The sequence below is a fragment of the Phyllostomus discolor genome, chromosome 6 (assembly GCF_004126475.2).
Source record: "Phyllostomus discolor isolate MPI-MPIP mPhyDis1 chromosome 6, mPhyDis1.pri.v3, whole genome shotgun sequence".
Taxonomy (NCBI): Eukaryota; Metazoa; Chordata; class Mammalia; order Chiroptera; family Phyllostomidae; genus Phyllostomus; species Phyllostomus discolor.
In genome coordinates, this window is record NC_040908.2 from 130,424,994 (window position 1) to 130,539,876 (window position 114,883).

General features: G+C 35.8%; 1 protein-coding gene and 1 long non-coding RNA gene across 3 annotated transcripts; one reads left to right on the plus strand and one right to left on the minus strand.

Annotated features, from left to right (window-relative positions):
- The first annotated feature begins 4,117 nt into the window (after window positions 1–4,117).
- USP47 (ubiquitin specific peptidase 47) lies at window positions 4,118–111,552 on the plus strand. 2 transcript variants are annotated; one of them, XM_028515547.2, is made up of 29 exons: window positions 4,161–4,410; window positions 35,970–36,029; window positions 40,406–40,609; window positions 44,209–44,322; window positions 46,051–46,189; window positions 50,760–50,856; window positions 55,041–55,186; window positions 55,735–55,814; window positions 59,783–59,932; window positions 78,374–78,469; window positions 78,547–78,699; window positions 81,563–81,730; window positions 84,073–84,204; window positions 84,646–84,722; window positions 85,276–85,331; window positions 87,448–87,560; window positions 88,280–88,384; window positions 90,749–90,956; window positions 95,055–95,170; window positions 95,492–95,611; window positions 97,376–98,153; window positions 100,895–101,070; window positions 101,410–101,490; window positions 102,704–102,819; window positions 103,164–103,282; window positions 105,378–105,508; window positions 107,207–107,254; window positions 107,341–107,471; window positions 108,308–111,552. In XM_028515547.2, exons 1-29 carry the CDS (start codon window positions 4,372–4,374, stop codon window positions 108,480–108,482), a joined length of 4,128 nt encoding a protein of 1,375 aa, XP_028371348.1. In that variant the 5' UTR covers window positions 4,161–4,371; the 3' UTR covers window positions 108,483–111,552. The 2 variants fall into 2 exon arrangements, with proteins under 2 accessions (XP_028371349.1, XP_028371348.1); XM_028515548.1 differs by lacking the exon at window positions 35,970–36,029 and having other exon boundaries at window positions 4,118–4,410; window positions 108,308–111,372.
- Window positions 80,172–101,570, minus strand: LOC118501293. Its single transcript, XR_004903917.1, has 4 exons — window positions 101,558–101,570; window positions 100,678–100,685; window positions 81,862–81,874; window positions 80,172–80,559 (listed from the first exon to the last, which is right to left on the minus strand). It is a non-coding gene; the product is annotated as an uncharacterized LOC118501293 (long non-coding RNA).
- Window positions 111,553–114,883: the final 3,331 nt, after the last annotated feature.

Below are 114,883 nucleotides of genomic sequence, written 5' to 3' on the forward strand. Positions count from 1 at the left end.
GTAATATCAGTAACTACATTTGCTAGGAAGAGTAGCCCTACATCTCTATTGGTCCACTTATTTACTAATAAATTAATGCATTCACATTTTTAATCCAGAAATAGTTATTGTATGCCTGTCAACATATCAAGCTGATAGGCTGATAAGTAAAGTCATGCTAAAGGCCTCTGAAGAGAAGAGAAGAGTGTGTAACCAGAGAAGGTAGATCATAGGGAGAAAATATTAGTACCTTCAAAATATTTTTTATCTAAAAAATGTCTTACAAGTATTTAGTATACAGATTTATACTGGCATCTCACTATTGATGAGTGAAAAGTGCAAGTTATGCAATGTGGAGAATAATTCAGGGATTTATTTATTTTCTTTCTTTTAAATATATTGTGATTTATTCTGGTTTATGTGTCCTGGGCTAAGTAAATTTACCAATTACACTATTATTTCATTGAACTAGCACCCACTAACTCAGTGGAACTAGCTCAGTGGATTGAGCGTGAGCTGCAAACCAAAGTGTCGCAGGTTCGATTCCCAGTCAAGGTACATGCCTGGGTTGCAGGCCATGACCCCCAGCAACCCCACATTGATGTTTCTCTCTCTCTCTCTTTCTCCCACCCTTCCCTCTTTAAAAATAAATAAATAAAATCTTTTTTAAAAAAGATTCTTGTAAAGAAAACATGAGTTGGAGATAAAAATGCAAGCATAAGCCAAAAAGATAATACTAGACAGGACATGTCTACTTCTAGCATGAGTTCTATAGAAGTCATCTTATCAAGTAGCGGGGATGACATTTTGAAATCAGAGATTTGGAAACACTTTCATTGTGTGATTTTGATGCAAAAATAATGTATGCATGCTACCCACGGCTGAGACTGCTGTGAGGCAAGTGAGGCATTCATCTCAGGTACAGAATTTAAGGGAGCCCCCGAAACTCAGGAATCAAAATAATTATCTTAATGTAACATTTTACAAAGTCAAAATGTGAAAATCTGTGATGAACAAAAATATCAAAATTTTAAATGAAGACAAGATTATTGGTACTTAAAAAAAGTTATACATGTACACTGAAACTTGAAGACAGAATTTTTCAACCTATTTAAAAATCCTCTAAGCAATGATTCCAGAGAGTTATCGACCCATTTGTTAAAAATATTTTTTGAACCTATTTGTTAAAAATATAAAAATGCAACATCTCCTGGCTGACAATAGGTAAAATAAAAAGTTACTAGCTAAATTGCAAAAAAACTTCTCATGGTTGATGGATAGAAGTGATAAAAATGGAACCACATTAGTAAGAGCAGCCAAAGATGTACTTCTTCCATTAGGATCTACATATCTTTGTATCTTTTTCAGCTTATGACAGCCATTACAATGAACTACAGAAATAATCTGAAGGTTGAATCGGACATTTTAATAACTTTCACAAGATATTAAAGATTTTGTAAAGCACCAAGACCTAGTCAATCATATTGCTTTCACTAAATATTTTCACTGACAGTAACAAGTATTTTTAAGAAATATTTTATTGATTATGCTATCACAGTTGTCCCATTCCCCCCCCCCCCCCTTATTACCCTCTGCCCTGTACCCCTCCTCCTTAGTTCATGGCCATGGGTCATGCATATACGTTCTTTGGCTTCTCCATTTCCTATACTATTCTTAACCTCCCCCTGTCTATTTTGTACCTACCATTTATTCTTCTTATTCCCTGTATCTTTCCCCCCATTCTTCCCCCTCCCTTTCCCTGCTGATAACCCTCCATGTGATCTCCATTTTTATGATCCTGTTCCTGTTCTAGTTGTTCGCTTAATTTGTTTTTTCATTTTTTTTAGGTTAAGTTGTTGATAGTTGAGAGTTTATCATTTTACTGTTCATATTTGTGATCATATTTTTTTTTTAGATAAGTCCCTTTAACATCTCATGTAATAAGAGTTTGATGGTGATGAACTCCTTTAACTCTACCTTATCTGGGAAGCACTTTATCTGCCCTCCCATTCTAAGTGATAGCTTTGCTGGATAGAGTAATCTCGGATGTAACCCCTTGCCTTTCATGACTTGGAATACTTCTTTCCAGACCCTTCTTGCCTGTAAGGTCTCTTCTGAGAAATTGGCTGACAGTCTTATAGGAACTCCTTTGTAAGTAACTGTCCCTTTTCTCTTGCTGCTTTGAAGATTCTCTCCTTATCTTTAATCTTGGGTAAGGTAATTATGATGTGCCTTGGTGTGTTCCTCCTTGAGTTCAACTTCTTTGGGACTCTTTGAGCATTCTGGACTTCCTGGAAGTCTATTTCCTTTGCCAGATCGGGGTTCTCCTTCATTCTTTTTTCAAATAAGTTTTCTGTTTCTTGCTCTTCCTCTTCTCCTTCTGGCACCCCTATGATTCAAACATTGAAATGTTTAAAATTGTCCTGCAGTTTTCTACACCTCTCCTCATTTTTTCAAATTCTTATTTCTTCATTCTATTCTGGTTGAATGTTTATTTCTCCCTTCTGGTCCAAACTGTTGATTTGAGTCCTAGTTTCCTTCCCTTTACTGTTGGTTCCCTGTATATTTTACTTTATCTCATCTTGCATAACATTTACTTCTTCCTCTATTTTGGGACCATACTCAACCATTTCTGTGAGCATCCTGATTACCAGTGTTTTGAACTCTGAATCTGATAGGTTGGCTATCTCTTCATCACCTAGTTCTATTTTTGGAGCTTTGGTCTGTTCTTTCATTAGGGCCATATATTTTTTTTTGTCTTCGTGTACCTGTTACATTGTAAGGGGTGTTGCCTTAGGTATTCACCAGGACTGGGCAACTCACTTTACTGTGAGTAGTACTGTATGTCGGGGAGGGGTCAGCGATAGAACAATGGTGCTTTCAGTCACTTCCTCTACTACCCACAAGCAAATCAGGCCCTTCTGCTGCTGATTCCTGGGTAGATGGTGGGTTTGTGTATGTTCAAGCAGATTTCCTGGCAGTTATGGTCATTTTTTTGTTTTTGTTTATTGTTGTCCTTCTTTTGGTTGTGAGAGGAGGCAAAGTGTATCCACTTATGTCTCCATCTTGGCCTGAAGTTGGATTTTTAGTATAAAGTAACTGATAGTTAACTTTAAATATTTATTTCATCTTTATCTTATCCTTTTTACATTCAAAATGTTTTACATTATAGGTAGCAGGATGTGTATGTAACTTGCAAAAGTGTATAGACTTTTTTTTCTTTTAGGTAATAAAGTGTAGTCAAAAAAAGTTTGGAGAGCACAGGTACAGGTAGTTGGGATCAAGGCAGGATTATATTATCCCAGCATGCTGTCAAATCACCGTATCCATGGAAATTCTCATGAAAAACATCGCACTGATTCTTTATAAAGGGTTTTTTTTTAAGAATGAATAGAATTTGGAAAAATAACTTGCAGAATTTGTTTAGTGTAAAACAGAGCACAATGCTTACTGCTAGGGGAGATTAAAGCCCTCTAAAAAACATGTTTAAAGAGGATCATAGGTTCAAACTGCAGCCCTACCCTCTGAAGCCATCTCAGTCCCAGGCTGGAACCTGTTGAAGGGCCATAGGGGAATGCAGCTCTAATGGAGGTGTAAGTGGGGTGGAGATGTGACACCACTTCTCTGAGGCAAGGGCTATTGCCTCCCTTCAGCAAGAGATAGGCCCCGATGTCCCTCCAACCAGGGCCGTGGGGAGGGCAGGGATAAGGGAAAAAGAAAACGCAGTTTTCTGGCTGTGCTGTATTTGAAGGCGGAGGCCAGGAGGTAGACCGTGGTGCTCTCTCTTCCAGGAAGAGGCCAGGAGTAAATGAAGAGGGGATGAAGTTCAGGCACTTTTCTAACCGTAAGGGAGAGCAGTAGGGCTTTAGGCACCGGTGTTTCCTTGGTGGGCAGGGAGTAGGAACAGTCCGAGAAGGAATGGAGGACTCTAAGGCCTGGGTTTTTCCCTGCAGGCAAAGGGAGTGCCGAGATGGACAGTCCAAACTCCCTCTATCAAAAAGCGTTTCCGTAGCTGCTCAACCAATTTTGTACTCCCTGAGGCTGAAGAAGAGCTGACATAATTATAAGCAAGTGACAGCTGCCTCGTCACCTTCGGCGCCAAGCGCCGGGCTCCGAGCCCCGAAGCCCGAATTCTCGCGAGAGCGGACGCCGCCATTTTTCCATTGATTGCAGCGAGCTGGGGGAGGGGCCGACAACTCAGGCGACGGCGGCGGCGGAGCGGTGGGTCGGTGTCTGCGCGCTGGTGTCTCAGGCCCAGGCTGAGGCCTCCGAGGTTGCCAGAGCGCTGGCGCTGGAGAGGATGACTGCCACCGCTATTCTCTCCTGAGAGAGAGCCGCCGCCACCTCCCCCCTCCCCCGGCAGGGCGGAGAGGAGCGGCCAGAGTCGGAGCGATGGTGCCCGGAGAGGAGAACCAACTGGTTCCGAAAGAGGTGAGGGACCAGCGGAGGCGGCTAGGCCTGAGGCCTGCGGCCACTGGAGGCAGCGCGGGCCCGGGCGAGGGGTCGGCTGTGGGCCCACCTCGTGTGCGGGCCCGGGTGTGGGGCAAGGAGGACGTGAAAGGTGGGGTGGGGGGGGGGTGCCGTACACGGTGGGTGCGGCGAGCAGCTGGGAGACCCGACTGGATCTAGGGGGCTGGGGAAGCAGAGACGTTCCCCCGCGGGTTTGTGGGACTGGACAAATAAAGGAGCGTACTGGAGGGTATCAGGTCCCGCTTTGGGGGAGATGGCTTTTTAAGTCCTTATTTAACATGTCAAGCCAAGATAGGTAATTGCAAAGAAAAAATTCTGCAACAGTTCTTGATGGGCTCGACAGGGTGACGGTGCTTCTTCTGGTTTTGACAGTGGCAGTGTATAACTTTCAGGGCTTGTGAAATCTACACCCGACTTGAGATCTGTGGGAGGGCAGAGTTAACTGTTAAGACTTTTATGAACTGCTCTTACTGGGTAGCACTAATGGCCTGCCTAAATGGGGCCTACCAAACATCGTTGAAGAGTAGTAGATGTGACTTTGACATAAAGGTAAGAGCTTAACATTGACGTATGGAGAGCTGAACTACTTTTTGTTAACTTGAGTTGTGTATGCCAGTTTGGGTGACTTACTAAATTTCTTAAAAGCAAGTGATATGAGAGGCCTCGACTTCTTGGCTTCTCCTGAATATTGGAAGATTAATGGTAGAATCCAGCACTGGCCAGTGAATTTCAATGTATTAATAGTATCCCTGTTGGCTTTGTAAATATTTTCAGCATATACAAATGTGTATTTTTAACTGGTTGATCTTCAGGCTAATGCTTTGGATTTTTATTTCCCATACACCTTAAATAGAGGCAGGTGTCTGAAATTAGCTGTGCTCTTGATATTTATAGTGATGGTCATTAAAAATTCTTAATTTTTTAGTTGCTTTGTAGTAATTTGTTGCTACTTAAAGCAAGCTCTAGTGTTATTGGAATTATGTATCTCTGATATAAATTTTTTTCCAACTTTATCAGACGGTAATTGTTTTTGTAAGGACAGTTTTAATTCAGTTGTGTCAGTATTCATAAACCATCACCTGCGCAAAGCAGATAAACAGGTGAATTAATCAGAAGTCTTGTTTTGGGAGCTTTCAGAGCTATTAAGAAAGAGAACACTAGTATTTGTTGAGCCCCAATTAGGGCTTAGGTACTTTACTACAAAAGTAACTCTCTCATATAAGTAAGGATGGAAGTGATAGGTATTGTAAGAAGATTTAAATATGCATTTTCTTTTAGAACTATACATTGCTGGTTTTCATTCTTATGAAAATCAAAATTAGTTTTTAAGTTTTTGGCCATTACAAAATACAGTAATAAGTGGGACTCTGTTTTAAGAAAAGCCAATACTAGATTTATTTCCCTAACTGGATGTATAGAAAACATGAAAACTGATACTGTAATGCTGCTTTTTTTTTCCTTTTGGATTTTAGAGATAAAATGCCTCACCTTTAAGACTAACTCCTTTACCTGAGGCTTCAAGTTTACCTCAACTTTTTTTTCTTTCTACTTTTTCTGGACCATGTGCCTTTATTTTCTGTTCCCTGGATTTGTCTTTGGTCTTTTCCCCAGCTCCTCTCGTGATTTCTGGGAGCGTGCACAGTACTCTTAAGACTTGACTGTCACTTGAAGTCCTTGCCTTTTTTAATCTAGCTAACTAGTCCTTTCTTTTTCGATGGCCATATTCCTTGACTTCTTGCTCACTTCTTCCTTTAATTTTCTTTTGCATTTGATACATTAAAAAACATATCTTGATTTTTGTAATATTGTACTTTTCTGGTCTTTTTTCCTGCCTGTTCTGTCTGCTCACGCATCTAGTCAGTGCCTTTTTCTTCTTTTCTGTGTCCTCAGTCATCACTTTTGTCTGGTGTATGTTTTCTTCTCTCCAGTCTCCTTAAGTAGTAGTAGAATCATAGAGTGCTAAAGCTGAGAGAGAGCACAGTGATCATCTAGTAATGTATATCCCTTCACTTTACAGATGAGAAAGTTAGGGCCAGAGGATTGAGAATGACTTGTTCAGGGTCACAAAATGAGTTAATGACAGGGCTAGGAGTAGAACTGACAAACTCCTTGATTATACTCTCTTTTATAGGTCCTTCCAAGTAAAAAGAGGCTCTGTAAGAATCTTTTATAACTCTCTAAGTACATTTACTATGAGAAAATAAATCACAAAATTTTAAAATTTCTTCTGTTTTAATGGCTTATTACCAACAATTTGGAGAGTTTTTAGGCAGCTTAGTGTAGGACAGGGTTTGACACACAATAGCCCAGGGGCCAAACCCAGCTCATAGTCTGGTTTTCTATGGCCCAAGAGTTGAGTTCCAAATTGTTGAGAAAGATCAAAATAATACTCTGTGATACAGAAATAGGTGTAATTCAAATATCAGTGTCAGTAAGTAAAGTTTCATTGGAATGCAGCCATGCCCCCCCATTTATTTACCATTGTCTGTGGCTACAGCAGAGTCTAGTAGTTGCTACAGTTGCTGTGTATGAAGGATAAAGTTGAAACTACTTGGCTTGATTCAAGGCCTAGTGCAGTTTGATTCTGGCCATAACCTGCCCTTTCAGCTTAGCTCTTCTCCCATGAAACATGTTTTTAATGCATCCAAACAGGTTTCTAACTTGCTTTTCATTTCTATTTCTGCTGTTCTCTCTTTTCTTCTTTTCTCCACCTGTTCAGAACCTTCATACACATTTTTTCCCACAAGTACCTCATATCTTATTTATTCTTAAACCTTTTTGAGAGCATTTTAACCTTAGAAATTTCTCCTTAGGAGACCCTTATATATTAATAGAATTCATTTGGAATTTAACAAATAGTGCTTTGTGACATCTATTATGGTCTCAAACTGTAATATATATTTTATATATTATGTTACGAATTTCTTGGCAGCAGATCTCTGTCTCTGTCTGTCTCTGTCTGTCTCTGTCTCTCTCTCTCTACCTTTCTGTCTCTATCTCTGTCTCTCTCGTTTTTGCATATATTTTAGGTCTAGGACTGTCCTTCCTGGAGCAAATAGTCATTGATGTGTGGTTAGGGGTTGTATGGAAACTTAGAATTCTGACTGGTTACCCCCTGCTTGGGTGTTTTCCACAAAATCCTTGGGAAGCTGTTTTCCAGTCTTTGCTTGAATACCTTCATGACTAATCTCTCATAATATCTTTGGTTTAGAAGAGATCTATTAAGTTTTGAGTTGAGAGATGTCTAGATCTGTGTTGTGGCCATCTTTTAATAGTTGCCTTTGGACAACAGAAAAATCTTTTAGTCATTTTTTTGTAGGATGCCTTTTTCTCACTGATGAAGTTGGAGGAGAGGAGCAGGAGGGCAAACCCTCTCTGTTCTACATATAGTCTGAGTGCATCTCAGTTCTTGAACTGTTCCTCAGTTGTTCTCTTTTGGGCATATTTCAGTGTTTTTAGTATTTCTGCTAAATTGTTGTGCCCAGAAAAGAGCAAAGAGAGTGTGGTCTGTTCATTGTGGTTAACAATAAAGCTTTGCACCTCACTTTTTCACTCTGCTGTATGTCTAAGAATTGTTGCATATTAATATTGGCTTTGAGATCTCTTTTAATGTCTTCACAATTTCTTTTTATTACTTTGTTGTTTTTATTATTCTCTTACAAGGATTTGTGACATTATTATTTATTGAGTATTCACTGTCCATATTAAGTGTACTCTGCCATATAGTGAAAATTTAGAAGAAGTAGAAAAAATTCACTCTTCCCTCAAGTATCTTATTAAGGCTAGGGTACATATTTACTAATGCTTTTAAAATAATACTTTCACTGCAACACTTAAACTGATGTCCAAGCAGTATATTAATGTAGAAAAGATGGAAAAATGAAAGAAAAAGAATGCAGTTCCATCTGTCTGGGTTTTTTCTGCCTCTCTTTTCCATGTAATAAACACTACTTCCATCAAGAACTAATGATGATGGTAGTAATAAACAATATTTATTAAGCATTTATTATATGTCAGGTACTGTTGTATGTTCTTCCTGTGTATTAACTCATTTGAACTTCACAGTGACCTCACAACTATATAAGGGCCCTTGGTATTGATAGCCCCCCAAATATTAAAACAACTTGTTTTTCATCTCTGTTGTCTGAGTTTTTTCAATTTTGTTTTTAAATAAAATTCATCAATATCTATTAATGAGCACGTCAAGTGTGTATTTTAATAATATTTGTCCTAATTAAATCACTTGAGAAAATGTACTATAATGGTCATTATTGTTTTTGGTGGTTCTTTTAAAATTAGCCTATTTTTCCTTAAATTTGTGGCATAGATTCTCCCTTCCCAGTAAGAAGCAAGTATGTTAGGTAACAGTAATCAGTGGTTTACAAAGGTTGGAGTATTTAATAAAAATCATTAGTATTTCAGATAACATTAGAAATACTAATTTAATAAAGTGAAACTGAATGCAGAGTTGTATATGATTCCATTTTTGTCAAGAAAAAATAGACAATTTAGGGTTGTATGACTTGGAAGATTTAGAAAGAATACTCTAAAATATTAACAGTTGCTGTTTCTGGATATCTAGATTATTGGACTATATTTAGATTTTTATCTTTATGTATTTCAACAATGAGGCATGTACATTTAGATGATTTAAATGTAGATGATCTGATTGTAGTTTTTGAAGTAGTTATTTATATAGCGTTGTCTTGCTTTTCATGCTTATGGGTTTTTTTTTTCCACCTGTCTTCATACTCTGTATATTTGCCACAAAGTAACATGATCCACTTGTAGGACTTCAACTTTTGATTGTAATTTACATATTTTTATCTCTAGCCCTGACCTCTCTTCCTTTGGATTCAGATGTCTACCTGCATGTACTATACAACCCACAAATTAAATGTGAATAATGTCAATCTCATGTATATTATTTCCATCTTCTCACATCCTTCTCTCAACATAATCCTTTGTAGTCTCTTGTTCAGTTTTTGTCATCACCATCTATTTCTTTGCTTAAGTTAAGAACATTTTTTGGGCCCTGGCTGGTGTGGCTCAGTGGATTGAATGCTGGCCTGTGAACCAAGGGGTCCCTAGTTCAATTCCCAGTCAGGGCACATGCCTGGGTTGTGGACCAGGTCCCTTGTAGGGGGCACTCAAGAGGCAGCCACACATTGATGTTTCTTTCCCTCTCTTTCTCCTTCCCTTCCCCTCTTTCTAAAAATAAATAAATAAAATCTGTTTTTAAAAAAGAACATTTTTTGGATTCCACCTTTTTCCTTTTCTCATATATATACTGTAGTTTATTCATCACTTGGAAAATATCTCTGGTATCCTTATTTTTCTATCCTTGGCTCTGACTCTATTTTCTCATTCAAATGTAGCTCTTCTAATGGTTTCTCAGCTTCTGAGCTCTTCCCTTTGCTAGCCATCCTCCTCACAAGTGCCAGAAGTACTTTCGAAAGCAGATAATACTGGGATTTACCTGTTTTAAAGTTTATAATTATTACCTTCTATTGCAAATTGAATAATAGGTGCTATTTATAAACACTACTATGTATCAGACACTATGCTAAACAATTATATACAGTATCTCATTTAATTTCTATAACAGCCCTTTAAGACAGCTGTTTTCATTATTTATTTTGTAGATGAACAAAGTAAGGTTTGGTTAAGTACTTGCTCGAAGTCGTATAGCTCTTTGATTTTATGTTCATTTGGCTTTAGCCAGTAGGAAAGTCCTCTATAATCTAGGCTCAGTTGGTTTTTTAAAATTTAATTTTTATCAAAGTTATAAATGGGCACGTTTAAAAGTTGAGTTCTGCAGGACTACTTAAAAACTGTAGTCCTTTGTACTTTCTTTCTCCCCTTTATTTCAGGCTCTCTAGAGGCAACTATTTTCAATCCATTCTTTTGATATTTATCTCCATATCTCAAAATAGCATGCTTATAGTTTTCCTCCTTGATTTTCCAGCTTAAAGGGATTATCTGCTGACTTCCCATAGTGGAAGAAATGTTTATACTACTATCCCTAACCATACAGAGACACACTTCCTAATCTTCCCAATCCTCTCAATATTGTCATATTGCAAGTTGTTTGCATACATCATTATTCAAAGTTTATTATCAGTGTGACTCCAAACTAGTCATTGTTCAGCCATCTAGTTTACTGTGATTATTTTCTTTTCTTACACAAGATTTTGTTTTCTCTAATGTAATATTTTAAATTTGATTTTGCTTAGTTTTCCACATACTTATTAATTTAGCCAAGTGGCTCTCAACTTAGAGGGCACTTGGCAATCGTTTGGTAGGTAGAGGGAGGGTAAGGAGCGTGCTACTGATATCTAGTGGGTAGATGCCAGCCATGCTACCAAATTTCACCCTGCACTGCACAGGACAGCGCTGCTCCCTGACTAAGAATTACATGCCCCAAAATGTCAATACTGCCACTGTTGAGAAACCCTGATTTACTCTTCTCTCTCAAGTATATAAAATCTCCTCTTTTTATGTTCAAACCTACCAGTTTTTATTTGAATTTCCTGAATTCTGGCTGTTATCTTAGATTGCCTTTACTGTCACCTTAGTAGTTCCCCTCAGATTTCTCCTGTTGGGGCTCCTGGTTCTGTATCTAACGTCTTTACCTTTCTTTGCTTGCTTTCTTATTTTTCGGAGGATCACTTTCAGTAGCTTCCTGGATGGAATACAATTTTTTCAAGACCTCACGTGCCTGAAAATGTTGTTTCTATCTCCTTCCTTTATAAGATAGTTTGGCTGGACAGATAATTCTGCATCAGAAATAATTTTCTCTCAGCATTTTGGAAACGTTGGTTCATTATCTGCTTCCCGCCCCCGCCCCCCCCCCCCCCCCCCCCCAGTATTGCTGTTGGGATATGAGATTCCTGCAAATTCTTTTCCACTATTTCAAAACTTTTTTTCCTCTCTCTGGAAGCTTGGGTAATCTTTTCCCCAATGAAATTCTTGTACTAGGATCCGTGGAATAGGTCTGCTTGTTATCCATGTCTGCTGTTCAGGGTAGTCTTATCTGATCTAGAAGGTCTCTCTATCATCAGTTCTGAGAAATTTCTTTTGTTTCTTGCCCCTTGTTTTCCTGTTCTGTGTCTGGAATGCCTGTTGTTTAGATATTGGGCCTATGCTAAGTGGTTTCTCTAATTTTGTCTTCATCTGTTTTCTTGTTTCATCTATTTTCCATTTCTCACCCCCCTCCCCCGCCACCACCCTGCTTCGTAGGAGATTTTTCTCAGCTTTGTCTTCCAGTTCTACTAAGGTTTTATATCTGCTGTCATGTTTATAAATTTCAAGCACTATTTTTTTTCTGGGAAAAGTTTTAAATTGTATCCTATTTTTGTTTCATGGATGCAATGTCTTTTATCTTTAAGAAACATTGGTAGTTTTCTTCTCTGCATAAACTCTGTTTTCTCCAGATTTCCTGTTTGTTTGCTTTGGGCTTTGTCTTTCCTATTAGGTGCTTTCCTTAGATATTTGGTAATCCTTGGAAGTCAACACTTACTTAAAAAGAGGTATCTTAAAAAGCTACATGGACACAGACAACAGTATGGTGGTTACCAGAAGGCAGTGGAATGGGGGAGTAATAAAGGGGCCAAAATATGAATACCAAAGAAAGATTTGACTTTAGGTGGTCAGTACACAATGCATTGTAGGAAAAGGTCTGTCCGGAAAAAGTCCAGCCATTGTTAATATAATGAGAACAGTTTGCATGACATCGATGTAACCTGGCAGCCAAAGAGAGTGGACTGGAATGCACATACGTAAACAGTGACTACTTCACTGTACCAGTCAGGTGGGGTGGTAGATGTCGTTGAGTGAGTGTCTGTGCTGTGTGGCCTTCACATTTAAAATTAGAGCAACGGATCTGCGTCACATTTTGCATTAAGCTTGAACATTCCTCTGTGGAAACTATTTGGATGATTCATAAGGCCGCAGCTATGGGTAACTGGTGATTGGCAGTTTCATCACAACAACATGCCTGCTCATGCATTATATCTCATGCAGTTTTTTGGCAAAACATCAAATCACCCAGGTGACTCAGTCCCACTAACAGCCCAAATTTGGCACCCTTTGACTTCTAGCTTTTCTCAAAACTAAAATCACCTTTGAAAGGGAAGAGATTTCAGACCATTGGTGAGATTCAGGAAAATATGATGGGACAGCTGATGGCAATTGGGAGAGCTCCTTAGGTGCCTACTTTGAAGGGGATTGAGGCATCATTGTCTTATGTACAATGTTTCTTGTATCTTCTTCAATAAGTGTCTCTATTTTTCATATTACATGGCTGGATACCTACTGGACAGACCTTGTACAGATAATATATCACAGTAATGTACACTTGAAACCTATATGACCCTATTAACCAATGTCACCTCAATAAATTTAACCAAAAAAACTGATTCATGGGTATTAAGGGCCTTTTTCAGCTCAGGCAACATGTTTAGGTATCATGATATGCAGAGGCATGTTCTTCTCTAAGATTTATCACACAGACTTTAAAGTGTTTTGCCCAGATATCACTGTCTTAAAAATTTAATTTTGTACAAACATTGCCCATTGTTAAAAAGTGTTTGGCAAAAATGATTGTTTGGCAGTGATGGCAAATGATTGGCAAAATGATGTGGTCTTTTACACCAAGATTCTTAAAGACCACATATATTTTTGACCCTGGATTTTATTGATGTAGTGTAAGTAAGCAGATGTCTCCTCTCTCCCCTACTGCATACTTCCATTTACTTTGTAGGTGTGGAAGCAATAATAATTGCTCTATTCTTTTGTTTAATGAAGCTAAGTGAACCATGCATATGTAAAGTAGCCATGGATATGAACGTTTTTATTTACATGAAACTTCCTACAACTCACTTTTGAGAGATTACTGTTTTTATGGAAATTACTGAGATATCTGTCTTGAACTTTGTTGATTTTTAAAAATATACTCTTAAAATCCTGCCTAACCAGCAAAGTCTAGCCTCTCTTCTATAAGAAGCCTTTCCTAATTCTCCTCTGTCAATCTGATTGCACTTTCCTAACCTTGAAATCCCATAGCACTGTAGTTTTTTGGCATTTAAAAACTTATACTCCTTTATTATAAGTTAACTGGTACTTGTGTTAATAATGTTTTTATTAGATAAGAAGCTCTTCAAAGTCAGGATAGCCAGAGAGCCTGGGCTTAAATGCCAGCTTTGTGACCTTTGGCAAGTTACTTCTCAGTACTTTAGTTAAATGAGGTACTGGTAACTATGTCATAGGGTTGTTGAGAAAATTAAATGAGTTAATACATGTAAAGTATCTTCTACATAATAAGCACTCTGTTAATGTTAGCTTATCATTATTGTGACTGTCATCATTACTGTTACTACCTTTGTGGGGAGTTCAGAATGGGTCACCCAAAGATGTGCCTCTGTGGTATGAGAGTTGTTTTGAGCTAATGGTAACTCTAGCTCAAGGGAAACGTCTGCCTCTCTCTTAACTACCTAGAAGAACTTGAAATAGGGCCCTTTCCCGTAATAAAGGATTATCAGAAATAACCTCTTTCAACCTATATGTAGGGCAGGGCAAACTACTAATTTGTAAACAAGTCTGTCCTTACAATGATCTTCTGAGGCCCCATGGTGCCTTACCTCATCCGTAGCTCAGAATGTCACATTTACCCATTTTTCCCTTTCTGTCTTTGAACCTCTTATGCATGTGGTCCCTGAATGTTGTGTATGTGGGGTTTCCATACATGTGTATATATTAAATTTGGTTATGTTCTCTTGCTAATCTGTTTCATGTCTATTTGATTATTAAACCAGCCAACAGAACCTGGGGGTAAAGGAAAGTTTCTTCTTCCCTCACACCTTATTTTATTTCATATATTCATTTTACTTCGCCGTGGGGGCCAGCACAATGTGTTCTACATTGTTGTCCAATAAATATTTATTGATCAAATGAAAATGAAGTCAGCCCTGGCTGGGTGGCTCAGTTGGTTGGAGCATTATCTTATATACCAAAAGGTTGTGAGTTTGATCCCTGGTCAGGGCCCATACCTATATTGTGTGTTTGATCCACATTTGGGGTGCACACAGGAGGCAATCGATCAGTGTTTCTCACATTGATGTTTCTCTCCCCTACCTTCTTCCTCTCTCTCTAAAATCAATGATAGTATCTTTGGGTGAGGATTAAAAAGAATGAAAATGAAGTTGTATTTTAGTTATTAAATATGCTTCTTGAAGTTACAGTTCTGATTATGACCTGTCAGCTAAATAACTTTATGTGTATAACACAAATCCAACACAATTGGCTTCATCTAGGGCATTCTGTGAAAATGTAACATTTGAACTAGGTTACGAAGGATGACTTAATTACCAGGTAAAGGAGGAGATCATTTAGTTAGAAGGAGTAACATTTAAAACAAAATTTGTAATGCATTTTAGGAAGTGGCAAAAATTTAGTGTAGATGCATAGGGGGCCTGTGGTTGAGTGAAAAGATAATTCTGGCACTTTGTGTCTTAACATTCTGAAGGATTTATATACCTATAAGGAATTTAGATTTTTATTATGTAGATATTAGGGGGTAGGGAAATATCCCCCTCTTTCCCCAGAACAGGTTAAAAGATTTGTTTATAATTGTTATGAAATTTAATTATTGAAACATATTCGTTGAAGCATTTTGCTTACATTAATATTTTATGTCCTGAATATTAAAAATGTACACACAAATGAAAATGGGGGAAAGGGGAATTTGCTAATAGTTTATTCTGTCACCTGTTTCTCTTCTTTATTTGCAATCATATGCTTAGATACTTTTTTATTGATTGGTTTTAGTGAAAGAGAGAAAGGGAAGAGGAGAGAGAGGAGAAGCAAACATTTGTTGTTGTTCCATTTGTTTAATGCATTCATTGGTTGCTTCTTGTATGTGCCCTGACAAGGGATTGAACCTGCAAGCTTGGTGTATCAGAGTGATGTTTGAACCAACTGAGTTACATGGTCAAGGCTACTTTTTTGTATTTTAAGAATAATTTTTTTCTCATTATAATGCATCTTAAATACATTCTCCACATACGAATTGTGCTGACAGGATATCATTTGGTATAATTGTTACACATTTGATATGGATAGCACACAGATAAGTTTCTTCAAAAGGCTAAGAATAGGCCCCGTTTTCCTCCAGAAAAGAGCCAGTACCGGCACTCCTGGGAGTTTAGGTTTGTTTGGAAGTCCTGAGCAGTTTCTTACACTTGGATGCTGGAAGAGAAGTTTGCAAATGAGAAGTTCAAGGTACTTAGGATTTTCATGGACAGACACAGTACTAAGCTTGTAATAATGTGATTCCTTCACCTTTTCAAAGCGACATTTGTAGCTGGTTGCTTCCTGAGTGATTTACTGATGGTCTTTTTGCAGGCCTTCATCTTGGTAGGAGCCATAGGACAGAGAACTCCCTATTTACCCCCTTATTTTTGACAGAAGGTCAGCAGGCTAGAGGTGTCACCTGTGCTAGAGAGGGATGAATCTGATTGTGGTGGTGGTGGCAGCAGCAGCAGCGGCAGCAGCAGCAGCAGCATCTGAGAATACCACAAGGAATGTTTCTAATTAAGGGATTAATGAAATCTTCCCAAGGATATCCCCAATGCTCCAAGTAAAATTGGCTTTAATATTTAACTAAGAAGAGCTCTTGATTATAACCAGTTCCAGGCTGGATTAGAATGTAGAATTTTTATTATGACTCATGGAAGATATATGTTGCTTTAGTAAATATAAATAAGTTATCTATGAATTTATTTACATTTCTTTCATTTTATAGATATAAACTGTCTACCCTATTATGTGTTTAGGTGTTCTAATTTGCCTTTGTAAAATATATTACTTTATTTACAGTACTTAGTGGTAATGAAAGGGAATTGGTAAAAAATAATTAGATACCTAAGAATGGAGTTTCTTATTAAAAGACATCTGTAAAATATTATTGCTTTAATTTTGACATTTAAAATTCATGTGTCTTGAAATACTTGTTTACCATTACTTTATTTACCATAAATATACAAATATAATTTTAAGAATTCTAAGAAAAATAGACATAGCACAGAAAATGTTCCTACAATTCAGTAACATGATTTAACATTGAAAGGATAGCAATGAGCTATTATAGTCCATTTTTAGGTGAAAAAACATAAAGGCTGTAAAAGCTTAATAACTTACTCAAGGTCTCAGGTAGTGGAAGAGCTAGAATGAGACCTTTTTATAAAAGTCAAGTTTATTGATGCCCTGGCTGGTGTGGCTCAGTGGATTGAGTGCCGGCCTGCAAACTAAAGGGTTTCAGGTTTGATTCCCAGTCAGGGCACATGCCTGGGTTGCAGGCCAGGTCCCCAGTAGGGGGCGTGTGACAGGCAACTGCACATTGATGTTTCTCTCCTTCTCTTTCTTCTTCCTTTCCCCTCTCTCTAAAAATAAATAAGTAAAATCTTTATTAAAAAGTCAAGTTTACTGAGGTGTAATTTAAGGTGTACACAGTGTATGAATTTTGACAAACTTATTGTATAACCACTGCTACAATCAAGATACACAATATCTCCATCACCTTAAAGTTTTCTCATGCGCCTTGAAGTCAATACCGCCTTTTACATCCAGGCCCTGCAAACCACTGATCTGTTTTCTGCCCTCTTATTTTGCCTTTTCCAGAATACCACATAACTGAAATTCATATAGTATGTAGCATTTTGAGTCTGACTTCTTTCATCTGTCATAAAACTGAGATTCATCTATGCTGTTGCATGTATTAGTAATCTTCCTTTTTATTGCTGAATGCCACAGTTTATCCATTCACCAGCTGGTGGACATTTGGGTTTTTTCCCAGTTTTGGGTGATCCTGAATAAAGCTGCTACATATATTTGTGTACATTGTTTTGGGTGGACATGTCTTCATGTGGTAAATGAATCTTTAACTTTGTAAAAAACTGCTAAACTCTTTTCTGAAGTGGCTGTACCATTTTGCATTGCAGTCATCAGTGTATGAGCATTGTAGTTGTTTGGTACTTGGCAGTGTCCGTTTTTTTGTGTGTTTTTTTTTAAGTTTAGTTTAGCTTTTTACCTGTTCTAGTAAGTGTCTAGTGATATCTCTTTGTGGGTTTAATTTGCAGTTCTCTAATGCCTAATAATGTAGAGCATCTTTTCATGTGTCTGAGCTTTTTTTATTAAGCCCGATGTAAAAAGCATTCTTTATGAAGATTTTACATGGTTAAAGTTTTGCTAGGTACTGATAGGAGGGAGAGAAAAGTACCTAGTCTCAAGGAGTTAATGATTTACATAGGGAAAACGGGTAATTATGTAAGAGGTAATGTGGTTATAATTTTGGTAGTCTCTTTGAGAACGTGGTTTACATACTAACTGGTCTGGTTGAAAGGACAATGGTTTGGGAATCAGAAAACTGACTGGTTTGACTTTGCCTTAGTTGCTTAATCCTTCGGGCCTATTAAAAAAATTATTTCATCTGTGAAATAAAGGAATTGGACCAGGTATGGTATAAGATTTGTCCCTAAATTATAAATCTACATAAACTTTTTAGTAGTAGGTTTTTATCAACTTTTTTTGGTAGTAGGTTTTTAAATTTTGTGAGAAGGCTGTGCGAATCAGAAAACAAAAGATATTTGCCAATTTTTCCCATTTGATGAAATGCCTATTTTTGAAATTTTAAAAATATAAATTATGTGTACTTATTATAGTTGAGGATTAGAGATTTTTAAATTCTGTTACAAGGATAGTAACATTCTAAGTAATACCTCTTATATGATATTATTGTTATAATTTTTAAAAGATTTTATTTATTTTTAGATAGAGGGGAAGGGAGGGAGAAAGAGAGGGAGAGAAACATCAGTGTGTAGTTTTGCCTCTCATGTGCCCCTTACTGGGGGCCTGGCCTGCATCCCAGGCATGTGCCTGGAGTGGGAATTGAACCAGCAACCCTTTGGTTCCCAGGCTGGCTCACAATCCACTGAGCCATACCAGCTGGGATTATTATGGTATAATTTATAGAGCATTTTCAAGTTATTCTCTTTTGATCTTCAGAAAAACTTTTTTGTAGTGCCTGAGAGTCACAGATAAGTGATTTTTTAAGATTACACAGTTGAAAGAATAGTAGCCAGCCATCCTGACTTGAGAATTCTAGTCTAGATCTTTTGCCTCTGCAGTATATTGCTCTTTGGACTATAGTTTACTCCAGTAGAGAATAAACAGCCTTTAAGTAGTTTTAAATAACTTGAACACTTTTTCAGTTGTACAATGTCATGTTCAGAGTATTATAAGAATGTAACCTTACATGAAAATTATTATTCATGCTTCTAAGTGAACAGCATGGTTACAGCTTCTTTGATTTAGTAATAATGCAGAATATTCAAGATCTTCAAACAAATCAGTTTTATCACAAGCTGAGTCACTGCTTGTCAGCAGTATTGTACCTGAAGGAAACTTAGCTGTAATGAAATACAAAGATAATGGGAATAGTAAAGGTCATATTATTTCTCCCCCAGAGAGGAGTTTGTTTAGTTTCTAAGTTTAGATACCTATGGTACATTATTAGTGAGTTACCCATTGCCAGGAAAACAACTACTACTAAAGGAATAAAGCAGAAGTGGAAAGAAGTTAGGATAGAAGTGAGGGGAAAAACAATATCCTTACAATGTTAATGCCACAAATATGTTAACATTATGAAGTCTTCAGAAAGCCTGTATTTCTTAGGAGATCTGTGTTCGTATGTGACCTTAGGTAAGTGCCTTCAAGTTCCTGACTTACTTTTTATTCGACTATAAAGTAAGGAGTTTGATCTGATGTCCAAAGGTCCATCTAGCTTTAATGTGTCATGTGTGATGATGACTCAGCTGATTGATTCTTAACTGTCAAATTAATTTATTAATCATAGTTAGATTTTAAACTACTGTATTCTTCAGACTATAAGACGCACTCCCTCCCCCCCCAAATTTGGGAGGAAAGGTAGGTGCGTCTTATAGTTCGAATGTAGTTTACCTGGCTCACTGTTGGGGGAGGCGGCAGTGGAGTGGAGTCCCAGGTTGTTAAATATTTTACCACAATTTTTTGCTTCAAATTTTTTTTTTCTATTTTCCTCCTCTAAACCTAGGTGCACCTTATGGTCCTAAAAATATGGTATTCTTTTAAAGTTTTGAAACTTTACATTGTTAGTTTTTTCCTAATTGAATTAAAACTCAATATAACTTGTTACAAGTAAAACAGTTTCCAAAGAGTTTTGTATATTTAGTTTTCTAATTATATCATGGGGACTCTGGGAGCTTGTTTTATGGGTAACATAGTAAAGTACTTACAATAAAATATACTTAAAATTTTTTTATGCCTCAAACTAAGCCTTTAGAACCAGGTACAAAGTCATCTTTTAGAAAATTCCTGTGAAGATTTGAATTTAGAAAGCAGGTTAAAGCAGGGAGTGATTACTCTCAAACTTACTTCAAATAGTAAAAGCTCTGCCCTGGCTGGTGTAGCTCAGTGTATTGAGCATTGGCCTGTGAACCAAAGGGTCTGTAGTTTGATTCCCAGTCAGGCATATGCCTGGGTTACAGGCCAGGTCCCCAGCAGGGGGCATGTGAGAGGCAACCACACATTGATGTTTCTCTCCCTCTCTTTCCTTCCCTTCTCCTCTCTCTAAATATAAATAAATAAACTCTTTTAAAAAAGTAAAAGCTCTTGCACTAAATAATTTTCAGAATTTAGAATCTGCTTGAAAAATTTTCAGTTTTATAATCAGTTTTTAGAAATTTACTTAAACATTTTAAGAGACACTGTGTTTCCAAAAGCCTCAACTGTAATATACCATGAAACTATTTTCCTGAATGAACACATTTTGTTTAGAGAAGAGATTTTTCAACTGGTATGCTGCAAGACGCCCACTGTGACACAATTTTTAAGGTGTTGGGGACAAGGCAAAGGGACACTGTGTGGGCCAGTGAGCTGAGACTGCTGCTGTTGGCAGCAGCACCGCCCAGGAGGAAGGAGGGAGGCTGTAGGGTGAGGGGGTGAGGGTGGGGTTGGTGGTGGTGCTTGTGTTGTGGTTGGGGACACCATGTGCAGCAAGATGGTACTGCTGCAAGTGTTTGCCAAGGATGCCTACCAGGGGAGTTATGTCACCACTGTGTTTGAGAACTACACTGCACGCTTTGAGATAGGCAAGTGCCTCATTGAGCTCAACGTGTGGAACACTTCAGGTTTGTTTTACTATGATAATATCTGGTCCCTGGCCTGTTCTGATTCAGACTCTGTGCTGATCTGCTTCGACATCAGCCGACCAGAAACACTGGACAGTGTCCTCAAGAAGTGCCCTTAGATTGTTAAATGAAAAAATGACAATGGCCAACACAACAATAGCCATCTGGTGTGAATGAATCAAAATTTTACCCATTGTTTTTGTCAGATTGGCAAAAAATGTAAAATATTTTTTGGTGTGCCACAGAATTTTAGTAATTAGCTTATTTGTGTGCCATTAGATGAAAAGGGTTGACTATCACTGATTTAGAGAATTCATTAATGTCATTAGACTTTCTACTTCTGTAGTTAGTTTTTAGTAATAAATATTGTGAAGTACCATTTTCATTTTTTTATCTAAGCAGAATCATTCGTAAGAATCTGCTTAGTTTCTTTTCTGTAATAAAAACTTGTTATGGTCTTCATTCATGTCATATTGTATCTTTATGATTTTCTGAAATACTGATATATTCTTGATCTCAAATCTTTGGACATGTTTGATTTAAAGAAGAGCTAAAGTCTATGTTTTGAAAAAATGATATAAATCCTAGAGATAAGAAACAATTTTAGAAATTTAAACCTAACACCGAATGTTATAAAAAGCTAGGGTTTAAAAGACTGAACTTTTGGGGGGAAGTTATAAAGGATACTAGTGGGAATGGACTTAAAGTAGATACTAAAAAGACTTGAATTTTGTTAGTAATATATAGCTTTTAATACTTTTTGATTATACTGATTCATAGAGATGTTTTATTAGAAAGGCTTGACTGTTTAGGAATATTGAACAGAAATGGGAATTGAGAAATGTGATATATTTTAATAATATACTTTATTTTTTTGTTTACTTACTGATTTTAGAGAGTGGGATCAGGGGAGAGACATTGATATGTTGTTCTACTTATTTATCCATTCGTTGATCAATTTTTGTATGTGCTCTGACCAGGAATTGAACCTGCAACCTCCACGTATCGGGACAGCACTGTAACCAACTGAACTTTTAACCAACTGAGCTTTTAACCAGCTGGCCAGGGCTTTTAATGACATATTTAACTTCAGTTTTCATTCACATTAAAATGGAACATTTAAAACATGAAATCAGCCCTGGCTGGTGTAGCTCAGTGTATTGAGCACGGGCTGTGAACCAAAGGGTTGCCAGTTCAATTCCTAGTCAGGGCATATGCCTAGGTTGTATGCCAGGTCCCCAGGGGGGGCCACGTGAGAGGCAACCACACATTGATGTTTCTCTCGCTCTTTCTCCCTCCCTTCCCCTCTCTGTAAAAATAAATAGATAGCATCTTAAAAAAAAAAAAACATGAAATCACAAAAGTGGAAAGAGTGAATGATTTCTAAAAAATTTAAAAACTGAAATAAGCACTAAAAATTCTAAATTGGTTTATGTAAAATTTAACAGTAATGTCTTTATCCTTAATTCTCATTTATTTACATACACATTTGTTTCTAAATTGACTATTTAAAATATGTTGACGAAAAAGTTCATGATCAGATTTTTTAAAAATATGAGTAATGTTTTTATGTTTGATTTGGGAACACAACTTCCTGGCAGATAACTTCTGTAGCTAACATTTTTGCTTTTAAGTAAGCAAGTGAGTTTTGAATATTGAAAATAAGTTTTCTAAGGGTTCCTTAAGAAGAATTAGGCCAGATAGAGCCATTCTCTAATCTTTACTGCCCATCAGCAGTATCTTAATATTATTCAGAAATAGGATATAGTATTAAAGTTTTTAGAATATATACTCTTATTCATTTGATTACCTCTCATTCTATACAGCAATCTTTTTAATGTTAACTTTAAATTGAATAATTCATCTATTTATTTTGATGTTTAAATTAGTCAAGATTTGGTTAGTGAGAGCCATTTTAACTGACATACCCCACCATTCTTGGAAAACTTCCTTACTTTCTGGCACTGTATATAAGATGTTCCAAGTTCTTTTGGACTTTCTCAGCTCCAGCCCTGACACCAGCCGTTTCTACAAAAACCTTGGATCCTTTTTGTGGAGGATGGTATTCAGAAACCAAAATCTCGATGCTAGATATGTTTGTTGCTACAGGGATGTCATTACTTCTAGGTTCTCTTAGTTGAGGGAACTACAAAATACACATGCACACACACATAAATTTGAAATCTTTATTTCTATATTTTTCGTTACATGTATGAATATATACATTCAAATCACATGAAAGCTCTTAAAATAGGAGGGTTTTATATGTGTTTTGGATTACAAGAAAAATTTTTTTCTTATACATGTATTTACATTTATCCATAATATGTTTGTTCATATTATGTGTTTGTAACACAGACCAGTAGAAACCAAATTTACAGGCAGTTTTGCTACTTCTACAAATTTATGGTCCTAAGTTCTCTATTTAATTTTAATATTTTAAAAAATTATGGTAGCCCTGGCTGGCATAGCTCAGTGGATTGAGCTCGAGCTGCAAACCAAAGCATGGCAGGTTCGATTCCCAGTCAGGGCACATGCCTGGGTTGCAGGCCACGGCCCCCAGCAACCGTACATTGATGTGTTTCTCTCTCTCTCTCCCTCCCTCTCTCCCCCTCTCCCTCCCTCCTTCCCTCCCTCCCTCCCTTTGCTCTCTAAAAAAACATAAATAAAATCTTTAAAAAATTTTTTTTAATTATGGTAAAATACATATAACATGAAATTTACCATTTACCCATTGTTAAGTGTACAGTTCAGTGACATTAACTACATTCACACTGTTGTGCTATACACCATTCTCAACCCACAGAAATCTTTTCATTTTGCAAAACTCTACCCATTAGCAGTAACTTCCCATTTCTTTACCCACCTACCTCTAATCTCTGGCAACCACTATTCTACTTTCTGCCTCTATGAATTTGACTACTCGCGATTACACATTTATTTCATAAATGTATTTTTTGATACATTTGTATTTGTACATAAATGTACAGATCATATAGTATTTGACCTTTTGTGACAGGCTTATTTCATTTAGCATTATTTTCTTCAGGCTTATCCAGTTTGTAGTATGTAATAGAATTGCCTTTTTAAGGCTCATTTTTGTATATGTATGGATGTGATATATATAGGGTCACATGTTTTGAAAATTGTTGAAAGCTGAAATGATGTAAGTCGAATATGACTTTGCAGCATAGGTAAGAATATAACAGGAGTTCATAGACTTGACAAAGAAAAAGAGCTCATGACATCTAGCTTTTTGTGGTAATAGCCCAAATATCACATTGAGTCAACTCTAAGTTATTTTATAGTGTGAAGTTCTGCAATGTGTTAATGAGGGCAGTACTCCAATTACTTACATAACATAGCATTTATACATTATCATAGAATATAATAATATTTCACTTTTAATATAAAGTGGTTTCATAACATTTTCATCTTTTCTGTTTAGAGAACTTCTTTTAGCCATCCCTTTAGGGTAGGTCTGCTAACAACAAATCTCTTTTACTTCATCTGAAAGTATCTTTATTTCCCTTTATCCCTGAAGGATATTTTTGCTGGATATAGAATTCTGAATTCGCAATTGTTTTCTTCCAGCACTTGGAAAATATTGTTCCACCTCTGCTTCTGTGATTTCTAAGGAGAAATAGGCTATCAATACATTTGAATAGTTTTGCTCTTAACAGATAAGACATTTCTCTCCCCCTACTTTCAAAGGCTTTCCCTTTGACTTTAGTTTTCAGCGAGTTTGATTGCGATGTGTCTTGGCAGGTTTTTCTTTGAGTGTATCTTCTTTGGGATTCACTCAGCTCTTTGAATATGTAGTTTTATGTCTTTTGTGAAATTTGGGAAGTTTTCACCCATTATTTCTTTGAGAGTTTTTTCAGGCCTGCCTTCTTTCTCCTCTTCTTCCAGAACTTGGATGACACAAATATTACACCTTTTTTTACAGACTTATGGGTGCTTGAGACTGATCTTTTTATAGTTTTACAGGCGCTTGAGCTAGATTTTAAGTCTGTTTTTTTTCTTTATTGTTCAGATAAAGATTTCTCTTGTTCTTATCTTCAGGGCTACTGATCTTTCTTTCCCCTGTAATCTTCATTCTGCTATTGAGTCCACCTAGTGAGTTTTAATTTTGGTTATTGTATTTTAGCTGGTAGTCTTTTGCTGAGACTTTTTTTCTCATTTATTTAATGTGTGTTCATAATTGCTTGCTGAATGTTTTTATGACGGCCACTTTATAGTCATTGTCAGATAATTTCAACCTTTGTGTCATGTCCAAGTTGACATGTTTTTGGTTCTTTGACAAGTGATTTTTTTTTTTATTATATTCTGGACATTTTGAGTATTATGTTATGAGCCTTTGGATCTTATTTAAATCTTCTAACAGACTTTCTCTGATAGCATGCCAACAGGGAAAAGGGGGCACTTCCTTGTTACTTGGAGGTAGGGGTGGGAGTCCAGGTTTCTCATTCCACCTTTATTTACAGTCTGGGTGAGAGGTGTGCCTTATTACTGCTGATGGGGTTGAAGTTCATACTCCCTTTAAGCTTCTGTGGACATCTGCTTGATTGGGAGGTGGTGGGGCCTTTTGTTATTTCTATGTGGCTTCCACTGACAGGATAATGCAGAGGCTGTCTTTATCACTGGGCTAAAATGAAAGACCCTGCTGCCCACTAGGTCTTCTTTGATACCACCCTGCTGGAGGGAAGGGAGTGCCTTATTACAGCCAGCAAGTTTGGAAATCCTGGCTTCTCTCTCAGACTTTGATGATGAGAGTGGAGTTAGAGCAATAGCTTCTTTTTTTCCCCTGTGGTATTAGACTGGAGTATAGTGTGGTTAGTGTCTAAAAGTTTTCTGTTTTATAAGGGCGCCCCTTTCCTGATCCTTGAGCTAGAGCGGGACATTCTTTTCTTGGGGCTTTTTTAGTGTGTGCCCACTCAGACTAGGATATAGTAGACAAAAAATAAATCCAGGAATTAACCACCGTGTCCTTAATTCCTTAGATCCCTAGCCAGTCTGCTTTCTCATCACATTTCAGTGTCTTCTTATATTTTACTTATACATAACATTTTTAGTTTTATTTAGCAGGAGGAATAGGGAGAAATTCATCTCTTCCCTTTTCCAGAAATTAAAGTATTAGATATTTTAAACTGTGTAACACATATTGTCTGTGTGGCTTGAAGGCTATAAGTGACAATAATTCTTTTTTAACCAGTAGCAAGTGAATGCTATTTTCTATTAATTTCCTTTTCAGGGGTTTTCACCCTTCCTTGCGCCCTGTATTCTTCCAAATATATATTACTTGAAGTGGAGGAATCCTAGATGTTGAAGTTTATTGCCTTTTCTATTTTAGACATCCTTAGTTTCTTTCATTATATTTTTATGTAGTTATATCAAATTACCTAAAAGCTATATATATTAGTATCTGTTAATGTTACCTAATCTTGGTTATGCCGGTTTTTATTGTTTGTTTATTTTCTATAGACAGATCATTCTGCATGTTGTACACACTGAGAGTGTAGTCCTTGAACTCTGCACATCTTCGATGTGTATACCGCTGCCCAGGCAACGTACTTTCATTCCCTTACTGTGCACTTAGTTGTTTTGTCTCTTTTGATAGGGTGAGTGGGCTAACATTTAAAAATGTTTATTTTATATAAAAGTTAACTAAGTGCGGAGGTTTCTTTTCTGTGGTTCACCTTAAGTTGTAAAAACACATACATGCGCAGTGCCAAACATTTGGAAGTCCCAGAAAAGAGAAAGGGGAAAAAATCACCCCTAATTCTATCCTTAAAAGACAGTACTCTTAATATTCTGACATAATTCTTTTATTCTGTACATGTTTTCTTCTCCTTCCCAATACAAACTTTTTAAAAGCTTCTTTTGTGTTATAAGGCTACCCTTATTTCTTAGCAATATGTAGTGAATATTTTCCTTTGTCAATAAATATCACATAGCATTATTTTTAAGGGCTGCATGGTATTCCACTGCATATATTTGCTTATTGTGCTCTCAACAGTGTTGACCAGAAGCAATGACTAGTATACAACCTTGTTTTGGTTCTATTCTTTTAAAAAAAATTTATTGATTGATTTTAGAGAGGGAAAGACGGAGGAGAGAAAGAACATGGATTTGTTGTTTCATTTATTGATGCATCCACTGATTGAGTTCTGTACCTCCCCTGACAAAGGATTGAATCTGCAACCTTTGTGTATCGGGATGGCACTATAACCAACTGAGATACCCAGCCAGAACATGTTTCTATTCTTTTTTTTTAAAAGATTTTATTTATTTATCTTTAGAGAGGGAAGAGAGGGAGGGAGGGAAGGAGAGAGAGAGAGAGAGAGAGAGAGAGAGAGAGAGAGAAACATCAATGTGCAGTTGCTGGGGGCCATGGCCTGCAACCCAGGCATGTGCCCTGACTGGGAAGCGAACCTGCGACACTTTGGTTCACAGCCCGCGCTCAATCCACTGAGCTACACCAGCCAGGGCTACATGTTTCTATTCTTAAAATAAATATATTTCTTCTCTTTTTTTTAAGATTTTATTTATTTATTTTTTAGAGAGGGAAGAGAGGGAGAAAGAGAGAGAGAGAGAGAGAGAGAGAGAGAAACACCAGTGTGTAGTTGCTGGGGGTCATGGCCTGCAACCCAGGCATGTACCCTGACTGGGAATTGAACCCGCGACACTTTGGTTCGCAGCCCGCGCTCAATCCACTGAGCATTTTTTAGCATTTCATTATTAAATATGCTTGCTGTAAAATTTTGTAAATGCACTTCATCCACTTAAAGAAATTCTCTTTTTATTTTGTTATGCATTATCATCAAAAGATGTTCACAAAGTTATAGAAAGTTGTCATGAAAAGATGTTTTAGTTTTTTTTCAAGTACCTTTTTGTGTTGTATGTATTGACATGATTTTCTCTCAAACTGTTAATATGTTACATTATATAAATTAATATTTCTAATGTTAAATGATCCTGGTTATGATGTATTATGCTTTAATACATGCTGGATTCAGGTCAGTATCACTGATGAACATAGATTCTAAAGTCCTTAGCAAAATACTGGCAAACTGCATCCAGAAATACATTAAAAAGATCATACACCATAATCAAGTGGGATTCATCCCAGGCATGCAAGGATGGTATCATATTCGCAAATCAATAAACATATCACATAAACAAAAAATCACATGATCATATAAATAGTTGCTGAAAAAGCATTTAATAAAGTACAGCACCCATTTATGATAAAAACACTCAGCAAAGTGAGAGTAGAGGGTATATACCTCAACATAATAAAGGCCAGATATGAGAAACCTACAGCCAACATCATAGTCAATGGGCAAAAACTAAAAGCTTTCCCCCAAGATCAGTCACAAGACAAGGGTGTCTGCTTTCACCACTTCTATTCAGCATAGTATTGGAAGTTCTGTTCACAGCAGTCAGACAAGAAAAAGAAATAAAAGATATCCAAATTGCAGAGGAAGTAAAACTCATTGTTTGCAGATGACATGATAATGTGCATAGAAAACCCTATAGACTCCACCAAAAAACTAATCATTTTAGCAAAACAGCAGGATACAAAGTCAGAAAATCAAAGGCATTTTTGTACAACAACAATGAAATATCAGAAACAGAAACTAGGGGGAAAATTCCATTTACTGTAGCAACAAGGAAAAAAAAAGTACCTAAGAATAAACTTAACCAAAGAGAGTACTCAGAAAACTGCAGAACACTGAAGAAAAAAAAAATTAAGGAAGACACAAATAAATGGAAGAATATACCATGTTCATGGATTGGAAGAATTAACATCAATAAAATGTCCATACTACCCAAAGCAATGTATAGATTCAGTGCAATCCTTCCTAAAATACCAATGACATTTCACAGGTTTAGAACAAACATTTCAAAAATTTATATGGAACCATGAAAAATCCCGAATAGCCAAAGCAATTTTGAGAAAGAAGAACAAAGTTGGAGGGATCACAGTACCTGATATTAAACTATACTACAAGGTTCTGTATTCAAACAGTCTGGTATTGGCATAAGAACAGTCACATAGATCAGTGGAACAGAATAGAGAGCCCAGAAATAAACCTATGTCTCTGTGGTCAATGAATAATAGACAAAGGGGGCAGGAGCATAAAATGGGTAAAAATGGCCTCTTCAATAATGGTATTGGGAGATCTGGACAGGTACATGCAAAAAGAAAGGAAAAAATTAGACCACCAACTTACACCATACACTAAAATACCCCCAAGATGGATAAAAGACTTAAATATAAATTGTAACACTATAGAAGTCCTAGAGGAGAACATAGGCAGGAAAATTTCAGATGTCCCATGCAGCAGTATTTCCACCGATATATCCACCAGGTTCAAGGGATATAAAGGAAAGAATAAACAAGTGGGACTTACATCAAATGAAAAAGCTTCTGCATGGCTAAAGAAAACATCAGCAAAATTAAAAGGGAACCAAACACAGGAAAATATATTTGCCAAAGATACCTTGGACATGGGTTTGATCTCCACAATATATAAAGAACTCACAGGACTCCACACCAGGATGACAAACAGTCCAATTATAAAATGGGTGAAGGACCTAAACAGACACTTCTCCAAGGATGGCATATAAAGGTCCCAGAGACATTTGAAGGGATGCTTGAGCTCACTTTGGCAGCACGTATATTAAAAATGGAAAGGATGCTCAACATCACTAGCCATCAGAGAGATGCAAATTAAAACCACAATGAGATACCACTTCACACCAGTCAGAATGGCCATCATGACCAAATCAACAAACAACAAGTGCTAACAAGGTTGTGGAGAAAAGGGAACCCTACTACACTGTTGGTGGGAATGCAGACTGGTGCAGCCATTGTGGAAAACAATAGGGGACTTCCTCAAAATCTGAAAATGAAACTGCCTTTTGATCCAGTGATTAAATTACTGGGATTATAGCCTAAGAATCCTGAAACACCAATGCCAAAGAACCTGTGCACCCCAATGTTCATAGCAGCATTATTTACAGTAGCCAAGGACTGGAAACAACCTAAGTACCCATCAGTAAATGAGTGGATCAAAATACTGGGGTGTATTTACATGATGGAATACTGCACAGCAAAAAGAAGGAACTCCTACCCTTTGAGACAGCATGGATGGAACTGGAGAGCATTATGCTCTAAGTGAAATAAGCCAGGCAGTGAAAGACAAATACCATATGATCTCACCCAAAAGTGGAACCTAATCAAGAAACAAATGAGCAAAAAAGAACCAAAGACATGGAAATAAGGAAAAAACAGACAGTGACCAGAGGGGAGAGAGGAGGGGGATAATGGGAAAAGAAGAGGAAGGGTCAAGTTAAGGAACATGTACTAAGGGGTGGGGATTGTCTTTGGGAGCCAAGATTGGATAGGGCAGGGGAGAGCAACAGGGGGAGAAATGGGGACAACTGTAATTGAACAACAATAAAAAAATTTAAAAAGTCATAAAAAATACATTGCTGCATTCAGTTCCCTAATAATTTGTTTCAGATATTTTGCAGTTGTTTTCATGAGTGATACTGGTTTATAACTTCCCTTTTTTAATATTAGTATTTTAGTTTAGTACCAAATGCTAGCCTCATGATATGATTAGGGAGCATTCCTCATATTCTGTAACTGAAAAATATCTGTAAAACCCGAATGGTTTCTCCTTGAGTAGTTGCTAAAAACTTTTTTAAAAATTCATCTAAGCCTGGAATTTTTTGTTTTTATTGAAAGATTTTTAAGTACTAAATTTGTTTAATGACTTTAGGACTATTGAGGTTTTCTTTTATCTTCCTTTGAAGGACTATTGAGGTTTTCTTTTGTCTTTCTTTGAGTTTGATAAATTATATTTTTCAAGTGTTTCCATTTTATTATATTTTCATATATATTGGCATAAATTTGCTTGTGACATTCTTTTATCTTTGTTGTTGTATACATATACTTCTATTACCTTATTCATAATATTTTTGTTTTTTCCTTTTTGGGAGATTATTTTGTATCAGTAGTTTGTTATAAAGGAACTAGCTTTTTGCTTTGATATTTTCTTTATAGTATTTTTATTTTCTGTGTCATTAATTTCTGCCTTTACTTTTTTATTTCTTCTGCTACTTAGCAATATGACACAGAGTTTATTGTTTGGTTTTGTTTTCTGCCTTCTGGGGACCACCTACAGCCCATATACCATTAGCAGCAGAGAACTGCTTTTCGGGTCTAGGTTTTTCAAGCTCTTCATTCGGAGTTGGGCAGATCGCTCTTTAACCTGCCTCTGCCTATTCTCATGTAGATTCCCTTGTTCTGCTGGAAGACTTCTGACTTTCCCCCAATACTCCATATCAGCTTTAATATGTAATATTTTTATTATCATTTGGTTCTAAATGTTTTCTAATTTCCATTATTTATTTTTTGACCCATAATTTAGTGTCTCTTAATTTTGTGATCATATATGGTTTTCCTTTTTGTCATTGATAATTAATTTATTTGCATTATAGTGAGAGAAAGTTCTGTAGAACAGTCCTTTGAAATTTGTTGAGACTTGCTTTATAGTGAAGACCAATATCGGGTTAGTTTTTATAAATGTTCTATGTATGCTTTAAAAGAATAAATATATATATAGCAGTTGTTAAGTATAGTTTCTTCATATATCCCTTAGATGGGGCTTGTTAATTTTCATGTCTGTTTCTTTTGTATCTTTTTTGAATTTGGTGTAATCACTTTAATTTTAGCTGTTCTGAGAGGTGTGTGGTATATTTCATTTTGGTTTTTATTTGCATTTCCCTATTGGCTAGTGATGTTAAACATCTTTTCATGTGCTTACTTGCCATCTGTTATGCTTTTCATTGAAATGCCTCTCATAATTTTTGCTTATACTCTAATTAATTGCGTGCTTTTTTATTGGTAGGCTTTCAGACTTCTCTAGATATTCTACATACGAGTCGTTTGTTCACTATGTAGTTCAAAATATATTGTCCCAGTCTGTAGCTTGTCTTTTCATACCTAACAGGGTCTTTGCAAAATAAACATGTCTACTTTCAATGAAGTCCAACTTACAATGTTAAGTCTGAGAACTCTGCCTAGCCTTAGCTCTGGAAAATTTTCTCCTATGACTCTGTAAAAAAATTTATAGTTTTATATTTTTCATATTGATGATCCATATTCATTTAATTATTTCTTAAGGTGAGAGATTTAGATTTTTTTTTTTGCCCATAGATGTCCAGTTATTCCATCACCATTTGTTGAAAAGGCTATCTTTTCTCCATTGGGTAGCTTTTAAAAAGTGTCTATCTATTTGGGAAGAATTGACGCCTTTACTAGGTTGAGTCTTCCAATGTAAACACATCACGTCTCTCCATTTATTTGGTTCTCTCCATTTATTTGGGTCTTTTTTATCTCAGTGTGATTGCAGAATACACTCTGCAGTTTTGTTTTGTTTTGTTTTTTTGCATTTCAGTTCTTTTCAATCTATCGAAGTTTGTTTTATGGCCCATAATATTGTCTGTCTTGGTTATGTGTTCCTTGGGCATTTGACAGGAATGTATATTTTGTCTTTTGGTTGGAGTGTTTTGTAAATGTTGGTTATGAGATCCTGTTGGTTGATGGTATTGTTGGTTTCTTAATGCCCTGACTGATTCTGTGTGTAATTCTAGCAATTGTTTAGAGAGACAGAGACAGAGACAGAGAGATCTCCTAACTATAATTTTGGTTCATACACATTTAGAATTGCTGTGTCTTCTTGGTGGATGGGCCCTTTTATCATTATATAATCTGCCTATCTCTGATCATTTTCTTTATTTTGAGGTCTACTTTATCTGATTATTAATCCTTAAAACTAACTCCTACTTTTTTTGATTAATGATTGCATGGTATATTTTCCCAACCCTTTTATTTTCATATAAAATAGTTTACATGAAATATATTTTATATACAAATTCATGTAACAGATTTTAATCTCGCATATTTGACATGTGTGTGTATGTGGTAAGTTTCACAGAGACAGTGTATAATTGGGTCATGTTTTTAAATCTCTAACAATTGGCCTTTTAATTGGTTTATTTAGACCATTTATATTTAACGTAATGATTAATGTATTAGAGCTGAAGTCTGCCATTTTATTTTGTGTTTTCTGTTCTTTCTGTTTTTCATTTTTCTGTTGTCTGTTGTCTTCTCATGAATTACTTAAACATTTTTAAAAATTCCATTTTGATTTATCTAGAGTGATTTTCATTGTATTCTTTTGTGATAGCTTTTTTAGTGGTTCCTCTGAGTGTTACATTAGATATGTCAACTTGGCAGAATCTACTAGTGCCATTATTTTACCAGTTAAATTGAAATGTAGAAACTTATTTTATGTCTCTTTATCCTCCCTCATTTATAATTATGTTAAATATAGCTTCTGCTTATATTTGTAACTACATCAAGCGTCCTTTAGTTTTTAGTTCAACTGACAACCATTTAGTAAAAACTCAATAGGAGGAGAAAAGTGTGTTGTATTTAGGTATATTTTGCTTACCATATTCTTCCTTCCTGATGTTCTAAGGTTCCTTCTTTGATTATTTCCTTTTTGTTTAGAAAATTTCCTTTAGAGTAGTTCTACTGGAGACAAATTCTTTTAGTTTTCCTTCATCTGAGAATGTCTTGGATTCTACTTGACTACTAAACCCATTCCTGGGTCGTTCCTGAAGGAGATTTTTGGGGGGATACAGTATTCTGGGCTAACAGTTATTTTCTGTAAGCAGCTGAAAAGCATTATAGCAAGCAACTTACTTCTGGCTTCTGATAAGAAAGTTGTCTCACTTTTCAGTCTTTTTTTTACTTTTCCCCCCTCTGTGTCTTATTTTTGATAGTTTTTATTACTGTATCTTCAAGAGTTCAGTATCTTTTCTTCAATGATAACCTAATTTGTTAATCCCATCCATTATATATTTCATCTCAGATATTGTACTTTTCATTCCTAGAAATTTGAGTTGGATCTCTTTTCTATCTTCCATGTTTTTCCTTAACACAACCTTTTCTACCTTCTTGAAATACAGAATATAGTTATAAACTTGTTATGTGCTTATCTATTAATTCTATCATCTGTATTATTTCTGGGTTGGTTTTCATTGATTGATTTTTCTCCTTAATATGGGTAATAGTAATAGTTTCCATGTTTTCTCTCTCTCTCTCTTTTTTTTTTTTTTGCATACCTGTTTATTTTTTATTGGATGGCAGATATTTTTAATTTTACCTTGATGGCTACTGGATATTTTTATTCCCATAAATATTCTTGAGCTTTGTTTTCAGATGCAGCTAATTTACTTTACAGTTTGATCCTTTTGAGGCTGTTAAACTTTTAAACTTTAGACCAGAGTAGCCTTTAGACCTGGCCGTATTTGGTCCCACTGCTGAGATAGCACTCTTGCCAGTGCTCTCATCTGGTGCCCTGTGTATTATGAGAATTTTTTTTCCTACTCTGGCTGGTGGGAACTGAAGTGAGTTCCAGGGATTCTTTCCTGTGGTTCTTCCCTCTGCTTCAGATGGTTTCTTCACATGCATATGCAGATGAGTGCTCAGCTGAGTACTCAAAGGAGGACCGCTCTACAGATCTCTAGAGTTTACTATTGGGTTGGCCAAAAAGTCCCTTTAGCTTTTTATATAAAATAAAAGACAAATTTTTTATTTTCACCAATAACTTTATTGATTTGTATATTTTGAGTATGTCAGCTCTCTCCCTTGTGACAGAATGTTGATAGTTCTCAGTTAATGTTTCAATTTGATTGCTATCAACTTCAGCTGGTCTCCGTGACTGTGGAACATTCATTGTCCAGTGAGAAATCTCCAGCATGAAAATTTGCAGACCACTTTTGAGACGTTTGATCAGTCACAGCACCTTCTTTCTCCATACACCGCACAAATCTCTTTTGCATTTCAGTTGCATTTTTACTTTTCTTGTAATAATGAAGAATCATATGCCAAAAATGTTGCCTATTTTCTTTCATCTTCAATAATAAAATGGCTACACAAAAATTCACCAATTCTGATAAGTTTTTTTAATGCATGCTGATATGACAATACAATCTAACAAAATTGTTTTGCATTAAATTAAAGATAACTAAGCACTATTAAAGCCATCTTATGGAAAAAACCAACAAACTTTTTGGCCAACCTAATATTTGTACAGCTTTCTTCCCTTCAGCATTCTGCCCTGTAAATTCTAGCTGAATTGGCCTCCTTGAACTCCCCACCTCATCTCTTGAATTCAGGGAGATTGCTGGACTCTACCTGGCTTCTCCCTCCTCGGCACTGCAGCCTGGATGGTGGCTTATCTTGTTTGTCGCTGCTTTCACTGGGATCACTGTCCCGTGTTGTCTGTTGTTTAATATCTGAGAACTATCACTTTGTGTATTTTTTCTAGATTTTTAGTTATTTAAGGTGGGAAGGGTAAATCCAATCTGGCATTTCATATTGGCTCATAGTGGAAGTTTTTTGGAGAGAGACAATACATAAGTAAAATATAAACAAATATATCAGGTAGTTATAAAACCTGACACAAGGAAAGGAAAGGAAGAATACTAAAGAATACTAAGACACTTGTGATTTTCTATAGGAAGGTGAGAGAAGGAGTAGATTGAGGCATTCACTGTTCTTCTGATTGTCTTATGTTATGTAACAGTTTGCCCCCAAACTTAATGAATTTTACTCACAGATGTTAATTGAAGCAAAGTTAGTCTAGGGCAGGTTGTTTCTGCTCTGCTAGGTGTCAGCTGGGCAGCTGGAAGGATGTCAGCCTGAATCATCTGAATGTTTTCTCACACACATGTATGGTGGCTGATGCTGGTTGCCAGCTGTGATCTCATGTTCAGCTGTGACTGGAACATCTACACATGACTTTTCCATGTGGCTACTTGGCTCCCACATAGCACAGTGGCCAGATTCTCATCACTATGTGAGATGATGATGGTTGTTAAAGTGTATTACCACTAAACTTATAGTGGTAATACAAATACAATGTTATATGTCAATTACATCTCATTAAAACTGGGAAAAATAATCTGTGACTTAGAATTTCTGATTTATACCCAAATCTTAAGGTTCCACTCTTTTTAAAAATGTAATTGTTTTTCATGTTAATATTATTCTTTATAACTATAGCAGAAATTTTCAGTAATCTCTATCAAATTCTAGAAAACTTGTTTACAAAAGATGTCTTTAGGTTAGTTCTCATTTCATTGTTTAACCTCTGTATTTTAAAGAAATAATTTGTAATTCATTTTGTTCTCTGTATACCATAGGATGTGTTTTGGAGATGCAGACAAAATATCTTTGATGAAATGAAGAAGAAATTTTTACAGGTAGACTGCTGATGTAATTGCTTTAGTGTGATAATCAGCAGACCAAGTAACAGCATGTCAGTACTTTTATTTAATAATAAGGCATGTGTTAAGTTTTATGCTTGTTTGACTATTTTATTTCTACCCAATTTTAATAATAAAGTCACCTTACATAAATATGTGTTTGATAGACCCTTGTTTTTTAGCAATATGGTGAGGGGGAAACTGACATAAAATCCATAAGAACCCTTTGCTTTGACTTTTGAGTGTATTAGTTGTCTCTCTCTTTTTTTAACAGACATTTATTTTTTGAAATATTAATGGTTCTGGGATTAAATCATTTAATAATTTACAGAGTCAAACCCAGAAATCATATTTGAAGAATTAAGTAAAACTGTTACTTTCCTGGCAGACTGTTATACATTACAAACCTAAACTTCCCTGGGATGTATCATCTCATTCTAACTTTTACTTAATACCTCATTTTTTCCAGGTCCCTTTAGCTCTAAGTTTTTTTCCCCAGTGTATTTCCTTAAACCTCTTCTGTCTTCTCCAAGACACCTGTGGGAAGATACCATTTAGACACAAATCATAGTACATCAGAATTTGCTGAGATGGTTGGCGTGGAGTCTTGGGAGGAACTTAATCTCTTTTTTCCCCCCATATAAGTTAGGATCGCCATCCCTACACCAAGAATTGTCACTTGTTAAAGTAAAAATGCACAGCCTGAATGAGGCTTATACATTTAATAAATTTCAATCAGCAAAAGTATTCACACCATCAATTCTCTTTTTAGGTATATTGCAGTATATTAAAAATCAACTATGGAGATTCAGAAGAGTATTATGTTAAGTCCTAATTTCTTAGCTCATAGAAGATCCTGTATCAAGAAGTAGATTTTAAAAAAGTATACAAAGTGTTATGTAGGTGGACTTAACGTGTGCATGTGTGTGTATTTTTAAGTTTATAACCATAATGCCATTCTTTGTAATAACATTGAAAAGAAGAAAGTTTTGAGAGAAAATAGACTGACTTAAATTTGTAGGTAAAGAGGTCCCTTCTAATGTTTTAAAACTCTTTATCTTAATTTTTCTCTCTGAAAAAAATTGAATCTTTATAACTTTGTGTTTTATTTGACATTAAGTTGTTTTCTGCATACTAATACCATGCTGAACATATACCATGAATTATATACCTTGTTTTCTGTTTTTTAAATAAGAAGCACCTAGGAAGTATTTTTTATGAAACAAAAATTTTGATGTTAGCTTCAAAGAACTCAGATTTGAAATCATCACTGCTGGGAAAGCCAAGAAAAGCCAAAATGACTCACGAGGCAAACACTAATTGGCTTAAGCAGGCTCTGAGATTTCCTAGAAGAATTATCTGTGTCAACCATTTCTAAATGTTTCTAGCAGTGAGCCGATCTTTGGAAGAAAAATGTTTTCAATGAAAAATCCCATTGTCTTTTACCTTTTGTAAATAAGACTATGGTTCTTTCTTTTTCACTTATTTTTCAGCTGCTTTCTTCAGACTTTGCTAGAAAATCTAGCTTTGTTTCTGCAGTGAACATAGAGGCAAAACACTCTCTTAGCATATACAGTGTTGACTTTCTCCTTATTCTTACAAGTATAATATTGCTATGAATTGTACATAAAATAAGTAGTTTTAATTTTTATGCTTTATGCCTTTTTTGTACTTGGCTACAGTTTCTGTGTAGAAAACTTTGTGCCCCTCAAATAGCTTCCCTGAGATAGTAAATGTTTTCCCTAGTGGGACATGCTTTAGACTCTCATAAAACTTTGCACTTTTCTCTTACCTATTTTCTCTTACTCCTCGTAGAACTGTTTTAACTAAAAAATTGTGTTCCCTTCCCTAAATTACATTGGGTGTATACTTAAATGGGCACCTTCCTCCCTGCTGACCCCCTCAGTAATCCACCATCACCAGCCTTCCTAGTTAGAGCTTGTCTGTGCTTAATTATATTTAGGTGTGTTTTTGTTATATATTGCTATGGAACAACCAACCCCAAAATTTAGTGTTTGAAACAACTAGATTATTTGCTCACAGTTCTTTCGAGGTTGCATTTGGGCAATGACTCAGCCCATGAGTTTTTTCAGTTCACATGGCATCATCTGGGATCATTATTGGGCACCATTTGGCTGGTGGCTGGCTTTGGATAGAATATGCAAGAAGGTTTCTGTAACCCCCAGATGCAGAGGAAATGCACAGGAAAGCTGTGCATTATATACAAGCACAGGAAAGAAAACTTTTATCACTAAAAAGATTAAAAGGCATACATGGAATTAAATATTGTGTTTACTATTGTACATTAAAGTCTTCAGAAATTCAATTGGGGATAATTTCCTCACATATTTGGGTGAAAAGTGAGGAGGCTGGAGTGCCTGTACCTTGTGTTCAGGTATTTAGGGAAAGAACTAGGAACTGTCAGCATCTGGCCATTTGATGTTGCTGCATCATTATTCTTATGTATAATACGTCAGCTCTTCTGATTTCTGAGTTCTTAGGTAAGGTCATCTTATTTGGACGATCAGTTCCAACCTATCTGAAACTTTAAAAATCTGGCCACCACATTATTATTTTATAACCCAGAAAACTTGAATCTACCTCTGAAGTTTATTATTGAAATTACAAAAGTAGATCTTTTGTAGTTGAAATGTAGTTGCTCCCTCTTTTATTATAAACTAGTTTTTAAAAAGGTCCACTTTGTATTTCTCAATTTGGGATTAAAATGTGTAAAACAATTCATTCTATGTTCAATAAGATACTTTAAGTTTATAGGGAAAGCTTTTTCTCCTTTGTGAGAAGTATTAATATATTAGTCACACTCTATTAGTAATTTTTGTTACCTGCTTATTTTATAGAAATTATTATCCTTTTCATTTTTAAATGGATTATTATTAGTAATTAAATATTTTGATTTGTCTGAAATATAGTGCCAGCCAATCTGTTTTAAACATTATACTTCTTTTATAACAACTTATTTCTGTTCTAAACTAATCAGATTAAATTTACCTTCAGTAATCTCTTGCAAACCCAAAATTGTACATGGCAGAAACAAATAATAATTGTATTAACCCATTAAATAAACAAACAAACCTTATGGCCATTCTCTTTTCAATACTAGTAAGTGATAATTATTCTTATTTAAAAGTGTATATATACAAGAAACAAAAGGTTATATTGTAAAAAAGTAAGGGAAGAAGTAAATTTTTGCATACTATAGCAGTTTGTACAGTTCATATTTCTGAAGAGCTTATCAAGGAGATATTGAGAAGTCTTCCAGTAAAATGACTGTTACGCTTGACTTTGATGGAAAGCACAAGATTTACATAATCAGATTGGCATATTAAAATAACTATTCTGGATTGAAGAAAGATAACATTGGAAGAAGTTATATTTCTCAGGAAGCCATTACCATTATTATGGTGTAAGGTTCTGATTGCTACAGGCAGAAATAAAGAGAAAACGGATAAGAATTTGGTGATTGTGTGCTGGCGAGGAGGAGGAAAGGACAAGGATGATGTTCAGCTCTCTGTGATTTCACCAGCTGGTGGATGAAGGTGCCATTCATTGAATTGGCTGTTACAGGAGAAGGAGGGAAAGAACTTCCACAAGTATCTGATGTAGCCTGTTGACCCCTGTGGAAAGTGATAAAGAAAAATGGTATCCTTCAGTAGCTTGAGGAGGGGCATAGCTTATTTGGAAAATGTCCTTAGAATTCTTTTTGTCTTAATAATTACTGAGAAAGAAGGAAGGAGAATTTGTGACCCTAACTTTCTTCTACATTGATAATTGAAAAGATTTTTTTCTTGCTTTTAAAAACTTCCTCCCTCTGCTGGCTGTTGTTTGGACAACCTTGTCAGCTCCCAGTACAATGGTAATGGGCTTTTTGGACATCTGGCTTACAGGTACAGCATCAAAAAGGTCTGGAGGCCTTGTTGCCTGTGTGTCTCTTAGTAATGGATTTTGTTATCTTAGACAACCCTCACTGCATTTCTACATAGTTCCCTTTCTATTTCTTCAGGCGACCCAGGTATGCTTGATTTGACTGCTAGCAAGGTAATGACACATTATTAAGGATCAGATTTTGTTATTTTTCAACTGCAAATTGCTCATGTATACTGTCTGCATGGCTTGTTGGCCATTGATTTACAGCCTTAAGAGGTGAAAGCAAATATCCACAAGAATGACTGTTGGTTTTTAAGTATGTCCCGGTTTCTCCAAAACAAACAAATATGGTGCTTTATATGTTTGATGTACACATTTACTAGCACAAAGAAAATAACATTTTGTGGGATTTTAAAAACATTTAATCATAGAAAATGTGGCTAATTATAATTGTTTTCCTTTAAAGATAAATATTTTTTTTATTTCAGATAGAAAATGCTGCTGAAGAACCTAGAGTCTTATGTATAATACAAGATACTACTAATTCAAAGACAGTGAATGAACGGATCACTTTAAATTTACCAGCTTCGACTCCACTCAGAAAGCTCTTTGAAGATGTGGCCAATAAAGTAGGCTACATAAATGGAACCTTTGATTTGGTGTGGGGAAATGGAATCAATACTGCTGATATGGTAAACCCTACACTTAAAAAGCATCTTCTCTTAAGTGGCTAATAATAATATAGTCATTTTTATTGTTCTTATAAGTGAATATATTAAATCCTGGAACCCTTTTCAGTATGAGCAAAACTGTAACATTAAGAGCCTATGTGCAATTTAGTAATTGCATCCCTCTTTATCCCTTTGCCTTCATTCTAGATTCAATATTTGTTTATCCTAAAGTTTGCACCTTCAGTTTTTTTAATTCATGTAATATGACTATCATATTGTGTCAACTACAAAAGAATTTGTAGCATTTACTGAATGGAATGATGTTCCTCTTGTATTTTTAAAATGAAAAATTGCATATATAGAATTATATATATTTTATCATCTAATTTTTGGAAAAGAAGAAAAAAGTGTATATAGAAAGAGAAATGAGTAAAAGAATATATACAGTAGCGTTAACAGAGATTACACACCAGATAGAGTGGTAAGCCTCTGATCAAGAAGTTCCGTGGTACCATGACATCTACTTCAAGGATCTCACAATCCAGTTGTAGAGACAGATGTATCAACAAATAATTACACTACTATGTTTTAAGTACTATATTACACATTTCCCCTGAGTGCAAAGAGGAGGCACTGACCAGTTTTGCATGGGATAGTGGTGGAGGAGACTGTTGAGTTGGCTCTAACTGCACTGTTAGTATTCTGAATAGTCTTTTTTGTTTCCTGTCTCTCAGTCCAGGTTCACTCCACATAGTACTGTTTGGTTTAGAGTTACCTTCAGTCATCTTAAACCATAGCACTCTTCAGTGACTGCACAGTGCCCACAATTAAAAATCAGATTCCCTACGTTAGCAATCAAGACAAGCTACATTTGGTCCTTAACTCCCAGATACTGGATTAATTTATTTTCTCAACACAATTTTCCATACTTTTCCATATCCATGTTTTTGTTTATATTACCTCTTTTTATCCTTTGCTGTTACTGCTCTTAAGTTTTTCAGGAAAATGCCTTTAATGGCAAATGAAATGAAATGTGTATCCCTATGGTATTTGGAGGGCATAGCTTCATTGGCTCTATAGAATAATCAAAACTGTTTGATGTTGCTTGATACACCTTTAAAATTCATGATATTTTGCTTTCTGTTCCATATATTTTTTAAATATAGAACTAATATTTTAAACTAGCTTTTCCCTTTGAAATTGATCAATGAAAATTAATAGTCCAACAAACTATACAAAGAGAAACAATATTTAATCTGAAACTTTGAATACTTCCTGTTATATCACCATATAACTTCTAGTGTTGCCTCTTTTTTAAAGTATAGCTCTATACTGTCATATATGTCTACCCAAGTCCTTTTTATATTTCAATTTTAAAAAGACTTACTTGATGCTTTCTTCATGCAACTTTAAATGTAATCTCACTATCTTTGTCTTCCTATTCCATTTTTTTCTTCTGCTGTGCCACTTATCAGAGTCTCCTTTTATTATAGTTGTCACTCATTTGTGCCATTCCATTTGGTGGTCTGTATTTTGATAGTTAGGGCCTCACAGCACTAATTTTGTGTCCTCTATAGATATTCCCTTTAGGTGTTCAAAAAGTGTTTATTAATTTAACATCTATATAATTTCAAATAGCTCTATGTCAGGATTACTATTTCTCTTTCTTTAGTTATTCTTTAAGCTACACTTTAGCTGTTCTTAAGTACTCAGTTTCCCTGTTTGCCTACTATACATTTCTAAAAGTAAACTTTCAGCTGCTTACTATGAAATGCTGAGTGTATGCTTCTCTGAAAACCTAGTACATTTAGCTACTCACTGTCTGGTACACATAAACACATTTATTGAGGTAAAACTACTATATATTCAAACTATATCATCTGATCTTTTATTTCCTGCCAGAGAACGTAAGGGACCCAAAATCTCTCCTCCTCCTATGTAACTTCTTGTAGTTTCAGGTTTACTATTTCCTATTTTTCCCATGGATTTCTAGAGCCAGAGGTAAGAAATATATCATATAGTTTATTTCCCTAACACTTTTTGCACTTACTAGGTATCTAGTATTGTTTTGATACTAGGCTCTATACAAATACAACCTCATTGAATCCCTATAACTACTTTGTAAGGTAGGTGATGTTACATCCTAATATTACAGCTGAGGCAACTGAGTGATAGGGAAGTGAAGTAACTTTAACCTGCGCAAAGTCACATAAATAGCAAGTGGAAAAATCAGTTAATTTTTTTGTCCTGTACTTTTTAAAAAAAATTATTTACTTATTTTTAGAGAGAGGGGAAGGGAGGAAGAAAGAGAAGGAGAGAAACATCAGTGTGTGGTTGCCTCTTGTGTGCCCCCTAATGGGGACCTGACCTGCAACCCATTCATGTGCCCTGACTGGGAATTGAACCAGCGACTCTTTGCTTCACAGTCCAGAACTCAATCCACTGAGCCATACCAGCCAGGGCTCAATACCTATACTTTCATAAAGTGTTGCTTTTCTAAGAAATAAAAATGTTTCAGTAATATAAGTCCTTTTGAGGAGACATCCTTCATGTCTTTGAAACATAAAAAAATTTCTTAGTATAACAATTTTTTAATACAAGAATAGGGTGGGTATTCATCCCATCATACATTTTTCTCAACAATTGACTAGAGCAGGGGTGTCCAACCCATGGTCTGCGGGCTGCATAGTTAGGGTTAATTACATGAGGACATTTTTTGCCTATCTGTGGTGGCAGATATCACAAAAATTATGCATGGACCTTTTATTTTTGCTCATCAGTTTTTGTTAGTGTTTGTATATTTAACATGTAGCCCAAGACAACTTTTCTTCCAGTGTGGCCAGAGACGCCAAAAGGTTGAGCACCCCTGGATTACAGTGTGAGTGCGTAGGGCTTGGAGTATACAGAGCTCCATCTCACATTCATCAGTTGGAATGTATCAGAATGACAGCTAGTGCTGAAATTGCTCTAACACATAAAAAAGTTAGGTAAAGACTAAATATCTTAGATGTTTAATTTTCAAAGGGTGATCACTTTTATCTTCCTGGGATCCCCTGGGTCCTGGCAGTGGACTTAAAATAAGTATCATTTACTAGGACAGGCTTTTTTCCTTAAGGGGTCTTTCTAAAGGTGCCCATTTTGTTATAGTACATAATTATTTTGGCTTGTTTAGTGTGTTGTTTATTTGGGAATTCTTAATATATTCATATATAAAAACATGTTTTTAGTTATATGAAATTATCTCCAGTTGATTTTCATGAAAATCTGTTAAATACTACATTGCATATATTTTACAGAGCATAAACCACAAGTGTTTATAATTCTTTTTTTGTGGAGTGCTTTAACCTTTACCTTTTCTCCTTTTTGTTTTTGGACATCGATCAGGGATTGGCAGTATCTGGGATGCCTGTCAGTGTACGCACTGTCACTGGATTTAGCCATCCCAGTACATGAGTGGATGAGTTAATTCCAAATGTAGTTTAATGAACTTCACCAGAATCTTTGTTTAAAAAATGATTTGAGCCCAATAATTGTTGATATATGTTCATTTGCATATTACCTTATTTAGTGTTGCAGCAAATGTTTTTCATAATCTGAGATATTTTACTTTATGCCTGTAGGCTCCACTAGATCATACCAGTGACAAGTCTCTTCTTGATGCTAATTTTGAGCCCGGAAAGAAGAACTTTCTGCATTTAACGGATAAAGATGGTGAACAGCCTCAAATACTGCTGGTAAACTATTTAGAAAGCCATTCATATTTTTTGTGCATTGTTACCTACTACTTGGGAAGCAGTTTTCCAAAGGAAGAAGGAGAGAGTATTTTTAATTTATGTATTTAATTTATTATAGAAAAATAAATTTATTTATTTAAAGAAAAGTATAGTTGACTATAATAAAGTATGTTGGTTTGTTAACAGTGTAGATGTTCACATGGCTGCAATGGGCATCCATAGCCCTGTTGTTTGTGTATATGGCCTGTTGCCATGGGGAACACAGGTTGCTATCTTCAAGACCACCACCACAACAGGGATGGGGATGGGATTAGGATAAATTAAAGTGACACAAAGATCTCCTACTGTGCTTTGGTGCCCTTTCCTTTGGTTAAGCATTTGCTTGGTTGCTGTAAATCTTTGACAGTTTTGCCCTACATTTTTTGGTATTTTGGAGAAGGGGCAGACCCCCCCCCCCCCCCCCCCAGAATTCTCTACTCTGTCATTTTCACTCCCACTGCCCACCCCCATTCCTGCTTTTTGGGAGAATGAATAGTTTGTAAATTATATGATATATTTCTATTCTTTTAGTGTTGACTCCAATTCATATTTTGATATGATTTCCTGTCTGGTGTAGTGGTCTTAGAGATGATTAAATCCAGTAATTCCCAATTCAAGTGGCATTCATTAAAAAAAGATTGAGAAAACTTGGTCTGATTTAACCTTGCTATTTCATGGACTGAAGAAAGGGAGGCTCAGAGTTCATGGACTTTTTCAGAACTCTTCTCTTCAGTGGAACTTTCCTTAGGAAAAGTTCTGTGTGATGCTTTTCCTTTAGAAGCCTATTGTGAAGTATAATGCCCCTCTGCACAGTAGGTAGTAATTAAACATAGGGTATCCATACTGAAGCAATATTAAAATATGCCCTCCAACCTTTTAAGATCTCTGATTTTTATAACATTATGAGAAGATTTTGATTAGTTTGACATTGCAATCAGCTAAAAATTTTAGAACCTCTGGATTCACAATTTGGGAATTCATATTTTAAAATTCATAGTAATTAACTTCAGCTCTGTGTTAATTGTTTGCACTGATTTTATATCCTTAAGTCCTTTTCAACATTTTTCTCATTGATGGGAGATTTCTTATTAGAGACAGTAAGGAAACTATCCATTCGATTCAACGCTTACTGAGTATCCCCTACCAGCCAGGCCTGTTGGCAAGGATGATGTAAAAATAAGCAATAGATTCTGTAGTTCATGATGGTACTTTTGATTTATTAGTACCAACAAATCTTCTTCTCATGTAAATGAAATTTGAAAGATAATTGAAGAAAATTGATAGTAACCAGAGGGGTAGGAGGAGAGGGATAATGAGGGAAAATAGTGGAAGGTCCATCAAGGAATATGTGTAAAGGACTCATGGACACACCAAAGGGGGTATGTTCATAAAATAAAATGTCTGTGATATTTAAAAATAAAATCCATTTAAAAAAAGAATAGAAAATTGAGAAAGTAAGAACTCAGGAAGGAGACATGAGCACCTCTCCAAAGTGTTTTTTATCAGCCATCTTTCAAACATCTCTACAGGCAACATTCAGAGTAGACACTTTTTTAAATATCTTGCTGGTAACAGTAATAATAATGCCTTGTGTTTTTTTCCTTGCCTCAGCGATTATTAGTATGTTTTTGTTTTTACTGTTTCAACAACATTTGCCATTTAGTAAATATTGGTTATGTTGCATTTTAGGAGGATTCCAGTGCTGGGGATGACAGTGTCCATGACAGATTTATAGGGCCACTTCCAAGAGAAGGTTCTGTGGGCTCTACCAATGATTATGTCAGCCAAAGCTACTCCTATTCATCTATTTTGAATAAGTCAGAAACTGGTAAGATTTGTCTTTGCTGTATTTTCATGAAGTATAGGGCATTAGCCCAGAGTAATATCAGCAGTCTCAAACCTAATCCCCTCATTTTGTGGATTAGAAAACTTGAGACCCAGAGTAAGATCAGTGGTTAGCAGAAGCAAAATTAGAATAAGAATGTGGTGTCCATTTTCCTCAACTTGTTGTTTTTATCATATTCTTACTGCCACTATTTAGTAATAAAGTAAAAAATATTGAATTTATATTTTGAAGGAAGACTATTATTTTTGGTAAGTTTTTATTTGGAATTTAACATTAAATTTTTTATATTGACTTCCTTGGCAAGGAATGCCTCTTGTTACCTCCTTTTGGATTACAATAGACTGTGGAGGATACTTGCATTTTAAAGCAGATAGGCCAGGCTTATTTTATTAGACCCACTATGTTATCTTTCAGTTTAATCTAATCATATATTCGACATTAATCTTATAATTTAAAAGTTGTGTTAACTTTTTTCCAAACATGATTAAACCTAGATTTTTGAAATTTTTCAATTTATTGAGCTAGTGAAATTGATTTTTAAATGTAAACACTATTCCCTTACATATGATTGGTAAATTGCCTAAAAATAAAATGTACATACATACTTTTACATATCATTTCATCTTACAACAGACCTTTGCAGTAGATGGTATTATTCATATTAAAATAAATGGAAACTGGGGTACAGAAAAGCCTTTGATTTTGTAGCTAGTTGATGTTCAGTATGCCTTTTGAACCTTTATTCTTAGAAATTCAGAACAGATGATTTGAAATATTGCATACAAATATCTGGAATAAGAAAACTATTGAGTTACATTGCACATTGAGTTTGAACGTGATCTGTAATCTTCCATTTACTATATTTTGTAATTAAAATACAGAATAATTTTCTCATAGCTAATCATTTGTTCAGGCTTAAATGTTGTATTTGTTCTGAAACTGCAGTAAAAGCTGGTCATGTTTGGTATTTAGGATGGTTTATATCAGCAGAACTTTTTGTAGTAGACTACCAAGAATAAGAAGGAATTCAAAATTATCTTCTGTTTCAGATAATAGACAATAAGGCTATTTCTTATTACACTGCCTATGATAGTGATTTTCAAATTTTTATTTTTTAAAAAATCATTTGGGGATACTTGTTAATAGGTTCCAAAGCAATAGTGATTTAGTTGCTCTGGAACAGGCTGGATAAATTGCATTTTGTTTTAAATGAGCATCCTAGATTATTCTGAGATAGTTGGAATACCGAGAAAATTCCAGATTTAACACATCAAGATTGTTAAAATATTTGCTTTGTATTCTGACATCCAGTTCAGCCTTTCTACAAACAGTGTTTACAAAACTCCTACTTTGTGATGTGTATATATGGCTCTTTGATGCCCATAAATTTCTAAAGACTAAAACATTCTTTAAAAATGCCTTTTCTCTGATTATATACATAGAATACATATTTATTGACATACAATAAAATAAAAAAGTGAAAATAACTGATAGTACTCCTAGGGGAAACTACTTTTAGTGGTTTGCTTATTTATGTATTTCCCTACATGTATGCTTTTAGGAAAATCATGATAGCAAATTTTTAGTCTATATATTTTTTACTTAAATACTATATGGGGAGCATTTTTCAATTATTAAGTAGTATTTTAGTATGGGGTTGAAAATTAAAATGACTGAAAATTAGTGTTTTAGTATATGGTTTAGGTTTTTAAACTGTCCGTTACTGGTTTCATAATGAACACTCTTTTACGTAAGTTTTTATTTTTATGTCAGATTATTTCCTTAGGGTAAGTTCCCAGAAATTGAATTACTAAGTTGAAATTTATTTTTAAAAAATGTAGAGGCCTTTGAAATACATTGCCATATAATCATAGTTTTTATTTCCAATTATTGTACCTCGCACACCTCTGCTCCATTCCTTATTCCTACCTGCATTTTTTCTCCAGTATTTTGGAGCACTGCCTTTCTGAATTGAAACAGTCTGTAAGCATCCCAGGGAACCATACTTCAAAATTCATTTTAGTTACTAGACAGGTGTATAAAAAATCAGTGGTACAGATAGACAATGGAATATTACTTGGCCACGAAAAAGACTGAAATCTTACTATTCAATATTGGTGACAGCATGGATAGACCTAGAACATATCATGCTAAATAAAATAAGTCAGTTGGCAAAATAAAATTACCATACACAAAATAAATGAATAGACAAAATGGACTAATAGGTACAGACTCATGGTTGCCAGAGGGGAGGGGAATCCAGGTACTGGGTAAGAGGTAAAGGGATTAATAAGTACAAATTGGCAGTTACAGAATAATAACAGGAATGTAAAGCACAACATAGAGAATACAGTCAGTAACATTGTAATAACCATGTATAATATCAGGTGGGTATTGGAAACACTGGGGGAACACTTTGTAATGTATATAATTGTGTAACCACTATGCTATACACTTGAAACTAGTACAAAATAATATTGAATGTAGACTGTAATTGAAAAAATAAAATTTAAGTTAAAAACTCTTACTATTTTAGTCACTATTGAATTTGCATTTTCCTTAAGAAATTACTGTAAATCTTTAAAGATCACAAATAAATGATACATGATTGGTCTATCAGTGCACAAAAGACAATAGTAGTATTTTTAAAGCTATGTGTACAGTGGTCTCCTGACTGTAGCCCTGTTTTTTGTTTTTGTTTCTTGTGGGAAAGGGTCTGTTTATATCAAGAATGAAATAATGCTTTTAATTATTAATAATCAGGCTAGATATCATACAGACTTGAGTTACTTGTAAATCATATTCTCTTCCCCTTCATGTGCACCCATTACTTGCAGGTTCAAACCCTGCCCTTAAAGTCTGATGAGGAAGAAATATAAGTAAATAAGTAATTGTAGGATAGTGAGATTAAAGTCTCTGATATAGATTTAGGATGGGGTGTTATGAAAAAAACTCATGTGGGGGATGGGTAGTAATTGAAGCAATTTATAATTATAAAAAATGTAAAGTAAACTATATAAACACAGTGTTCTTAAAACAAAGGTGAAAGCCTTTCCAAATCAAAGCTTGAACTTTTGTCCAAAGTGAAAGGTGGTAGCAGCTTGGTCCTTTAGAATTGTGCAGGTGCAAATAGTGTGAAATCTATTCCTCTTTTTCCCAACTGACCAAGGTTCATCAGGAATATTTTTTGGTCCTTTCGTTGCTTTCTTTGGCAATACAGTTATCCACATAGCCTGTCATTTCTAAAAACATTTTAAAGTAATTGTTGGAGAACTGAAAAGCTTTTGAAAAGCTTTAGTGAACACCTTCAGCATCTTTTGAGAAAGGATTTAAGTTTTGATTCTTTTCTTTTTCTACTGATTTCTTTTAAGCACGCGTGAGAGAGAGAGGAAGACGGGCGTGGGGAGGCATCGATTTGTTGTTCCACTTATTTATACATTCATTGGTTGATTCTTGTACGTGCCCTGACCATGATCAAACCTGCAGTTTTGACATATCTGGGTGGTGCTCTAACTGACTGAGCTACTCGGCCAGGGCAGATTTAAGGTTTTTTTGAGACAATCAAGTTATTCAGTATTAAGTAAGAGTAAATAAGTTTAATTATTAGGCAAAGTATTTACTACATTTTGCTCAAATAATGAGGTATAACTAAAATGGTGACACTGATTTTTTTAAGTATATGTACATCTCATAAACTGGGCCTTTGGTCTACTTGTAAAGAAAAGTTCCTAAAATGTTCTCAACAGTGGTAGCTATATCCAGTTAGATATAGAAAACTAATACTTTTATTTTATTATTATCATTTTTGAAAAGCACTTGTGAGCATTTAATGAACTTCCTCTGTGGCTTCAAGCTACCAGGACAGTCTTCCCCAGTACCCTTAAGCTCCTCAGCTTAAATTTTAAGTTCATAGAAGTTTCTCCTTTTCCTTTTTTCCTGCCATCCCTCTGATCTTCCCTACTTCCACTCCTGTCTTCTTCTCCTCTTACTTTATAGTCACTCTTTATATAACATGCTGACCTATAGAATCTGACAATTACTAGGCTTGTTAAAATAGAGGAAGTCATTCTGAGTTTTTGTATAATGAGTTTATCTCATGTTACTAATTCTTAGTAGGAAATTGGGTTATAGGACCTGATAACAGGGATAGCTGGATCAGTTCCGCCTTCCTAGATTGGGCAGGCATGCTAGGTAAAGTGAATATGTTTATCCTTTTCAATTTTAAACCACAACTTTCAGATTTGGGGAACAAAGATTATTTTTATGTCAATGAAACATATGGTATTAAACATATTTCTCTTAAAGTTTTATTAAATGCTACCAAATATTCATGTGTACCACTGGACATATAACAAGATATCCTGCCTTTCTGAGAAACAAAGTATACATAGTGCACATATTTCTTAGGTGCTGTTGAAAAAAGTGAAAATAATTTCCACCAAAGTACCCTTAACCTCTCAGTTTGTACTGTTTTAACTTTGTAATAAGTTCTCCTTTGTTATTTTTTAATATAAATACTGACTCATATATATTTTGTGCTCTCTTTTTAAAGGATATGTGGGATTAGTAAACCAAGCAATGACTTGCTATTTGAATAGCCTTTTGCAAACACTTTTTATGACTCCTGAATTTAGGAATGCATTATATAAGTAAGTATTTTTTAAATTCTATAAATAAAATATAGTTTTTAACGAATAAAATCTAATTTATCTTTGTACAGTTGTTTGTAAAGTTTGGGGTATTTCTTACTTCGTGAAACACACCAGAATAGTATATAAGAAAATGATTTTTATGAGAGATTGGCATATGAAAAATTTATGGAGAGAGAGAATCAGAAATGCATAGACAGCAAGGGGTAAATTGATGGGATTTACATTTGGGATAAACTATTGTTTATAAGCTTCTCTTTCTTAAAGCTTTAACACCTTTATGAAGAAATATGTTACCTGCTTTTTGAGATAATCTGAATATGTAAGCCACATCTTCTTTCTCTTCACTTCTCAATTTAAGAAACAAAGTTGTCTTTTTAAACATGCAAACTTTGTTTCTAATTAATATATGAAGCATCTGTTCTGTGTTTTGTGTTTGCATGTGTGTTTTTAAAAGACTACATATATATCAGATATTTTAAAATGCTTTATGAAGGAAGTCCATAAGTAAATAAACTCTAAAGTTTATTTACACATCCTTGTTTATTAACATACCCTTGCCTTTTATATTTCCTTTAAGATGTACCAAACTTCTACTTTTAATTTAAAAGACATTTTAAAGTACAAATAAACTGATTTCTTTCCTTTTTCATGTAATTTTTTAGTAACATCTTTGAAATTACTATAAATACGTACTTAAAGTATTTTGGAAACTTTTAATATTATTGTATTGTTCAAACAACATACTACTATTGCATTCATATGTAAGCTCAATTTACTTATAAAAGTTATCTTTTTCATTCAGCAAGTATTTGTTACCCAGTAGCGTTTATGTGTACTAGGCACTTGGTGGATAGAGATGGAGTAAGGTCTTTTTGTTCTTAAGTTACAGATCTCTATACATCAATACCAACATGTGTATTTATGAAATAGTTTCAATAACATCTAAGGATAGCTAAATACCATGAGATTTTAGAAAGAAGGGAGATTAATGAAATGTGAAGTGGCTTAGTGTAGAAAGTAGAATTTGAGGTCATAAAGCTAGGTATGATTTGGCCAGGTTGGAAAGATAGAGAAAGTATTGCAGATGGGGATACTTTCAAGAGCAAAAAGGAGCACTAGTAAGTGCTACTTGAAAGTTAGTTATTATTAGTTTGTATCAGACACTGTATTGAGCACTTTACATATAGATTCATTTAATTCTTATGGTAACTGTATAAATTATACAATGTTATTATCCACATTATACAAAGGAGGTCATTGAAGGCACATAGAGGTTAAGTACTTTTCTAGAGTCCATCATGCTAGAAGTGGCACACCAGGTACATGTCACAATCCTTTTCCCTATGCTGCCTATGTTATAGCTGATGCCAATAAATATGTATGTCCTAGGGGCCTCCAGGAGATAGCATAATTGCAGTTTCGTCAAGAGACTGGAAGTTGAGGTTAATAGATAAAGTTTGGAACCTGCCCTGAAAACTAGAACAAACTGAACAGTCTAGGGTGTTGTGCCTGCTTTGGCAAGCAGTGCCTGGGAGGGAATGGGGATCCCAGGAGTTTGATTAATCATGAGACTTAAGCCCTGAAAATGGTCTGTAAATACATAGTATTGTGGAGAAGACTAAGAGCATAGCCAGGGCTACTCACTCAGCAAATTAATATTCAGTACTTACTGTGTGTTAAGCACTCTTTAGGGCACAGAGATTACAGTGGTGAATCTAAAACAATGGCCCTCCCTTCAAGCTTCCATAAGTCAGTTTATATAAATGAGTTCATTTTACATAATCATGTATGCAACAAAGAAAATAAAGCAGGACAATGTGGAAAGAGTAACTGTCAGCAGGTGAAGTCAGAGAATTCCTCTCTAAGGAACTACCTACCATGTGAATAGACTTCACAGGGACCAGTTTTGTGAAGATCTGGGGGAAGAACATTCAAGACAGACAGAACTGCAAGTACAAAGGCCTTTGAGGAACAAAAATCCATTGTGTCTGGAGATCAGTGAGTGAGGAGGGGAAGCGAGACATAAGGTTAAACATGAAGGCAAAATGCCGTGGGGATGGTGAGAATAGAGTGATGTTTGTTGCCAGCTGGGAAACAAAGCCTGAGAGCCTAATGCTGTTTCCTAATGTAGACCCTAGGAAGGGGGATGGCTTGTTAAAAAGGCTGGGCCTTCCTGCACTATAGACAGGGTAGCACTGGCATGAAAGGATAGAGTTTTATTTCTTTCTTTGCTTGTTGTATGATAGTCAACAGAGACTCTGCTGCTTTAGGTGTGGAGGCATGTAAGTGATGTGTTAAATACATTGTTTCGGGAAAGTTTATATATTGCAGCATGCAGAATTGATTTGAAAGATAAGGGAACCCTGAAGGAGTCTGTTATTAAACCTGGCACAGATGTATGAGGCTCAGAATGAAGCTGGTGGTAGTGCTTATTATATTTCAGATTGAAAACTGATACGACTTAGTGACAAATTTTATTTAGGAGTAAAGGAAAAGGAAGAATCAAATATGGCACCAAAGTTTCTAATTTAGCTGACTGGAGTAACAGCAAGTACCAACAAGATTTAAGACCTTTTTAAGGTATTTGCACCAGGACTAAAGGACAGGTGAGAATTCAGCTTTGTATACAGTAATTCCTCCCCACTAGTGAATTTTCCTGGCAAGAAATTAAAGCATTCTTTATTTTGACTTCACAGTTTCTTTACAGCTCCTGGGAGAATTTTAGATCCTATAATGTCAAGTACAACTTCCTTCTATTGAGAAAAATAAGAATAAAAGAGGGCTAGGGGTTGAATATACAAGATTGGATAATGAGTAGAGGTGTTCGCAGGGAAGCTTTGAGAAGGAAAAAACAAAATGTATTCCACTGACATCTGCAAGACAGAAGGGAGGAGCTTCAGTGTGTAAAAAAAAAAAGGAACAGGACCCCAGAGCTGCAACTTCTAAGCCATCAAATAAGAAAAGTATTGAATATTTTAATAGAGAGCCATATCAAAAGAAGAAAAAATGAAAGATTTTTAGTATATTTGTAAGTTGCATTACAGGAAAGTTATGTTCTAGCCTCCTTTTGAATCTAAAAAGATTCTAAGAATTGAGTGAGGAAGTGGAAAATAATAATCTTATTGCCATCTCAAGATAAAGATAACCATTAATATTATCCTTATTAATATTAATGTTGTCTTTGGCATTTTATTATATGTAAATTACTTTAAGGACTTTTGTGGGTACATTACAAACTTTGATCCCACCAATATTATTTTTTGAATCTGATCTTAAGGTCTTTTGTTAGAAATTTGCTTGTTATTGAGACAGTCCCTGTAGTCAGGGCTAGACTGATGTTTATCAGAAATATATGAGGGTACATATTGTATCTGGATTATTTTATTTACTTATATTCTCTTCTTAAAACATTTTATTATGGAAAATTTCAAACATTAAAAGTAGTGAAATACTGTAATGAATTTTCTGTACCTGTCACCCAGCTTTGAATATTATCAACTCATGATTAGTCTTTGATCTGTAATCCTCCACTCTTGATTTTTTGGAAGCATGCCCCTATCATACCATCTGTGAAGTATATCTCAGGTCAATGCTAAGATTTCCCTGATTGCCTCATAATTTTTTTAAACAATCTGTTCAAATTAGGATCCAAATAGGATCTATGTATTGAAATTGATTGATAAGACACTTAATCTGTTTTTAATTTCTTTGTCTTTTTCCCCTTGTAATTTCTTCCTTGAAAAAAAATAGAAAATAGAAAAATATATACATACATATATACACATATATATGTGTGTGTGTATATATATATATCTATAACTGATGTCATTTGTCCTGTAGTTTGCAAGTTTGGATTTTGATGGTTGAATGCCATGGTGTCATTTAATATTGTTCTATTCCTTGTATTTTTTTGTGAGTTAATAATTAGGACAAGAGTCCTGATCGGATTCAAATTCGACAGTTACTTTTCATTCATGTTGCTTTCTTATGTCTTTTCTTATTAAAGTCTAAGTTTCTTCTGAATTTATGAATTGGAGAAAGATTAATGTTTCATTACAAAGTAATAGCTTCAGTTAATATTCAAACTCTACATAGGATCTGACATTATGGTGTTAATATTAATTATGCTTTAAAGAATAAAAATGTTTTATAAATAATTTTCAATCATTTTATTTTAATAGGTGGGAATTTGAAGAATCTGAAGAAGATCCAGTGACAAGTATCCCATATCAACTACAAAGGCTTTTTGTTTTGTTACAAACAAGTAAAAAGAGAGCAATTGAAACCACTGATGTTACAAGGAGCTTTGGATGGGATAGTAGTGAGGGTACTAATTCTCTTGTAATGATAAGTATTTCTAATATTCAAAGGAATTCTGGCAGACAGTATTATAAACAAAGAACAAAATAACACAACATTTATGTTAAGAAACATAATTAACTTTGTAAACATTTTCATTGCTTTTTCCTGGGGTTTAAAAACAACTTATTTATTTTTAAAATTTAAACTGAGGGGTAAATTTTTGATCAGTTAAAAATTTTCTGTAAAATAAATTTGGCTATACTCTATTTGCATGCACTTAAACATTTTAAAGTTTGTCATCTTTTTTGTAACTCTAGTGAAAAATAATGAAAATAGCCAATATCATACATAGGACTGTAAAGTGTACATTATGTATAAATGCTGAGACCTCTTTATTCTTTTCCTGTGACTGCCTTTTAATGATTGTAATGTATATTTCACGTTGTTTTGAAATTTAGCATTATTTTGTGTAGACTTCTGAATATATCTGACAAATTTGTTTTTAAATAATAAATTAATGTTTTATTACACTAAACTTACTGCTATTTTTAATTAAATTTTGTCTCAAAATAGCTTGGCAGCAGCATGATGTACAAGAACTGTGCAGAGTCATGTTTGATGCTTTAGAGCAGAAGTGGAAACAAACAGAACAGGTAATTCTCTCAAGGTGATGCAAGTGTTTTCTAATAAATCATTTATTACCTTAAAGTGACTTCTGTTCTGTTGGAATGTTTTGGCTTGGTCATAGTTCAATTGTGAAGGTGCTAAAATGGGGAGTTAAAAATGCTAGATTCTCAGTTGGCCACTAACTGAGGTGTAAAAATTCTCATTAAACCACTGTAAACCTCAGTTTCCTCATCTTTATTTTAAAATAAGGAAGTTGGAGACTTCTGGCCAAGGTGGAGGCACAGTGTGTCTACCTGTGCAGGTAGACACACTGTGCCTCCTCGCACAACCAAGAGAGGGACAACAACGATTTAGAAACAGAATAACAACCAGAACTGACAGAAAATTGAACTGTATGGAAGTTAGACAATCAAAGAGTTAAAGTAGATAGGTTCATCCTGACCAGTAGGAGGGGTGGAGTCGGGCAGCCAGATGGAGAGGGGTTGAGGAATGTAGAGCATTGGGACCTGCGTAAGGCATCCCAGGCACGCAAGACTGCAGAGCGAGAACCCTGGGTGGGCACGTGGTGCTTGGCAGACCCTGGCCGAGGGGTGGCAACCGGCAGACCCAGCGAGGTGGCGATTATGAAGCAAGGCACTGTGTGCAAGGTGGCTGGCTGACCCGGGCGGTCCCAGGGCCCCAGCACAGGGAAATAGAGCCTCAGGGCACTGATTGAAAACACCTGTGGGTGGTTGTCGTGCAGGGAGAGACTCCCAGCCTCATAGGAGAGGTCATTGGAAAAAGACCCATGGGGTGCCCAAGCCCACCCACACAGGAATTGGCTCCAGAAAGGCCCAGTTTGCTTGGGGGAAGCATTGGAGAGCAGAGCAAGCTCCATTGTTCCCTCTTGGACTCCGTCCCCACATATAGCGTCACAATCCAGCGACTGGGTTGCCCTGTCTTGGTGAATACCTAAGGCTCCGCCCCTCATACGTCACAGGTGCGACAAGACAAAAAAGAAAAGAGATGGTTCAAACAGAAGAACAAATGAAAGCCCCAGAATCAATACTTTTAAGCAACCAAGAGAGAGCCAGCCTATCAGATGCATAGTTCAAAACACTGGTTATCAGGATGCTCACAGAATTGGTTGAATTTGGTTGCAAATTAGATGAAAAAATGAAGGCTATGCTAAGTGAAATGAAGGAAAATGCACAGGGAACCAGTAGTGCTGGGAAGAAAACTGGGTCTCAAAATCAATGGAGTGGACCAGAAGGAAGAAAGAAACAACCGAACAGAAAAGAATGAAGAAACAAGAATTCAAAAAAAATGAGGAGAGGCTTAGGAACCCCCAGGACATCTTTAAACATTCTGACATCCAAATTATACGGGTACCAGAAGGTGAAGAGGAAGAGCAACAAGTGGAACAGTAGCAAATAATAAAGGAGAACTCCCCCAGTCTGGCAAAGGGAAGTCCAGGTAGCTCAGAGAGTCCCAAAGAAGTTGGACCCAAGAAGGAACACACCAAGGCACATCATAATTACATTAGCCAAGATTAAAATGAAGGAGAGAATCCTAGAAGCAGCAAGAGGTAAGGAGACAGTCACCTACAAAGGAGTTCCCATCAGACTGGCAGCTGATTTCTCAAAAGAGACCTTACAGGCAAGAAGGGTCTGGAAAGAAGTATTCCAAGTCATGAAAGGCAAGGACCTCCATCCAAGGTTGCTCTATCCAGCAAAGCTTTCATTTACAATGGAAGGGCAGATAAAGTGCTTCTCAGATAAGGTCAGGTTAAAGGACTTCATCATCACCAAGCCCTTATTTTATGAAATGTTAAAGGGACTTAACTAAGAAAGAAGATAAGAAAAACAAAATAAAAAACATGTATAGTAAAATGACAGCAAACTCACAATTATTAACAACCACACCTAAAACAAAAACAAAATAAGCAAACAACTAGAACAGGAACAGAACCATAGAATTGGAGATCACATGGAGGGTTAGCAGCAGGGGAGTGGGAGGTGGGGGGGAAGATACAGAGAATAAGTAGCATAGATGGTAAGTAGAAAATAGACAGGGGGAGAGCAAGAACAATATGGGAAATGTAGACGCTAAAGAACTTACGACACATGGACATGAACTAAAGGGGAATGCGGGTGGGAGAGGGTATGCAGGGTGGAGGGGAATGAAGGGGGAGTAAGGGAGAACTGTAATAGCATAATCAATAAAATATATTTAAAAATGAGGAAGTTGGGCTCTATTATCTAGATAGTTTCTTTTTAGCTAAAAACTATAACTCATATATATTCTACATATGTATATATAATTTAGGGGGATGGTCTTTGAACAGTATTTTCAGATATTTACTAAGTAAACTATCCTACAGTCTGTAGCACATTATGAAGTATATTCATCCAGCATTACCTTTGTTTTGAGCAATGAGATATAGTCAGTCATATGCTTTTGATGTTTCGAATTCTTGTTATTCTGACTCTATTCTTATCCAATGGAAGATGGAACAGGTTTAGAAGATGGCAAAATATCAGATATGCCATTGGGATGAGGGGTAACTAGTGGATGTAGTAATAGAGGATGATTGGGATTAACAAAGTGGGGCAGGTGGAGAATCTAGACAGTAGCCTGGAGGGTCTGATGTCTCCTTCAAACTATTAATGATAGCTTGGGCCAGAGTTTTTTAAACTATAGATTGTGATCCATTCATGAATTATGAAATCAGTTTAGTGAATCTATATCAGCACTTAAAATGTAGAAAAATGTCAGAGTATCACATAAGTGAGGACAAGTATTGTTATGTAACTTTTACAATTATATATACTGGGTTGCAATGGAAATTATTTTCTTTTTGTGGGTTACTATCAAAACTGAAAAACACAGGACTGAACCACTAGAAATGATACAGAAGACAAAATCAAATGTGACTGGGGCAGGTGAATGAAGAAGTCTTCATTAAATATTAGAGTAGACAGTGATGGTGGATCCTAGCTTGATTTAAGACCTAGACATTTGAAGAGATGTAAATTTATGAAAGAGGTAAACTGCAATGTGATTTCTTCTTCTCTATTCTTAAGAGATTTGAAAAAAAATTTAAGTTTATTTAGTGATCTAGCTTCTCTACATAACCCCATGGGATTGTATTTTAGTAATTTATGTAGATGGTACTAGTGGCCTGTTTCTTTTTCTGAAGATATTCTTCTTGTTACATCCTTCTTTGGGTTAACACTTCATTTAGATCAGCTGGAGCATTCCTACTGCGTTCCAAAGTTTGGGTGCAAGAATCTTGAGGCAAGACATTCACATAGAGGGTCCTTACTTAGGAAGTGATGTGCCTTTTGGGGGGCCAGAACAGTCCTCGTTGGCTAAGTTTGGGGGACTAGGTGAGAAATCCATTCTTTTAGGTGAGGATATTTTAAGGGAGATGGAATTTAAGGGTTTTTTTTTTATTTCTATACATTTTTAAACAGTTATAATCTTCCTTAAAATTGTTTTACATATGTTAACTGAAAGTTAAAAAGTTTTATTTTAGCTAGCAGATAGGATTTTAGAAATCAGAATACAATATTGTAAGAGTGGTGATATGCATATATAAAGCTATAAAAACAGCTAATTGTTTAACTTTAATTATTAATATGTCTAAAGTGATAGATTAGGATGTATTTTCAGCTAACTGAAAAGGTATGAGGCTTAATAGTATAATAAATTGGTAATTGATTTCAACAGAACATTTTTTAATAGTGGGGTGTTTAAATAAGAATTGAAGTAGTTAATTTTTGTACATTGATTTTTAAATTAGTGTTAATCTAATTTTATTTATTCTTAGTTGATTTTTATCAAGCCTTGATTTTTTTCCATTGGATTTTAGGTAAATCTTAAAGCTTTCTTAAAAGTTCAACAAAATGAATATCTTTTTGAAATTTTATTTTTAAAAGCATGAATTGTGTTTTTACATATTTTAAAAATTACTTTTTACACTTTAAAATGTAAATGTTCTTATTTTTAGGCCGATCTTATAAATGAACTATATCAAGGCAAGCTGAAGGACTACGTAAGATGTCTGGAATGTGGTTACGAGGGCTGGAGAATCGACACGTATCTTGATATTCCATTGGTCATCCGACCTTATGGGTCCAGCCAAGCATTTGCTAGTGTGGTGTGTACCTTTCCGCTGACTGCTTGTGTATCCATATGCAGAATACATAATAGCACAGTGGTATAATCTATCATAAGGTAAGTATCATCCTAGATACACCTTCTTGGGTTGTTAGTCATTCCTGCATTTAAGCTAGCAAGATCTAGAAGATTTTTGACCCTTCAGTGAGTCCTAATAGTGCATGTGTAAAAGAAAGTGAACACATGTGTACTGCTTCATGGCTCAGTATTTTATTCTTTCTGATAAGTGACTAGATTATTTCACTTTATTTTTACCTCTATAAACAATCTAGTCTATAAAGTACTCTTTTGTGACCTTTGTTTGCATTGGAAGATATGTTGTTGTTTTTTTTTTTTAGGGCATTTTGTTCCATGCGATTTTTTTAATCCTCACCTGAGGGCATGCTTATTGATTTTAAAGAGAGGAGAAGGGACGGGGACTGAGGGGGAGAGAGACAATGATATGAGAGAGAAACGTTGATTGGTTGCCTCTCGTAGGCCCTCCCACCCAGGGGCTGAACCACATTCTAGGCATGTGCCCTGACTTGGAATTGAACCTGTGACCTTTCAGTTTACAGGATGATGCTCCAACCAACTGAGCCACACTGGCCACTGCTGTTCCATACACTTTTAAAATTGGAAAAATAACATTTGTTTTATGATCAACAGAGGCCACATTTTTGAAGGAACATCTTTATTATAAAATTTAATTTAAATTCATGCATTGTAGAAGCACAGATAATTTCAAGAATCAGACCTATATATGGTTAGTTTATATATTGAGTACATAAGTGGGAGATTAAGATTTTCCTAGTTTTCCTGTTATCCATTTAATTGCTTTTTGGTAATTTTATTATTGTATTTTATCATTATGTATGTTTACTTATATGAAAGGAGAGTCATGAAAGGAGTTAGTTGATATTTAAAATGAGAGTGTTCAGTGACATTTATTTAGCAAGGCAAAACTTTCAGAGCCAACTGAGACATCTAAAATGTAGAGCTTCAAAATGATGTTGTTTGGGTCTTATTTATGCTTATAAGCTGATGGTGGCTCTTAGCTAAAAATCAGTGGCTTTTTTAAAGTATATTTTATTGATTATGCTATTACAGTTTTCCCAATTTTTTTCTCCCCTTTATCCCTGCTCTGCCCTGCATCCCCTCGCCCTCCAGCATTCCCCCTACCACATTAGTTCATGTCCATGGGTTGTACATATAAGTTCTTTGGCTTCTCTGTTTCCTATACTTTTCTTACCCTCTTCCCATCTATTTTATGCCTACCAACTATGCTTCTTATGCCCTGTACCTTCACCTCCCCATTTTTACCCTCCCCTCCCCACTGAAAACCCTCCATATGATCTTCATTTCTCTGATTCTGTTCTAGTTGTTTGCTTAGTTTTTGCTTTTTAGGCTCAGTTGTTGATAGTTATGAGTTTGTTGTCATTTTACTATTCATAGTTTTGATCTTTTATTTCTTAGATAAGTCCCTTTAACATTTCACATAATAAAGCCTTGGTAATGAACTCCTTTAACTCTACCTTATCTGGGAAGAACTTTATCTGCCTTCCCATTCTAAATTGATAGCTTTGCTGGATAGAGTAATCTTGGATATATGTCCTTGCCATTCATGACTTTGAATACTTCTTTCTAGCCCCTTCTTGTATGGTTTCTTTTGAGAAATCAGCTGATAGTCTTATGGGCACTCCTTTGTAGGTTACTGTGTCCTTTCCTCTTGCTGCTTTTAAGATTCTCTCTTTATATTTAATCTTGGGTAATTTAATGATGATGTGTCTTGGTGTGTTCCTCTTTGGGTCGATTTTTTTAGGACTTTCTGGGCTTCCTATACTTCCTGGAAGTCTATTTTCTTTGCCAGATTGGGGAAGTTTTCCTTCATTATTTGTTCAAATAAGTTTTCAATTTCTTGCTCTTGTTCTTCTCCTTCTGGCACCCCTGTAATTCAGATGTTAGAGCACTTAAAGTTGTACCATAGGTTCCTAAGCCTCTCCTCATATTTTTTAATTCTTTCTTCATTCCGTTCAGTTGGATGTTTCTTCCTTTTGTTCCAAATTGTTGATTTGAGTCCCAGTTTCCTTCCCTTCATTGTTGGTTGCCTGTATATTTTGTCTTATTTCACTTTGGGTAGCCTTCATTTCTTCTTCATTTTGCGACTGAGCTCAGTCAGTTCTGTGAGCATCCTGATTACCAGTATTTTGAACTCTACATCAGATAGGTTGTCTGTTTCCTCGTCACTTAGCTTTTTCTGGAGTTTTGATCTGTTCTTTTAAAAAAAAAGGTTTTTATTTATTTTTACAGAGAGAGAAAGGGAAGGAGAAAGAAAGGGAGAGAAACATCAATGTATGATTGCCTCCCACATGACCCCCAGTGGGGACCTGGCCTGCAACCCAGGCATGCACCCCAACTGGGAATCAAACCAGTGACCCTTTGGTTCACAGGCCAGCACTCAATCCACTGAGCCACACCAGGCAGGGCTGCTCTGCTCTTTCATTTGGGCCATATTTCTTTGTCTTGGCACACTTGTTACGTTGTAAGGGGCAGAGCCTTAGGTATTCATCAGGGTGGACAACCCAGGTTGCCGCGTGGTGACACTGTCAGCGAGGGGTCCAAGAGGGAACAATGCCACTGACTTGGTCCACTCTAGCCCCACTTTCCAACAAACTCTCCTGTGAGACTGGAAGTTTCTCCCACCATCATATCTCCCACAGTGTTTTACAGCTAGCTTTGAGTCTTTAGTTTCCCATTCAGCCAGCCCTGCCTTGCCGGCGCAGTCATCCTCTCTGCTGGACTGCCTGTCTCCCGTCTCTGCCCCTCCTACTGGTCTGGGTGAATGTTTCTGTAACTCCTTGGTTGTCGGAGTTCCATGCAGTTTGATTTTGTGGCAGTTCTGGTTGTATTGTTTTTAAATTGGTTGTTATCCTTTTGGTAGTACAAGGAAGCAAGGTGTTTCTACCTACGTCTCCATCTTGGCCGGAACTCCTAAAATCAGTGTTTTTAAAGCTCTTGATCTTCTAAAATAGTGCTATATGTATGGTTTAGTCCTCTGGTCTATAGGATAGTTGGTCCCTTTTTCTCTTTTCTCCTACTTTTATATGGCTATCAGAAATAATCAACAAGCAGCTATGGAATCTATGAGTGAAATCCAAAGGAGTAAAAGACCTTGTCTGGGTAGCAGAAGATAAGGTCTCCTTTTTTCCTCCGCTACTTTTCAGTCTGCTTCCTGAATAGATTTGAAAACTTTTGTTAAGTACTCAATTGTACCTTTCATAAACTGTCGTCATCCTAGGTGTATGAAATTGGCTCTGGTTTAAGTAACTAGTTTTGTTTTTAATTTTTGTTTTGCTTTTTCTTTATTTTGGCAGTTAGAAATGATAAACTGAAAAACCATTGGAAATTGGTTAACACTTGTCTTTCAATGATTTATGTCTTCTCTTTTTTAAATATGGGCATTTTTTAGCAAAATACACCAGGAAAACATTTGATAAACCCAAGTGATATAGAATATTTTTTTTCTCCTTTTACAAAAGTATTTTTTATGAAGGATTTTTCACATACACATTTAGGTTTTTTATGTATTAATTGAATGTTGAGGAAGCTAGTTTTACTTGTTTTGTTGCATTGTTATATGAGTATTCAGCAAATATAATTGCTTAGCTAATTTTTTTGTCATGATTTATTCACCTACTGAATTGCCACCACTCTCTTAAGTACATTATAGACATAGCAGTGGAGCAATTTGGAGAATATTTTTGGAGAATTGAAAACCACATTTCTAAGTGAAATCTTCCAAAGGTAGTGTCCTCCATCGATACATGGATGGCGGTGGTGGTGATTCAGTGGGAGTTGGGAGTTTTATCAAGGAGGCAGTACGCGAGTGGGTTTTCAGCACACATGCGCTAATAGGGCTTGCAGGAGGCAACTCAAAACTTCCTAGAATTTGCTGGAGTCTTTTGAGGGGAATTACAGCAGGTGAAACTACCCAAGATAGGGGTTCTAAGGAGGATACTACCTTCAGAGAACTTTAGTTAGAGGTAAGTGATTTCCCATTATTTTCTGAATTCAAAACACTTCTTAATTCACAGAAATCGTCATACAGTAATTAATATTGGTTTTATATCACTGCTTGCCATTGTGTATTTTGTCAATTTTGTACGTTTAAAGAACTGATATAAATGTAGATTATAAAAATCTAGTTAAAAGGAGCATTATAAAATCTTATTCAGGCTGTATTTTATATTTGGCCATAATTCGAATGGAACTTCTAGAAAATTTATTTTCCTACTTTTAATTTTGGATTCTGGTATTTTGTCTTACTGGATGTATACACACACACACAAATAACAACACACACGTATAATACAACATTGATGGTTATATGTTCTGTTCATTGTATGTTTTCTGTGAACCACCAGAACAAAAGTATAGTATAGATGTTTATATATCATATGTATAGATCAAACAAAACATAGTATAGGTGTGTGTGTGTGTGTGTGTGTATATATATATATATATATATATATATATATATATAGTGAGGTTGAATAACACCTGATGTTTCATTTCAGATAAGTTTGAGGTTCTGTTAAAAATTGGAGTGTTTTGAGTTTTTTTTTTAACCTTCATCTAAAACATCCAGTTTCTGGAGTTTTTCTTTCCATGTTCAAATAAATTTCTTGAGAATAATATTTAAGATTAAAATATGAGTGATATTAACACTTAGCTACTTTATCCTTATACTATCTATAATCAATTTTTATGGTAGTTTTCAGCATGAGTAATAGAAGACTTTTTTTAATGAGTACTAGAATTGCCTATAGTTTTTTAAAAATGCTTTTTACCATTATGTTTTCTTTATTGAATTATTTAGTTCTTATAACTGTGGTATTTATTAAATTTCTGGCTTTCATTTTACCTGGCCAAGTAGGGCATCAGTATTTAAGGACTCTCCTGCCATTCTCTTTCCCTCAGATTCAATTCTGTTCAACACTAGTCTCCAGTGGGATTTAATAGATGTTTGAGAGACCGTTTCTTTGATTAAATTTGGGAAACTGTGTACCTATGGTCCTCTTTGTGAAGTTCAAGGTGCATATTTTATTTTAAATTCCCTGAGGATTCCTACAGTAGAGAAATTTGTTTAACTGTGTTGAACCTAGCATTGTCTCTCTGTGGGACATCTGTTAATATTTCAAGGGACTCTTGGATTCTGAGGAACAGATTTTGGGAAGCACTGCAGTAGATTAAGGTGATTTAAAAACTATTTCTACTTCATTATATTAACATTTATGTCTTTGGGATGTTGAGGGGAAATGAGAATACTAAAATATATGTTTTAATTTCCTCATATTTTATAAATTTTGTTTTTACTCTTAAAAAACATCAGCTGGAACTTTGTGTGTCAGTCTTTTTAAAAGTTTTGTTCTTAATGATTTATTAGGTAATTGGAAGCTTTTATTTTCACTGATTAGAGCTGTCTGTATACAACCAGTCTTCCTGAATTTAATAATCAAAGAAACCCTGAATTGGCGTATTGCCAGGTGAATTTGAGAATGTATTATAAGGAGATAGTCCTTGATACAGAATATATTCTAATGATATATAAAGATTAGAAGTATTTCTATTGGTTAATTATGAAAGCTTATTTCACAAACTGAACAAAAATGATAGAGCCTCATATGTTTGGCATTAACAGGAGAGGCACTTTTCTATTTAACAGTAAAATTTTCAACACTATATTTTATTGGGTATCTTTTTGTTATTTAACATATTTATTGAGTTGCCTATTCTGACTGGCACTGTTCTAGGCTATTTTCTATTCGGATACTTTTATTCTATTATTGGGTAAGTACATTTAAATATCTCTTTATTGTAACAATATGTGTTCTAAGGTGTGAAATGGGTTTAGCTGTATAGTTTCATATAGTGTGTTTGGAAAGATCAGATTATATAAAAGACTTTGTTTCATAAGTAAACATAGTTTAATGATTATTTTAAAGTTTTGAATGGATAATTGTTAAATTTCTAAGTATTTATGAAATCATAAGGGTACTAACTTGCACTGCATACAAGTTGGTGTCCTCAGACATACTCCCTGATTTAACAGGTGATTTGGACATTCTTGTATGGCTGGCTCAGTCATAATAACTCATTTGGATGGTGGAGTGATCTAAATTTGTAAGCATTTCATTAAAAAATCTCTTTTACAGACTCTACCTTCACTTTTCCAGGAATTTGTGTGGTTAGACATAGTGGGAGCCAATTTAAAAAGTGGGGATTTCTGCTTTCAGAAAAATGCAGTAGATGTACAATTTCCCTGGTTCCTCTGCCAAAACAACTAAAAGTCTTGAATGTTATATATAAAACAAACATAAGAAGACTCTGAAAAGTTGAGAAAAGGTATTAAGACTAGGTACCTCAGGACTCAAAGAATGACATGGGGTAAATTCCTTGGGTTTTCTTTTTGCCTGATATATCCCAGACTTGGAGCTGAAGAAGTTGGCAGCCTGGAAACAGCAATAGGCACAGACTAAAAAGCCTGCTTTCTCTAATCAAAAGACCAGGGAAAGGGCAGCCTAGTAAGGCTCAAAACTTTTATGTAGTATCTGCTGTGCTGTAGCAAAACACCACAGAAAGACTTTGACCCCTGCCCTACCCCTTGCTAGCCAAGACTGGTACAGATCCTAAACTTCCACCTTCATCAAATTATAACAAAGTTCTCCAACCCTGCACCAGGGTGGTTTCAGAGAAGGCCGAGTAGCTAACCAGGAGTTTCATCTGTGCTGGGTAGTAACTAATCTTCCTACTGCCATTGTCCTGTTTCCCTGGATCATGTTACTAGAGACTGCATGGGGAGTCTGGCCTTAAGGAGGCATTCCTTTTTTTCTGCACTGGAGTAATGCTTAATAGAGGAGAATCATGACTTTTACCACCTCCTGCTAGTAAGGAGCTTAGCCCCCTCACAGCCAAAGTGACATCAGCAGAGGCCTACTGCGCAGCCAGAATCCATACCCTTGCCCAGTAGTGATGGAGAGCTTCTCCTGAACTGAGGTGACAACAGAGGACAAGTGGGAAACCTAGACTTCGACCTCTACCTGACAGTAATGAGGCAGGAACCTTTTCCCCAGCTGGAGCAGTGTCAAAGGAACCAGCTAAATCAGAAGATTTAATAGGATCCAGAATACCCAAAATGTTCAGGTTTAATAAAAAAAAAATCACTCTACGTACTAAGAACCATAAATACCTTATTTGAGTGAAAGAAGAGACAATCAATAGACACAAACACTGAAATAACAGATGTTAGAATTATCTGACAGATATTTTAAAGAGCCATCATAGAAGTACTTCAATGAGAGATTCAAAACCCACTTGAAACAAGTAAACAGCCTCAGGGAAGAAATAGCAGATATAAAGAAAAGTGAAATGAGAATTTAGAACTGAAAAATGCAGTAACAAAATAAAAATATCAACAGATAGGCTCAACAGCAGAATGCAGAAGATAGTGGAAAGCATCAGTGAATTCACTTCAAGATGGAACAATAGAAATTGCCCAATATAAATAAAAAAGGGAGAAATAGACTGGGGGAAAAAATAGTTCCTCAGAGACTTATGGAACTATATAGTGAAAGATCTACCATTTATTTCATTGGAATCCTGGAAGGAAAAAAAAAGAAGGCAAGGCTGAAAATACTCAAAGAAATAATGGTTGAAAACCTCCCATAATTGGTAAAAGGCATAAACATTCAGATCCAAGAAGCTGAGCAAACCCCAGATGAGATAAACCAAAAGAATTCTACATCAAGTCCAATTATAATCAAACTTCTAGAAACTAGAGACAAAATATCTTGAAAGCAGCAAGTGAGAAAACGCACCTTTTCTTATAGGGAAAACCACACTGATTGTTCGTAAGTAGATTTGTCGTGAAAAACTATGGAGGCCAGAATGAAGTGACACATTTTTTAGGTGGGTGTTGAAAGAACAGTGAAAATATTCTTCAGGAATGGAAGGAAATTAAGACATGGTTGGATGAGGGAGCACTAAGAGAATTTGTCATGAGCAGGCCCAACTTTAAAGAATGGCTGAAGAAATTTCTCTGAACAGAAAGGGGATGATTAAAAGGTAGGTATCTTGGAACATTGGGATTGAAAAAAGAACACGGTAAGCAAAAATTTGGATAAATAGAATTGGCTTTCTTTCTCTTCCTGAGTTTCCTAAAGTATGTTTGATGGTTGAACCAGAATTATTATACTGTATGATATGATTCTAAATATATAGAGAGGAAATGTGTGAGAAAATTATATTTAAATGGGAGAGGAAGAAAAGATGTAAAGGGAGGTACAGTTTCTCTACTTCACTTGAGCTGTAAAAGGAAGGCACCAGTAGGCATTTTATGTATATAGTATAATACCTAGAGCAACTACTAAAAAAGAGATACCTTCAAAACAGGGTAGATAAATCAAAATGGAATTCAAAAAATATTCAAGTACTGCCCTGGCTGGCGTAGCTCAGTGGATTGAGTGCGGGCTGGGAACCAAAGTGTCCTAGGTTTGATTCCCAGCCAGGGTACGTGCCTGGGTTGCAGGCCATAACCCCCAGCAACTGCACGTTGATGTTTCTCCCCACCACCCCTCTCTCTCTCTCTCTCTCTCTCTCTCTCTCTCTCTCTCTCTCTCTCTCTCCCTCTCCCTCTCTCCCCCTCCCTCCCTTCCCTCTCTAAAAATAAATAAATTAAAAAAAAATATTCAAGTACTTCATAGGAAGGCAGGAGAAAGAAAACAAACAAAAACACTAAAATGGTGAATTTACGTACATATAAATGATCTAACTATACCAACTAAAAGGTAGAGATCAGCATATTAGATTTAAAAAAAAATGACCCAGTAGTATGCTATGTACAAAAACTCCCTTCAAGTATATTGGTATAGATAAAACAGGGGCATTATATAATGATAAAAGGGTTACTTCATCAAGAGGACAGCAGCCCTAACTGTGTATGTACCAAATAATAGAGCTGCAAATATATATGAAGCAAAAACTTTCCAAACTAAAAGGAAAAATTGGCAGATCTACAGTTGTAGTTTGGGACTGCAGTGCCCTTTTCTCAATAATTGATAAGTAGAACCTCTAGACAGAAAATCAGCAAAAATATAGAACTTAACAACACCATCAACCAACAGAATCTAATAGACATGTATAAAACTCTGCACTCAACAATAGCTGAGTCTTATCTTGGTACTAAACCAAAGACAGTTACAACCAACCAACCAACCAAAATTATGGCCAAGCCAATGTCCTTAAGACATATAATTAGGAAATTTCTTACCAAAATATTAGCAGGTAGAAATAAGTAATATATAAAAAGAATTGTATACCATGGCCAAGTAGAGTTCATTCCAGGAATTCAAAGCTAATCAGTATTTTTTAAAAATCAATGAGTTAATCTATCAGAAGGTTTACATGATCACATCAGTTGACTCAATTGTTAAAATTCTATCAACATTCATGATAAAAAATGTAGATACTAGGAATAGGTTAATTTTTGCAACTTGATAAAGAACATTTTCAAAAAACCTACAGCTGACACAATACTTCACGGTGCAAGACTGAATGTTTTCCCCCTAGAATGTCAAGGATGTCTGCTTTCAACACTCTTATTCAATGTAGTACTGGAACTCCTAGCCAACACAATAAAGCAAGTAGAGGAAATGAAAGGCATACCAATTAAAGGAAGAAATTAAATTATCCCCACCCTCAATTTTAGATAACATTTTATGTAAAAAGTCTCTGGATATAATAAGTGAGTTGAGCAAAGTAGCAGGTTATAAGATAAACCTGCAAAAGTCAGTTGTTTCAAAATACTAGCAAAGAACATGTGGGAAGTGAAATTAAGAATACAATACCATTTACAGTTGTGGGAAAAGATGTATGTGTTAAAAACTACAAACTGAAATAAATAAATAAATGGAGAAACACACTTTGCTCATTTGTTTGGAAGATTCAACATAGCAAAGATGTCCATTCTCTCCCAAGTTATATAGTTTTAATGCAGTTACTTTCAAAATGTGGCAGGATTTTTTATGATATGCACAGGTTAATTCTAAAATTTATATAGAAGGCAAAGGAACTAAAATAGCTAGAATTCTGGAAAAAGCAGAATAAGTTGAAGGAATCAGTCCACCTGATTTTTATATAGCTATAGTAATAAAGGCTGTATGGTGTTGTTGGAGGTATAGACGAAGAGGTTAGTGGAATAGAATGGAAAACACAAATAGTTTCAACAAATATGCCCCACTGACTTTTGAGGAAGACACTAAAGTGGTTAAATGGAGGAAGAATGATCTTTCCACTGTATGGTGTTGGAACACCATAATAAGACATCCATAAGTACAAAAAAGAACCTCTACTTAAACCTTACATTGTGTACAAAAATTAGCTCAAAATGGATCATAGACTTAAACATAAAGTGTAAAGTTATAACTTTTAGTAATATAAATAGGAAAGAAGTCTTCCAGATCTAGAGTTAAGCTCTGTGTTCTTAGGTTTGATTCTAAAAGTTGGAGCTCATCAAAATTAAAAATTTGCTCTTTGAAAGCCCATGCAAAGAGGATAAGAATAGAAGCTACAGACTGGGAGAATATACTTGCAAACCACGTATCTGATGCTTGCAAACCACATATCTGACAAAGGACTAATTTATAGGATATGTAAAGAAGTTTCAAAATACAATATTAAAAAACCCCTCAGACAATCCATGTAGACCATAGGCAAAAGGTATAAACATCTTATTGAAAAGGATATACAGATATTAAGTAAATACAAGAAAAGGTGTTAAATGTCACTAGGGAAATACAAAATCAAACCACAATGAGGATATCATTCTGTACCTACAGAGTGGTTAAAATAAAAAATAATGACAGCACTTAAAACTGGTGCGAGTGTGGATAAACTAGATCATTCACATTTTTGGTGGGAATATGAAATGTTACAAGTAGTTTCTTATAAAATTAAACATGCAATTACCAGAAAATCCAGCAATTATACTTTAGGTTAATTATCCAAGGGAAATGAAAGCTTATGTTTACACAAAAACCTGTTCACAAATGTGCATAGCATCTTTATGTTAATATTCCAAAGCTAGAATCAGCCCATAGGTCTTTCAGCAAGGGAGTGATTAACAAACTTGTATATCATAGAATTCTACTCAGCAATAAGAAGGGAAAATTATTGGCACACACATAAAAACTTGAAGGAATCTCCAGGGAATTATGTTGAGTGGAAAAAGCCAATCCCAAAAGGATATGTATGATATAAAAAATTTTTAAAACATGGGGACAGCTTAGTCATAGCCACAGCTTATAGATTTGGTGGGGTCAAGAGGAGAACAGACGGTTACCATAAAGGGGCAACATAAGGTGTACTTGTGGTAGAGGAACTGTTCACTCTCTTGACTAGTGATGGATATATGATCCTATACAGGTGATAAAACTGTGTAGAGCTTACTGTGCGCACATATGCAGACAAATGAGTATACCAAAACTGGGAAAATCTAGGAATAAAATAGGTGATTGTATCAATGGAGGAAGCTGGGCAGAGTCTACAAGCGTCTCCCTGTGTTATTTTTTAAAATTGTATGTGAATCTACAATGATCTCAAAAATTGCGATTAAAATAAGTAGGTGGCTTAGGTTAAAAGTAATTGGAGTCTTTTCCCTAGTGAAACACAACAGAAACACATTATATGTATATTAAAGTATATACTGTACCCTGGGAAGGTAATTGGATATATTTGCAATGGCGTAAAATCGCTAAGTATATCAAAATCAAGAAATAGTTATCAGTCGAGGTTCTGATTTATCCTTGTCAACTTGAAAAATAAAGTGTCACATTTTAATATCCATTTCTCCATTCTAAATAAAATAGAGATTAAATGATGGAGAAAGATTTTATATATAGGTTAAGAGTAAAAAGAAAAACGAGAGACAATACCATTCTTTGGTTATATTTTTATTGCACTGCACCTATATTTTCTGCATTGAATATAAAATTGTGCTAAGCTATTTTTTTTTAATCCTCATTCAAGGATATGCTTACTGACTCTAGAGAGCGGGGAAGGAATGGAAAGAGAGAGGGAGAGAAATATCAATGTGAGAAAGAAACATTGATCAGTTCCCTCTTACACGCCCCTACCCAGGACTGATCCTGCAATGTAGGCTTGTGTCCTGACTGGGAATTGAACCCGGGATGCTTTGATTTATGGGACAGTTCTTCAACCAACTGAGCCAAACTGGTCAGGGCCACAACTGATATTTTTTATTTGGGGAACTAAGGATGTCAGAATTCTTTGTATACTATTCTGAACTGTGAAAATTACAGTCTTAAAAAATGTGCAAAATTGCATTTTGTATAGTATATAAGTAAATTCTAGAAAATAAAACTATAATCTTCACTCTGGAATGATGAAAAACAATCATAGTTAACCCAAAGCTAGTTTGTAAGCATGATACATCCATTTAACATACTCAAGATTACAGCTCATGGTAAGCAGCACAGGTTTTTGTGTGTGTGTATGTGTATTAATAATATTACAATGATAATATTTCTATTTTATGATCCATAACTAATTTTTAGTCCCTAAAATATAGTTTGGCATGATTTCTTAGTTATCTTGTATATAACATTAAGTGAAGATAAATGTATACAACCACATTAGCCCATCATTTACATATCATTTACACATTTTTTAATGGGTGGATGGATGAATTGAAGCTAATTTTTATAACTGACTAAACTTTATAATTATCCTGGTTAAAACTTTTTAAAAAGCTAGAGTGAGGAAGCTATAGAAACTTATTAATACAGAAACTAAAAAAGTTATTAATGTAGCTTTAACTGGTTTCTCAGCCTGAAGGATAATGGTAGCTGCCTCCACACATCCTTCCCCCAAATTCGAGAAGGTGTGGGCTAATTGGGTTTCATTTGTGTTCCTTTTTTTTTTTTTTTTAAAGATTTTATTTATTTTTAGGGAGGGAAGGAAGGGGGGTGGAGAGAGAGAGAGAGAAACATCAATGTGTGGTTGCTGGGGGTTATGGCCTGCAACCCAGGAATGTACCCTGGCTGGGAATCGAACCTGGGACACTTTGGTTCCCAGCCTGCGCTCAATCCACTGAGCTATGCCAGCCAGGGCTCATTTGTGTTCCTTTTGCATTAGTGGGAGAAAGAATATCATGAACTTCAAATTACCTGTAAGTAGTAAAATAACCACCAAGTTCCAACAGAATTTGCACTGCTGCCACAAGTCTCTTTGGGAAGAGGGTGGAGTGGGAGGCTTTAGAGACTATAAACTAGAGAAGGGGGGATTGAAGGACTTAGGCAAAATAAAGAGAAAATCACCCTCAAAAAGAGAAAGTACTAACATAGTATGTGCCAACATAGACCGGACTTGGTAGTTTACAGTGTCAGCTAAAGGGAAAGGGTTCTAGAGTGAGCAGGATAGAAGTGGCAGCCTTGGAGGAATATTGCTTTTGGGGAAGAAGGAGATAAATTGAGAAGGGCTGATGCCTCCTACCCAAAGCAAGTGAAGAGAAAGCAAGTAGAAAAAAAATTAAGGGTCCTGCAAAATGAAGATACCAATCTCTCCTCTCATTGCCAGTTCAAAAAACTGTGCTTCCCTAAGTTGCCAAAATTTATTCTCAAACTAAAGAATGCTATCCACAAAATGAATAGGGAAAAAAAACTTAGCACCACTATCAGAAGAAAACAAAAAATATGTGTTAAGGCATTTTAGTTTATGAAAATCCCCCCCAAATAAAAACCTTCAGAAAATAGCTGAAAAGTAGAATAGTACCAAGTAGGACAGTACCCTAGACTAAATTAAATATTTTTCAAATGAACAAAACAACCTAGTATCCAAAAATTTAAAGAGAGAAATGGGTTTACAAAAACAAGCCCTGGCTGAGTTACTAGGTTAGAGCGTTATCTCTTACACCAGAAGGTTGCTCATACCTAGGTTGCATATTCAACCTAGTTGAATACTTGGATCCCCAGTTGGGGCATGCACAGGAGGCAGCCCTTCATTCATTCTCTCTCTCTGTCTCTCTGTCTCTCTCTGTCTGTCTCTCTCTCTCTCCTACCTTCTCTAAAAATCCATAAAGAAGCATGTCCTTGGGTGAGGATTAAAAAATATAACAAATAAACAAGAAATGCAATGACTAGTGGTCAAAGTCAGGAAAGAAAGAAAAAGACAAAACTATGCTAGAAATGAGTAAATTATAAAGTGCTTGAAAGATAATAGAATGGAATAAAACTCTAAGGGACATAAATGAAAATGAGACTTTAAATAAAGGGATCTCAGAGAAAATGATTGTAAGGGAAGGACTAGTAAAGGAGGTGTCCAACATAAGGAGTCTGGAGAATAAAAACAAGGTGAAACAAAACTTATAAACTATATTCCAGGAAAACTTTATGAGAATAAGAGAAATTTAAACCTACCTTTTGAAGGACCCACCATTTATCTGGACAAATTGGCCTAGAATAACCAACTCTGGGACATATTTTAGTAAACCATTAAACTTTAAGGATAAATTTGACTAGCATCATACTTCTGAACATGAACATTTCAAATCATGGCAACACAATCACAATTTCAAGAAACTCAAATGAAGAAAGTGCAGGCCAAGGATTCAATATCCAGTCGGCATTCCTTCAATAATGGTGGTGATAGAAAACCAGTTTTGAACATTGAGGAACTCCTTGAATGTTATAATCATGAGCCCATCTTTGGAGTTTATTGGAGAATGAACTCCATCCAACCAAGGAATCACTGGGGAAACTTCAGGAAAAGGACCGTGAGCATTTGATTTATTGAGTTGTAGAATTAAGGACTAATTAATATTGTAGAAATGAGTAAATTTTGAATGAATGGAGACATGGGTAGAACAATAATATGAAATGTTCTATGTTCGACAAAGTACAAGGAATATCATTCTCAAAAAAGGATGAGAAAGGGAAAATATTGCAGAACAAGATCAAAGGCTGTTCAGTAGGTGGGAAACACAGTACCATCTAGAACTGGCAGTCTAGACACTACAAGCTTAAGTAAGAAAAGGGAAAAGATAAGAGGATTAAGGACAATAAGAAAAGTATAAATGGACTACAACAAAATTACTAACCTTCCTAAATACCAAAAATATATAAAAAACAGTAAGAAGACATTCCACACAGAGAAAGGAACATAGTAAATACTACTCAGTACAGTAATTGTAGCATAAAATAGTGAGTGAGGTAAAACAAAACATCAGTCATATCAAATATGAATGGGCTTAAATTGCCTATTAGAAGAAAAAAATTCAAGTTGGCTTCTAAAAGCAAACATTACATTAAAATTTGGTTTACACAAGAATCCATTAGTGGATGCTAAATCTAGAGTGGAAAGTTTAAGGCTGAGGATTTTTGTGTGGTTTCTAAGGGTCTTCCAGATTTCTTATTAACCACAAATAGAAAAAATAACTATATAAGGGGGGGACTAAGAAAACCCCCAGAATTTATTTATTAAAAATTGTATATTTATTCTTACATGCTTAAACTTTAGTCACTTTCCAAGCACTCTCCATTTGATCAATATACCTATCAAGAACAGTTTTTCCACTGCTCAAAGCAGTTTTTGAACTCGTCAGTCTTAATGCCTTTTAGTGCTTCTGCTGTTTTTGTTTCACCCCTTCCACATGGCAAAACGGTTTTCTTTGAGGATTTTTTTTCATTGGGGAAAGTGCTCTGGGTGAAATTGGGTGAATAGGTAGGGTGGGGCATGGGGTCATGTCGTTTTTGGTCAGAAACTGCTGAACACTCAGCATGGTGTGGCAGGTGAGCTTATAAATCACCCATATCATGGAATGGGCAAATGTGTTAAAAGAGTTCTCAAAAAAATTTCACTGAGACCAAATGCAGCCTTTCACAACACCACCAGCTGGTGCACTGATACAGATGGGTTCCTAGAACACTCACCTAGCAGGAGAAGCCTGTACTACAAGGGGCCTGCCCTCCAGAAGATAATTCTGGGATTTTTTTGAGTGGAGTACCCCTCATATAGTACCCCTCAAGATTCTGCATGATTAAAGTTAATAATATCACTAGTGAGGAGGATAGGGACATAATGGTCTGTAACAGCGAAGCCCTTAAAAAGACATAAAGTGGTCTAGAAAGGCATGCATGATCTGAATCTGATCATGAGGAACATCAGAGAAACCCAGATTGTGGAACAGTTTATCAAATACCTGGTCTTGCCCTGGCTGGTGTGGCTCAGTTGGTTGGAGTGTCCTGTAACCAAAAGGTTGCCAGTTCCATTCCTGGTCAGGGCACAAGCCTACCCTGTGGATTTAATCCCTGGTCCAGTCACATAAGGAAGGCAACCAGTCGATGCTTCTCTCTCACATTGATGTTGCTCTTCCTTCCTGTCTTCCTAAAAGCAATGAAAAAATGTCCTCAGGTGAGGGTTTTTTTTAAAAGATTATAATATCTGGCCTCTGCAAAAAAGAAAAAATTAATGTCATGAAAGAAAGGCTTTGGTTGAAGAGGCAGCCAGCCAAATGCAGTCTGTGATTCTGGATTCCATTCTCTACTGAAAGGGGAGAAATATACTATTAAGGACATTATTAGGATAATTGACGGAATTGGAATATGGACTGAAAAAAGCACTTTAAATTTTTCTGAGCTTGGTAACTCTAGTGTGTAAGAATATTCTTGTTCTTAAAATGTTACATTGAAATTTTAAGGGGGAAAGCATGATGTGTGAACCTACTCTCAAATGGTTGGGAAAAATACATAATGTGTATGTAGGTGGGATAATGATAAAGCAAAGGTGGCAAACTGTTAAAGCTTGGTGAGTCCAAGTAAATGGTTAAAGGGAATTTTCTGTTCTTTAAATTTCTCTGAGTTTAAAAAAAGGAAAAAGAAAAGATCTGGGTATAAACTATAAGCCAGAGACCAATACACACACACCTTAGTTTAGTAAGGTGGAATTCCAGTTAGGTAATTTTTCAGTCTCCCTCTTGTCCTTCCCGCCCCCCCCCCCCTTTTACTCCCTCCCTCATTGTTTTAGATATTGAGTGTTTTACCAATTCAAATTATCTCTGTTTGAAAAATTATGAATTTGATGGTGTTCTGTGTTAAGCTATATGTATATGTGATTTCTATGAAAGCTTCTTTTACTCTGTTGTTTTTACAGCACTTGCCTTTTTATGCTTAAAATATGCTTTAGAGAGAAAAAAAATGTTCTAAATGTGTTCTTTCCTATGAGTTCCAGTAAAATGCTTGGTCATGTGGAAACTCCCCCAGCTAGTTGATCCCCCCACTTTGGTCTTCCTTATGTTTTGAGAACAAATAAGAGATGGATGATGCTAGAAACATTTTTAATATCTTTTTATATCTTTGATCTTATTTCAGAATGAGTTATATCAAACATGTGGGTAGTAGTTCTAAAAACTTTGCCAGCTCTTTTACAACTAAGTCCATTTTGCCAGATCAAGTTCCCTTTATCTGTGTTTTGAGGAACAACTGAAATACTTGAAAATACTTTGTCTTAATGATTCCATGTTTCCTTATATGTAATAAATATGTATTGCTAGTATTTCTGCTTAGACCATGTGAAGAGAGAACATCAAATGCAGTTTGACATTATGCAGCCTTATATATTGTATTAACTACAATTCATTTTTTATTGTGAAAAATTACTGATTAAAAGTTAATTTTATGCCCACCGATTCTTTAGCAGTGTTCATACTAAGTTTCTTGCTTCTGTCTTAAGGCTATATGGAGAAAAGAGAACAACATGGTACACAGATAATAGTCCAGGAATTCTCATTATACATTTTCAAATGCAACAGTATCTGAAATGCAGTGAGAAGAGTGCAGTGTCTTTCAACCTTTATACTAGTGCAGTGGTGGATTACTGATTGACTCTAAATATAGTGATTAAGGATGATTATTAGATTTTTAAGTGTATGGATAGTGTGAATTCTTTAGAGTTCTGTGTTATTTACTGTACAGTTTAAAAATATCTCCTTTTACAAGAAGATTGAAATGGTATGTGTAACTGCTTTTCTAAGAAGCATGGAATTACTTTTTAACCTAAAGACTAAGGATTTTTATTAGGTTATTTAGGCAAACACCACAATGTAAAATTAACAAAAATTAAGTAGAAATGATTATGATGTACAATAATAGCAGGAAAGGCAGGGCTCATACAGAATGGAATAATTATATTTTTGCTCAGTTTTTATAATAATATTTTGTTGATTCTATTTTTTCTTTTTGCATTTTGAGTTGCTAATTTTTAGCCATTATTTATAAGTATTTTGATAATTGCATTGTTTTCATATTAAGGACTTTGTCATTAATATTATAACATTATTAAATAATTATGAAACCATTTTTTTTCTAACTAGGAAGAAGCATTGCATGCATTTATTCAGCCAGAGATCCTGGATGGCCCCAATCAATATTTTTGTGAACGTTGTAAGAAGAAGTGTGATGCAAGAAAGGTAGATGCCATGTAGAAATTAATACTAAATTACTGAGGTAATAGTCAGTATTTAATAGGTCCCCCTCTTTTTTTTAGGGTCTTCGGTTTTTGCATTTCCCTTATCTGCTGACCTTACAATTGAAAAGGTTTGATTTTGATTATACAACCATGCACAGGATTAAACTGAATGATCGGATGACATTTCCTGAAGAGCTAGATATGAGTACATTTATTGATGTTGAAGATGAGGTAAATATTTATTATATTTTTTGTTATAAGATTTTTTGTTAGTCCATTTGGTTAGTCATGTTTAAAAGAACTATGTGGAGTAGCTTAACATTGATGTTTAGACTATTTATTTACTTTATTTTTTTCCCTTACCATTTATCCCCCCATACCCTCTTCTACCTCTATCCACTAGACTATTTTCTTGCTGGAAGCTTTTCTTTTCTTATTTTCTAATGCCAAGTTCTATAAAAACAACTGACTCCATATAAGCTTTCTCTGTCCATCATAAATTGTATTTCAAATAGTCTTGCTTGATCAAAGTCACTTATGATATTTTTTGAAAAGATAAAGAAGTCCTAAAACCTCTGGAAATATTTCTTTAGTTTGAGAGGTAATCTTATGTTTCATGCTGTGTCAATATTGAAATAAACCAATCTAGAAGTAGGCTGCGCTTGTACATAAAAAAGCAGAGAACAAATATATATGAGTGAATGGACAAGCAAACTGGGTAGAATAGCCGTAATTCCTTATATTTGTCTCAGTGTCTTTTTTAAGGATTAAGGTTTCTGGGTTATTCTCCCTTAAGGTTTGCCTTCTCATATTGGCTAGATTAGAACGCTAAGAAAGAAAGGTATTTTGTCTGTTTTCTTTTTGTAATTAGTTTCTTTAAATTAAAACCTTATTTAAATAGTTTGAGGATGTTACTTTGTACTACACAGGTGTAAAGCTCATAAGTTTTTCCACTCACTGACCTGCTGGAATTCTCTGATTTCTCTCTCTTTATCCAGTAAAAGGTTCATAATGTTCCACTATATCCTTTTGGAAACTCTTAATATTTCATTATGGGAAATATTTACAATTACTTAACACAGTTGTTAGAGTGATAAATCTTTATAATTCTCAAACTGTCATGAAACATTTTTTCCTGATTGGAACTTATTACTATAGTATAAAAATGCCTTTTCCCAGAAGCTCAGAAAATAATTTTAAACATCAAATTTTATTTAGTGCTGCTGAATGCTAAGAGACAGTATGGTATAAAGAGCAACCTTTCTGAGCCTCCTTTTCTTGTCTGTAAAGTAAGGATAATAATTGGCTTTTTATGGCTTTTATGAGAAGAGAGTACTTTAAATCAAGTAGGTGTTCATTGAAGGATAGCTATGACCAGGTAATATTTTGAAAGGTTTAGTTTAAAATGACATCCCTGATGATTGTGCTTTAAGCTAGGAAATCCACCCAAAGTATACCGAACTTTCAAAGGAGACGTAATTATTGTATGAGTCCTTCTCAGAGATCATTATTACTTCAGTCTTCTGTATGTTCCTAATATTTTGGGTTGGCCAAAATGTTTGCTTTTTTTTTCTGTAAGATGTCTCTAGAAGCAGTTAGTTATTTTTAACCTCATTCAAAACAGTTTTGATAGATTGTATTGACAGCTGTCATATCAGCATGCATTTAAAAAAACTTAAAGTTAGCAAATTTTTGTTTAGCCATTTTAATATTGAAGATGAAGGAAAATAAGCAACATTTTCACTGTACGATGCTTTATTATTACAACAAAGGTAAAAATGCAACTGAAACACAAAAAAGATTTGTGCAGTGTATGAAGAAGATGCTGTGACTGATCCAACATCTCAAAAGTGGTCTGCTAAGTTTCGTGCTGGAGATTTCTCACTGGATGATGCTCCACAGTTGGGTCTACCAGTTGAAGTTGATAGTGATCAAATTGAGACATTGATTGAGAATAGTCAATGTTCTCCAACATGGGAAATAGCCAACATACTCAAAATATCCAAATCAATAAAGTTATTGGTGAAAATGAAAAATGTGTCTTATTTTACAGAAAAAAACTCAATGGACTTTTTAACCAACCCAATATTTCTTATAAAGGGAAATCTTTTCCAAGGGATGAAAACCTAGATATAAAGTTTGACAGGAACTTTTAGGAAGTTCTAAATTCATTTCTTGGGAGAAGAAAAGAGAAGATGCTCTGGCTTAGTTAAAGGAGTTTCGGGAATGATCTCTTTGGACTTAGTGTGGAGTTCTAAAGTTGCTTTTTACCTCCATTTTTCCTTGAATCAACTAAAGGGATGAAGACCATGTCAGATGCAGTCCCTACAGCAAAGTTCTTGACAAAAAAATTGATGCTTCTTTTATATTAGTTGGTTAATTCAAGAACTTCTATGCCATGCCTTAAATGAGAATTCTTAAATTATTTAAATAACAACATTTTAGATACATATATAAAACATTAAACAAAAAGGAGGAAAGAAGTCTTAGAAGTAGATTTCTTCCATTTAAATATGTATGACAGGAATTTAAAAACCATAAAAGCGTGAAAAAGTATGATTTGCTGTTGTTATATTTCCACCTCCTACATACTAGAGTATAAAATTATTGAGGATAGATACATCTTGTTTTTCTAATCATCTGTAACACCTAGCATAATGACAAACTGAATATAATACCAATAAACTGAATATAATACCTTGATATAATACCTAGCATAATGATAAAATATGATCTTTGGGGATTTGAGAACAAAAACAGCTCATTTTGGAGCTTTGGTTCTCTGCTTTTTTTCATTTTGGTGAAAGAAATACTTTTTATTGTTACTTTGCAACTATAAACATAAGTATGGTTTAATAGAATTCTGAATCACTGATTTGGTGTATTAGAATTTTAAGGAATTAATTGTTTTTAAAATACACTCTTGTTTTATTTTTTTAGAGTCTTTTAGAGAAAAACTAAATTCACTTAAAATATTTTATTAACAATAACATCTTAAATTATGTGAAAAGCAGCATATAGTTAAAGAGTTTACTTGAGTATATATTTTTCCTGTGTTTAGTTTGTAATTGTGAAATATTTATGTTTTATTAAGAAATCCCCTCAGACTGAAAGTTGCACCGACAGTGGAGCAGAAAACGAAGGCAGTTGTCACAGTGATCAGATGAGCAATGATTTCTCCAATGATGATGGTGTTGATGAAGGCATCTGCCTTGAGAGCAACAGTGGAACTGAAAAGATTTCAAAACCTGGTCTTGAAAAGGTAGCCATTACAGTGTGTGGTGTTTAGTTGAAAGAGAGAATAAAGTATCTCTGGGCTAGTGTATACAATTATGTAGCTGTGTGACTGATAAAGTTCTTTTTAAAAGGAGTTTAATTTTTGAAAATTAAGACTTTTTAAGACATTCTTTTTTATGCATTTATGTGATTATAATTAAACTTAGGAGAAACTACTTACAGGTGGGAGCATTAATTTTTGGGAGGCTGAACTGCGATTATGTAGACAAGGTGGGTGATGGTGTGGAAAGGGCCCTAGTAATCAGGACGTCGGCCCTTAAAGTTGCAGCAAGCCTCTACAACTCAGATATCTCGTATCTTAGAGTTTTCTCATACAGCAAAATAAAACATTAAATCTTTTGATTTTTAAAATTCTGGCTGTGGAATCCTTTATGAAATAGTTAATAATAGAACTGATTTTTTTATTTTTTTGTTTGTTTGTTTGTTTATGTCCCGCCACACTGTGGTGAGGTGGTTCCTTCCCCCTGTCTGTGATTATAAAGCTTCTCTCCAGCTAGTGTTCAGTTGGTTATTCAGGATGATTTCTCTACAATTAATTGTAATTCCAGATTGGTCCTGGGAGGAGGTTAGTCTAGTTTCCACCTACTCCTCCGCCATCTTGGGCCTCACTCAGAACTGATCTTTTCAAGGCAGGGGAAAGACAAAGCCCTCAGTCCGCTTCCTCCTCCCCTGGCCCCCAGTCCCATGACAGCCCTAGGGCACTTAAAAAATGTTATAGTTCCATGAATTATAATTTTAAAACTACAAAGCTGGATAATCTCCAGGATAGAACCTTTTTTTGTCACTGTGTCAATGATTTTTAACATTTTATCAAACCATTTCTTCCACATTCATATAACCTGCTTTAATGAAGTGAGAATTACAGAGCAGATATCTTGAACACAGTGTGAATGTGAGTAACTAGCATGAAAACTGATCACTAGCTCAATCTTAGAGTCATATTACATATACAGGTTTTTTGGCAATATTTGAGAATGAGGTTTTCAAGTACATAAATCTATTTTTAGCCCAAGACCAAAATTACCTATTTCTTTCAGGGCGGATAGATGAGTGTGAATTGCTATGAAATGAATAATGTGGGGATATATTATAACTTAGTATAAGGAACGTTACATTCAAGGAATGGGTTGGCACACTGACTTAAGAGCAAAATCCAACCCTGTGCCTGGTTTTCTGCATAGACAATTACAGTTTTTTTCCATTGGCTTATTAAAGTGGGTAGGTCTTCCCTTACGACATTGAGTAATATAGTGAGAGAGGACATTCTAGCACTGTTCCGAGGCTCACGAGCAGTGTGTTCAGTCTCTCATCTTTAATTATGATGTTTGTTATAGGTGTCTTATGGATGTTCTTTATCAAGTTGAGGAAGTTTCCCTATTCTCAATTTGTAGATAGTTTTTATCACAAATGAATACTGGATTTTGTGAAATACTGTTTCTGGGTCAGTTGATATGAGCATGTAATTTTCCTTCTTCAGTCTGCATTTCATAGATCAGTGAGTTTCAGCCAGTGTGCCATGGTGCACTGAAGTGCCACAAGAATTTTTAAAACGTGTAATACCTGATTATTTAGCCAGGGGCACTGATTTCTTTTCCCTGAGATTGTCAAATAAAAAATGACAACAGCTTAAACAATAGCCATCTGGTGTGAATGGATCAAAACTATACCTTTTTTTGTCAGATTGACAAAAATCATATTTTTTGGTGTGCCACAGAATTTTAGTAATTAGTTTATGTGTGCCATGAGATGAAAAGGTTGAAAATTGCTTGCATAGATGGCTTTTCTAATGTTGACCCAGTTTTGCATACCTGAAATATCACATCAGTAGATCACCGTATCACAGATATTACATAAATACATTAGATGTTGCAAATTATTCTATCCCTCATCTCCTTTGTAAATGAAGTATAATTTTATTTGAATCAAAAACAGTTATTTGGGATTTATTGATCTTGACCATTCATATTAGATTAGCCTTATATTTGACACATGCTTTTCAAATTTTAGACTATTACTTTCTTTTTTTACATCAATAAGTAAATTATATTTCAGATGTGCATAGTTCCAGAGGATGTAGCATAATTAAAATGTGAAGGGATACAGTGAATAAAACTTGTGAAACTTGCAGTGTATACATTTATGTGGTGACTTGCCATTTTAATTATCTTTGAGGAGGGTTAATCTACAGTAAATATATAGGATAACTAACATGTTACTTTACTATGTATTAATAAAGACTAGGAAATATACAAATAAAGGATTTTGTGTTTTTCCTCTTCTTGAGCTACCTTTATTTTTTTCCCTTAGAATTCCTTGATCTATGAGCTCTTCTCCGTTATGGTTCATTCGGGGAGCGCTGCTGGTGGTCATTATTATGCTTGTATAAAGTCATTCAGTGACGATCAGTGGTACAGCTTCAATGATCAACATGTCAGCAGGGTAAGGAGGGGATTTTAAAGATTATTATTCTAAAAGACAAGATCAGGATGTTTCTATCAATATCAGGGTTTATTGAAATGGGAGACTGAATATGACCAGTGAAGCATTTTAAGACACATACCAAATCAGACTTTTTGTTCTTACTTTTAGTAAATTTCCTGCTTTGTTTATTGATGTTATTTCTTGGTTTTGTTTTGTTTGGGGCTCGCTGAGTGTTTCCAGAGATAGACTCCCAATTTTCTTCTTGTCCTGAGCCTTCATATGGCCATTTAGAAGCATTAGAACTGATTGGCCACTAGCAGCCACTGATTATGGTTAAATTTTGTGAGTTGGTATCTGTATGGTCCATTTAACTGAGGTTAAAAATTGGGTTACATATAGCCATAAAGGTAACGGTGTTACAGATTTTACCAAAAAGTAAATAATGTACCAACTTTTCAGATAACACAAGAAGACATTAAGAAAACACATGGTGGATCTTCAGGAAGCAGAGGGTATTACTCCAGTGCTTTTGCAAGGTAAATAACTTCATAATTTCCAGTGTTTATAAATTAATGATAGGTTCTCAGCATTTTTTTATCATTAAAAAGGTTTAACCTAGAGGTTGGCAAACTGTAACCCATAGGTCAAGTCGAGTCTACTTCTAGTTTTGGGAAATAAAGTTTTATTGAAACACCAGCATACTCATTTGTTTAAATGTGTGCTGATCTTACTGCACTACAACAGCAGAGTTAGGTAATTGCAGCCCAGATCATACTTTTACTATCTGATCCTTTCCAGAAAAAATTTGTTGAGTCCTTACTTAACTATAGTAATCATTCTAGGACACAGGTTCTTTTGAAAACTATACTGTTACCAAGAGGTGGTATGGAATCTTCTCATAAATGTATCAGTAAAAGCAAAGTAGATTTTTTTCCTAGAATGTTTTAAATGTGAACCTCTTTGAGAACAGTTTCATGATTTTCTAATTGTTTAAAACAAAAAATATTTTAAATAAATATTTGATGCTAGGAAATGGAATCTTCCCAATCTACTTTTTGTCCCCATTAATCATATTTGTACTTCCACCAGCTCCACGAATGCATATATGCTGATATATAGACTGAAGGATCCAGCAAGAAATGCAAGTATGTTAACATATAGTAATTTGATTTTAATCTGTAGTATAAACTAATTTCTTTTGCAAGTTTTGCAAACCCAGGTAACCACTTTTAACTGATAGGATAATTAAGTTTTTTTATGCATGGAAGAATTAATTATAAAAACTGTTAAGAGAATATCAACTGGTAAAAATCCTTGGGCTAAAATTAGCTATTTTCTAGTACATTAAGAGACAGAACTTACTCTACATTGAATAAACCAGATCCTCATTTGCAGTAAGATTGTACTGTGTGCAGTTTAGTGATGATAACCTCCAGGCCTGTGTAGCAGTCGGAACTCACCAAGTGCATGTCCTAGACCCAGTTATTTAACTTCTCTAAGTCTTACTTTCCATGTCTGTGAAGTAGGAATACTTAGTGTTTTATAAGGTTGTTTTAAAAAATGAGGTAACATTTTAAGCATTTAGCATCATGTCTGGTACATAGTAAAAACTCAGATTTAGCTATTATTGTTTTCCTCTGTTATACTCTTTTTGGGTATTTAGAATCTAAATGTTTTGAAATGGGGACCGCAGATGGAATAAAATTCCCAGTTAGCACTCAAATGTTCTTAGGAGCTAGAGTTATAAATACCTTTGCTGTTTGCTTAAAAAGCAAGTAAGGTTTTACAAGTCTAGTATGCCTCCTTTATTATGTCTTAATTTTATTAAGAATTCCCCCCAAATAATCTTGTATACAAAACATGTGAGATTGTCTTTTTTTTTTGTAATTATTTTAAAAATTGCAGTTCCTGACTAAAGCTAACTTGCTAACTCTGACTAAAGCAGTATTGCAAATAGAGGTGTGCGTTTGTGCATGTACATAGTTATAAACACAGATGGTGTTTACTTATATTCTTTTCATAATTAAAATAATATTTTCACTGTCACTGATTTTAACATGTTCTTTATTTAGAAACTACCATGCTATGAGTAAATCTATTTTAAGCAATGTGTTTTATTTACATTTTTGTAAACTCCATCAGATTGTGAATTCACTTGGTGCAAGACTTAGGACTTACTCATCTTTTCACCAAAAGTATAGTTCAGGGTCAGTCATATAGTGGTTTATCAATAATTTACTATAGAATTAATGAAAAGAAAGGCAATTATAATAAGTCATTTTAGAACAAAGATTTTAGAGTAGGAGTAGTCATTTGATATAACCCAAAAAGTAACTCATCCACTGTCATAGCTACCCAGAGGCAGAGCCAGGATTATAGTTCATATGTCCTCTTTAGCATCCAGCATTCCAGATTATTTCCAGTAGAGCAAAAACTCAGCTTTCTTTTTATTCACTGCCCTGGCTGTAGGTCTGTGCTGAAGCACCAGAGGGCGCTCTGTGTATGACATGGAATATTTTTAGAATTAGAATTAGAGTGCGCTTCTAAAAGTAGATTTTTACCTTTCACAGAGGCATGATTTTTAAATGTATATTAAATTTATATTAAGTTCTCATTTAATAATAATCATTGGCTTTATTAAATGGTATCATAATCTCATAATGTCACTTTTAATACTTTGAGTTCCATATGAAATTCTTTTATTAGAAGGCAGCTTAAAGACTGCTTTGAGAACAAAGACAGGATAATTATATTAGGGAATAATAAATAAGTAGCATTTGTAGTAGTAGCAATAGCAACAGCATTTATTACATTTTATTATACACTGGGTGATAACTGGTGGGGTAGGTGCTGGTAATAAGCTGAAGAAACCATAGTCTGGAGAAGTAAAACTGGTCCATGGTCACATAATTTTATGGCGGTAATACAATTTGAAGTCAGAAATTGTTTTATTTACAAGTTTCAGAGAAATGTTTTTATTCTAAAAATAGTAATCTACGTAGAGTTGTCCTGGAGCCAGGAGCTATTATGGGTAAATATATGTCTTTTAAAAATATGAGACCTAATCATGTATTATTATTAACTACCTTTTTACCCTTGTCTGGAAGAAGCTCATGTTTCAAATCAAGAGATTTACATAATTGAGATATATTTTGATGAGAACTATAGTAGAATTATGTACAATGGGAACATAGTAGAACAAAATAAAATACAGGAAGCTCAATTTCAGTAACAGTCTTACCCTGTTTTTATTATTAATAGAATTTCTAGAAGTAGATGAATATCCAGAACATATTAAAAAATTGGTGCAAAGAGAGAGAGAACTGGAAGAACAAGAAAAGAGGCAACGAGAAATCGAGCGCAACACATGCAAGGTTAGATTTCATAATTTAACTTTTAATTAAAAAGTGCTATTGAAGTCTGCTTAACTGCAGTTCTCACAGCTCACTGACAGGGTTGGCTCTGTAGGTGGTTACACAGTCATGACCACTAACCATTGTAGCCAACCACACTGCTGAGCTAAGACAGGGTTTCAGAGTATGCATTAAAGAACACTAACGTGCGGTAATGCTCAGTGCTGGTGCAGTTACAGTAAGATGAACATTGTCATACTCTGCTACAAAAAGATTAAATTAAAACTTTTCTGCATAGATATTGAGTAGAATTTATCAAGAGCCTTACGCAAATTCATATTATTTTATATATAATTCTCTTAAGGAAATATTACCTAGTGAGATAATTACAGATGCTATAAAATTTTGACCACAGAGACATTCATCACAGTATTTTCCAAACTCAAGAAAAATTGGAAACAACCTAAATTATATTAGTAGGGGAATGATTATATAAATTATGATAAATGCTCAAAAAGAAAGATATACATGTTAAAAATGATGCTCTTAAATTTCTTAATGACATGAAATACAATCACTATCAATTATAAGTAAGAAAAAGACACCAGAGAGAATGGTTCCAATTATGTTTTTAAAACATACAGTATTTTGACTATTAGGAAAAAAATTCTGTCTGTAAAAGAATTAAGCTCCGACTTGTGACCTGCTGTGAGTTGATGATGATATTTTACAATTTCTAGATAAAATTGTTCTGTTTGCATCCTGTGAAACAAGTAATGATGGAAAATAAGTTGGAGGTTCATAAGGATAAGACATTAAAGGAAGCAGTAGAAATGGCTTACAAGGTATGTTTAATTGCACTGTTAGCATTTAATTATTGATATCTTAGATAATGGTATTAACATGTTTTCCAAAGTTTTTTTATTATAGTCAGTAATAATATAAGCACTTGCAATAATGTTGATAGCTCATTTAAGTCATATCTTTTTTAAAATGTAGGTTATACCTCTTTTTTGAAACATACTAAGTTGGTTTTGAGAAATTTCTCAAAAATATTTACTTATTCTTTACATGCATCTAACAGATACGTATTGAGTGCCTACCATATGAGACGTTGGAGGCACTAGAGTGCACAGGACAACATAAGGTGTTAGAGATACCAGAGTGAGCAGGCATGCTCACTGCCCTCACTGAGTTTATAATCCATTGGGGCAAAAGACAGATAAAACATATTAAACATCAAAATTTGCAAATATTTTATTGTTTAGATGCTATAAAGTAAATCAGGAGTATATTGAGATTATTTATTCTGAAACTTTCACCATGAGAAGGAGACAGCTATGCAAAAATTCAGGGAAGAATATTTTAACTAGAGGTAGCAGTGTGTATCAAGACTGAGGTGAGGGAGTGCATAGCATGATCAAGAAAGGGAAAAAAAGGAACATTAGGTTTTGATTGTCTTGAATGAGAATAGACAAGCATAAAATGAAATTACAGACTTTTCAATGATAGAAGTTTGCATTTTTAAGAACAATGCAAAGTCATTAGTGGGTTTTGAAAGGCAAATAGAAAGGGAAGTATTCTTTAACCAGATTATTCTAAATATTGTCTGTGATACTTGGCAAATTAAAATTTTATGTCCTTTTCTATAAACATTAATATCATTTGACTGAAATTAAGCAGTCATTACCTAGAGAAAAAATTATATACCAGACTGTTACTTACAATTGTATTAGAACCAATGTGAGAAATAGAAATAGTACACATGATAGCTGACATTGTTTCTCAAAATGTGATTCATACAACTTGCACCAGAATTGCATTCCTATTAAAAAAAAAAAAACTAATTCCTGCAAATAACTCTGAATTTCTGTGTTTGTGCTTGGAAATATGCATTTTAAACAATTACCTCAGGTGATTTTTAAGCACATTGAAGTTTGAGATCCACTTTTTATTAGGTGCCTGGCCCTTCATAGAAGTCAGTATTGAAAATTTATATTATGTGATTTAATTAATGTCATCGTTCCTCACTAAACTGAAAGCACTTACAAGGGTGAAGAGTGTTCTGGTTTTGCTCATGATTTCATTTTCAGTACTTTTGCCAGGCATATAGGAGAGTCAGAATTATATGGTAATGTGAGTAAGTCAATGAACAAGCAATAAAATGGGTGGATGGATGGCTCTGGATTGACCCTATTAAAGTAAAAATCCTTTAAACATACAGACATCATTTCAAGATCATAGTGAAACCAAATTAGACTAAAATGGAGAATATGTCTTTACTAAACAATTTTACACAGCAAGGTCAATGAGTGATAGCAGTAGGGTAGTTTGTATTCCATCAGTTTTTAAGGCATGAAGAAAAAAATATTGTCTTAAAAGTAGGAAGTAAAAGTTTCTGAATATAAAGAATCAAACAAACAGAACAGAGGAATAATCAACCTTATGTGCCAAAAATAGAGCTGATCTTTGGGGATGAGAGTGAGGTTGAGTAGAGGTCAGTGGGGACACACACCTTTTTCTTTGAAGTAATGAGGTGTCTGTGCTTCTCCAGGAGGTTCTTTCCAACTTAAGAGATGTTGCATCCAGGTATGCTATCTACTAGTGATATGGAATAGAGGGAAATTTTATGATAGGAATTCCTGTGCCCTGAGCTTTACGTATTCTGTAGGCTAATATTGAAGGGGATAGTCCAACAAGGAATGGGGCAGCACTTGGGAGGCAGGGAAGCTATAGACTTTATGGTAGCTTTCTGACGTGTGCTGTCCTCCTGTACTTAAAGATGGTTACTAGGTACATGAGTTATCGATTCTTGTCCAAACTGGATTAAGAAAACAAAAGATGTTTATTCTAGTTGATAGTTTTCCCCTTGTTTCCAGCTTAGTGATTATAGAGCAGTAATTTATAATACATTGATTTTGAGTCCATCTAAAGTTTAGAATATTAACTTTTTAAAATACAGTTGTCTTTAAAATATGTTAGTGCATAGGTTGTATGATTTGATGGATAATGAAATGTGGTTATTTAAAAGTAGCATTTAAGTTATGTCCTTAACTTTAATGTCCTTGAGTTTCGATGTAAATTGTAAACATGGGTGTGTTTGTTAGGGCCTACTAAGAGATGCTATAAAAGAGAACTCTAAATGTGAGTGCAGTTACACATCAGGATAAAACATTCTATATTTATCCTTGGGGGCCATTTTCTTTTAGATGATGGATTTGGAAGAGGTAATACCCATGGATTGTTGTCGCCTTGTTAAATATGATGAGTTTCATGATTATCTTGAACGATCATATGAAGGAGAAGAAGATACACCAATGGGACTTCTACTAGGTGGAGTCAAGTCAACATACATGTTTGATCTGCTGTTGGAGACTAGGAAACCCGACCAAGTTTTTCAGTCCTATAAACCTGGGGGTAAGGAATGTCAGTGTTTTGTATAGTAGTGCACTTAACATTTTTATAAAGGTTTTGTTTTAGAAACACATTTAATTTTTATATGTTCTTAAAATAGTTTTGATAATATCAAGCTTGGAATTAAATTCTAGATTACTTTTAAAGAGGTACATGCAAAATTTAAACAACAGTGTTCAGTGGGATTTTTCTTCAGTATTGAGTAATCCTTCCCCTCCCGCCCCCATTTATAAGAAGACCCTGCACCACAAAACACATATTCCCATAAAGCCTTAGAAGTAGAGTCTGTTTCTCAGGATCCCTTTGAAAAAATGGTTTCATAACTCATTGCTGTCAACCTTTTAAATTTTTCTTCCTCCTCCCCATTTCTGTGGGTTCCAGGGACTTCAGCCTTTTTTGTTTCTATTAAATCTGTCACATTTTTCAGTGTGTGAAGGTATTTTTTTCTTTGAGACTGGTCTGAAAAGCAAAACACCATGCCTGTAGCTTTACCCAAAGTCATCCTTTAAGGTGGTTACATGTCCAAAATTTTCTAGTAATCATTATATTTAAACTACAACAAATAGGGCAAAATCAAAATGTTTAAAATGTTTTTACCAAATTCTTACTGTTATTGTGTTGACCTTAATTCCCTTGTGTTGGTTGTTTACCAGAAGTCAGGTTTATGTTCTCTACTTTAATTCGTAAAAGCTGAATATACAAGAATTCTTCTAGCCTTTCAAGTTGTGTTCCTCTGTGGCTCCTCTGCGCACCTCCCCTCCTTTTTTTAATTAAGACTCCTCTGTCCGAAGTGGATTAAGTGTGGTATTCTTTCAGGGCTTCTTCAGTCAGACTCTGCCTTATCTGCAAAGGGTTCCTTTGGAGCCTTTCCTTGCAGATTATTTTTGAGCCTGGATAATAAAAATTATGATCAAAGAATAACATGAGTGAGCAATAAAACTATTTTTTAAGAGATCTCCAAACGTGAGTGTGAATTGTATAACTTATAAACAAGGCCTTGAATGATTTAATAAAGATTATTCAAAAGCAAGTACAGCTGCTATGTCCCCTTTACTATTTGTTTTATATTAAATAGTAAAGTTATATAAACTAAATACAAATAGCTATTTGTATTTAATGTTGTGTTTTAGGCATGTATTTTGGAACTTTGGAAATATATTTTTAATATGCTTAATAAATCTGAGAGTGGCATTATGTTTTATAAGGAAACAAAGCATATATTTTTATTTTTTGTTATTTTTATTTGTTTTAATTATATTTTATTGATTATGCTGTTATAGTTATCCCAATTTTTCCCTTTTGCCCCTATCAACGCTGTACCCCCCCCATTCCCTTAGTCAGTCCCCACACCATTGTTCATGCTCATGGGTCATGCATAGGTTCTTTGGCTACTCCACTACCTACGCTGTGTTTTACATCTCCATGGCTATTCTGTAACTACCTATTTGTACTTTTCAGTCCCCTGACCTCTTCACCCATTCTCCCACATCCCTTCCCATCTGGCAACCATCAAAATGCTCTCCATATCCATGATTCTCTGTTCTTCTTGTTTGCCTAGTTTGTTTTTTAGATTCAGTTGTTGATAGATATGTATTTGTGCCATTTTATGGTTCATAGTTTTGATTCTCTTCTTCTTAAATCCCTTTCACATTTCATATAATAATGGTTTGATCATGATGAACTTCTTTAGTTTTTTTCTTGTGTGGGTAGCTCTTTATCTTTTGATTTGAAATGATACTTTTGCTGGGTAGAGCAATCTTGGCTATATGTCTCTGCTTTTCATGACCTTGAATATTTCTTGCCAATCCATTCTTGCCTGCAAAGTTTCTTCTGAGAAATCAGCTGACAGCCCTATGGGAACTCCCCTATAGGTAACTAACTGCTTTTAAGACTTTTGTTGCTTTAAGATTCTCACCTTATCTTTAACCTTTAGCATTTTAATTATGATATCTTGGTGTGGGCCTCTTAGCATCCGTCTTGTTTGGGACTCTGTGCTTTCTGGTTTGCATGTCTGTGTTCTTCACCAAATTAGGGAATTTTCTTTCATTATTTTTTCAAATAGATTTCTAATTTCTTGCTCTTTTTCTTCTTGTTCTGGCACCCCAATGATGAGAAGGTTGGATTGCTTGCATCACCTTGATGCTCCAGAGGCTGCTTACACTATCCTTGTTTTTTTGGATTCCTTTTCCTTCTTGTTGGTCTGTTTGGTTGTTTTTTGCTTCCTTGTGTTCCAAATCATTGATTTGATTCTTGGCTCCATCCACTCTACTGTTTCCCTGTAAACTGTCCTGTATTTTAATTAGTGCATCCTTTGTTTCTGACTGTATCTTTTTATGCTTTGAAGTCCTCATTAAGTTCCTGGAGCATCCTTATAACCAGTATTTTTAGCTCTATCTGATAAGTTGCTTATCTCCATTTTGTTTAGTTTTTTTTTTTTTCCAGAGTTTTGATCTATTCTTTCATTTGGGCCACGTTTCTTTTTCTCATTTTGGCAGCTGCCCTGTGTTTGTTTCTATGTGTTAGGCAGAGCTGCTTTGACTCCATGTCTTAGTAGTATGGCCTAATGTAGTAAGTGTCCTATAGGGTCCAGTGGCACAGCCTCCCCTGTCACCCAGGCTGGGTACTGGAGGTGTGCTCTTCGTGTGGGCTAGGTACACCCTCTTCTTGTAGTTGCTTGATTGCTGTTGGCAGGTCAATGGGAGGGATTTACCCAGGCCAGTCAGCTGCAAAGACTGGCTATGAACACTGACCACCAATCTCTGCAAAGTTTCTGTTCAGGAGCAGGATGGTGGTGCCCCAGTGTGGTCTGTAGCTGTCTTCTGGGTGCACAGGCTCTGGGATCTCCAAGGTATTGCAGGCTAAGGTCATCACCCCCCATGTGTTTTGCCCAGTGCCACCCTGCCTGAGTTTTAAAGCGGTCTGAGATGGCTGCTACTGGTGCTGGGCTTGGAGATTCCCAGGTGAAGTCAAGCTGTGAATCTAGGCTGGTTGCTACTGGGGCTGGGCCTGGGGCTCCTTAGCAAGTGGTATAGGGGGGGCTCTGGGCTCCCTGAGGCTGATTGTTGCTTGTTTGAGAGGGTTTAGGAAGTTGTGAAGCATGAAGCAAGACCAGCCATTCCTATGAAAAAGCCACTTGCATTTGGTGGGACAGAGCCTCAAGGGATCTTCAGGGCAGGGCAAACAGTGTTAGCCAGGTTGATGCAGTCTCAAATATGGCATTGGCCAGCTGGCTTTGTGGCTCTGTGCAGGAGAGTTCAGAAAAGGGATATTACTGAATGTCTCCCAGTCTGGAAGAAAGCTGTCCCAGCTCTCACTTTGATGCCAGACACTTTGCTTTCTTCCTGTACACCACTGGTACTTCTCAAGTTGCTACCCTGGCGCTGTAGTTCAGAGGGAGTGAGTCTGATTAAGTTTGTATGTGGTTTCTTTAAGAGGAGCTGCTTGGGACTCTAGAAATTTCTTCCACTGACTCAATCCCTGCTGGCTTTTGCAGCCAGAAGTTATGGGGACTTATCTTCCTAGCACTGGGACTTTGAGCTGGGGGACCTGGTGTGGGGCTGGGACTCCTTGCTTCCAAGATATCCCTCCTGAACTTTTACCGACCGCATGTGGATTTGGGACCAGCCCATTCCTATGTCTCTGCCCCTCCTACCAGTCTGGATGCATGTGATTTCTTGAATTCTGTAATTGTCAGACTTCCATTCAGCTCAATTTCTGACAGTTCTGAGTGATGGTTGTTCTGTATTTTAGTTGTAATTTTGATGTTTGTGTGAAGAGGCTAGCCAGTTTACCTATGCCACCATCTTAACCAAAAGTCTCAAACCATGTATTTTTAAAAATTACATTTTGACTTTTGTCATCTTTTTAAAGTGATCTAGAACTTTTTTATTAGGCTCATATTCATATCTTTATATATGTTTGTAATGTGACAAATTATGCAAGTTACAACATGTTAAAGCATGTGTTACATCTACCATTTTAATAACTAGTAAAAAATGTTATCTTTGCCATCTATAGAAACATATTAATGCATTTACTTATGTGCAGTACATCTTTAAAATTAACCTCCAGTTACATTTTCATTGTTTTCAAATGTGACAGAAGTGATGGTGAAAGTTCACATTGTCGATCTAAAGGCAGAATCTGTAGCTGCTCCTGTCACTGTTCGTGCTTACTTAAATCAAACCGTTACAGAGTTCAAACAGCTCATTTCAAAGGTAAGTTTTAAAATTGGTCAATGAATGTTTTTGAGTGCCTGCTCTGTACAAAGCGCTGTGTGATAGTTATGAGTAAGATATCAGAATCAGTATTTACTTTTAGAAGTCAGTATTTATAGCTCGAGGCAACTGTAGGTAGTCGAAGAACACTTGAGGAGAAGAAACAGATCGGCCAAAGTGTTGAGGTAAGAAAGTGGGAGACATGTATAAAACAGTGATGTGTTTGGCTGGATCATTGTAAACAGGCCTGGAAATATATGTTCAGTTATTTCATGGAGGGTTTTTAAATTACTTGTTTCAATTAAATTACTTTAATTACAGGCTATTCATTTACCTGCTGAAACAATGAGAATAGTGCTGGAACGCTGCTACAATGATTTGCGTCTTCTCACTGTGCCCAGTAAGACCCTGAAAGCTGAAGGATTTTTTAGGAGTAACAAGGTATCTCTTATTCTTTCATTACTATTTTCTGGTAATAACAAATGAAATTAAGTTTAACATTATAAATCCAGCCTCTAGAGCTATCCACCTTTTAGATTCTCCCAATAATTACCTTTCTTTGTAGTCAGGTCAGATCAGGCTTCTTTCTGTCCTCTGAATCAGTCTTCCTGGTTCTCCTCTCTGCCTTGTTCACAAGCTACTCCCACCTGCAGTGTTCCTTGCCATCTCCCTACATTTTTTTTTCCAAGCCCCAGATTACTCCTGCCTCTTTGGTGAAGCCTTCATGACAGTTTTTATCCACTATGGTTATATTCTCTGCATTTTATTCATTTTTGAGCTTCTCCCATAATGTACTACTGCATGGTGAAAGTGAGAGGCATGCCTAGTATAGAGAAAATTATCGTAGTGGCTTTACTCAACATTATTTTCTTCACATACCCTTTTAGCTGTTAGAAAAGAGAACATTCATGTTGATGTTTTTGTTTCATCTCTTGATATAATTATGTGTTTCATTATTTATCATTTTTTCTATGTGTTTGTTTCTAACATCGTTGGTTTAGTCTGGATGAGTTTCACTCAGAAGTTGCCTTGTTTGTCGTCTTTCATTTATCGTCTTTTCCAGTCTTACTCATCTTTGTCTCTTATCTCATTTAACCATTTTTAGTATTGTTTATTATAAATCCAATGTGTAATTTTCATTTATCTCTATTTTCCTCTAGTACTTTTGTGTGGTGTATGTGTGTGTAACATTAAAATCTCTAATCCACATGATACTGGTTTAGGATAAGGAGTGGGAGAGATTTGTTTTTAAATGGTTAGCTGTTAGTCCTGATGTGTAACATTTATTGAATAATAGTTATATTTTATGCAAAACTCAGAATGGTATTTATAATTGCCAAATTTGTATATATGCATTTCATTTTTTAAACTTTATTTTGGAAAATTTCAAGCATATACAGAAATAGAGAAAATAGTGTAATGAACCCCTGTGTACTTATCACCCAGCTTCTGTAATTACCAACTCCTGTTTCATCTGTATTTAACCACCTACTTCCCTGGATTACTTGAAAAACATCCCCAGCATCATATCATTTCATCTATAAGGAATCTGAATATATATCTCTAAAAGATGAGAAGTTTTTTTAAAAGTATAATTATAATTGCATTATTACACCTAAAAAATTAAGAGAAATGCCTTAATACCAACCAGTAACTGTTAGTCAGTGTTCAAATTCGCTGATTACCTTATAAATTTTTATTTCCCTAATAGGATTGATTTGTCTGTTCAAATCAGGATCCAAACAAAGGTCATAATATCTCTCTAAAGTTTATTTTAATCTAAAGATTCTTCTTCATGTTTAATTTGCTATAGAATCAAATCATTTGTCCATTAGATTTTTTTCTATAATCTGGATTTTGGTGTTGCATCCCCAAGATGTCTGTAGTCATGTTAAGCTTTGATTTCCTGAAAAGCAGGATGTATATACAGAAATTTTCTGAATAATGGGCAACCCAGTAAATAAGATACCTGCTTGTGTTTGTTCCATCTGCCTTAGCACTGTTTTATGACTAATTATAAAGATGTATGAAAATAAAAAGTATTTTGTGTGGTTTCCAAAAACAATACATGTGTCCTTTAGAAACGTTGTCCTCCAAAAATTTATAACTTACGCACTCTCTGGTATTGATGTGATATTATCCTTATGATGATGAGAATGTCACTAAAATTAATGATGCAATATAACCCTCTGCCTTACTATTTAGGTGTTTGTTGAAAGTTCTGAGACTTTGGATTACCAGATGGCCTTTACAGACTCTCATTTGTGGAAACTCCTGGATCGGCATGCAAATACAATCAGATTATTTGTTTTGTTACCTGAACAATCCCCAGGATCGTACTCCAAAAGGACAGCATACCAGAAAGCTGGGGGTGATTCTGGTAATGTGGATGATGATTGTGAAAGAGTTAAAGGACCTGTGGGGAGCCTAAAGTCAGTGGAAGCTATTCTGGAAGAAAGCACTGAGAAACTCAAAAGCTTGTCACTACAGCAACAGCAAGATGGAGATAATGGGGACAGCAGCAAAAGTACTGAGACAAGTGACTTTGAAAATATTGAATCACCTCTCAATGAGAGAGACTCTTCAGCATCAGTGGAAAATAGAGAACTTGAACAGCATATTCAGACTTCTGATCCTGAAAATTTTCAGTCTGAAGAACGATCAGACTCAGATGTGAATAATGACAGGAGTACAAGTTCAGTGGACAGTGATATTCTTAGCTCCAGTCATAGCAGTGACACTTTGTGCAATGCAGATAACGCTCAGATCCCTTTGGCTAATGGACTTGACTCTCATAGCATCACGAGTAGTAGAAGAACTAAAGCAAATGAAGGAAAAAAAGAGACATGGGATACAGCAGAAGAAGACTCTGGAACTGATAGTGAATATGATGAGAGTGGCAAGAGTAGGGGAGAAATACAGTACATGTATTTCAAAGCAGAACCGTATGCTGCAGATGAAGGTTCTGGGGAAGGACATAAATGTATGTACTTAAAAAGAAAAAACTCCTTGAAACAGCATCAATTTATTCTCAGGTTATTTAAATTTTAGTTAAAAGAATCAGCTAAGAATTAGGTACTTTGTTCTAAGACCACCTGTACCATCCTGGATTATAAGACTATTTTCTATTGCCTTACCTTTAATTTTTGATGCAGTTATAGTGAACAGTATTCTTAGACCTGTGACAGTAATGATGTCACAATTCTAGTGAGATAAGTTATTTTTTCAAAAAAGTGTTTTGCCCTGGCTGGTGTGGCTCAGTGGATTGAGCGCAGGCTTGCAAACTGGCTCAAATAGGTTACATAATTTGCCTGAGGTTACAAAGGGAGTAGGTCACACTACTGGGATCAGACTCATGTTTTCTGATTGCATGCCTAGTATGAATTCTTCCACCCCATTACTACCACCACTATTCCTTACTTCCCTCACATTATACTAAAAGAAAATTAGCCAGTTGCTACTGTGTTTTCTTGTCATTCTCAACCCTTTAAGAGCATTGAAGAAATTAAAATTAAAAGTAGCTCCTCTTTAGGGAAAGGTTAGAAATTTTTTTTAGTGGTTTGTTTTTAAAATTTGTATGATAGTCTCAACCTTAAGCATTATAGTCTGAAGAATCTTATTTCCATCTTAGAATGGCTAATGAAATCTTAAAAGGGAATGCTGGCCATTTTAACCTTTTTGGAAATTCATAGTGGGCTGATTTATTAGCATTCATTGAAATAATAAATATTTATGTAGTCTTTCAGAAGCCACACAAGTTTGTTTGAAATGAAAAAGAGAAAACTGGAAAATGCCTTTTCATGTTTAGAAAACTGGCTTAGAGATAGGGAAGTAGGAATGGTAGCCAGCTGTTTCAGAAGTCTGCAGTAAGTCTGCTTTATCACAGTTCCCTAGTGATCTAAGGTGCCTGCGAAACATGGATAATGAGTAATAACCATAGGTTCTTTGTCAAAGTGTTGAAATGGCAAGGTAAAATAGCTACAAAGAATTTGGAAACTGAATAGTGACATTCTTTGTACTCTGTAGGCAATTCATTTAGGTAATAACCAAACTACTTTCAAAAGAATGATATTTAAGCTATCTGTTACAATCCAGGAATTGTTTCAGTGAGTAATTATATACCTTTCTCTAAAAATACTGTTCTAATTGGACCTAGTTGTAGTCTGTAGGCACTTGGGTATAAACAGGAAAGTAAAGGTAATAAAAATGTAGTGCATTTGCACAGAAACTTCTTTGTATAATTTTAGTTACCATTTTATTCAAGAAATACATAAAAGAAAGGAAAGAAAAAGGAAAACCCTGAAGACAGTTGCACTGTGAAGGGACTGAACTCTTCAGTTTGAAGAGGTAGATAAGAAAACTGATATGATGGTAAACTCTAAAACTACGAAATAATTATAGCCAGTCAGTTACACTAACACTTTTTATCAGGGCTGTCTATGTTAGTCATTTTATATGAATTCACCCACAAACACATTTTGGAGTATAAATACTATTATCTCCATTTTATAATAGAGGTATTTGGAGTACAGATAGCACAACTAGAGGCTTGTTTTTTTAAAGCTGGAATATTAATATTTAGGGCACTCCTTAATGCTTAGAAGTGGGGATTTAAAAAGTTTATTACCCTGTTTATCTTTTCGTCTAATTGGTACTTGTGACATTTCCTATAGTGAATCAGTATTTAATAATTAGGAAAACAGTAAATGAACATTAAATTGAAAAAGTCCACTCAGAAAAATGCATCCCCCAGATTGCAGTGACCTGAAAACATTAACCAGCAGTCATATTAGGGTCTCATTTTTGACCTTCGATATATTTCACAGAAAAACAGGGACTGCAGGGAGACCATGGGCCTGTGGCAGTGCCTCAGCTATTGCAGTCTGCACTGCCTGTTAAAGAGAAAGAGACAAGTGAGCGTTTTGCTGTTCACTAGAATATAAAGACCAGAATAAATAGAAATATTTCAGAAGTACACTCATGAGTGGCTCATATAATAAAGGACAAAAGATTAAAATAATAAGCATTAGAAAAAAATAAAGGTCATCAAAGGTAACATTAAAATGCCCGGAAAACCCAAACTGAACTTTGGAGGAGGTGGGAGTTTCTGATCCACTGAGATGTTTCTGTTACAGTCCAGTCATATCTCTATATGCTAGTCGTGACATTTTTCTCCTAGTAGAAATCCCAGAACTACCTTTCCTAGTAAAATTTGAGACAGTTGCTATATATTACCTGGCACTGTGCAAAAAGCACAATAACTGTACTACCTCATTGAATTCACTGCAATGCTATGAGGTAGTACTGTTATTACCTCCATCTTTTGAATGAAAAAATACAAGTACAGAGGCTGGCAGCTTGCTCCATGTTTAAGGAAGCAGAAGAGCTAGGGTTGGAACCCAGCCAGTGCCCACATTTTACTATGCGCAACTACAGATCTATGTATTTGAAAAGTCTGCCTGGGAGTTTATTTTTTAAGTCAGAAGCCTAAATAAATAAATAAGCACTCAAATATCTCAACATTTAAAGCTGTCAGATGATACCTATCATGTATTCAGTTTCTGTATTCTTTGTCCCTCTAATGTTGTATATTTGCTAAAAGGCAAGTAACTAAAGGGGGGGGCTTTTCCCTGCTTCCAGTAGAGTAACATGTTGATGATCTGTTTTGTACTCTAAGAGGTTTCTTTTACAGTTTTGTTTCTGTTTTGATTTCTTTATGCTTAGGGTTGATGGTGCATGTTGATAAAAGAATTACTCTGGCTGCTTTCAAACAACATTTAGAGCCCTTTGTTGGAGTTTTGTCCTCTCACTTCAAGGTCTTTCGAGTGTATGCCAGCAATCAAGAGTTTGAGAGCGTCCGACTGAATGAGACACTTTCATCATTTTCAGATGACAATAAGGTTGATTAAAATAATTTTGAATAACTGTGTCTTTTAAATGTTAGGTACTAGAACATCTTGCACTACATCCAAGTAAGGTGGAATTGATTCCCTAAAAGTGTAATTTTTCTTTGATGTTTAGTGGTTGTTTTTGTTGTTTTCATGCATCTAACAAACATTTGTTAAATGTTAACTGTGTCAGTTACTGTTCTAGGTGCTGGGTAATCGAGGGTAAAAGATACTCCTGTTCTCCAAGAGCCCATTATGTAGAGAATTTTGGAAAACAAGCTAAACAATGGGTGATAATGGGTTGTTTGTTCTGCTGAGAAAGTACATCTAAAAAATGTTTTTAATTTATAGATTACAATTAGACTGGGGAGAGCACTTAAAAAAGGAGAATACAGAGTTAAAGTGTACCAGCTTCTAGTCAATGAACAAGAGGTAAGTAATGCACTTAAGAGCAAGATACAGTCACTTTTGGCAGTTATTAAAAACATACGATGCAGACATTTTGTTATTAATCACTTCTTTTTACCTCTCTAAGCCACATGTCAGCATACTTTTTCTAGCATATCTTTTAGTTGTTCAGGCCATGCTGCCTCTTTGTAACTACTCAGTGCTGCCAGTGTAGCATGAAAGCAGGCATTGACAATACAGAAAACCAATGGGAGTGGCTGTTTCTCACCAATATTTTATTTATAAAACAGGCATGGGATGAATGTAGCTCTCAGGTCATTTTTTATCATGCCCCTGCTTAGAAGTGTAGCTGTAAATGCTGGAGCGAGGCAAAAATTTCCTGCTTTTAAAAGGGGATTTGTGTCTGCTTATTTTCTGGAAATGATTGTATAATGCTGCAGGTGGGTAACAGTTGACCTGTAGGGTATATTGGTTCTTTTTGTGTTCAGAGTATCATTTTCGTATTTAACAGGCATTTTTCTAGTGTTTACCATGTGCTCAAAGTGCTCATAAGTATTAACTCCTTTGATCCTCATTAATTAACTCTGTGACTACTATTTATTATTCCAGTTTTATAGATGAAGAAACTGAGGCTCAGAAGTTGAGTATTATTATTATTTTGTGATATTATTCACAAAATGTTTATAATATCTTATTGGGGACCTAGACAAATGTGAAAAATAAATAGCAAATAAAGGGGATAAATTTTTCATGAAATACCTCTGTTCATTCAACAAACATTTTTCAAGGCACCAATCATATCTCGTGTGTGTGATCCATTACAGTCATTTTGACTTACATGTTTCTTCCAAGTGTGGGTCTGTGGGTACCGTTTCTCTTTTGAGACAAGTAATGAATGTACTTGGAGAATTAGTTATGTATTTCCCTCATTTTAGTCCATAAAAATAATTCTTTTTACTTTTAAAATTGTGATCATTTTATCACAAGAAGGGAAATATGAATGTATTATCTTAATCTTAAGGTGACTTTGTGAGTAAGACGTTGTCCCCATGTATAGATTAGAAAACTGAAGCACAGAAATGCTGAGTAAACTTGCCCAAGGTAACAGGTAGTAGAGTCAAGGTTTGAACCTGAACTCTGGCCCATAATTGTACAGTATAAAGTGCAAGCAAGTGAAATGTCTCGTTAATCCTTTCTTTAAATGTATAACTCAAGCTCTAATTATTTATGTTTCTAGCCATGCAAGTTTCTGCTGGATGCCGTGTTTGCTAAAGGAATGACTGTACGGCAGTCAAAAGAGGAGTTAATTCCTCAACTCAGGGAGCAGTGTGGTTTGGAACTCAGTATTGACAGGTAAAGTGCAGTTACGGTGTCATTGGAAGGACTGTGTGGTCAAATGATACGAATTGGTATGATTTTCTAAAACTAGAAGAATTAAAAATTTCTATAGTATTCAGAATTTTAGTACTGCAAATTAGTTTAATAGAACTAAGCAAAAGTACTAGAATTGTGTTCAAATTTCCTCTGTAGAATACTATTAAATTTGAAGTATTGGGAGAGTTTTATTTTCTCCAGTTTTAATGAATAACTGCTTGACTTAAGCATAATTTGTTTTTCCTTGATGTTAGATCAATGTCATTTTTTTAAGTCAAAAATTTCAAGTTATAGTATTTTAAAATGTCTTATCATATTTGTAGGTTTCGTTTAAGGAAAAAGACATGGAAGAATCCTGGCACTGTCTTTTTGGATTACCATATTTATGAAGAAGATATTAATATTTCCAGCAACTGGGAGGTTTTTCTTGAAGTTCTTGATGGTATTACTAACATTTTTTGTGGGGGAAATACTGGTTAGAAATGCTCTAGAATTAAAACTATAGAAGCCTATAGCTTTTTAAATCAAAGAATGAGGTTTTTTCTGTATTTTCTCTGGATCCCATTTGCCTTTTAAATGTTTCTTTTTTCTCTGATTTTTTAGAATACTATTGCTTCTTACAGGGATGTTGCAATTTCAAGGTTATATTTTTAGTATCTTTTACAGAAAATGTTTCTAATATTTTCTTAGCCACATTTGGTGTTTATTTTCTTTTTTCATTATGGCTTATTTTGTTTTGAGGATGTGCTATTGATAATTTATCAGAGATTTAGAGAATAATGACTATATTAGTTTCCTAGACTGTCATAGTGAAATACCACAAACTGGGTAGCTTAAACAGGAGAAATTTTTGGCCTCACTATTTTGGAGGCTAGAAGTCTGAGACCAAGATGTCAGCAGCGGTGGTTCCCTCTGAGGGCTATGAGGGAGAATTTGTTCCATGCTTTTCTCCTCACTTATGGTGGTTTGCTGACAGTCTTTGGTGTTCCTTTCTTGTAGATGTATCATCTTGATCTCTGCCCTTATATTCCCATGATGTTCTCCCCTGTCAGTTTATCTATCCCTATCCAAATGTCCCTATATTATAAGGACACTAGCCATTTTAGATTAGGGCCTGCTCTGGTGACCTCATTTTAACTCAATTACCTCTCTAATGACCCTATACCAAATAAGGTCGCATTCCGAGGTACTGGGCAGTTAAGACTTCAGTAAGTCTTGGTTGGGGGAGGCACAGTTCAACCCGTAACAGTGACCTAGAGAGGTGCTTGTGTTTGTTACACACCGTGGTTTTAATGGTCAGCATTGGTATATTTAAAGTACTGGTTTTTGGAGGAGGCAGTGTGGGAAAGTTGGCTTTTAGGAGGTGATATCAAGGGAAACAGCTGGGTTTCTATATTCTTTTGTGACTTTGCTGTCACTTAGATTTTGATGTTCCTTTTTTCCATAGAAGTTAATATATCATAAATTCTGGATGTTTCTGCATATGATTGTGATAGCTTTCAGACACTCAGTAATACTAACTCTTCACCTATTTCAGGACAAATTTGGTTTAAATTTCAATGGTTGAAATTCTAATTAATTGACAAGTTATGGAGAGAGTGAAAATCAAGAAGGATACTGTATGCTATCATGCATAAGGGAATGCTTCAGATTGTAATTCCTTCTCTAAGGGGCTGGGGCCTTAGAGAATACTCACTGTGTCTGGGTAGGCCAGGAAGAGATCATGAAGAACACAGAAGTGACCCTTCTTAGGGAGGATTGAGTTTGAATTAGCAGAGATGGATTGGCCAGAAAATGTCACTGAAAGGTGGGTGCCTGAATCAGTATCATTCCAGTATATATTTTAGCATCAAATAGTTGAGTAAGAAGTAAGTCATGGAATTAAATCTAAGAAGCATTTATTAACCTATAATTTGTCAGACACTGCTAATTCCTAGTGCTACAAAAATGAGTAAGAACTAGTGATTGCTCTCCAGATGTACATAGTCTGTGGGTGAACCAGAACTCAAAAGCTGTAATTCTAAAATAATAGGTACTAAAGACCGAATCAGCACAATTTGTTCTTGTACAAACTAGAGAGAAAGGTGACAGTTGAGCCGGGCTTTGAAGAATCAGTAAGTTTGGGTGAAAATGTAGAGGGAATGATTAATGAGATCGTTTGAGTGAAAAAAGGAGGTAAAGTGAAGTCGGTTTAATTACAATTTTAGATTGTGGGTAATAACCAGTAGAGAGGCATAGATTTCAGATCCAGAGAAGAGAGTAACTGGTGGCCAACAGAAAGCAGGAGAGAGTGGAATTAAGAATACAGGTGGAAGGAGAGCTTGCAGAAGAGTTAGGAGTTATCTTTTGAGACTGAAGAGGAGAGTAAATTTTATTCTCAAAAACTCCTGGGGATAATTGGGCATAAAAGCTCAATTTTTAAGAGTAATGCTTGAGGTAAATCTTTTTTTTTTTTTTTTAGTCAGGCAACATAGAAAATGTTGAATTATGAACCTGTAGAGAAAATGCAGTGATAACTTAATCTTGCATGTTCACAGGAGTGGAGAAGATGAAATCCATGTCACAGCTTGCAGTTTTGTCAAGACGGTGGAGGCCTTCAGAGATGAAGTTGGATCCCTTCCAGGAGGTTGTGTTGGAAAGCAGTAGTGTTGATGAGTTGCGAGAGAAGGTAAGTTCTTTTTAAACAAAATTACCTAGTATACATTTTGTATTTTCCCCTGTGTTGCCTAAGAGGTAGCATATGAAGTGAGTGCCAAATACTGCTGCAGTAACCTTTCTTTGTCTCTGTCACATTTTGTGGCACCTTGAGCCATACATTCCAGTTATTTCTTAGAGCTCCTGATTCCTTGAAAAATATCTTTGGCTTTGGGGCCATCCAGAAGTAGACCGTCAATTTCTGTTACTTGGATCAACTTTGTCCTAAGTAGTTAGGATTAGCTCAGAGTTACCAGAGTAAATTGCCATATGTTTTTTTGTTTTTTGGGGTTTTTTTTTTTTTGGATAAGGGAGATAGGATTAGATAGAGAATGCAGGTGAAGGTCTCTTTTGAATATTTTACTTATTTTTTTAAAGATTTTATTTATTTATTTTTAGAGAGGGGAGGGAGAAAGAGAGAGAGAGAAACATCAATGTGCGGTTGCTGAGGGCTGTGGCCTGCAACCCAGGCATGTGCCCTGACTGGGAATTGAACCTGCAATGCTTTGGTTCGCAGTCCGTGCTCAATCCACTGAGCTATGCCAGCCAGGGCTGAATATTTTATTTTTAAAGGTGGGATTTCTAAAGATCTCTGGGGAAAGAGTGAATTGTTTATAAGTGATTCTAGGACAACATTTTGGAAAAACTTTTATTTTGAAACTTTACACCAAACACAAAAATAAATTCTAAATATATTAAATTTATATTAAAAATGTAATGAAATTATAAACATACTAGATGAAAAGATTTTTATCATCCTGGAGAGGAAAAGATATTTTTAATCATGATATCAGAAGCTACAGAAAAAAAAATAGACTTAACATAAAAATTAAATCTTTTGCATAACCAAAAAAAATTTTTTTATACAGTAAAAGTTAATAAATAATTTAGTTAAAAAGTAAGAAAGGGACAAAATATTTGAAACATATATGAAACATGATGTCCATAATTTATAAGGAGCTACTACATTAATAAGAAAAAGATGAATAATCTAATTTTAAAATGGGCAAAGAACATGAATAGGCAATTTGTTGAAGAAATAAAAGTTAAAACAACAGTGTTGCACCTCTTAAATTGACGAATATTTAGAAAATCAGTGAATACCTAAAGTGAAGTAATGTAATTTTTTAAGGTTTAGTTTGGCATTATCAACATTCCACATGTACAGTTCCACATCTAAGAACTCAGTCCAAAGAAATGCTTGCAGAAATGTGCAAGGATGTTCATGGCGGTATATAATGTGGCATTGTGACTGGCAAGAATTAAAAACAGGCTTACTGTTTTATTTCCATCCGCTGGAAATAAGGTAGTTCAGTGGTTGAAGAGAATTGGTTACTCCATATCTTATTATTATAATAGGATGATTATCCTTATAAAATAAAGGTATTATGTAGAGATATTTTATAAAGTTTTGTGTATTTTTAAAATGTTTGCATAATTTATAAAAACATAGGAAAAGCTCTGGGAGGAATATACTAAACAATATTTCTGGGACATAGCATTTGCAAAGTAAATAGAGGGGAGAATTCACTTTGTCCTTTTTTCTAATTTTTTTAATCAAACATACTACCTTTTCTTGAAAAAAATCAAGTTATTTGTATGTTGGGTAAAAGGAAAATAACTTTTTTAAACAAATGTATATGTTAAACTCATATAATGTTTCCTTTCACAGCTTTGTGAAATCAGTGGAATTCCTTTGGAAGATATTGAATTTGCCAAGGTAAAGCCCTGAGAATGTTTGCACCAGGTTACTGTTGCTCAATAAATGTGGCTAATGGCACGGTTTATTCCTTCATTCTTCCTTAGGGTAGAGGGACTTTTCCCTGCGATATTTCTGTCCTTGATATTCATCAGGATTTGGACTGGAACCCCAAAGTTTCTACCCTGAATGTTTGGCCTCTATATATTTGTGATGATGGTGCAGTCATATTTTATAGGTAATACAATACGCACAGTGTTTCTGTTGTTTCTCATAATGTAACATTTTTGTTTTGTATAAGGGTCTTGTTTTTCATAAATACCTTCACTGTTGTTATGGTAGAGAGTGGTTCTGACCCATAGAAATACAGTGAGAGCCACACATTTCATTCTGAAATTTTCTAGTAGCCACATTTAAAAAAGTAAAAAATAACAGGTGACATTAATTTTAATAAAATATTTTTAACCCAGATGTCCAAAATATGTTTACAACGTGTAACCAATATAAAAAATTACTTGAGTTGTTTTACACTGTTTTCTTGTGGTAAGTCTTAGACATCTCATGTGTGTGTTACACTTCCAGCACACTGCAGTCTGGACCAGGCGCATCCATAGGTGATCAGTAGGCACACGTGGTTACTGACTAACGTGTGGACAACATGGATGTAGAAGAAAAGGAAGTCACTGGAGCCTTGGCAGATATGGGCTCAAATTTAGCTTTGTTGTTTACCTGACTCCTCATCTGTAAAGTGGCAGCAGTGATGTCAGCCTTGCAAGATTTTGAGAATTAAGAGTTTTTGTCACATTTTCAAAAACTGGCACAGAGCTTCCTATTAAGTGGGTGTTCGATAAATGATAACTGTTATACTGATAACATGGAAATTATGCAATTTTTTACAAGTGAGTGCTATGCTAATAAACACATTAGAAACCTACATCTTAGTATATGAGATTAATTTCATTGGTGACATCAGATTCTGTTTTCTCACTGAGGAGCATTATATTAATAGAGGCATAAATTAATAGAGGCAGATGATTCTCCTGGTCTAATATGTCATTAATATTTTAAATGTAGGGATAAAACAGAAGAGTTAATGGAGTTGACAGACGAGCAAAGAAATGAACTGATGAAAAAAGAAAGCAGTCGACTCCAGAAGACGGGACATCGTGTAACGTACTCACCTCGGAAAGAGAAAGCACTAAAAATATATCTGGATGGAGCACCAAATAAAGATCTGACTCAAGACTGACTCTACTAGTGTAGCATTTTCCCTGGGGGATTCTGATTTTAATTAGACGGTTCACTGCTACTATGTAGTGCCATTATGGCCAGACATGGTTAGGGGTAACCCCGTGACACCAGCACTGATTGGACTGCCTTTCACCAATCAGCAGCCCAGTGCCCAATGGGCCACTGTTTTGACTTGGAATCATGTTGTGCACTATAGTCAAATGTACTGTAAAGTAAAAAGGGATGTGCAAAAAAATAAAAACAAAAAGCAAAACCTGCTACTAGAAAGGGGGAAGGGGAATGAGCAAACGTCTTTTTTGCGGACAAATGTGCGCATAGCCGCTAGTAAAACTAGCTTCAAACAGGATTCTCATAGTTTAATAATAAAAGCTGTGCAAAGGCCATGAATGAATGGATTTTCTGTTTATTTCACTGATACACACATTACCTCATTGACAATTTGTAAGTAAATGCAACGTGTGTTGACTCTTGGAAAGCAGCAAAAACAGGAGCTGAAGAAAGAAATTCTTAGAACCAGCCGTAACCCAGTCAAGAATTGTGAAATTGTGTTTTTTTGTTTCATTTTTTGCGAAGTGTAAAGAACATTATTTTGGAACATCAGAACATTTCCTTTAGACCACTCCCAGCAGATGGCAGCTCAAATTGCTGAATATTGTAATTATAACTGTACTTAAGTTATGGATGTAGAGAATACTTTTCACTCGTTCATTCAGCATGTAAATAAAATCGATCCTGTTGAGTTAGCACAATGGCAGTTCCCCCACTTCCCATCATGATGTACATTTGTGTACACCAAGAAGTATAGCGGTCTCTGTAAATGTATTCCTCAGTGCTGGGTTCCATACGATTGTATTTGCCCCTGTTAATGAGGTTTTTCTGTTCAGTGACTTCAGTTTTATTTCTTTTTGTACATTACTTTTGAAATATACTTCAAGTTTGAATCTTATAGAACCCTTGTAAGTCCCAGTTTAATTTTGGGCATTGATTTGTAGTTACATGTAGTTTGACTTTGGGGAAACTTCTTACCATCATGTGGAATAAACTTGCTAGTAAGTCAGGTCATAGCACAGGCTGATGCAGTCAACATGATTTCATTGCAAAGTCTATTAGAGTCAGCAAGTTTTTGCTTTGCTAAAAACAACTATTCAAGGAACACAATTATACGTAAATTTTGAAAATGCCATCTAATTTATAAAAATAAAGAGGTTTTGGTAAAACTTTTTCATGCCAGATGCTGTTTACAACAATGAACATGCCAATAAAACATTTGTTCATTCTGTTGTGTTATTTTAGTCATTAAACTTTTGTGGACGAAGAATTGGGTTTAAGAACAGATTTGTTTTCTTTAAATACAACATTTTGTAATGTGTACTGAATAATTATTTCACTTCTGTGATAGGATATGTTTACAGTAAAGTTCTCATAAGAGATGAAAAGATGTTAATATTTAACTTTGGAGGATCCTGTCAATACTACAAAATCAGATTTTTACTTTTTTTCCTTTTAAGAAATATATAATTAGAAAATAATATTAGAGGTTAGCTCTGCAGTTTGAATATAATAATTGAGAATTTCTTACTATAGCTTAAAAGTCTTTTGGCATCCACAAGGGAAAATCTTTTCTAAGGTATTTTTCTGGCTAATTTTTATTTCATGTAAACTATGTAGCATTCTGCTCAGTGTGAAGTACTGTTCTGAGTTTGCATTATGGCATTGGTGGTATTCTCAGAGGAAAACTGGAAGCCTTGTGGTGAGTTGTCTTTCAAGGTCACCGATTTTCTGATGTAACGTGACAGCTCTTTGGTTCTGATCCAGGCCTGCTTACTTGGGACATGGGGGCTAATAAATGGGGTTTCTGCTTTCAAGAACTGACTGTGGAGCAGAGGAGGCTGATCAGTAAACAAAATTGGTTGTGGGCTTGTTTGGTTTGGTTTGGTCTAGTGTTCCTACAGAGTAAATGGTAAAATTATTCTTCTGTGCCTTCTGCCCTGATTTTTGTTTTGTGTTTGCTACTTCTAATTGCAGGCATATTACAAATACCAAGAGTAAAGAAAATACATTTCATTACAGAGAATAAAGCTCTCTTGCTTTTCAGTGCCTGCTGGAGAACACAATGTTGCACTTTAGTAATTTCAGAAAAGGGTGCGCTGAACTTTTCAAATGGACTTGTAATAGGAACAGTGGTTTATGTAAAGGAGGCAAACATGAGCCCGCCCCCCTCAGATTCAAAAGATCAAGTGAGTACACAGGAGGCCAAAAGGCAGAGCACTAACTGGATCAAGTACCCAAGCTGGGCAGGATGTGGAGCCTGGTCATCACTCATCAGCCTGGCCCTGCTCCCCACAGGCCACACCAAGGTTTTGAAGTGTTCTTACTGTGGGGCAGATGGGGTTATGTCTACCGGCACGTCTTGTGAGAACCAAATACCTACATTTCTGAGGCAGGTGTTGAAGATGAGGGGTGCATTCTGGCCAAAGAAGGAAAAGCTGTGCTTTTGGGACCCTACTGTGGTGCTGTGGTTACCTGGCACGTTCGCTAGTTGAAGGTCTGCTTCACAAGCTAAGGAAGTAAATGGATAGCAGCCACAATGAGAAAAATAGCAAGTGAAGGCTCCCTATAGTAGAATGTGCGGTGCTCTCTCCTGTAATGTAATGGAAAGTACTTCAGGGTTCTGAGGAAGCAGGGGTGACCCTATGCCACAGCTAGAAAATGGTCAAGGAGCTGTTGGTTGCCAGGCCGCACTGTTAGGAATGGTCTTGTGATGCGTCTCCAGGCCGAGAGAGGAGAGAGCTGCCAATGTACACTGTGGTCTAAGCTAAATGAGTGCACTGCGTCTGAAAGTGACTTGTGAATGTATGGAATACAATAAAACCTTTTATTCTGGTTCATTCGCTAGTATTTCCTTTTTAATTGGCTACTGAAGCCCTCCCTCTGAATTTTTCCTTTTATTCAGAATTGAGACCCTAACCAGTTGTTTTGCTGTTGTGACTTGCACATTGTAGTCTAGAGCACATGGAGTAGAAGAGAATCTGAAGTAGCAAGTTGTTTGCTAAATAAAACTATTCCACCTAAACAATTCTGTGTAATTTTTGAAAAACAAATCAATACTTTGGTCACTAGCAGTCAAAAGGCTACAAATTCTTAAATGCAAAATTGTGTGTGTGTATAGTTTTCCAGGGGGTTAGTATGATAGTTTTTTATTCGGGTTTATAAAGGAGTTTGTTTCCCAGCTAAAGCCTGTACCCACCTAGACTTAGAGTACTTGAAGTCAGGTGGGGAAGAGGGGTGGTGTGATCATATGGTTAGATACAGTGTTAATTTTCAAAAGTTGGCACCTGACAACATCAAGAGTGCATTAAAGCAAATGTAACCATTTAGAAAAGAACATAGCAATCACTAGGGGCCAAGCGAGGAGGGCAGGAAAAAGCATTGAGGCACAATGCCCTTCCCCTCCAGCTAACTGTGCAGGAGAAGCTGGTCTTCTGGTTGGTCTCCACCCACCAGGAGATACCAGCAGACCCTGTGGCCTAGCCTAAAAGGTGGGGACCACGTTTGCATTCTGCTTCCTTTGCTCCCAGCCTGCCCCCCCCCCCCCCCCCCCCCCGTACAGGAGGCACACAGTTTTCAGCTTCATTATAATGCTTAAGTAACCCATTTAAGGAGTATCAACTTGAGATACAAATATGCAATGGTTCTATTTTTCAGTAACTGCCAGCCGTGTTTGCTCTGTTGAATGCAGTTTCCCCCTGGAAGTCAGCTGTCATCAGGCTCTCAGTACAATCTTAAAACTTGTAAGTCACTTTCTATTAAGACAGTCTGATCTTTTTAAAGTTTCAGTCATTTGATTGAAAGCTCCCCACCGGCAGTGCCCTCATCACACGTTGCAGTGCCTGGTGTGTGTGCTGCTGCTCTCTGCCTGGACAGGGAAGGAGGGTGTGGCCGGCGCTCACTCTCCCCACCTGCTCTTCCTGCACTAGCTCTGGGCGGCCAGAGAGGGAGGGGGAGAGGTGAGGACATCCCCTGACAGGGGCAGCCTCCTGTTGGTCATGGTGAGGTCACTGTCCCCTCTCGTCTGGTCTGTACATTCACTGTGAAGAATGCTCTGCAGACCTAGCAGCCAAGGACTCCACTCCAGACAGCCGTGGTGGTCCTTTGTGAAATGGCTCTTGCCACTGCTGCTGGGAAGGGGCCTCCCTCTGAAACAGGCACCACTTTGTCCCATGCTGCCCCGGTCCCCGCCAAGTCTTCTACCCTTGGTTCTTGTTGCTTCCATACCCCAGTCCCTGATGAGTGCTGTCCGAGCCCATCTTTGTTGCCTGCCCCGCTGCACAGCTGTTCTCTCGAGCTGCCTCTCCCTGGTGCTCCTTCTGTGGTAAATTGTTGGCAAGTCAGCAGGACCTGTGGCTTCTGACAGCCGTTCCCCTGTAATGTGTCGATAGCACCCACACAAAACTCCCCATGAGTTTTAGCCAAAGGAGTAAGTCTAATTGTCCCCTCCTTCATGGGAGGTCAGGGAAGGACATACCCTGTTTTCTAAGCACTAACTTCCCAAAAGGGGATTTCATACCCTCTTTCTAGCGGTTCTCCAGGGCAGGCAGGCTGCTGCTGAAATAGCACCTCAGCGAGCTCTGTGTGGAGGAACCTACTCCACAGCTGTTGGCCTCTGAACTTAAGAATCTCAGTCTAATTACCTAAAAGCAATCTCAGAACAATCAGTTGCATCTCTTGACTGTGTGAAGGGGAGAGACACAGACCACAGGAACACTCCCTTTTCTGGTCCCAGTGTCTGCCCTCGCACCACCGCAGGGCCCCTTGCTTCTCTTCAACTCCCATCCTTCCGCCCTGCACCCCTTTCTCCCGACCGTGTCAAACACCCAAAGAACCAGGCTAGTGAGGCAGGACACACCAGGCATGGGGGGACGCAGGGTGGGACACACCGAACAGCTAGGTCAGCGGCCACTGTTCTTGTCCCATCGCACTCCTCTTCCTGTTCGTTCTGCGTGTGCGGGTGAACCCGCTTTCTCATCTGTGGGGAGGGGAGGGCGGAGACACAGAGCCTGCACCTCACGCCCAAACATTTCATTTTCCAGTCTTGCCTTTCCCGGAGCTGTGCACTGGGGGTGGAAAGTGGGTGGGTTGGGATTCAAAGCGCTACTGTGTTCCCCTGTTGGCCTTTGTTCCTCAGGGCAGTATCTCCCACATTAGTTGAGAATGCTTTGGACTTCAAATAACAAAAAGACTAACAGCAGTTTGATAGCCATTTTGGAGGTTTGCTTGAAAGGGAGTCCAGATATGGCCGATAGCTGTCTTCCTTTCCCCTCCCACGTCATCAAGGACTTGGAGTCTTACCCCTGTGTAGTAGGCAGAGTAATTGCTCCTGAGTGCTGTGATTAAGGTTAAGGACTCTAACAGGAAAGATTACTCTTTCCTGGATTACCCAGGTGGGCCCAATTTAATCCTATCAATCCTTAAAAGTAAAAAGCCTTTCTCAACTGCACAGGCCCAAAGAGGTAGGTGACTCTCGAAAAGCAATCTACCTGTTGGTGATTTTGAAGATGAAGGGGACCATGAGACAAGGGATGAGAGTGACCTCTAGAGGCTAAAAGAGGCAGGGAACTGATTTCTTCCCCGCAGCCTCCAGTGAAGAACACTGCTTTGATCCCCATCACGTGACCACCCACAGGCTGCTACCAGTGTCAAAGTGTCAAACGGCACATCCTAAACCTCAGGACTCAAAGGCAGGGAACCAGGGAAAGGGGTGGAGGGTGAGGCTTCTTTCTTTTTGTCCCTCAGGAAAAACATCCTTCCCAGAAAACTGACAGCCTTCCCCTCACATGTCTTGGACCCGGACTGGGTCATGTGGTCATCCCTAGCTGCAGGGGGTAGAGGGCTTTTCCAACCTCTGTGGTGGTGGGGGAGGGAGCAGAAAGAGGGCTGGGCATAGCCTTGGGTGGCTGAAAGGACATCTGCCCTGACTCCCTTGGCAGGAACTCTGGGTCCCAGAGAAAGGCAGGCAGTAAGATTCAAGCACCAAACTCCACCAAACCCTTACCACATTCCATTTCGAATTCTGAGTAAAGAACTACTCTGTATGTGAATTTTAGCCAACTATTTGGCAAAGCCTCTCCTGTGCATACATTTTTCTGGCTATGACGGCAAAGTAGAGCAAGATAATATACCTGCATACAAGTTCCACGAGGGAGGAACCTGGTTTTATCTCATGCCCCATGGTCTCCCTGGCACAATATAGGACCTGACATATAGTAGGTGCTCAATAAAATTTTTTAAAGGTTTCATTTTTTTTAGAGGGGAAGGGAAGGAGAAAGAGAGGGACAGAAACATCAATGTGTGGTCGCCTCTCACACTCCCCCTACTGGGGACCTAGCCTGAAACCCAGAT

What these genes read in the sequence shown, in the direction of transcription:
- USP47 (XM_028515547.2), top strand. Translation starts at nt 4,372, where the DNA reads ATGGTGCCCGGAGAGGAGAACCAACTGGTTCCGAAAGAG. An exon ending in AACAGCCTCAAATACTGCTG is followed by an intron (nt 44,323 to 46,050) that starts GTAAACTATTTA and finishes GTTGCATTTTAG; the next exon opens with GAGGATTCCAGTGCTGGGGA. An exon ending in TTTTCTTGAAGTTCTTGATG is followed by an intron (nt 103,283 to 105,377) that starts GTATTACTAACA and finishes GCATGTTCACAG; the next exon opens with GAGTGGAGAAGATGAAATCC.